At 41.4% G+C, this 144,179-nt stretch overlaps 7 protein-coding genes across 17 annotated transcripts in view; 4 read left to right on the top strand and 3 right to left on the bottom strand.

Moving 5' to 3' along the window:
- Window positions 1-275: 275 nt before the first annotated feature.
- znf395b (zinc finger protein 395b) lies at window positions 276-13,913 on the top strand. Its single transcript, XM_029425432.1, has 10 exons — window positions 276-488; window positions 3,878-4,048; window positions 5,006-5,196; window positions 5,277-5,395; window positions 6,446-6,645; window positions 6,858-6,958; window positions 8,039-8,333; window positions 11,113-11,262; window positions 11,438-11,544; window positions 12,450-13,913. Exons 2-10 carry the CDS (start codon window positions 3,938-3,940, stop codon window positions 12,559-12,561), a joined length of 1,386 nt encoding a protein of 461 aa, XP_029281292.1. The 5' UTR covers window positions 276-488; window positions 3,878-3,937; the 3' UTR covers window positions 12,562-13,913.
- A 47-nt stretch (window positions 13,914-13,960) lies between these two features.
- pnocb (prepronociceptin b) lies at window positions 13,961-35,299 on the bottom strand. Its single transcript, XM_029425434.1, has 3 exons — window positions 35,163-35,299; window positions 22,644-22,903; window positions 13,961-16,742 (listed from the first exon to the last, which is right to left on the bottom strand). The coding sequence occupies exons 2-3, from the start codon at window positions 22,779-22,781 to the stop codon at window positions 16,089-16,091; spliced, it is 792 nt and encodes a 263-aa protein (XP_029281294.1). The 5' UTR covers window positions 22,782-22,903; window positions 35,163-35,299; the 3' UTR covers window positions 13,961-16,088.
- A 5,520-nt stretch (window positions 35,300-40,819) lies between these two features.
- On the top strand, window positions 40,820-48,965 carry LOC115003450 (serine/threonine-protein kinase pdik1l). The gene is made up of 4 exons (XM_029425235.1): window positions 40,820-40,999; window positions 41,424-42,182; window positions 44,039-44,264; window positions 48,086-48,965. Exons 2-4 carry the CDS (start codon window positions 41,454-41,456, stop codon window positions 48,328-48,330), a joined length of 1,200 nt encoding a protein of 399 aa, XP_029281095.1. The 5' UTR covers window positions 40,820-40,999; window positions 41,424-41,453; the 3' UTR covers window positions 48,331-48,965.
- Window positions 48,966-51,980: 3,015 nt separating this feature from the next.
- On the bottom strand, window positions 51,981-77,196 carry elp3 (elongator acetyltransferase complex subunit 3). The gene is made up of 15 exons (XM_029425234.1): window positions 76,989-77,196; window positions 76,513-76,612; window positions 75,750-75,888; window positions 75,296-75,366; window positions 74,975-75,038; window positions 72,808-72,876; window positions 71,557-71,711; window positions 68,049-68,210; window positions 67,766-67,892; window positions 59,412-59,605; window positions 58,535-58,625; window positions 56,498-56,563; window positions 56,173-56,400; window positions 55,900-55,981; window positions 51,981-52,932 (listed from the first exon to the last, which is right to left on the bottom strand). The coding sequence occupies exons 1-15, from the start codon at window positions 77,008-77,010 to the stop codon at window positions 52,841-52,843; spliced, it is 1,662 nt and encodes a 553-aa protein (XP_029281094.1). The 5' UTR covers window positions 77,011-77,196; the 3' UTR covers window positions 51,981-52,840.
- Window positions 77,197-77,244: 48 nt separating this feature from the next.
- LOC115003447 (kinesin-like protein KIF13B) lies at window positions 77,245-113,597 on the top strand. Of its 3 annotated transcripts, none has more exons than XM_029425232.1 (42): window positions 77,245-77,571; window positions 77,702-77,788; window positions 77,998-78,075; window positions 79,088-79,181; window positions 84,595-84,607; window positions 84,771-84,831; window positions 85,368-85,460; window positions 87,056-87,236; window positions 87,487-87,574; window positions 87,689-87,823; window positions 88,680-88,792; window positions 89,113-89,224; window positions 89,706-89,918; window positions 89,998-90,108; window positions 90,543-90,677; window positions 91,233-91,363; window positions 92,284-92,370; window positions 92,574-92,764; window positions 96,302-96,533; window positions 96,651-96,813; window positions 97,164-97,310; window positions 97,657-97,806; window positions 98,918-99,046; window positions 99,284-99,457; window positions 100,072-100,229; window positions 100,763-100,895; window positions 101,147-101,293; window positions 101,485-101,514; window positions 101,634-101,733; window positions 102,870-102,996; window positions 103,126-103,181; window positions 103,287-103,405; window positions 103,504-103,680; window positions 103,827-103,919; window positions 104,809-104,961; window positions 105,285-105,362; window positions 105,651-105,707; window positions 106,200-106,293; window positions 106,590-106,699; window positions 109,955-110,020; window positions 110,738-112,037; window positions 112,597-113,597. In XM_029425232.1, the coding sequence occupies exons 3-42, from the start codon at window positions 78,006-78,008 to the stop codon at window positions 112,845-112,847; spliced, it is 6,072 nt and encodes a 2,023-aa protein (XP_029281092.1). In that variant the 5' UTR covers window positions 77,245-77,571; window positions 77,702-77,788; window positions 77,998-78,005; the 3' UTR covers window positions 112,848-113,597. The 3 variants fall into 3 exon arrangements, with proteins under 3 accessions (XP_029281092.1, XP_029281091.1, XP_029281093.1); XM_029425231.1 differs by having other exon boundaries at window positions 77,246-77,571; window positions 77,993-78,075; XM_029425233.1 differs by lacking the exon at window positions 105,651-105,707 and having other exon boundaries at window positions 77,247-77,571; window positions 77,993-78,075.
- Window positions 113,598-118,112: 4,515 nt separating this feature from the next.
- hmbox1b (homeobox containing 1 b) lies at window positions 118,113-142,244 on the bottom strand. 7 transcript variants are annotated; one of them, XR_003834604.1, is made up of 11 exons: window positions 136,779-137,110; window positions 134,513-135,187; window positions 130,422-130,507; window positions 129,563-129,673; window positions 123,173-123,326; window positions 122,847-122,929; window positions 121,969-122,064; window positions 121,230-121,324; window positions 120,264-120,347; window positions 118,883-119,037; window positions 118,602-118,739 (listed from the first exon to the last, which is right to left on the bottom strand). XR_003834604.1 is itself a non-coding variant. In XM_029462873.1 (11 exons), exons 1-10 carry the CDS (start codon window positions 136,793-136,795, stop codon window positions 118,963-118,965), a joined length of 1,476 nt encoding a protein of 491 aa, XP_029318733.1. In that variant the 5' UTR covers window positions 136,796-137,110; the 3' UTR covers window positions 118,622-118,739; window positions 118,940-118,962. The 7 variants fall into 7 exon arrangements, 6 of the variants coding, with proteins under 6 accessions (XP_029318732.1, XP_029318731.1, XP_029318730.1 ...); XM_029462873.1 differs by having other exon boundaries at window positions 118,622-118,739; window positions 118,940-119,037; XM_029462872.1 differs by lacking the exons at window positions 118,883-119,037; window positions 136,779-137,110 and adding an exon at window positions 142,094-142,244 and having other exon boundaries at window positions 118,113-118,739.
- disp1 (dispatched homolog 1 (Drosophila)) overlaps window positions 141,954-144,179 on the top strand; it is an 85,389-nt gene continuing 83,163 nt past the window's right edge. Inside the window, exons 1-2 of one of the 3 annotated variants that reach the window (XM_029462863.1) lie at window positions 141,966-142,108; window positions 143,856-143,985. The gene's annotated coding sequence lies outside the window, so the exon portion shown is untranslated. Of the gene's footprint in view, window positions 142,109-143,855; window positions 143,986-144,179 lie in introns of all 3 variants that reach the window. The other 2 variants (XM_029462862.1, XM_029462864.1) reach the window with 2 other exon arrangements.

Raw genomic sequence — 144,179 nt, forward strand, 5'->3', positions numbered from 1 at the left:
GATATTTGTAGCATCTTAATAAACTGTAGGGGAATTGTGTGGAAAAAAATATTTGTAATACCAATGAATGTTATGCTGAAAAATCTAATTGTGTATATGTTTATTTATCTATGTATTAAAGGCAGAATCCAAACATCAACATCTTTTCTAATGCTGATTGAGATGAACCAACACAGGTTTGTATGTGCCTGAGACAGACAGACAGACAGACAGAGAGTGAGGATGCTGCTGCTACTGCTCTGGTAACCCCTCACCTAGATCATCCTTTGTGCATGCACGGCGCGCTGGAGGTTGATATCTCTGCGCTCTGCCCAGCTGCCACCACCGGCATTGGTTCACCAAACATACACACGTAGGCGCGTATTCGACCAACCCCCTTTCCCCCGGCAGCAGACTGGAGAGCCGGCGAACGGCGGGACAGCCAGGCAGCAACGACCCGCTGCTGCAGCTCCGACAGGACGAAAAGGACAGAGGTCTCCACCAAACGAGTAAGTACGAGATATACTGTTTTCCTTCTATGCAGAGAGGCTTTTGTGTTGCAGCAAGCACAGTAAACATATAGTTTTCCTTCAGCGGGTGAGGGAGGGAGGGAGGGGGGTGTTTCTCCTGATCTCAATCTGCGTTGCCGGGTGGAGATCAGTGTTGTAGTTGAAGGATGATAAACTATGACTTCTATGCTAGGCTATTATCCTAAAGCACATCATAGAAACCACTATCAACGATCTTTATTCTATTCGTTTGGAAAAGTGTTAATTGCTAGATTTTAAGATCGTGTGCAACTCAAATTTGCAGTAGCGTACTTATAAGACGTATATATTATCGAATTAAATTGTAATGTATGGTATTAAAATGCGTGTACGCTCTTATTACGTGTGCATACATATGAGTTGCATTACATGTGACTACTACATCAGTCGGGGGATGACGTTATTGTTTTGTTAATTTTAGCAGCACTGTTTACAAACACTGCGTTTTCATCCTTCTGTTAATCTTCTCATTCTGTTGCATGATTGGTCATATTTGACTTTAGTGCGTCTTTAGTTCTCTTTTCGTTAAAAAAAAAAAAAAATTAAGGTTATTTTCAGCAGTATTCCCTCGTCCAGCTCCGTCCCCTGGCGAAACTCGTGTCTGAACACGTTGTCAGAAAGGAGGTGTGTACCTGAAAATCAGAGCTCAGCCAATGAGAGGCGGCTCCCCGCCCATATTCTGACACTTGTTTACTACTGAAGCCGGACGCTGATTGGTGCAACGGTAGGGGGAAATCGGGTTTTATGCTGCGTTCGAGGGCACAGAAAAGAATGGGAGAGTTGAACTTTATCGTTGAAAATACTGTCAGGCGAAGGGTTTTAAGTGGTAAACAACTTTAAAACTTGCACTGGTACTCCAGACCTCCACTTATTAGTTGGTTATTATATTGGTTGTAAATTCCTGTCATGGTTGGGTTATCAAAATGAACTACTGTTTTTTTGACACTCTTCTTTTTGACACATTTTAACACAATATAAGGAATATTTCAGAGCACAGCTGTGTTTATGTACTGAGTTATTTGACAGTTTATTGATGTGTCTGGTTTAATGTATTTTAATAATAATATTGATATCAATAATAAATACTAGAAGTATGTGATTAATAAATACAAACAGATAATAATCATCATCATAACCATATTAAACATTGATTTTATTATTGTTTAGGGCTACAACTAGACCAAATAACAAGCATGTTAGGAGCAAGTGAGAAACATTTCAGAAAGTAGTTCAAAGTGACATCTTGTTTTATATGTAATCTACAACAATTAAAAATGTGAAAATCCTCACATATGAGAATCGGAAAACAGAAAATATTTGGCATTTTTGCCACTAATCAAATAATTACTTTAGCTCTGTTTTTGTTATTGTTTTGTTTATTTATTTACTTGCTGTAGCATGTGGATATTATTTGAAATGTAGCACCTTTCTAGTCTCACGACCACTCAAGGCACATTTACACTACATGCCAACATTCACACACACATTCAAACACTGATGGCAGGGCTACTGTACAATGTGCCAAACAGCTCATCATCTAATCTAATGCTCATTCACACACGCTCACCTTTGGCTATACCTTTGGGAGCTATTTTGGGTTCTGTATCTTGCCAATGGACACTTCAGCATGCAGACTGGAGGAGCCGAACCGCCGATCTTACGATTAGTGGACTTTAATATATATTTTGATTATGGTCAGGACTATTCAGAAAACTCCCGTCATTGAGTTTGACAGCCTAAAAATAGCATAATACTTGAAACATAGTACATTTTGGATGGTGAATGTTGCAAAATCTCCGCTTTGAGCCATTCCACCATTTGATCGGCATTATTCCCTTGTGCCCTGAATGCAGCATTACCCCATTTTACCTCTATGGGCGACAGGCCACAGTGAATGTACCCAAACCTCAGACTACGTTTCTGGAACACCTAACTTTATTAGAATAGACAACAAGACTACAGCAATATTGTTGGTCCAGCAACCGTCTAAATCCACACAAGTCTGCGTTCACTTCAGATTCCTGCAATCCTTTTCAAATCCCCAGTGGTGTTTTTGCTCTGCACTGTCAGGCAGAGAGATGCAAGATGGAATGAGTGCATGTTTGTTTGCCCTCACCAGTTGGCAAAGCTGTCTTCTGTTTAGATCAGCATTTATGTTCATCAGTGAAAGCCTAATATTTATCATTTGATGCTATGGTTTATTCCGAGAATATTCTTTCTCTTTGTGAATAACCTTTATCATTCATCGATTAATGCTTTTAAGAAGGAAACTGTTCAAATATAACAACACAATGTATGGGGAATATTACATACTATATAGGTGATTTAAACAAACAGTTTAAAGGGGCACTTCATTGAGTTCGGTTTACACGTCAGGAGGAGAATCTGATGATGTCATCAGGGTTATCTTTGGCTTGATGTTTGAATGAAAGATGCTAATAAGTTGAATTGTTGGAAATGTAGGATCCAGTGTTTACTAGAGTCGTACCAGAGACTAAGGCTGCATTCACACCAAATCAGGCGTTGCTGCGATTAGTGCAGGGTTGTGTGGCAGTGTGGGTGTCACTTAATGGCCCATTTACGGCAAGCGATTGCGTAATGATATTTAATTTTTTCCGGATTCCCCTACTGTCCCAACTGCCACATAGCCCATACACACTACTGACATTTAAATTAATGGGAGTACTGAGTTTTTGCTGCAACGCCTGATTAAACGTGCAATATATAATTTCCTGCCACTAGGGGGCTCTCAATCAAAACAATAACGAAAGACGGCGTAGCGGATCATAGGAGTTTGTCATGCAGTCAGCTTCTTCCGATTAGGATTACTTCTGCTCCAAAACAAACGGCCTGGTGATTAAGTCTGGTAAAAACACTCAGCTCAGCTTGTTCCTCGGATAACTTAAGATCCAATCGTTCAAAAGGTTTTTATTGGGAGCCAAATTGTACGCAGAAGTCTCCTCCTCTCCAAGTGAGTAAAGCTGGTAAAAATACTGAACAAAGCAGCTTCACTTTAAAAATCAGTGTTTCTCTTGTGAATGGCGGTGCATTCGGGATAATGTAAGTATCCTATGTTACAACTAAATATGTAACATAGGTCTAATTATTTTTAAGCATATTAGTGTAGAAATATTACATATTGTATCTTTAAGAGTCAGGATATCTCAACCTCTGCTGCTTAGATTTTTCTATTTTTTTTATCTGGCTCATGTGAGTACCCTAACTTAATACAAGTGTAGTTGTTGGACTACTCCTTTAATAAGCAATTGTATGAAAATGTCGTTTCCGTAGAAACATTTGAAAATGCAGTCAACTATTTCTATTGGTTTAAATCTCATGTTGTTCCACAGGTTTGGTCTGCAGGGAGCTGTGACACTGTGTTGAGTCCCCTTATTGTGTGCAGCAGCACCATGGCAGCTATGGGACCTGAGGACAGAGCTGAAGCAGGGCCAGGCAGGACGGCAGTCTGCACATCTACAACGACCCACAACAGCACCGGGCCTGCCATGCAGCAGAATCTGGTGAGTAGACGGAGAGGGACGAGACTCACATTCATGTTAACTGAGACTTTCCATGCATTATATCAAAATCATTTAGTTTTATCTATCATCTATTCATTCGTTTACATTGTGGGTAAACACATTACGGGTCACCAGGATGCAATATGTTGGTTTGATGATGACGGAGGATGAACATTGCAGTAAGCAAAAAAAAAACCCGCCCCCGCCCACCAAAGTTTGCCCAAAGTGATAAAAAGGAAGATCTCCCACACTTGGATCATTATTTCCTCCCCCTATGTTAGAGATTATGTGCAGCCTGGTCAGAGGCTGGCACCCACATGCTTTTCATACTGTTATACCGGCAGATCTGTCTGCATGCAGGACGCCCCAGATGAACAGGAAATATTCTCTTCACTGCTCTTTTCATGGGAACAGAGACTCTCAGTTTCAGAGTGTAAACTGCCTAAACAAGTCGGGTTATTCTGTCCATGTCCATTCAGGGGAGACACTACAGATGAATAGGGTGAACATTTTAACTCATAGATATCACCATGAAACTTACCCAGTTGATTACTTACTTTAAGACAATTAGTTTTTAGATTACAGTTTCCTGAAACTGTTTGTTTATTTTTGAAAATGAGGCATTGTCTTATTTAATATGTGCTAATTTGGATACATTTCTCCATTACTCCATTAATCAGAAAAATCTGTCAACAGCCATAAGAAAAAATTCAGTCTTGCTATTTTTTTAGAAATACATGTTATAGAACTCAGCAGCAAATAGACAAAGTTAGTAAAATAAACACCGAAATGTGTTCGTTGTGTCTGAAAGAAGACACAATAACCCAAACTTATAATTCACTAGTGCATGAAGTGTCTCGCCTTAATCTACTGATTTGGAGCGTCGTGTTTGCACAAAAAACATAACTGTTGCAGATTTGAACTTGGAGCTCATTACTTCATTACTTCTATCCAAAGGTGTGTTCACAGAGGTGTGCCCAGGCTGAAACAACATTTGCAGAGAGTGGGCATCGGAAGATCAAGACATCAGTTCACCTGCCGCAGAGGGAGGCTGAGCGAGGCTGGAGCAACATGGCAGCGCCCCCTCAGACTGTGGGACCCACAACGCACCTCAGCAATGGGTCAGCTACTAGAGAGGCACCATATTGGTGAGAGATGGGTAACAGCTAGTGAGTGTGTGAGGGTCGACTTCGTCACACCAGAGTCTAAGGATATTTCTTGTATGCAGTTTCCGCAGCCCAGAGTCGGTGGAGATGGACGAGATCATGGCGGCCATGGTTCTGACCAGCCTGTCCTGCAGCCCCGTGGTGCAGAGCCCTCCACAAACAGATCCTGGACCTGGACCAGGTCTGTCTCATCTCACTAACACAGCCTCACCAGTGTCCCGCTATTTGCAGTTCCACTTTCTAATAGGTCTTCCTTTGAAATGGCTTTTAAGTTGTAACTGATGGCTTTATTAATGTTAACCAAACATTTATTAATGCTTGATACACAGTGTGGGGTCAGATAACTTTGGAATGAAGTCAGTTAATAAATACACATTTTTGTAATTAGTAGCCCATTAGATTACAAAATAATTCTAGTTTAATCGGAATACTTTTGGATTACTTCAAAATCAATCCTTGAAATGATTCCACCTTGTAAGAAATGGAAGCAGCCACAATAATACTTGGTCCACAAACATTGTAACAATAGAACTATTATCTAATTGCACTTTAAAATGTGCTCATTATACTATATTGTTTTGGAATCTGATTATGTAATCCCGATTACTCAATTTTGATTAAAGTAAGCAAAACTTTAGTGAGTTATAAAGTTTTTTTGTGTTCATATAACTTTTCTTCTGACCATCAGCATCTTTTTTTCCACTGTTCCCAATGAGAATAGAGCGTATGTGCTCTGCACCCAGGTTTTCTTTTTTTTTGAGTGCTCTGACTTTTTGGTCTGGCCGCTCCGAGCTCTTCTAGTTGAAAATCTCTGAACTGTTCAGGGAGGCGGCGGTGTCTCCCTGCCGGCACTTCTGTGCCAGAGAAAAACATTATACGGACGCTCAGCCTAAAATATAAATGAACAGGGAGCAGAGAAAGAGGAAGTCAAGAGAAGCTGTAACGATAGTAAACACATCACAACTTTGGCACCAGTGTGAGACACCTGCTGTTCTCTGTAGAATGGGCAGAGAGAGGAGCAGCCGTCCCAAATGTGTCTATTTTAGTCATAAAGGAACAGATACCTTTTCATCTCCAAACCATAACGCATATTTCACACAAAATGATTTTGCTGAGTATAAATCAAAATAACGACGGTGTCATGTTTACAGTGTTGAGAGGAAAATAGGTCATTTGGTGGGGTATAAAGGAGAAGAGGTCATTTCCGTAAACTTAACTTCCTGTTTTCCAGCCGGCTCAACATCGTCAGCTGACATGGAGTGCGGTGGCGGTGAGCTCTCTGACAGCGGCAGCAGCGGCTACTGGAGCTGGGACCACGGCAATGTGAGTCCCGCCCCCTCGCCGTCCGTCACTGAGATAGACAGCAGCCCCGATGAAGGCCTACAAATGGAACTGGAGCAGGGAGAGGAGCTTAATGCCAAAAAGCCAAAGGTACATAGCTGTATATGTTCCCTGAACAGTGTCGCTGCTAACCTCTAGCACCTTATGGTGGAAATCGCTGCCTCAGAAGCCTCTAGAATCAGCCAAGGAAGTATGTTATGTTTTCTCTCTGTACTTTGTGTCTTTCTGTGCACTTCTCTTTATGTCCCGTCCCACCTTCTCCCCTGTGCTTTACCTGTGCTGTGTTCTTCTCTCTCCCACAGAGCTCTTTCAGAAGTGTGTATCGGTGTCTGTGGCCCAGTTGTGGCAAGGTGCTCACGTCTTCAGTCGGAATAAAAAGACACATCCGTGTGCTGCATCTGGGGTGAGTTGCATGTACGTGTGCAATCAGTGGCATGCTTGTTAGTGATGCTTATTGCTTGAAATATTTCAATACTGGTGCTGATACAATTATGCTTTTTGTGATAATTTAGGGACTATATGAAAAGTGTTGTAATAGGGAAAGAGCTGACCCAAATAGTTGCAAAGGATAATTAATATTTTCTTTGAACCCGCCACCCTATGAAATCCAATATCTTCAAATAATAAAAAAGAATATAAAATAATACTTCAACCCTTATTGACTAAAAGAGACAAACAATTGTAATTGTAATAATAATCATCTGCTTGTTGTAATCATAATCTTTGGAATAGCCTCCACTCATTTGAAGAAGTCAAATCAGAAATCTCCAAATGTATGGCAAACATATCAAAAGTGTGTGTCCTGTTTATTCTAGCTGCTTTCTATATTTTAACTAGGAACCACTAAATGAACTACTAAACTACATAAATAAAGGCTTTTCGGCTTCCAACCCCTCGTATGACCTGTAATGTATGAACCTTGCAATGGCCAACAGAAAAGCCTTTTTTTATTGTTCATCTATATATATTTTTTAAGCATCATATCTTTCAAGGGATGGCTGAAATATATTGTATATCTGTCTTAGGAAACAACAGGTGTAATATTGGAAAACTGTATATTTAACTCTATCATCACTATTACTAAATTTTATTACTAAAATTGTTGTAGGTGATTTTATTATTATAGACGTAGGAATATCCCCGTTAGACATTCTAGTTCTTCAGCTTTGGAGCCACTCCTCCATTGTAGTCTGAGGTGTAGTGAAAACCAGACAGTTAAGCCTTTTAGAACATTTCTGAGCTGCAAAACAACATTAAATAAACAAGAGGGAATAAAATGTTCAGGTTGTGGAAGAGCTCTGACTTAGTTGCCGGAGTGATGAAACATATTTGAGATTTTGTATCTGGGCCACAGTAAGTGCTGCGTTCAGTAATGGTCCAAACAAACAACTCAATCTTTATACCCTACTTGTCTGTCCCCTCCATCTGCCAAACACACATGCACACCCACACACACATTTACACGCTCCTACCACACACACAGCAGTGGGTCAGATCAGTCCCAGAGAGAAGAAGACTTCTACTACACCAAGTTCTCCTGTGAGAGCGTGGACTCCAGCTCCGCTCCGGCTCCTTCCCAGCAGGCTCTGGGCCAGGCCTCGGCCTCTCATCTCAGCTGGGTGTCCTGCGGTTCTCCTCCGGCCTCAGGGGTCCAGATCCCCCCAGCTCACAGACCCAGGTCCAACTCCAGCTCCGGGCCGGGTCCGAGCAGGCCCAGTCCGCTCAGCCAGTCGGCCCCCAGCAGCTTCTGGCAGATCCACTCAGAGCATCTCTATCAGGTGGGTGCAGCAGTGTTGCTCTCAGTCTCTGAGGAGTTGTGTCACATATCGGCAGGAAAAGTGTCTTTTAAAGGGGACGTGTCATGCTCATTTCCAGGTTCAGACTTGTATTTTGGGTTTCTACTAGAACATGTTTTCATGCTTTAATGCTCTCTGTCTGAAACCGGGCCCATCTCTTTAAGCCCCCCTCCTCCTAAAAAAGCCCAGTCTGCTCTGATTGGCATGCGAGGAAAATGGCAAAGGTAGTTCTTGTCTTACATTTAAGAAAAAGTGTTATTTTCTTGTAGCAAGGTAACTAGTTAGCTTAGCTTAGCATAAAGACTGGAAACAAGGAAAGATCTGGCGTGGCTCTGTCCAAAGGTCACAAGAGCCATCTGCCAGCTAACGTTAACTCCAGGAAGTCACCACGACAGGACATTCAGTTTTTGTGCAGAATAAGAAAGCAATATATAACATATTAAGGAGTGAGCTTTAAAGGTGCTGGTAGGTGGATGCAGTTCAAGAAATGTGTCACTACTGTCATATTTTTCTTTTCTTTGAAATGGACCATTACGTAAAATATTCAAATGATGCCATGTTAAAATGTGTCACACCTTATAATGTGACCCGACCACAGCTAGTGAATATGTTTTGAATTATTACTTTTCTTTTTCATATGACTAACCAGATGATTCATCACACACCTAATATGATGTAATTGGTTCCAATTTCATCAGAGAAGACACTCAATGAGTCTAATATGAGATGGTTGTTTGAGATCAAATTGAGTTTTGGCTCAAAATACCTGTTTCAGTGTTGGCGTTTAAGATCCCTAATTTCAATGAATAATTGTTTAGTTCCCAGTATCTGAGTTCTTCTCAGGCGTGTTTCGTGGGCTGAAATAATTTGAGAGCGATGAAAGGAGGCAGCTCGGCCCTTGTTAGCATAAATGATTAAATGTCTGGCGTACATGTAGTGTGTGTGAATGCAGGAATTTATGATCTGATCATCACAGTTTCCTTTTGCAAAAATTCAATTTTAAAATGAAGTCAGGCTGTAAATGAAAACAGAAACTAATTCATTTTTTGCACCAAATATCCCAAAGGACATGATCTCCGTTTTATTGGAGTTTCTTTTACTGGGTTGTTGTGTTGTTTCATAGGTCCTCCTCACCCAGAGCCCCCATGCAGATACCCCTCTAACGAGCCAATGAGCAACACATTTGTTTATGCATCACAAAGCAGCACATTTCACTGGTGACCTGCATCTACCCTGTACCACTGAGCCTGTAAATGGATGCTTTGTGACAGTGAGAGAGTAAGCTGTCGGCTTGCCCGCGCCCCCAAGGAGACTAGACTCTCAGCAGCCTGTGAAAGGCAGAAAAGCACAACGTGAATTCTTCCAGTGTAGTTGTTCAGTGGTAACGACCCGATGTAAACATGCCCGCTATGGACTGAATCAACCTCAAAGCTCTCTGAAAGATGTCCCTAGCAAACTCTTGCATTTTTTCATGCGATACAGATTTGAAACTGTGTCCATTGTTGTACCATATTCGTCTTTTATTTCCTCGTGGATTCAGAAACCTAGTGTGGTCGTGCCTAAGCAAGAGTGTGGGTTGAATTGTGGGTCAGTGCTGCTGGGGGAGGAGTATTAGTCTGGGTGTCATGGCTGCTGACGGCTTGTGGCTTGAAATGCCTGAGCGCACCGCTGAACTCACACCAGCACGTTTTACTTTCTGATCTAGGCACACTGAATGTGACTCAGTGTTGACGCAGTGGATACTCAACAATATCATGTTTTCTTTTTTGGACATAAACGCAATCCAAACACTTTTTTAAAAGCTTTTCTGTCCCCACTGTGGGACGGGTTGGTCAGAAGGCAGTAGCATGTGCGAGTTCTGTGTTGCTCACGGAGGAGAAATAGGAAAGAGTGAATTAGAACAATTTTACAGTTAAAGTTTATTTCATGTTTGGCACTTTGGATGTTCTTGTTACAGCGACTGGATGGATTTAAACGTCATTCATTGATTATTTGTAACTATTTGGACAATTCAGCTGACGCAAAGACAACATTACTGTTTCAAGTTTGTGTAATGGAGTCGTGTGTCTGGAAGCCGACAGAGAGCCTTTGTCATTAATGGGAAATTGAAATGAAGGATTTGAATTGAATCAAGTTTTTATCATCACACATGTACACAGCACACACAGGGAAATGTATCTAACTGTATTCATCGGTTTCAGCAGTGATGAAATAATCACACCTCAGTGAACACGCTCATTTTCACCCCTTTTTTCCCCGGCGCGTTGAAGTGAACATTTGGGATTTGGACAATTATTATAATTTGGTAACGTACGAAACATACAATTATCACGCTCTCCTCAAAGCACCAGACTCCAGTCACACAACAGTCGTTTTAGCTCGCTGATCAACGTCGAGCTCTCTTTATTTAAACTCGACAGAAACAAAATATAACTCATCAAAAGCGTCTTTGTTCGTCTTTCCACTGTTCCAACAATCAGCACCTGTGCTTTGAGAGTTTGAAAGAGAGACTGAATAAGTTATAGATATGAAAAAGAAGTAACTAACATAACTGCTTTCTACTGTTTAGTAATCCTGTAAACAGAAAGGCATACTCGTCTTATGGCAATGTGAAAGGAGTCTAAAGCCTATTTTTCTGTATTCCCAAGTTTTAAAATAAAAAGAGTATTACCTGCTTTTGATATGAGCAGGTTGTCAGTCAGTTTAAGGACAAACAGATATGATGCATCACGTGTTGCCTCCTCTCTCCTGCTCCATACAGGCCTGCAGCCCGGTCCAGGTATCTGTGGCCCCCAGAAACCCCAGCTGCCAGGGTTGGACCCCCTCCGCCTCCGCCTCCGCCTCCACCTCCACCTCCACCTCCACCTCCGTCTCTGCCTCCGTCTCTGTGTCTGGCCACAGTAACACTCCAGTGGGTCTTCTGTCTTCATACGTGTCTGTTTGTGTACCTGCCTGTCACATTTGAATATTACACAATCCTAAATGTACTTAGATTAATTGTGTCGCAGCCATGCCTGCCACTGACCACATCTTCTTCCATGACTTCATTGTGCATTTGTACCTAATCTATAGTTGTGTCTCTTTAGGTGGTGAAACCTCGCTTTCGGTCGGTCAGCGTCGGGGAGCAGTGGCTCCAGCAGAACAGGCTTCAGCCTATAAGTGCATCGCCCTCCCGCACTCACTGCTCCTTCAGGTGAGGCATTAGCTGCTGAGTGATGAGGAGCATCAGATTAATAACTGTAATAAGTTGTTGTTGTTGTTGTTCCTCGATTGATTGAGCTGAACAAATAGGCTCGTGCTACTCCAACATTACTCTTGTGAGAAAACCTTTTATAGCTCCAGAAAACAAGAGAACCTTAAATGTAGTTGTTTCCCAATTCAACCCTGTGTATCAAAATGATTATTTTTCATTATTGATTCAACTGAAAATCATTTTTTTCAATCAGTCAATCAATCATTGGGTCTTTAAAATGTCAGACAATAGTCCAAAATGTCCATCACAATTTCCTAAAGACCAATGTGACGTCATCAAACGTCTTGTTTTGTGTGACTAACGAAAGACATTACATTTATTATCACACACGACAAGTACTCACAAACTGAAGGTTGGAACTGGGAAATATTCGGCATTTTTGCTTGAAAAATACCAAACTATTAAATAATGATCAAAATAGTTAATCGCTCCAATCAAAAGACCTGAAGAGTTTAGTGGCGAGGCGATGCTGTTGAGCTGTAGCCTTTGGGTAGTGACAGTTGAGATGTATAATGTGTGAATCACTGCAGATCACTATCAGGAAGGTGCCATACATTTTTAACATTAAGTGTAAATGAAACTTTATTGAGCTGGGTCCAGAACATCTTTCTGCTGTTAGAGTGGACCCCCCCACTTTCTGCTGTCTGCAAAGTCACATTTCCATGGCTGGTCAGGGAAGATAAAAGTGATTAAATCTACTCTTCATTTGTTATCACTCTATTTTCCCTCAGTCTCATCTACGTTTATAGAGTTTGATCACATCAAGCGTGTGTGGAGGCGCCCTTTCCTTTCTTGCTCCCTCACATCGCTTCTCGTCCACATGATTTGTGTCTTTACATCTGCAGGAAGGGTCGCGGGGAGGCCAAAAAGTGCCGCAAGGTGTACGGAGTGGAGCGCAAGGATCAATGGTGTACCGCCTGCCGCTGGAAAAAAGCCTGCCAACGCTTCCCCGACTAAAGACTGCTGTGTGATGGAGAGAGAGCATAAGAGAAGTGAATGAATGGATGAGTGATAAAAAGAGGATATAAATTAGGGCTTGAGAGCCATCGAAAAACAAAAACAGTTCTGTTTTTTACTTTCAGGCTACATCCACACAAATACATTATCGTTTTAAAAACACAAAACTTTTGCTACACTATCTCCTAGCGTACACACAACTCTGGTGTTTTTAAAACCCATAAAGCAGAGCTTCTGTAAATGTTGCTGAACCTTCTTTAGTTCCAAAACAGTCCGGGCGGAAACAGTCTTTTCAAAGCAATGATGCAGACGTCAGCTTCATGTTTGGGTCTTATCAGTCACGACATGTCCTTCCTCGATTCGGCACGTTCGATACGACATTGCCGTATGTGCTTTGCAACGACTCCCCATCTATGTTTTCTGCCTCCTTGACCGCCCTATACTCATGCGGTACTTTCAGTAACAGTTCAACCTCATCGTCGGTCCAAGCAAAGACATCTCTGGTCCTACTTTTCGCCATTGCTGTTCTTCCTCGTTGTACTTTCTGTAACTAAACAACTAACCTCACAGTAGAGAATCTGTTCCCTTGTTTACACCTGCACGCGCATACTCAGTGTACATGAATGGTCACGTGATATATACGTCTTCAGCCGCATTAGCATTGGTGGAGATTATTTCTGAAACGGTGCTAAAACGCTCGTGTGCATGGAGATGGTATTAGTGTGGATGTAGCCTCAGGCTTTTTGTTTCTTTCCTAAAGAAATGCAAAATGGAATTTTCTGTATCTTTGTAACTTGATCCTGAAAACTGAAGTCTGTGATGGTGCTAACTGTTGACTGACTTTGACCATGTGACGTGCTAAGCCTACAATACTCTCCTACTTCATCCAAAGGTCGTATAACTGCCCCTGTAGCTCCACTGTATTAGACTGCTACTTGGCTGTTTTCCTTATTCCAACCCTCTCTTCCAGTGGTTACACAGTGGTTATGATGTACATTATATTGTGTGCTTTGAGTTACGTATGAGTATTTTATACCTTCTTTTTTTTAACGTCTCGTTCCGCCCGTGTATTGGGCAGATTATTTTTTGGAATTTTCATGTTTTTTGGCACTTTGTTGGAATATAAACTCACACGAATAAGCTACATTTGGTTCGACTGAACCAAGTTCCTGTTTCCTTCCTGCCCATGTGTTGGCATACGACCAGTGTTAATGGTTTTATTCTTGAATCTGTGGAGTCATGGCAGTGGGACGACTAGCATTAGAGAAACAAGTTTGTAATAGCAATAAAAAAGAGAAAAGGCCTATTGTCAAACACAAATTAAAAAGCACTGATCATTTGAAATGTTGTTTTCTTCTTTTTTCCTTGGGCATGACAGTCCACAAAAGAAATAGCAAACTATTTTATTGTAGTTTTCTCTATACACATTTGGTATGACGACTCAGAACAATGGTATAATGCTAGAAATGCACTGTATTCACAAATTCCATTTTTTTGTGTTGGATTGACAGAGAAACGCACACATGCACGTGCACAGTCGCACTCACACTGCAATCACCCACACACTCATAAGCATGAGTTATTACACCTCATAGTAAAACACTAATAAACACTATTAAGATGCAAAAGAATGACTGTGAACTGCAAGTGGAGGAAAATATCTCGATGGCAAACAAATGAACATGTTTTTTTCACCCAAGCAGAAACATATTCTGTGTAATAATGAGCACAGCTGACATGCACAGTTCATTTCATCCCTCTGCTGTTAAATGGTACATTAAGATGGTGGTTTTCAGGGCTCCTGGCACTTACACCTCCTTTCCCATCCTAACGTGCGATACACACCCTGTGGCCCTGCCAGTTTTCCAGCTTCACGCACTTCGGTACAATTGGACAACAGTGACATTAACAGCTCTGTAAATAGCCTCGGGTGGAGTAATGTTTGAGAACTGACTGGGGATGAGTTTCTCCTTACTCCTGATTTCCGCCTTAGCAACACTTTAAACTGCCTCCTTTCTATAATTGCAGGGTAAGTAAGGGATGAAAATAATTGTATTATTCGAATATTTGGAATCCGGGTGCGAGGTGGAAATATTACAATATGTTGGTGCGCAGGTCTATCACGGTTATGAACAATTTTATTTGAGTGGCAGTAATATTCAACCTCGTTTAGTTTGTCAGACAAAATTATAATTCCACTTTTAATATGCACATTGCCTTCCTTAAGCTTTTAATAGTCAGATGAATTGTACTAAATCAGTTATATTTTTGGAAGGAAGGTTGATTCTTTTGTTTAAAGTTATTCAAATATTAATAACGCTGCTATCCTCCACACCCAAATAAGTTTTGTACAGTCCCTCAGCTGTCACACAGAGGATGAGGTTATGACACTCTAGTTCTCTCTAGTGTTTTAAGAATGTTCTGATCTTTTAGTTTCACTGTGGAGGACATCGGTTAGTATCAGCTGTGAATTAAGTGTATTTATGTGTTTGACATCTTATGTGAATTTCTAATTTCACTGAACTTGCAGGAAAATCCAAGAATTACATAAAATGTTACTGAAGAAATTGATCCAGTCAGTAACCAAAAGCAACATCGTCTGTTCATCAAACACTAGAGGACAGTATTGTTCCACTGAGAGGAGCTCGAGGGAGCCGGCCAACCTGCTGCTCATCCCTGTAAGAGAAAAGCATCCCTCCAAGGCTTACATTGATAACCACCACTAAATGGACAAAATTACAACACAATAGAAAGGACAGAGACATTTTCTTTTGTCAATCGTCAGAATGAAGCAAAGGGAACAAGGCTTCTTTTGAGGAGAAATGCAGAGTGTTTGAAAGTTCAGAAAAAACTATTTAACATCCATTGTGTTTAATTAATTAAGTTCCTTAAGCAGAAAATTAGATTCTTTAATCAGTAATTAACAGTTTGTGCTTCAGCTCTGTCCAACCATCCGACGAAACCATCTTGAAAGCGCAGCGCTGGTCCAATTCCAATTAGATTCTTGATTTTATTATTATTATTATTATTAATAAATCCCAAAAAGCTTATTTTTTAAAGGGGAAAACTGTGAGGTAACAAAAAAGTCCATTACATGAGAGCTGGATATTAGTAACACAGACGACAGAGTGCAAAAGAACCCGCTGAAGCCGTGACTTCAGTCCCACACATGCACCAAAATGCATTCAACATGATTTTACATGTCACACCCTCAGGTCTCACCTCTGCTGAACGGCTTGCAGTGAATCAATCTCATTTGGCCCCTTTTATTATACCGACACACAAAAATATATTCAATTGCACTTCTCTAATTCTTTTATTTCACAGAATGGCATGAAAATATGCTTAATAAGAAGGACATCACGGTCAAAACATTCCTCGTTACTGAGAGACACAAAGAGAGGTGCAGCAAGATGGCGGAGTCTGTTCTTCTGATGACGATGGTGACGTCACACTTCAAATTGGAGTGAGCTGCTGAAAACATGATTGGTTGAGGTAAGTGGGGTAGTGAGAGCAACAGAAATACATTACAGTTTGTTTTGCCTCCAAACCCGAGTTACAGGGATGTTGTTGAGCCTGCCGCTGCGGCTGTTCCTCATGCCCAGGTACTGCCTGAGCAGCTGGTTCACCCGTTTCTGACTGTTCCATTTGCGGGCAGATTTCCGGACGCCTATGAACCCGCCATAGCGCTTTTGTAGGGGCCTCATGGGTGAGCCAATCAGCTTCCTGTATCCGTGGCGCCCCCTCTGAAAGCCACCAAAGCGTTTGGATAAGGTGATGGCCTCTGAGCCGTCATCTTCTTCCCCTTCTAGCTGGCTGTCACTCTCCACATTCCTCTCCCCCCTAAGCTTCCTCTCTTCGTCCGCCAGACTGAGACCCAGACCCCGCAGGCCCTCCCCCTCCTCAGAGGATTCCAGCAGTGATGAGTCATACTGGACACTGCGCTGCTTAAAGGGTGCCTCATCCTGCTCCCCCTCCTGGAAGCGCTCTGCGGCTGCAGACTGCAGCAGTTCACTGTCAGAGTTCAGGTCAAGAGAGGTCAGCTCCAGCTCCTCTCCTGTTCTCTTGAACAGAGCGCCTCCCTCAGAAAGTGTGGGATGGTGCGATAGCTTGACAGCACTTTTACAAACCTCCCATGTGATTGAAGAGGAGACATGACCCTCACACTCCAGCAAGCACACCTGCAAAGGGAGAAGACAGAGTGATAAGATAAGATAGTGCATTCAACAAATCACTCGACTAATTTATTAATCCAAAGAATGGTCAAAAAATTCTAAATTGTTGTCAGAATGTTGTTTTCCTGAAGTGATGTTGGAATATATTCTAGCCATGGCATAAGATGATGGTTCTACGACTGCAGAAGCAATTGAAGAGTATTTGAAGAGTTAAATCCCCGCAGGAAGCGAGTGTTTCAGCACCTTAGATGGCCGTTATCAGTTGTTGGGAGCATAGATTAGAGGCGGCATGGCCCTACTATACGTCCTTATTGGCTGAGTAGGCCATTATCACCTATTAGTAAGATGGATCACAGCAGGGACGTTGAAAATGGTTAGGCCCCAAACTCTAGTGGCCGTACAAATTATATTTACATATAACGGGAGCAAAGGAGGAAGTCAGGAGATGTAGTACAATGAGAGACAAAGTGAAGCCCAAAGTCAACATGTTGACTTTTTTCAACGTACGTATGTAAGTTAACTTATAACATACATAACATACTTAAATTATGTACGCTTTTTAAACCCAAACCATGATCTTTTCCTAAACCTATCTAAATAGTTGTGTTGCCTAAATCTAACCAAGTAGTTTTGTTTCCCAAGGTTAAACCACACTTTGAGTGCGACCGCTGCGGGTAGGTGCAGGTTGCCCCGTCTGAAGCATTCCAATGGTAGTGATAATTATTGATAATATCCATTTAATTGGTGTAACAATGGGGCCTAATGAAGCACACGGTGGCCATGGCAATGAAAGGTTTTCATAAATCCATAACAAAATCCCAAAAGGACTCATGATACAGGAGATTAGACACAGAAGGTACGCAACAAAAGAAGGAGATTGGAAACAGAAACCTCCCCATTGACATCTTGATTATGTTATTTTTATACTTACCAAAACAGGCATCATAGTACTGTGTGGGATTAGTTAATTATGCATCAGATCTGATCACTAGTTTTTAGATTGTATATTGATGCCTGTTAGCAGCTGCTTGTTAGGAGCCACATTAGTGTTATCAACGTTTTTGTTATCTTACTTAAATGTAGATGCTTAAAGCTGCGTTATTAAATTGTTATGGCCACTTTGGGGCAACACTCAACAACTAAATACAACACACCTCTGACATATTATAGCCGTGTTGACATGGCTAACCTATTAGCAAATTATCTTTTTGGCTGAAAACGGGGTGATGAGAGCCGTGAGACTGAATCAAAGGGCCGTTTATTGCTAAAATGCTGCGTAGAGCCTAGGGAATTTGCAGAGTTATTCTCTGTAGGTTTGTCAAATCACACATAATAATTATAACCATTTCTCATAAAAACAATGATTAGTGCAGCTTTAAAGACACTCATGGTCCCTTCCTGTGTTCATGTTGCCTTATCAGTAATCAGTCGATCGGTGAGATTAAAGGCTCTTAAAAAACGTTTAGAGCGAATACAAAAAACATATAGCATGTTAAAAAAAGATCTTTGCATCAACATGAGGTGGAAGGTTTGTAAATATATTGTCCAAGGTCAGCATATCATTTATGGCACACTTCTTTTTTAACCTGAAAAGTGTTCCTGCCGTGCTGTACAACCAGACCCAGGCTGAGAAAGCAGTCTCTTAACCTATCGGCTTATGTGTCATGGGAGTTAATGGCCGTTGTTCCTGCTGTGTTCAGCGTATACGGAAAGTTATGTGCCAATATGAGATGTCCGTCACTTGATCAATTTGACATCTACTTCTGCAAAATGATTGACAGCACAAAATTGGAAGAAATTACATATCAGTTTGAAGGACAGCAGGTAAATGATATCCAATCTTTTTCAGATTGGCTCTTCAAATTCTGGTAATGATATATTTGCTCTTGAAATGATATCTAGTATTTTGGAATTGAACTTTTTATATAGAATGTAGTTTGTCAGAGCTGAATCACTGACTCTCTCTGCAGTTTTAATGACCTTCATGTCTCATTATCATCACACCTGGCAATTGAGCTTCATGCCTGAGCACTCACAGTACTATACCAGTATGGAGGACCTATGAAGAACATTCTAAGTTGATCTGCTCATCAGCAACGTTTCTTGGAACTGCACATTTAGTTTGATTTAAAGCTAGCTAAAAATCCATTTTGCCATAATATTTATGCTGCTGGCTCACTTAAAATAAGACTGAATGTATCATTTATAGCCTTAAATGTAGAAAACCACAATGCATTACGTTTCTCTATGGACAGAGTAAATAGGCCACAGCTGCCACGCTACAGAGACTCATGCCCACATATCTCTCCTTTCTCCCTCTTCTTAAACTCCAGAGCCCTCTGAGTTAAATTTCAGTTTGAGGTAAGTAGCCAATCCCATTTACTCGTCAAATCTCGCACAAATTAGATGAATTGCATTGTTATCAGAAAACCTGCTCACATCAAAGGAATGAGGGAAGAGGGAGTTCCGCTGTGAAATTAATTATCCGTCGTAAATTAAATGAGCACACCAGGGGATTCTCGACGTCAGATCAATGGAGCAATCTGAAGGAGTTTATGAGTGAGAGGAGACGTGTGTGTGTGTGTGTGCGTGTGTGTGTATGTGTGTGTGTGTGTGTGTGTGTGTGTGTGTGTGTGTGTGTGTGTGTGTGTGTGTGTGTGTGTGCATACACTTGTGAGGACAAAAGGCTGAGAATTGTCTATAGTGAGGATGCTTCAAATGCTTTATTTTGTCAGTGTTGGTACTTAAATATAATTTCAAGGTTAGGCTACTCACATCATCCCAGGTTCAATTCTATCTGGGGACCTTTGTCACATGCTCTGCCATCCATCAAACAAAGCCATTAAAACACTAAATGAATTAGGTTGTTGTAGTGTTTCGGTGAAGAAACTCCTCACTTACGGGGCTGTGTCTCTCGGGGGTGGACAGAACACGAGTGGTCAGGGTCCCCCTTGAAATCTAGCTGGACACCTTTTCGTGCCAACCAGGAGTCTGTACACATGAATGGGTCATGGTCATGTTAATGCTGGAACCATCAATCAGCACTTTATCTCACAAGACCATATGGGATCCTTTGATGTGACTCAAACAAAGAGGAGGTCTGACTGCAGCACACATTTAAGGATTAAAGGGAAAGTTTGGATCCTTTGAAGTGTTGATGTAAGAGGTATATATCTATAATCAGTGTGTTACCTACAGTAGATGGTGGACGGCACACCTCCAGTCTAAGGAAACAAACAGGAGTACCAGCAAGGAAGCAAAGCAATGTACAGCTGCGTACATGTTTAAGTGTTCACTATATTTAGTATTTTCACTGCTTTACTTTGCTGTGAATCAGCCTTTTCCATCAGGGAACTGAAGCTGTTATCTTTGCTCTCTTCAAAGCCACCAGACTCCTTTGACAAAAACAGTCATTTTACCTCTCAGAACACAGGAAATGCTGGTCTACTGCTGCCACAATCTGTTAGTTTGTTTGTGTTACTTTGTTGTTTATCCATGAAATCCATGTAACACCGGAGGGGATGGAATATTGCATTGTGTCCCAAAAATGCTCAGAGCTCCATATTTAAAACAAGCAGACTCATTCTACTGAACAGACTTTTGTTAGGTTCTCAGTGTTGGGGAGTTGTGAACTACATCACATTAAACCAGTAGTTCAACTACATTCTTATTTGCATGGTAGAATTAGGAAATAAATGTTTTTTATTTAAAGCATTGCTTCACTACTGTAATTAAAACTCCATTTGAGCAGCCCTGCCCCCTTTTTCTTATATAGTTAAATATTTGAATTATATTTTGTTACAATTTTGTATCCCATATGCATTGACAGTTGGATCCTTTTTTACAAATTAGTTTGAATTTGTAAACAAATACAGTATATATGTATGTATATATATATTATACATATATATATATATATATATATATATATATATATATATATATATATATATATATACTGTATATATATATATTTATATATATATGTATATATTATATATATATATACTGTATATATATATTATATATATATATATATATATATATATATATATATATATATATACAGTATATATATATATATATTATATATACTGTATATATATATATTTATATATATGTATATATATATATTATATATATATATATACTGTATATATATATTATATATATATATATATATATATATATAAATATTCTGTATATATATATTATATATATATATATATAATATATATATATATATGTATGTACATATATATACTGTATATATATAGGCAGAGGCTGCCCAGAATTATGTAAATAATAGCTGTAGCACATATGATAAGCATAAATGTAAACAAAAGCTGGTATTTACCTTTAAGATTAGCGATGAGTGTAGTCAGTGCGAGGGATGACACTGTGCAATGCTTGATGCTTGTGTATGTATGGATGCCTGTATGAACGCGTTCATGAGTGTGTGCACTAATAAATCAATAGGTCTTGACATTATAACAAACACTGACAGCTCCACACACACTCTTTCAGTCTGGAATGGGAAACAATGGAATTGCTCAGTGGATTCCATCTGTGGCTCAATGGGAAAGCGGCTAACACAATGAGGAACTGATACAATGTGTCAGTCACCGATGTAAGCCCCGGCTGATGATACTGAGCAGCAGTCAATTACAGAGTTCTATTACAACTCCCAAAAAGGTCCCAGCTGTCTTTCTCTGCATCATTATCAGCTAAATTAGCCATCCTACAGCTATTCATGGACGCCCACAGACTATTTTTACCCGCTGACGTGTCTCACACTGTTTGGAAACGAGATTGTGTGCTGCACTGAAGTTTGGGTTTGAGATCAGAGAGCAATCGCATTCTATCAGTGCAGAGGCTGGTGCCTTCATGTTGGTCACGACGCATTGCACAAGTGCTGTAGATACTTACACATGCAAATAGCCCCCTCCACTATGAGACAGAAATAATTACAACTGTTCCCGCCTGGAATGTATCTCCAAAATATCAACTGTTGAGGAGCTCAGAAAAAAAAGCTTGATTTGTGTATTGTTTTGTTTTAGCTCGACTCTCTTTAGCCCAAAGGGGTTCGTCGCTACATTAAATGATAACCAGTTACTCCAGCTGGACTTCCTGGATGGTATTTCTTTGTCTCACTGGTATCTGCAGTGTTTTAACGTCAGGGTGTTTTCAGTCAGAATCCCTGCTTAGTCTTGTAAGTATGTCAATAAAATATCATTACTGTTATAAGTCTGTGTTAAAATGTGCAGTACCACAGTGCCTTTATGACACGGCCACTGTGGGGCACCACAACTAGCAATTGTTCTTACACAGTACTGAATATGTTATTTATTTATATTTTAGTGGAAAGATATTCTCTTTATTATATATTATGTTCTCTTTCTTCTTTTTATTTTCTTCTTTTATCTTATTTATGAAAATATTTTTCAAAGATTTGTGGAGAGGCTTTTTGCTTTTAATTGAAAGGAAATGTTTACTTGGTTTGTATTTTAGCCCCTTGACTAACATTACACTCCAAAGAATATAATACATTTGTTATATATAAAATGTATATTTGAGGGCACTGCTTTGAAAAATAAAATGTCATTGCACGAGAAAGACACAATAATCACATCGTTCTACCTCTGCATTGACTCCCATATGCAGGTAAACAAAGTGCACCAAGTAATGTCAAACAACACATTATGCAGAAGCTCTTATCGTGATTGAAAACAAGTTACTCAGACAAACACAAACACACCTCTATCAGGGAGCTGAAGGCTAGTTGCTGCTGTACCCATCCTGACACACACACTACAGGGTTGACAAGGCAGATGCTCTAATCAACAGTGAATCACGACGACAAACAGTGATACACACACACACACACACACACACACACATACTCACCATGGTATTGAAGGCTTGCTGCAGCTGCTGCTGCTGCAGGAGCATACCGCAGGCCACACAGTCCCCCTGGCAGTCACTGCGTCCAGGGGTGAAGAGACATGCCAACAGCACCGCCAGGTACCACAGAGGGATCTTCATCGCTCAGCACAGCCAGACAGGCAGAGACAAACAGGAGCCCAGCAGGTACAAGAGAAGAGTCTAAAACAAGGGTCAACAGCTGGAGAATCTGGGAGATAAAGCCTATGGGATGTGGGTCCAGTCTACAGGGAGAAATCAGACAGAGTGACAGGAACATTGAATCAATTCCAGTTTATAAGAATCATTAGCTGGATTTGGGCGGCCAGTCAAAGCGTTGGTGATGGGAGAGTGTTCAGCCAACAGCAGGAGATGAACAATGTGGGTGGGATAAAGAGAGAGCACAACCTGAGGCAATAAATGAGAAAATGGGTATTTTCCAGTGTGCAGGAAGCGGCCACTGCAGGGGTGGATGGCTGATGGAAATCATATCTCACAAGTGAACGGATCTTTGCTTGAAGACATCAGGGGCACCTTGTCGAGCCCTGTATCAACAAAAGCCGCTTGGTAGAGGCAGCAAATCTGTGAACCAGGTGCACGGTGGGTGTTGCTTGACCTCCTCTCCCTAACCTCAATCTATCCTGTCACTCACCGCTGTATCATCCAATATTTCAGAGATAACAAAGAAGAAACAGCCACTCAGAACATGATAGATTGATTCTGCCCTTAGACTGCTGCCTCACCACGAATGTATGCAGGTTTATGAAGTCCATGGCTAAGACGAACCAATGTATTTATGCCTTTTATGTAGTGCACACACAGTTTAGAAGTTTGTTATTTGAACAATTATTCATTCACCCTTGAACACTTGAAGGTTCCCTGTAAAGTTTTAGTCCTCTGGTGGTGCTGGACCTGCATTGAATAAAACATGTTGGCCACTTGGAGGCAGCGGAAACAAGACAGCATATAATGATATATTATTGTCTTTTGAGTTCACATGGCAAACTTGTTAGCATACAGTAGCTAATTCAACTCAGCTAGCACATACGGAGCATTAGCATTCATCTGGAGTCGTGTTTGTGTCCACCTGGAGAATGTGAGTCCAATGTTCACTCTCGTTTTAGCTCTCTCTCTCGCTGCTTCCAACTCCTGAGGGAAATATCAGGCTCTTTAGCAGCTAAATGCTCCACTATGTTGCACCAGCTGGTCGCTAACTTGGTCGTTTGTTGCCGGACAAGTAAACAGTGGGTTTTTACAGCTTTATGGCTGCAACTGGAAGGGCTGATAATTATAGAAGCTTTTAAGAATTTGAACTTTCCCTGGTAATGGTAATGACCTCTGTGCAGAGCTTCATTCTGTTTTAGGGTGAGGACCTCTTTATTACTCTTCTTGCCATAAATGACTTGCTTAAAGAGGCTGGTGTAAGAACATGTTTAGTGATACTTTACATGTTCAATACTTTACTCTTTAAATCATAGGTCGTTCCTTGGAAAGAACTGTGTCATTTTTCCTTAAATAAAGGAAAAAGTGAATGAATGAATTCCAAGTAATTATTTGTGTAACCTTCAAGCTCAGTGCATTTAGTCAGCTGGTGTGAAATGTGAGAAGCAAATCATTCCAGTAGATATAGATATAGATATACTTATTAGCAGTAATTGGAGTTGCTGTTCATAATGACATAATGAGTATAAAATGCTAGAGCATAACTAGTGTTTATAATAGTGCCATTATGCTACAATCATCAGAGCGCCAATTTCTATATTAACTCCATAGCTGAAAATGAAACACACTGAGCATAAATGATACGGTGATAAGATTGCTGTATGCAATGTTATGTAGCCTTAAAGATAAATGTCAATGTCGTGTTGACCCACACAAGCCCCCATCTGGTCAAACGGAATTCACACTCATAATGTTTTCACAGGTCTGATGAAGACAGAGACAAGTGGCAGAAGTCACAGCGAGGGACCGCACGATGCCTCCGTAAAGACATCATATCTCCCTATTGATGAGAGTGAATGGAAATGTTTAACAACACAGAGTGGGTCTCACACTGGCGGGTACATTGATGTGAAAATAAATAAATAAAAACTAGTACACCGCGACTGTTTTCACTGTACAACATTACCATTCGTAATTAATAGCATATGAAACAGGTCGTGTGTGACTGTGGTCCATTTACAAATATCTAAATGGCTTTATGGGAAATCATTAGAGGGACGTGTTTGTTTGCTTTGCTGAAATGTTTTGTGCAATGATCATTTGCTAGCCTGCTGACTAAGCCCATTTCATATTGTTATGTTGCCCTAAGTGGCCCCTTACGAAGTAAGACGAACAAATGAGTAAACCCGCACAGCATAAGTGATGGTGCAGGCCTGGATACGCTCCAGCAGCACAAAGATGTGGCTTTCACACATTGATCATATTCTACCACAGTGTATTAATATGCACACTGTGAGCTTTTTGTCAACACTATTATAATTGAAAAGTCGTGCAATGTCTGTCGTAAGCTTTATAATTAGGCAATGGATGTTGCTGGCATCCAGACATTTAGAGGTTATAGCTAAACAATATAAGGACAGTATCAGATTATCTGCAGCGCAGTATCAGTATCTTCATTATGCTTTACAACTTTTATTTCCATTTTACAAAACAGTCTTCCAGTATATGTTTCGAGGATGATTTGATGTGACACATGCATAAGAGAAACCTTTGAAACGAGTAACATTTGAGTGCAAATCCACATAAAAAAAATAAGCTGTGTCGATTCAATTTATCCAGCGAATTTTGAAACTTATATTTTACAAATTGAATGAATAAAGTTGCCCTTATTCATTAGGTTTAATTAGGATTTGTTGCACGAAGATTCATTTAGTTGCATCTTGCTTTTGATGAATTGGCAGGAGAGCATTTATATCTTTCTGAAGGCTCAGGCAATGAGTTACCAAGCCGTCATCTGCTGCCTCTTTTGAATTGAAGCCATTATTGTTAGTGTGAAACAATTGACAAGGATATTAAGTGTTAATGGGCTACATTCTCATCAATCCGCAGCCTTAACATGTTTATAGTGGGTACAATAGTGAGCTGCTTGTAATGATTTGTATTGGTTAACTGGTTGACACAGGATGGGTTGCTCATTGTTTATTCATTACATATTCAGATCTGTTGGCACACCTCTTGTCCCCGCACAGCGCGCCACACTTAACCCTTTACTACCCAATAATACATCCCATGAACAGGGATGGCCCAGGTCTTTGAACATGTTTTATATAGAGTTGCGTTCCCCACAGGATGGCCTCTATCACGCTGTGTATGTCTGACATCCAGCTGCCATTATAGCTTTGGCTCTGATCAGTTTAGGTGAATGTACAGAGAATGAATGAACATGTTAGAAAGTCAATAAGGCAGAGCTCATAGAACATGTACTGAATCCCTGTTCTTACAACAGAGATGTGCACAAAGCTGGGCTGAATTTGCCGAGCCCCCTTTGGCCGAGCTACACGTTCTCACTCCCAGCACACATTGAGGTCTGCCCATCTGGAGGGAAAGAAGTTCCTCCGCCGGACACAGAGATGGGCAGACCCAGAGTCATACAAATATGTAAATAAGCAAGACGCAAAGGGACCTGTCTGATGGTAAACCTGGATTCGGGAATCTTTGCGAAAACTCTTCTAAGGCTCGCTGCCCCAAGACCTGTTCTAAGACCTTTTTCGAGTTCGAGCAACAGCTCTTCAAAAAGCCTGTGCACATCCCTGTTTCACAACAGTGTGGTTCATTATAAATGAGTATGTTGTACAAATTTAGAGAAGAACACAGAATCCTGTCATGTAGCACCTTTTCAAATCTTACTCGTTACGAGGAGCGCCATTCAGCCTGTGAACAGCTGTATAATATCCCTGATGATGTCACCAGGGTAATCTCAGCTTGGGTTCGACACCTGAGACGTAGAGTCTATATTACAAAATGGAGAAGTATGTTTTGAAAGAGGAGGCAGGATTTAACGTATGACGCTATCCAGTTGCATTATAGGAAGTGTAGGATTAAGTGTATTTGTACTAAAGGTCAGGACGTCTCTGCCTCTGCTGCTTCAATTTTACAATTATCTATTTAATGTGTCTTTTGTGAGTCTCACAACTTTATGGAAGTGCAATACTAAATTGCTGGAGTGCACTTTTCATTGACACTGAAGGTTAGAGGATATTCTTTTTGTACCTGTTTTGAAGTATAAAGTATGTAAGTCAAGAGGTGAGCAGTCTTGTTCTTGAAAAGGACAAATGAAGAGCACTTCATCACTGTACAGGTTTCTTGTCTTTTGGTCAGGACCCTGTGAGAGTCACTGGTATGAATGACAATGTATGCTAGCAGCACAGCTCAAGGTCTGTAATACGCACAGACATTCATGGTTCCCAGACGGTGAATGCTAATGATTCTGGTAACCACCATGAGGTTGGTGCTTCCCAGAGGGGCAGACTAGATCCAAAAAAAATAATGTTTTAGTCATTTATTTTGAACTTCATGTCTTAGTTATCATCCTTTCCCTGGCATGTACTGCTTTGATTATTGTGCACAGGCGCTCCTGACAACCAGGGGCCAGAAAGAGTCACAACTTTTCATATCTCTACAAATAACTACAAATTGAATCTGTGACATTTAGAGCCATGAACCTACACACTCCTCTCTCTGCTCTATTTCAGTAATGACACAGTTATTGGTCATGATATTACCACTGGTCCAATTTAGCCACCCTTGCCTATAAATTTGCATCCAATTTTTAAGATTTCGTATCATTTGCATAATCTATCTGACAGAGCTGGCGGTTGACTGGGTGCATAGGGCTGATGTACGATGTACCGTACACTGATGAAGTGGTCCCTGGGACAGGAAGGCCCCTACAAACCAGGCTTTCCACCAGGGCAACAAGCCAGCACACCCGTCCAGGCCCTGGGAACTCATTACAGTAAGATTTCCATCACTATATTCACAAATATAAACAGCCTGGCCCATCTAAATGAACGATGACCAAAAGAAAATGGACTATAACGTAGGGCCTGATGCTTCTGAATGAATCTTTCCATCTTGAACAAATGAATGCTTTTACCCATTACTTTCCAAACAAATATGCTTCTTTTATGTGTCCATTAGCTTACCTAAGACCGTGGAAAGTGTTTTCAAGATAAAAATGTTTTTCCCTTTCAATCACACAGGAGGCAATCAAAACATTCATAAAAGGACCCCAGGTTTCATACATTTGGTTTTGTTTACTGAGTACCTTCTTGTCAGAGCCTGAAATGCATAAAAAACTCCAGAGTGATGTTGCTGGATATCCCCCCCCCCCCCCCCCCCCATTTTCTCAGGTTTGTACAGAAGAGTATTAGGGTCAGGTAAGGGGGTGAAATGTGAGGGGGAAGATTTATATTTATTTTGCATTTAGGTGTTAATAAGTTAAAAATGTCGAGAATAAGGTGAAAATAAAAAGAATAAAGTAGAGATGTCGAGATTAAGGTCGAACTTTCACTATTAGTGTCAGGCATAAGAAATCAGAGGAGGAAGATTTCTTATTTGCATTTTGAGAATAAAGTCGAAATGTCAAGAATAAGGTTGAACTTTAGAGAATAAATCAAACTGTTAATGTTAGCACAAATTCTGAAAGGTCAGCTTTATTCTCTTTATTCATTTTTACTTTCTACTTTAATCATTTTCCGTAAATTTGCCATAAATATATTGTCTCGCAATATTACGTGGAGAGAATTATTTATTTTTTAAATCAAGGAGAGGGCACAGAGAAAATATAAACAACATGCTTTTGAAATATTATATTCAGCGCCCCTCTAAATCTCAATACCTTTTGTATAATCCCTTAAAAAAGACCCTTTTGTATTTCTAGCGAAAGCCAACACGTGAATGGATGAGAGATGGATCGCAGCAGCCTGCGCACTGTTTACAAAGTTGTAAAGCAAAGTATATTAATAAAGCTAACGGTGGGATAGATTAGCATTAGCAGTTTAAATAAAGGGTGGAGACAGGGCCAAGGTGTCACGAGTGTGAGTGGGGGAGAAGAAAAGCTCCGTGCTCGTCTCTGACAAAGCTCTGACTCACTCTATCTCATCCATTAGTCGTCTGCATGAAGCCGGAAAACACAAAGGAGTCTGCTAATGCATAGATAACCTAGAGGTCACTCTCTCTGTTTCCTTTCTGCTCACACTTTTGCATCTTGCCTCAACACAGCCTTTCTTCGTCCGCTCACCTCTCAGTGTTTCTCCTCATTTCCACATCCACAGCTGAGTTCTTTTATTTTTAGTCAAATATTGCTGAGGTTTCCAGGCTCCTCCAGTGGTGTGTCGCTCTTCACTCCTCTTCATAAAGGCCAAGCTGGAGCCAGGAGCCACCAAAGATGGATGACATGATCACTTTAGAGGAGGGAAAATTATAGAAAATTCCTATAAAATTCCTATTCTACCAATTACATCTCATCTGTAATTAATGGTACTTGATTAATTCTTTATAACCTGAGGATATTCATGAGTGTTTTATCACCTTACTCTTGCTTGAAATCGCTTGTTGAAAATTCATTGATCTGAGATAATGGGCCAATAAAGTGCAGTTCAGTGTGTGAATGGAGAAAGGACCAAGACATAAACAGGCCTTATTATACTGATTCAAAATTCATAATTTCTCCAGTCTGGCTCTGATACATTTCTCTGGACGGCTATTCTTTCAAAGTGTTCATTTACTCAAATGACAAAAAGAATCTCTTGTGTTTGAAGATTTTTTGTTTTGCACCTCAAGGTTTTAAAGAACAGTCTCTGATTTCTCCCTCAAGGGAGTCAAATGGAATGGTGTCTGTGAAGCTCATAACATTTGTTTTCAAGGCTTTAAGTGCAACACATGGATTTCCATCCAGAAACAGACGTCTCAAAACCTGAGAAAATAAAACTAAAACTATCTAAATGGCTATTTATAAATGTTAACTGCATCTATTTCAACTGAGATTGTATGCAGGTGTATGCAGGTACAATCCTGTCTCCTATAAATTGTGTGCATAATAATGTTTATATACTACGAACTACTGCAGCAAATACATTTAGACTGAATCATTTTACCAGCAAATGAGGAAACTGTTGATTTTTGTACATGTTCATGTAATATCCACACTTGCAATATAACATTTCTCATAGCAACTATTACTTTAGTTTAATACAGAAAACATTTAACTGTGTTCTACAAACGTTTTTTGTTATATTTGTGGAAATTCTCTTTACATCCCGACAGCAATCAATAAATCAAATGCTCTGAAAAAATATGAAAAGAATCACAGCTGTGAGTACTAACATTAGAGATGTTGGTTGTTTACATTCATAATGATAATTTGTGGCTTTGGAGGAGGCCTGATTGAGGGGCTGTCAGTGGGAACTTTCTCACTAGATGTAGCCACTTATGGAGCTAGTGCTGCTAGATACTTTCATTGTAAAAGAGTTGGCAACACTGGGATGGGTTCCGTTTAAACACTTTTTAAAATCTAGCTTACTCTTGCTGGTTTCTCCAATGTTACCTACCCGAGCTTTAACCGTGGTACTGTTGTTGCCTAAACCCAACCACAGACGTGAACCCTGGGCTGGTGTCAAAGTCCTGCCCTTTGAACCTTTCACCCACTTGCCATAACTTCCACGCAGCTCATGAATAAAGCACTACCTTTGCTCAAAAAATGATGCAAAGTTCATCATCATCCAAACACATCTATGTAAACGTAATATTTAAGAGATCGGAATGTTCAGAACACAATTCTCATAGGGACTATTTCTTGGTAGAAAGTAGTTCAGGTGAAACCTCCAGATTAACAGGGACAATGTTTCTGAAAGCACATTGCTGTTGAATTTTTAATCTATCAACAAATTTAACGACCGTCTGGGGACTGAAGAATAAACTAGTGTAAGAAAACACCATCATAGCAAAATGTTTGCTTCATGTTATCTTTTTAAACTGCATGGGCTGCAACTAGGTGCTGTTGACTGGGGTCCCCAAGGACCTTTTAATGCATTGCTTTTTATTGGTATTTTATAAAAGCACTAATTAAAACAGAAAACAATGATATGAAGTCATTAGGAACACATTGATTGACAAAGTCATGGAAACATTGGAGTCATAGAATAAAACACAGGTGAGGTTCGACAACAAGTAGACTTCTGGGTGTGTGGGGACCCCAGTTGATAGGATGGTGAGCGCAAACATCATGAAGGGCTGGAGTCTGAGTCTCAGAGCATGGTCAAATAAAACTAAGACTATCTGCATCGGTAAATACCAATACAAGTAAATAAGAAAATGATTGTTAACGTATTGGCGAAAAAATAAAAAGGGCACCAGTGCGCTGAAAGGTTTCCAGCATGTATGGCAGCTTATATGGCACTGCATCGCGTTTCCTTAATTTCTAGGCCACTAGAGGGCACTTTTGCTGTCTTCGCCCCACTAAGAGTTCCCTGAGTCCACCAGCGGTTGGCGTTGAAATGGTTTAGAAAATGGAAGTATACGGAGCAAAACTGCACAGAGAAATAAGAATTTTAATCAACATTGCAAACCTCAAATGAGTTATGTCTCTTAAACAAGGCTCCCTGCAGCGCTTTAGTGCTCATCATGTGGTGAGTCATCAGGCCAGCCTCTTGACATGAGATACTGTATCGCTCATAGGTCACTGATTGCCTGCAATTACACTGTACCCTATAAACTCATTTAAAAGTCCAACCCTAATTGAATTATTTTCAGATTGGTTTTTGGTTACTCTGCTTCCCAAAGTGAACAGCTGAAATACAAATAATTAAGGGGGTAATTTCCACTGCAGACGGGGGGGAACGTGTCCCCCTCACTTTAATAGTTTTTAAACTAAAACCTCTCTGAACATCTCCAAGCAAATCAAAATGTTAGTACTCTCATCTGAGTCACCTTCAGTTGTTACTGTGCACTCAGTGAAATGTGCTGTGAGTGCTTTGCAAATTTTTCCACCCTGTGTTTTGTATCTCAGGTAGAATACAGGCTATATTATCTTATTGGTGAAGGTTGTCAGGGCTATATGAAACCGGAAAAAGGACCGACTACTTTGTTTTTAAGCTACACTTAATATTTTCCTATAAACAAAAAACAGTAAAGCACTTTACTAAACTAAAAAAGGATTTAACTTAATAATCCCCCCAACACACACACACACACACACACACACACACACACACACACACACACACACACGCACACACTTCCAAACCCATAATCCTACTTTGACTCTTCCTTAAACTCAAAACTCACATAGAAGCCCAAAGAAAACAACAAGAGTCATGCAATACTACTGAAATCAACCCCAAACATGACCACTGTTGTCCTGTCAAAACACAGATAACAAGTTACTCTTTCAAAAACCTTCAGCTTGAGGAGGATTTACACACACACAGCCACAGGATCATCTGTCACACACACACCGCAGTGTAAATCCAGCTGCCTGCGCAGGCACAGATAAACAGTGTGTGACACGCTGGAGAGTTTAGAGGAGCAGGAGCAGGAAAAGGTGAGCTTGCAGTTGTGCCCTTCCACGCAGGACGGATCTTGAAATGACTCATCTGAGAGAATGCGCTTGATCCAATTTAGAGGCGTCTGCCACGGCTGCACCAGATTCCATGATTGTACCTGTTACATGCCCCGTTGCACGATTCAAATCTAGTTATTGTCACACAGAAGCAGAATTGAAAGATTATGAGCATCATAGACGGGAGAGAGGTCAAGAGTAAAGGACACTGAGGGCATGATGATGCTGTGTATGCAGCTACATGCAAGCTTCGTGATAACGTACTATTACACATTTATCTCACAAACTCTGTCTTACTGTAATCATATCTCGTGGAAGAATCACAATTCCTGCTCCTGGATAACTATGTGCCTTTATCTTGCAGTGCTTTTATTCTTTAGGAAATCTTATCTCACTTAGACTGCAGAGCACACAAATTGAGTGGAAATATGATAAACTGCATCTAATTTCCTCCTTATATCCCGCATAGACTAAAGCAATCTCACATACACGTTTGCACAAAAATAAAGTGGAGATATGATACTCTTTATATTCATATTCGGAGGCACCATCATATCAGATCAATTGAGCATATAATTACTATTGTTGCCATCAATTGTGTCCGCAGGGTTTCTTTTAATCTGCACCTGAGGGTAGATCATTCCCAGCATCAGATATGTCTTTCATACCAGCAATTATCTCATGAAGCTGTCTTAATAGCCCCAAAATAATATTCTCCCCGTGCAGTCCAACTTGGATGATAGCACACTGAGAGAGCGAGCAGCACACACACACACACACACACACACACACACACACACACACACACACACACACACACACACACACACACACACACACACACACAGGCTGAACCTGATGCAGCATTAGATGTGTCGGGGTCTGTGGGAGAAGGGCGGACGCTGTTTGAGAAGTGCATTCACGTCAATCTTGACTCTTCGTTCCCATGTCAGTTATATGTTGATACTTCTTTAAGACCAGAAAATAAAGTTACGTGCACTGACATCAAGCTAAACCATCTACAATACACTTTAAAAAGTGAATTGAAAATGTCAAAATATAAGAATTATCAAAGCTAAATCAGCTCTTGGCTTTTGGAGAGAGAAAAAAAGGTTTTAACACAATGGGGACATTGCGCCCTTAATGATGGACTCCTGCAGTGTTGCTTCCCACCAGACCCAGACTGTATAGCTGAAATTCTGCAGAGTGTGAGGCAGCTGACATGGTGTCATCATTGATCTGGTCACTGTTAAGCTGCATTGACACCTGCACTAATCCATTGGACATGGAGGCAGGGGAAAGCAATCTAGCACAGCCGGACAAGCTCACTACTTTTATCAAGGTGGGGACAGTGAAGCTGGAAAAGGTGATGAGCTGCGAACATACTTGTGCATGGAAACAGGTACGGGAATATCTGGTAACTTTGCTGTTCTTATTGCTCAGTAAATCATTCTCTGATCACAAAGAAGAGTTATATTTGTGACTCATTACCAGCAGTCTTAATGAATATTGACAGAAAGGGCAAAAAATGATGTAAACTATAATCAGCTCAATCATAGCGCAGGCAGCAGAAATCCTAAAAGCTTGTATTAACTGATTAGAGAGAGAAAGCTCATGCAATGATGTCTGGCTAAGCAATCAATACAGAATAAATAAATTGCTAATTAAATCTTGACATTCTTTCCTAAAAAGATGAGGTATGATTAAATCAAAGCGATTTTAGATGAGTTTTTATGGATCTAAATATTGAGGCTATAGATTTTGGGTTATTAAGCCTTTTAGCCAAGGTACAGCTTTCACACAAAAGAAAAAAGAAATGCACAAATCGGTTGACTCTAACCACTTAACATACTTAAATACATTATTCAGATTAACCTGATATACCTCTAAAATACTTTATCACACAGCGTCCTGGAACATGTTCCATTCTCCTGGAAACATTTCCCCTGTGTGAAGTCATTTATCTGTGAACGGCACATTAACCATCCGTTTCTCTCCCCTGTCTGCGCAAGTACCGTCTTTACTGATAATGGAAAAAGATTATGCACATTCATTACCATGATCATTAAAATCATTATTATCATGCGCTTAGCATAATAACAGCGTTCAACATATTCACTTCTGCAGCTTTTTCCTTACTAGCTGCAAAATACAATTGCTTTTGTCAATGTTTCTTTGAAGATTTTGTGTGATGTATTTAATCTGACATATAATACTCCATGATCAATCATAAGAGCAAACCATAAATAAGCTGCTTTTGGAGTGGCGTTCACTGACTGCTGCCAGTGCTATTTTGATCAATTTAGCTTTAATCTTATTGAAAACTAGCAACAGGAAGACTGTTTCTAAAACACAATTTTGTATTGGCTTCTTTACTATCATTAAGTTACATTTGATGATGATTTTTCATTTATTTGTATTTGTATATATTTGTATATACTGTATTTGTGTTAGATTAAAGTCAGTTACACCTTCGACCAATACAAAGTGCAACTGAGTAACTAACTGCTTTCTCAGCACGACCTGAGACTTCCTCTCTTGTTAATTAAGGAACTATCAGGTGCGATGTGGCTGACTGTGACTGTGCTACCTTTAGAGCCGCAGGGAGACAATCAGAGTAATGGAAAAAAAAAAGATTACTGCAGGTGAGGAGGGTTATTTACAGCATCACCTCCGAGGTCAAAATCAAAACAGACGAAGCAGAAACGACACTCAATAAAACGAAGGGGAGCGAAAGAGGGGGAACGGTGGTTCCATTAAACAACACTATTCCCCCAGGAGCTATTAGCCAGTGGTTTGTGCATACAAGACACAACAAGTCCTTTTTCTAATAAGCAGTTTTCTTATCTCTAAACAAGTGTCTTCATTTAACGGCACAATCTCTACACACAGGTAAGCTCACACTCATGTGGAAAAAAAGTCAGACTTGAGCACTTCCTTACCTGTGTCTGTGACGTAAAGATATTCTCTCAGAGTCCTCCTTCTGTGCTTCTACAGGAGAGTTTGGTGGCTCAGCTCGTATCCTTAGGCTAAGGGTTTCAACAACTGAACGCATGCCTCCTCTGAGGCTTCTTATAATGGCACACCCCTTCCCTCCTGGCTCAACACTCCAGTTCTCTCCCCCCTCCCTTCTCCTGTTTATCACCATTCACATCACCATAGAGGAGGGCTAGAGAGAGGGGTGGATTCCCCCATTCTGTTACGCACAAACCCCGGACAGACACACAACTCGTGCCCCGTGCTGACGTAGGAGGCATTGCCTACGCTACCAGTTTTATCTTCATTGAACTAACTAATAGGGCTCTGCAAAATACGCATTATCCACCGTGATATTGATCCAGAATTCCTGTGTCTAAGGTTTCCATAAAACCCACAACCTCGACGCCAACCTGCTGCCAAGGTCAGGGAAACAATTTGCCCATCGAATCGGATGTTTACCCCAGAAAGTTGAGTAAAGCAGTTCCATGGAGATGATCACGGGTCGATAAGGTTGTTTGTGTTGGGTCAGAGGAAAACAACAAGCCTTTTTGTTTTTGGTGGGGATGGCACACCTGAAAAGGAGATTTTATTCTTCTTGTTAATGAAAGAACGAACAATGCAGGGAAGTCAATGAAGGGAGTCTGAAGTCAGCCTGGGTCTGCAGACACAAGGTTAATATAAGTCACTAGGAGATACTGTGGATGGAAAACAAGACCTGTCCCACGGTCCTGAGTGCTTTCTCTGCAAGCTGTGGTTTACAATTCATGTTGCGTGTTCTGTTAAGGTGAGGATTTTGGTGAATGGAGATGAAGCTAGAGGTCAGGGGATGATCAAAGTCATCAGGATACATTGGCTCCGAGCCAGGAATGTCTGTCCAAAATGTTCGATCCATCGAGTAGATGTAGAGATATATGACAGCTTTGACCTGCTGGTGGCACTAGAGTCAGGGAATCAACAAAGATCCATCCTCTGGGGACCATAACTGTCTTGACAGCAAGGTATGACAATTCATCCAATAATTGTTGAGGTATTTCAGTCAAGACCAAAGTGTGTGTCGCCAGTGTGGCTATCAGCTCAATAACCATTGATTGTGATCTCAGCAGGTCGTAAGCCTGTGGGGAGATAATGTGTTTGAGTGTGTATCTGTCTGCTGCTTATCTCTCATATTACTGGACCCATCAGCTCAATATGTTTCTTGAACATTTATGACTGTGTGCTCAAGGACCTCTAGTGGTTGTTGTGATTCAGAATTTGAAAGAAATCTATTTTATTGATTGTTTTATACTATCATTGACTGCCGACCCCTCACTCCTCTTAACCAGCTGTTTAGTGATCAACAACTGCTTCAGTAGCAAAAGGAAGTTCAGGTAATAGGCTAGGCTAGAAACAAGGCTTACTTAGTCTTATTCACATTTTGGCTTTTGTCGTGGCTCAAAATCTGATATTCAGAAAAAGTTTGCTCTTGTTTTGAACCGGATCATCTGCAGACCCATGTCCGTTATGTAATGGTTCATTAAAGTTAGGCACGATACGAGATCAATACAACATGACTGTAGTGGGTTTCATCTCTTCTTTGTTTGGGAGAGGAGCGGGAGACACACCTGGCAGAGTTCTGCACTCTACTGACTGCACCTTTCTAGTTAGTACATGTACATTTTTTTGATCTTGAAGTCGCACTTCTTATTCAACTCCCTCCTCATCGTGAGCGGACATTAGCGTTAGCTGACATTGGCGTTAGCTCCCTCTAAAAGTGTGAATGGTGGCCCTGAACCTGTGTGAGGTCTAATAGTGATGGATGAATTGGGTACATAGACAGAGCCCTCGGTGTGGCCGAGATAAGGAGCCCAGAAGAACAAGCAGCCGTTGCGAGGCCTGTCTGTCATTGATATCGCTGTTATCCACTGGCTGTCCAGTGTACATAAACGCTTCCTCTGGGGGCCCAGAGGCAGTGGTTACCTTGATGACGGAGAAGGTCAAGCTTAATTTGGCCACTACATCACGTTAAAACCTTGTATGTCTAGTTTTGGTATGGATGATTTGTAAATGTTCTTGTAGATGGCATAAGCATTAAGCCAGTGGAATCCTGTCATGTCTCAAAATGTGTGGAAATCAATCTGAAAATATAATTTTCTTCCAATTTATAAAGAAATTGGGGATGTGAGAGTTTCATCAGACACTAGTCAGTACCTTTGTTTTCTCACAGACATTGTAGGCTTTTGTCACAGGTTGGTCTTTGGTCGCTGTTGTTGGGGGTTTTGACATTCACTGTAAAATGAACCCAAGAAACAATTGTAAAGGAGAAAATTATTATTTGCACAGATAATCTCTAAAAGAAGTAAATATTTCTGGCATGGAGTAGAGCTCAACCCGTTGTAGTGTTGAAGAACAAATGATGTTGTCTAAGACTGAAGCTTTCATAATTCACTAATTTTTCATGAGGATTAGAAAAGCAAATAACCTTCTATAGAAATGTGAAATTGGTTTCTTAAACAGCCATATCACAATGTTAAAGAGGGTTCATAATAAAAATGTATTGATTTTTATCAATGCAAACATGATAAATAATTGTTATTATCAGCACTTCAATAAATGATTCCTTTTACATGAATCAAAGAGAGATGAATAAAATGCTTTAATGAGAGAGAAACAATCTTATATTGCACGGTGTTTTATAAGCACTATTTACATTTTCTTTGGAGAGAACTATATAAATATATATATATATAAATATATACATATATATATTTATATATATATATAAACGCAGAACTTGTTATGCAATCAGTATAAATGTAGTATCTGTCCCAAGACAATTCCCTATAATTAACTCTATTTTCCAAGAAAGAGACAAAAGCACTTAGCAGTATTTCCCTAAATTTGCATATACTGAACAATGCATTCCACTTCTTTGGTTTACTGGCTTTCACGCCAAATTATACCTTTACTTCCTACACTAACAACTAAATGCAGGATATTGTTTTAGAGCCCAAAGTGGTTCCAAGGATGAAAAAATGCTGACTGATTGCTGGTGGGCTCCCACATTTTGATTATATCCGCTCTTCAAGTTAAACTCCTCTTTTCCTCTCCATCTCATCCAGCTGAGGTGTTTTACCGTACTCCTCCACAATGAAACCCAATGATGTGAAACCAGGAGGATGGGTTTCTGCTGATGTATATGGCGGCTCTGGGCTTTCACCTGTCAAAACACAAGTGACTATTATTAACAGCAGGGCCGAAAATGATTTTTTCCGAGGGAAAGAATTGCATTTTTCATCCCAAAAGTCGTCTTAATTTTTGCATGGAAGAAGAATTACACCTCTGCTCGGAAAATCTGCAGCGTCAACCACCGAAAGTTTTATTTTAGAGCGTAAGCATTCGCAGAGACATACAGCAGTATTTTATTTGTATATATCGATCACATTGTATAACTCCCTTCAGATATATTCTTTTCACTGCAGCTGCAGTTACAAAGGGGCATCTGAAGACCAGAAAAGCACTTTTAATATAAAAGGATATTACACAATTAAGACACAAATATGGTAGAAGACAATGTGGCAGACTCTCCAATGAAAAGGCTTAAGGCTTACTGAAGAAGTAAAAGAGTGACTGCTTTGAAATTGAGTACTGGATGCTGAGAAAATGTTTACTCTTTGTGTGGGGAGTGCAGGATAGACCTCAGGATTAAATGCACGGGTTTTGACCTCAATCAAGGAAATAATTACTGTTGCCCCTCCTGTAGGTGTACTCCATAATTAGTAAGCAAAGCCCCCAGGGAAAAACAATTAGTCTGAAAAGAGAGGTGATTAAAACTATAATTCTTATTGGAATCGTCAACATCATTTTGCAGTGCCTGGAATGCTTTATTGAAATTGTTGGGAAATTCAATTCTGGCACATATGAGTGGTTCACCAGAAAATATTTCCTAATAAATTCTCCAGCCAGAATGCACTCTATATTATGCCCAATGTCTACATCCAGATATCTGTCAAAGCAAGTGAGATATGGGAATAGAATAGAGGGCATTTGCTTTAAGATAAGCCAAGTGTGACTGACTTCATATTCCTCAAGTAATGAAGAGTATTCATGATTGGCATCTCTGATAAAAGCTATGGATCACATAAGCGCTCACACGCACACATATCACACACACACATATACTTCAAAGCTGCTCTTTTTCTTTCAGTGTTCTTTAGTGCAATGAATCACCATGTTTCCTATTATATTCCCTGAGAAGAACAAACACTCGCACACACACACACCGCTGCTGTTATCTATCATCACCTCGGTTGCCACTCCAGCACCAAAAAATAGTCGATACTGATGCAGCACCCACTCATTGTGTGTGTGTGTGTGTGTGTGTGTGTGTGTGTGTGTGTGTGTGTGTGTGTGTGTGTGTGTGTGTGTGTTCTGTTGAGAAGGTCTTTTGTGATTAAATGGGACTGCAGCAATGATGGAAGTTTGGTGTTTTTGCACTTCCAGTGTGTTCTGTCAAATTAAATGGCTTGATTACAAAACTGTGCCAGTTTATAATAGACTTGTCTACCTATTCAGATGCAGCACTTTAAGGCATTATCAGCCCTACTATAGGGTTTTCTTTACAAAATGCTTGTCAGTATTGAAGGACTGAGGACAAAGTGAAGCATACATTTTTTTGTCTAATGTGTCCTGAACTCTGAATCTACCAAAATAGACTCTGACCTCCTGTCGACGGTGAGTTTGAGGCAAGAGTGCGAGTCGTTTTTTCGTTTTTGCTACTTTGGATTTAATCAAAACAATCTGTCAAACATGCAGGGATCATGGATGTAATGTTGACAAGCCCTTTGAGTCTGCCTTGAGTCACTTCTTCTGGTCTAAGGGGCAGACTGGCGCTACAGTGACTCACTATCACCTCTAAAGGAACAAGTGGTATTACAAGACAGGACGTGTCGAGGCTAGTCAACTTGCTAACTTCAGTAGATATCTCTGCAACACAACACATAGAAGTCTTTGACCTAATGTCAACACTTGTAACCTCTTCACATTCTGTTGATAATGTTAGTTCATTATTTTGTTATATTTTGTTTATTATATGTTTAATTCTGGCATATCTTGCCAATTTCTCAAAATGACAGCTACATTTCAGTAGCACTTACATAGGCTACATCAAACTTCCAGTTTCCTTCTTATCTATATTCTGAAGGTTTTTACAGAGTGGTTTGTTCATCATTCATAGCCTGTTTTGTAAAACATTTTATTCCTAAAAACATGGCAAATCCTTTGGGCTGTTGACAGTATTTTCGGATGTATGCAGTGATACAAAGACATCCAAAATTCCCTCTGTAAAAACCTGTTTTATGGTAACAAAAAACCCCAAAATGAAACAAGAATGTCTAACCTTATAATAACTCATTTGGTAATTTAAACACAACATTTGAGGAAAATCTATAACACAAAAAAGTCTAAAGTCAAGTAATCAACTGGGGAAGTTTCATGGCGGTATCTATTAGTTAACGTTTTTACCCTAGATTTCCTCTAGGGCAGTTTGCGGTGTCTTGAGTCAGCTCTTGCTTGAATGATTACGGCTCAGCTACCAACCAATCACAACACGCGGCGGAATTTCCCTAGCCAATCACAATACACGTACACACAGCGGGACTCTCTGAATTTCAACACGGAAGTGTGTCGCATTTGTTCAGTGGTTGTTGTTCTGCCATCTTATCTATTTAACAACAAATAAACTTTGAATATGATGCGAAAGGGTATGTCAATCGAGTAGATGGCATATTCAAGTCACTTTACTGCTTAAGCTGAAGTCTTGTGGGTAAGTTTAAGATCAAAATAACGAGAACTTGTCTGAAACTAAAGCTTTTTGTATCGCTTACCTTTTAAACTAAATGTTAAATGCATTCAGTAACTTACTCCATAATGTCTCGATGAAGTCATTTGTAAATTGTTTCAATTTCAACACATTGAGTATTGTTAAGTGGCTCTACATACGTAACGTTAGTTGTTAGCGTTAAGAATCACAGCTGAGTTTAATTAAGCATCTGCGGCTTAATTGTGGGGCTCTCGTAACGTTAATAACGTAACGTAAATCATCTGGTTAAATGTTGTTGCTGAACGTTGGCCAGCTATTTTACAGTTAACGTCATACTGTTTATACTAGACAGCATTTCTTTGGTTTTGTACGTGGACGCTACATGTCAGTTCTATCAAGCTAACCTTAGTTATTTTATTCTCCTTAGCACTGCATCAGACTCCAGCCCCTGGGGAAGATGGAGGAGCTCTACACGTTGGAGAGGGAGGTAGGACGAGGCAGCTATGGTGTGGTCTTTGAGGGCCATATGGCCAAAACAGGACAGAGGGTGGCCATCAAGCGTTTGCCCTGCAGCAACCCGGAGTGCATTGAACTCTACCTGCAAGAGCTGTGGGCCATGAGAGCCACTGCCAAGAACCATGTCAATGTCATTGCACTCCACAGCTGCCTCCTGCAGACTGGACCAAGGAGCCTGAAGACTCTAATACCAGGGAAACTGCCTCCACGTCTTGTCGAGAGCGTGCTGAAGGGCAGTGTAGTCGAAGCACCACAAAGCCAGGAAAAGAATAACACTGAGCAGAGGACTAACTCTGTCTCAAGACTTCAGGACAGGACCAACACTGTTCAGGCCAGACCTAAGCACCAGACCAAGACTAAATCAAATGCATCTGATTCTACAACCCCACAAAGGCCTCAAAACAAAGCCAAGAAGAGGCCGGCCGAGAAGGAGGAAGAGCAGCCGGAGCCCCTGAGCTGCTTGGCCCTGTGGCTCGTGATGGAGTACTGTGATGGGGGCGACTTGAATCAATACCTGCTCTCCAGTCCACCAGACTCACAGCGTGACCACAGCGTGGTGCGACAGCTCTGCAGTGCTGTGGCCTTCCTGCATAGTCTGGGCATCACCCACAGAGACCTGAAGCCTGACAATGTGCTGGTCTGTGTGACACCAAGAGGCCCCATTGTGAAGGTAGGCAGACTGTTGTGATGTGACGATGTTTACGTCAGATCAAGTGGCATTATCCTAGCGTCGGTACACAGCTTGTTGGAAAATTTGAAGGCATCATAGTACGTACCCATCGTTTCTCTTTCAGGGGGCGTTTGGTTTTCACAGTAGCATTGAACTTGATGCAAAAAAACCATAATAAAAAGCAATATAAAATTATTTAAAAATAAAAATGCTGTCTATACCACGAAACAGTTGTTATAAAAAACAAAACAATGTTTATCATGTACATGTCTGGAGTTGTAAAACTTTACCACAGGGTCGTAAAAGTGACGTATACAGATACGCATGTCTAACCTATTGATAGAGTATCACTTACTTATACAAAATGTATCAGACGAAGACCCAACGAATGCATAATGTATACAACAATATGGCGTTTACAAAATATCGGCAACACGCTGGTGTATGTTGATATAAAGGTAAGGTAAGTTGTTGAACGCTGATGTTTTGAGCATGTTCAAAATTACCGGACTTACCCGACGTGTGCTTCATAAGTTATGCAGACGTTACGTGACGTTAGACATACGTGAATACGGAATACGTATGTGAATATTTACCTACGTGACTACGTTAGAGGTACGTTGGATATAGGCTACGTCGGCTGACGGTGAACCCTACAGCCAACTTATTGATAACGAGTGGATACCCTATTCCTACCCCATGTTAAGATGATGCCTGACGACGGAGTAACTTATTAAACGTGTTTCTACAGTACAGCTAGCGTTCAGCATGTTAGCCGTTCTCCAGCATCAGCATGACGTGAACTCGATGGCACTTTTCCAGCTCCGTGGGCCAGACGCTCTGATACGTTTTAAATAAGTAAGTGATGCGCTATCAATAGGTTAGACATACGTATAATCATTTGTTATGTATTTATTATGTATACGTCAGCTACAACACTGCTGTGGAAAAGTTGGACGTATTTGGACTCAGACACATTTTGAGATACTTTTCATATACACCGGCATGTTTCTGCCATACGGAGCTGTGTGACAGGGCCGTGTGTCTGGCGTGTTCGGCGTATCGTCTGCGTCCTTCAAACGATCACAACTTGCACTTAACAACCTATTGCCGATATTTCGTATGCGCCGGCATTCGTTTCTGTCATATGGATATGTGTGACAGGGCCTTAATGAAAATAATCATTAGTTGCAGCACTAATTTTAACGGGCTTACTAAATTGTGATACATTTTTACTTTCCAGTCCGAAAGTGCCTTAACTTGGAATTTTATATTCAAATCACAATATCATCACATGTTTTTCCTTTTTCTTATCCAAATGTAATTTTGGCAATAGTGCACTCCTCTGTGTACAATAGATGTGCAAACGATGTGTTGTAGGGCTGCAACTAAGCATTTATTTTACAAATATTTGTCAATAAATGTATTTGTTTAATCATTTGGTCCATAAAATGTCATAAAACATTAAGGAAATAAAGACCTATCCAAAATGGCCAAAGCCTAAGTTGACATCTTCAATGTGTTTGTGAGACCAAAAGATATTCAGTTGCTAAAATAAAAATGAAGCCATGTTGAAAATGGATGCTGTATGATTCTTTGTCAACGGAATAATCAATTAATTGACTGATAATTTCAACTCTGAGTTAAAATTTCCACATATTGCAATGTAGTCCATATCTCAGCCATCCTCTACAAATCTTTAGATATCGTTTTTCAAAGGGGAAAATAAATGATCGGGTATCAGAACATTATTATTTTACATATGGTTCTAGAGTCATACATTTGTGAAAAACTTTAATTCCAACACAAAGCATACTGTATTTCTATTTCAATGAATGTGCCTGTCCAACCTCTAGGTGGCAGACTTTGGTCTGAGCAAGATGAGTGAAGGTCTGGTGGACGGTGAGTTGACCAGCCAGCACTTCTCCTCCACCTGCGGCTCTGACTTCTACATGGCTCCAGAGGTGTGGGGCGGACTCACCTACACAGCCCAGGCAGACATCTTCTCCCTGGGTGTGATGTTCTGGGCCGTCCTGGAGAGAATCACCTTTCTGGAAGAAGGGGCCACGCAGGAACAACTGGGTAAGTGGAGAGAAGGTAGAAAAGAAAGATAGAGATTGAGAATAGCTGATGGTATCTTTCATCAAACAAAAGCATATAAGCAGACAAAGCAACACTCCAACTGGACTGTATATAGACTTGGATTAAATAAATATGTGAATACATGATTTTGTCAGTATCTTTATGTATATGGGACAGTGTTAACATGTTGGGTAACACATCAGCATAGCATGTCATTTCGTATCATCCGCCCGTCAGAGCACTCACAGAAAGGTTCAAATGGTTGTGTGTGGTCAGGCAGGTTGATGACGCATCGAACTGACTCGAGTTTGACTTAATTAACTTGCACATATTAAAAATGTCACATGCTATACATCATACATTCATCAACCTTGGATGGTACAATCACTAATCTAAATGACACAGAGATGGATGATTTATGCTATGCACATTTTAAAGATTTCTTATAACACAAGCAGACAGTGTAATTCAGCCATATAAGTGCTGTCCATGACATTTCATTTAAACTTTGTTCTTCTTCTTACCATTCTTTAAGGTCCTGATCTAGTGCTTTTAATAAGAGCAGCCTACAATTGTAGAAGTTAATTCATTGGGATGAACCATCTCGTTTTTGAGCGGGTCCTAACATAAAATACCAAAAAATGAATAGTAAGAAACGAAACATTAAAGTAATAGGAAAGACATAAACCAATCAACAATTCAACTGAAGCCCTTTCCCACTGGACAAAAAACCCACTTACACCCACTAACATCTGGCTTTTGTATTAAGTGCGAAAGGTTACAATTACCATTCATTCCCGGGACAAATGACGCAGTAATGTGAGCGCAGTAGTCACGATATTTATCAGCTCCGGATCTGATCGGTCGTGGAAACATAACACCCGGGTGGACACGCTCACTTTGTCCTCTTTTCCGGCGCTATGCTATGTGAAGCGTGTTGAATTTTTAATATGTAATAAATCAAATCAACAGGGATTTGGAAAATTATTATAATTTATTAACGTACAAAACATATAACTCGTATGCTGTCCGATGGCGGCCGGCGCGTTCGTGACACACCGTGTTTAAAACACCTGCATATACACGCTGTGTTTGGTGTAAAAAGGGTATAAGAGAATAAACACACAAACATCAGAAAGAAGAGTGCATTGATGAAAACAAGCCACAGAGGCCCAGGACACTTTGCCAACACACATATAATGTATATAAAAACCTAGAATATACAGTGTATAGCATCATCTGAAACATGTACAATCGAACTTCAAATAAGAACGTGTGCATAGAAGTTTGATGCAGTGAAATAGACTCAAGGTCTTCAAAGCTCTGACCAAGTCAACACGAGCAAGGAGAAGCACCGTGTCAGCATTCGACCGTCGCTGTGCAGAACGGCATTGAGATTTTAATCTATTTTTTAATGTCCTGTTTTCCTGTCAAAACCCCATGTGGCTATAGGATGACGAAGAGTCTTAATGGACGCAGGGCCCAGTGCTGCTCTGCGTTTCACTGAGACTAATGAAATGGCTGTTTATACTGACGTCTCATTTTATTCAGAAACATATAGCCTGAGCTGACTTGAAGGCAGGAGATATGAACCATTATCCCCAAGTTTAGTGCCTGAGAACCTCCCTGAGTCATTGATACTCACCTAGGCTGAATGAAATGGTTATGATTGGAGGGAGAGTGGTTTTTTTGCGGATTCAAATAAAAAAAAGAAAAAGGCCAAATGGAATTTAGCAGCCATGAGCACAATCTTCTTTGTCAGTGAGAAAATGGGGAGAGGCAGCTGGAGGCTTTTCACAGACAGATAAAATGGTCCATTATTTTAGTTTATCTTCTCTCAAGACCCAAACACCCACACCGTTATTTGACTAGGCAGGGGAGCGGAGAGAGCAAAACACAAACTCTTGTGTCTGTCCTTCGCATGTTCACTTTTTGCTCAGTCAGGTTAGGAAATCATTGGTGGCCTTTGACCAGACCTGTAGACTTCACCTCTCCTGTTTAGACTCATTGTTGAGCCTCATCAGGGGAAGAAGACTTTCATGATCTGTTACTAACCGTGCGCCATTAAAATTCATGTATACTCCTGTTACTTAAGAAACAATTGATGCATTTGAATTAATTTCACAGATAATCCTCTTTAATTTATTTTGGGTTAACTAATGACTTTTTTTCTCCTCCTCATCAATCTACTAATTTTTTTCGATTAATCATTTAGTTTAGAAAATGTCAAAGACAAAGAACCAATTCAATTTAGAACCCAAAGTTTTTTTTAATTATTCTGATCAGCAGCCAAAACCCTGAATTATTAATATCATAAATGGTATGAAAGAAAGAAGAGGAAGCTCATCTTCGTACCCAACTTCTAAAAGATAGGGACATGTCAGTCAAAACAATTGTGGTTTTCCAATTCTATACTACATTCTCTATTCTCTGTGTCTTCTCTATACAGACAGAGAGTTATCTGTTGCCACACTTTATGTAAAGAATGTTCAAGCTGTGAGCAGCTCTTCCTTGCTGCCCTGTTCTTTAGTATGTATACGGATGTTTTTGAGAACACGTTTCTTTTCCAGTGACCACGCGCCTGGACACAGCCACAGGCATTGGTGTCCGTGTTTTTGTCTTAGAACTTTAACCCTTTTAATCGTAACATTTTGGTCGCCTAAAGATGTCTTGTTCAGCGTTGGGTTATCCTTCCGCCAAAAATGCCAAACTCAAGGCTTTAAAACCAACGGGTGACGTCACGCTGACTACGTCCACTTCTTATCAACAGTCTGTGGCTGTTCCTCGCCAGGAGTCGTGTGTATCCATGAGGTCTGACAAACCTCCTTCCTCAAAACATTTTTCTAAAGATTTAATATTGCATTGTTTACTTGCAAACAGTCTGTTCCCTGCCTTTGTTGGTGCATTGCCGTGTTTCCTCGGTGCAATACTGCCACCTGTGGATCAGTGAAGTAGTGGGATCTCGGCAACAATGTGTATTGGGTCACCCACATACTCGAGTGTGCATGAGAACAACCAACACGGGAGGAACCGGGCTTAAATACATTGTACAGTACAATAGATTACAGAGGTACTTTTAAGGAACTGTGCATGAACCATTGTGGGACGTACATACAGCATTGACCGCTGCATCTCTCTGAGTTCAGCTCAGTTGGTAAAGCATAAGTTTGCAACAGTACACATCCCGAGTGAGTTAATAAGCAACAGTGCTCTGCTTTATAATAAGCTGCAACCAGTTAGCTGTTTAACAAAAATGACACGGCAGGTACTCAGTGAAACACATCTGGTAACATTGCCTCCTCCATAAAATATATTTCTCTTGAATGAATCATTTCGACAGAGCTGCTAGATGTATTTGCCTCTTGTAGCTTTATAAGTAATGCTCGGGCACATTCAGTTTGGGTCTATCCTGGTGCCTGCTATTTTAGTCTTGAGCACTTAAGTGCATGTTCACTTGTAATCAGAAAGTCAGGCAAGTGGCCCTCTTTGGAAAAATGTCAACGTGCAGAACTGTGAACACACACTTAGATTCCCACTTCAGACACAATCCTCAATTCATCAAGGCCTACTGCACTGGTGGACTTGTTGTGATGACACAAAGTTTAATCTAAATGTAGACGGCTCTTCTAAATGACATTGTTCAGATCAAAACTGAAAAAGCACTTTGGCTCTGTTGGCAATTCCTAGAAATATCTCACACCAGTAGGAACTTGACGACTACAAATAATCGTGTGGCCCACAATCAGTGACATGAAGTGGCTCCCTGCAGTCTCCTCCTACATGATGACTGAACAGTGTCTTCCCTCGTGTTTCCTCTTTAGGTGCCTACGTGTGTAAGGGTCGCTCAGGCTGGTTGATGCCACTGGGGGAAGCTTTGTGGGAGAATGCCGACCTCCAGCTGTGTATCCCTATGAAGTTTAAGAGAGCGCCCCCGCTGCCGCCCCCTCCTGGTCCAGCCATGTGCACCCTGCTTTTAGACATGCTCGCCTTCGACCCGGATGCTCGGCCCCCAGCAGACCAGCTGGAGGCCAGAGTGCACTCTGCTCTGACAGAGGACTCCCATTGACAAAGTGCACTTAAGAGACCACCACAGACACTACATGGAAATATTTCCAGAGGACCCTCTGACTGCAGTGCATACTTACATGTGTAAGCAATCGCCACTTTGCTGCCACAGGGGAGTGGGGAGAAGAAATATGTATGATTATATTGGATTGCAGGTGCTTTTCACGTCACGGAAACACAAGCTCAATTTCTAAACTGTGTAGGAAACCACATAAAGGGAAGAACACAACACGCGATGATATTCAAACAAGTCCATATAGAGATCTGGTGGGATTACTCGAGCTGCATTGGATGTGAGCGCCATGCTGTTGCTTAGAGTGTGTACATACGGCAGAGATGCAGGAGATTACTGTTCCTCTTTTTCAGGGTCTGATGTGTTTTGATGACTTATCTCAGTTTAATTTCTTGATTAATTTTGCCTTGATTTGTGGACATTGAGCCCTTTTACTTTAAATGTAGGTAACATTGAAGTATTTTGTGATTATTTTTATTATCCAACCCAAATATTTCCACCACACATTGATGTAGTGTGGCTCTAACAATTCACTGGGCTGCCAGATGTCTTTAATATGTAAAGTTAGTGAGAAATGCATTCCAGCACAGAAGTCCACTAATAAATCCCTTTGTGACACTTAACAAGTCTTACTTTTTGTTGACTGCTCAGCAACATGTGTCGACGTGTGTTGGTGTTTTGTTCTACAATACCTCATGTGTAAATAAGGTGGAGTACAGCCTCAAAATGCTCAACAGATTTAAGTTAACATACAAAACTAAAACAGGCTTAAAAATCAGTTTTCAAACTAAAACATTTAACATTTAACTTGGAAATGTTTATTTCTAAATCTGTTTTCCTCAACATTAGACTTGTTTGCTTTGAGTCGGTAATATTTTAAAAGGTTGCTTTCTTAAAGTATAGAGAGGATTTTGAAAGTCAAACTTTGTTACTGTATGAGCATTTGTGTGATCTGCTGAAAACTAAGTGGGCTCGCAGCATGAGGCTGAGCATCACTAATGTACTATCCCTCATGAACAGGAAATTAAAGCCAGGCATTAGAGATGTTGTTGATCGTATCCAAGCACAGTCCACAGCATTTATTACTGGTCATCACTCTTAGTCATTGACCGGTCATATCTTAGATGACCTTATGAACTTATTTCAGATATTTTCTGCTGACATTCCTGAAAAATTGTATTAATTGTCCAGAAAGTCTTTTTAAATGAACCTGAAATTGTAACTTGTATATGAGAAGTTACATGTTATGATGTAACATTTGCCATTTTACTGCAGTGAGGATAGTGACTTAAAAAAAGAGGCTTTGTTGATGATAATCTGTGCAGCATTAACATAAGTGACCATCCTCCCACCTATTCTGTTTTCTTTTTGTGATCAGACTCTCAGCTCAGCAGCATCTGCGATGTGGACATCAGAGGGCGAAGTGGCGATTTGAGCTAGAGGCTAGTTTACATAACCTCTGCTCCCCGCTCAATGAGGTTGTCTTTGATATATCTGTGACTTTCACTGGCGAGAGGGACTCCTCGCGCTCTGTTGGCCAGCCAATAGTTCCCTCCCATGACCTTTGACCTCCCTACTTTGTAAGAGAGTTCAGAGGAAGTGATTAAACCTCAGAAGTTTAGGAGTGAATGTGTTCATACGTACTCATGATTGGCATATTTGTGTCTGATGACTGATTTGGGAGATTATATAGGTTGAATTTCTTTAGTAAAGTCAGTCTTACATGAATACTTCACCAAAATGACCATTTGTATATCAATTACCTTGTTACATTGAATTGCACAATGTATTTCAGCCTCTCAGAACACGGGGGTTGCTGGTCTACTGCTGCCTCAATTGGTGAGTTAGTTTGTATTATTGTGTAACTTTGGTGAGTTCAGAATCACCAGAGGCACAACATAACACCAACTAACTACTGTTTTTTGTCAAAGGTCTCTGGTGGCTTTGGCGAGAGCAACGACTTCCGTTCCCCGAGGGAAAGGTTTTCTGACAGCAAGGTAAAGCGGTGAATATTCTCAATATAGCGTACACTTAAACGGATATTCATTTTTTTCAGGTGGCTAGAAAATAAATGTTGCTGCTGCCCCCCCGTCCACAGCAGTACGTTGTTTAGCTTCCTGCTGGTTGTGTCTGCTCTCCGGAGGCGTGATGACTGTAGGTAACACTCTGACTGGATAAACACCTCATACAACCACACTTCAAACTACCTCTTTAAAAAGAGTCTGCACCTTTCAGTATTAGCATTTACTTTTATACTGTATGTTTACATAGTGGTGACGATCAGTGATATCTGGCATCTACAATAATGTATCCATTGCAGTCTTTTCCAACTTAAGTAGAAGATGAGGCACGACATGTTTCTCTGCTTTACTCTGAGATTTGTAGACGAGTCCTGTAACCTTCACTTCAGTGGAGTTTAACTGAACTTGCTATACGTCTGCTCATGTTGCAGTGAAGATTAGACCAAACTAAATCAGCTCGGCACAGACTCAGCGTGGTGGGGGTGGGGGGAGTCCTTTCACATTTCACAGCTGATAGCAGGAGTGAGCAAGCGTAGAGAGAAAGCCCGAATGTGGCCTATTCCTCAATGCGTCAGGACTGCAACACCAACACGCAGCACAGTCACGACACAGGAGCCGCATCCAGGAAATTGCGCATGGCCGTTCAGCTTCAGTGCAGTTGAAATCTATATGAGACATAGGTCGTCCGAGTGAGCCTTTTGCTTTATTGCTAGCTATTTTTCAAATGACAAACCCTTTCCAGTAACAGTGTGGCTGAACACAGCATTCAGTCAATGCTCAACAGACAGGTAACTGATGGAGATGTAATTGGAAAGTCTGTGTCAAATGAGCCAGTAAAACACTCTCATAGGGCAATCATCAGGGGTCTCCTGCAGGGGCTGGCACCCTTGACATTGGGGAATACATTAAAGGAGCCACTCTGACGACGTGACCTTTATTAAGAGGCTAAAACCTTTCAGGATATTCTGTCAGTGAGGTTTAACTATTAAAACACTTTGACACGCATGTCTAATGCATTATAAACATACTTATGTTATAATCTGTACACTTAGTTATGCTTTATAACAATAACAAAGCATTTTATAATGGCTTCTATGGTCATGTGACTTCATTATTGCTGATCACTCACTGACCTTTCTTTGCAAGGCTCATAGTGTATTGTAATTCCCATAGATGTAATACATTATTCTAATGCATTATAATATAAGTTATTCTTAAGTTCTCACTGTTTGCTTTGAGTGAAAAACAAAACATTAAATCTTTGCAAGAACACACAAAACATCAAATTCATTTTGACTTTACTTAAAGAAAACAATGACCACTTAGAGTAACTTATTAATACATTATACCAGTTATAACGCATTACGACTATAGGAATTATAACACTATGATCCTTGCAAAAGAATGTCAGTGAGTGACGAGGAGTTATGAAGTATAGAGACATGGCTTTATAAATCATTATAAAGCATTATTAATATTTATCAGTGCTTATAACTATAGGTATACAGTGCTATACGCAGATTATAAGTATGTTAATGTTGCATTAAAGACATGGGCCTCATGTAAAGGCTTTCTACAACATCAAGAACTTTTCTAAAATATACTTTATTCCTTGAGGAAGAAACTGGTCATGTGATGTGCTCAACATCTGGAATGTACCATAATACATGAAGCCCAAGAACGCATGACAAAAACACAAGCAATAGGATTAACTGTGGGGTTTTAAAAAGCAATTTCTGTAACACTAATATTCAATTTCCTGCCCTATAAATCAAAATTGTGCAATTATACAACGGCTGCCCAGCGAGGACACTTCCCGCAGTTCATTCATCCTCTGCCAACCATTAACGAACGCTTGACACATAATGGGTTTTCAATTTAATTGCAACATAAACATGATTAACTCAAGCGTGATGCTAAACAGTTTTCTAATCCTAGACGAAACCACACAAACTATTTGTGTTACCCAGACATTCGGATCAGTCTTTAGCAGACACATGTAACATTTGGGTGGAATTAAAAATGTCTCAGCAGGATTCTTCTCATTTCTTGTCAAACTGAATCGGTGCAGCTCTTTGAAGCCGAGTTCATTGACGAGGCACTGGTGACCTTTCTTTTACAGTAGCAGTGAATAATGTTTGCAAATTAAACTTAAAGCCTCGTCCACAAGATGTTCTGGCTTCATCCCAAATAACTTCACTTTATTCTTTACACCCACACTCACCGTCTCCTTATCTAAAATAAAGCGGAGGAGATGCAACAGCATTTCCTGGTGTGTACCAGATAAAAAAAGCAGCGCCTGGCAGAAACCCCCCCCCAACCATTATCTCCTGATGCTAAGAAAACAGAACACGTTTCACAGGGAAAAAACATCAATCGTGTCCCCAGAATTGTGATGATAAATACAATAATGTGTGTGTGTGTGTGTGTGTGTGTCCGTCTGTATCCACTGTCCAGGTAAAAACATAGTCCAGGGTTCAGTCCATTCCGGGTCCATACAGGTCCTTCACCATGTACGGCCCCTCCAACTCATAGCCCATCTTCCTGTAGTAGTTCCTTGTTCCTACACCTGCAACACACAGAGGAGACAACAAGGAGCTCAGCACGGGACAATTTACCATTTCATAGCAGGGAATCACAATGTTTAGCTCCATGCGACACTGAGCAACTGTCATAGGAATGAAAGGGGCCCTGCCTCCATCGCTGTATCCAGTTGTTGCCGGATATCTGTTACACTGTAAACGGATTCTTACTGTTTACTTACAGACCCGATAGTCGAAGGATTCCAAGATTGCAAAATGACAGTTTGCTCACCAATTGAAGTTTATTCTTCAACTGTAAATATCCCACTCTACATATACTGGCCACAATTCTTAAATAACTAAATCCACGTCTCGTTCTGGCTAATTAAACACTCTGTAGCCGTGAGATGTGTTTAAATCGGCATCAAAAACAATGTGTAGTGCATTGTACTGACCCATATATGAATATAATTGACTCTTACAGTATCAGTGATGCACAGCTGACGCATGCTGTATGAAGAGCTTCTCCTTCAGTTTATTAAATCCCTGCAGCCGTCTGAAGGCAGCAGGACACATGTTGACAAACCTCCAGCCTCTGATAGGAGTATGTGCCGCATCAGAGCGCCGCGTCATTGCGCACGGCCGCCCACCGTGTTTACCTTCATTAAATCACATGCAGGAGCCCACACGCACTTCTACACACATCACGTGGGTCTGTTATACGGAGCTGCTCTGCTGGTTTATATGTGGGAGACGGAAGAACGGATAGATCCGCGCGAAAAATACTTTTAATGCTGCCGTGTAACGAGCTCCAGGCTCAGACTTGTGATGAATACGGAGAGTCGCCATCTTAAGTACCCATAATGCATATACAAAGCACACCTGTAGCAAATAGTTAATCAAATAGTATTAAGAAAGTACACGCACTGATAAAATATCAAGGCTACATATATACAAACGGTATAAGGCTTATGGTAGACACAGGAAGTACCCGTTACATACACACTCATTAGTTATTTGTACCCCCATAGTAAGTACTCTATAAAGGTCTGTATAGCCATCATGAATACTGAATGTACAGGACTGTCTCAGAAAATTTGAATATTGTGATAAAGTTCTTTATTTTCTGTAATGCAATTAAAAAAACAAATGTCATGCATTCTGGATTCATTACAAATCAACTGAAATATTGCAAGCCTTTTATTATTTTAATATTGCTGATTATGGCTTACAGCTTAAGAAAACTCAAATATCCTATCTCTAAATATTAGAATAGTTCCTCAGACCAAGTAAAAAAAAAGATTTATAACAGCAAAACAAAATCAAACATTTGAAAATGTCCATTAATGCACTCAGTACTTGGTTGGGAATCCTTTTGCACGGATTACTGCATCAATGCGGCGTGGCATGGAGGCAATCAGCCTGTGGCATTGCTGAGGTGTTATGGATGCCCAGGATGCTTCAATAGCGGCCTTTAGCTCATTAGCATTGTTGGGTCTGGTGTCTTTCAGCTTCTTCTTCACAATACCCCACATATTCTCTATGGGGTTCAGGTCAGGGGAATTGGCAGGCCAATCGAGGACAGTAATGCCATGGTCAGTACACCAGTTACTGGTGGTTTTGGCACTGTGGGCAGGTGCCAGATCATGCTGGAAAATGAATTCCTCATCTCCATAGAGCTTTTCAGCAGACGGAAGCATGTAGTGCTCTAAAATCTCTTGGTACACAGCTGCATTTACTCTGGGCTTGATGAAACACAGTGGACCAACACCAGCAGCTGACATGGCTCCCCAAACCATCGCTGACTGTGGGAACTTCACACTGGATTTCAAGCAACTTGGATTTTGCTCCTCTCCAGCCTTTCTCCAGACTCTGGCGCCTTGACTTCCAAATGAAATACAAAACTTGCTTTCGTCTGAAAAGAGGACTTTGGACCACTCTGCAACTGTCCAGTGCTTCTTTTCCATAGCCCAAGTCAGACGCTTCTTCCGTTGTCTTGAGTTCAGAAGTGGCTTGACCATGGGAATACGGCTATTGTAGCCCATTTCCCGGACACGTCTGTGAACAGTGGCTTTTGATACCTGGACTCCAGCTTCAGTCCACTGTCTTTGAAGCTCCCCCAAATTCTGGAAGCGACTCTTCTTCGCAATGCTGTTAAGGCTGCGGTCATCTCTCTTGGTTGTGCAGCGTTTCCTGCCACATTTCCCCCTTCCAACAGACTTTTTGTGGATGTGCTTTGAAACTGCACTCTGTGCACAGCTTGCTCTTTGAGAAATTTCTTTTTGTGTCTTACCCTCCTGATGGAGGGTGTCAATGATGGTCCTCTGGACAGCAGTCAGATCAGCAGTCTTCCCCATACTTGTGATTTAGTTTACTGAACCAAGCTGAGTGTTTTTCAAGGCTCAGGAAACCCTTGCAGGTGTTTCGAGTTAATTAGACGATTCAAGTGATTCGTTGAACACCCTACTAGTATACTTTTTCATGATATTCTAATATTTAGAGATGGGATATTTGAGTTTTCTTAAGCTGTAAGCCATAATCAGCAATATTAAAATAATAAAAGGTTTGCAATATTTCAGTTGATTTGTAATGAATCCAGAATGCATGACATTTTTGTTTTTTTAATTGCATTACAGAAAATAAAGAACTTTATCACAATATTCTAATTTTCTGAGACAGTCCTGTATATTACAAGTATACACGTTGTGTAACAAAGGGCTCATTAATCCTCTGCGTCACACAATCGTTCAAACTTATTTTTATCAAAAGTGGAGTTTCATGTTTTTGTTTCGAAATGCGTTACCGTGCGAATCACATCAAATACGACATAATGAGGCCATTTACGACATGAGATACAGTACAATTATGACATGATATCATCCTTGTACTAATTAACCGTCTAAGAAAAAGCCACACCATCTGCCTCTGGCTGCAGATTTCACATCATGCCACCATCCAGACAACACAGTGTAAGCAGAGGATAGCTGATGCTCTCATGCCGTTTTGTTTCTTACCTGAGATAACAGACAATTTGCTGGAGCCATGTTCATCTCTGGCAATTCTCTCCGCCTCCTCCATCAGCATCGTTCCAAAACCCTTAACAAGAAGGAGGGAAAGGAACCGATAAAAAGAGTTACTTTGTTGTCATTTGTCAGAACACTTTCTTTCCTGGTGTCATATGGGTCAAAGAATCTACAAGACATGATTGATGTCGTACAGTGTCGGAGAAAAACCATCAGCTTCAGGGCTGGAAGAGAAATCAAAGTGTGTGTGTGACGTGTAGCCACCTGATGCTGGAACTTGCTGGGGTCTCGGCTGCTGACGGGGACGACGCTGCCGTACACGTGCAGCTCGCGGACGATGGACACGCCTCCTTTCAGCTCTGGACGGAAGGACTGAGGGGAGCAGCGACGCAGGCGCAGCAGGCCAATCAGGATGTCCTGCTCCGGGTCCTCGTAGGACAGGAAAGTCTCCCAGCCGCCGTTCGCCACATAGTCCCTCCGCACCAGCTCCACCTGAACACACTCGTCTTTGTTAGCGAATGGAGAGGTTCTACAAAAACACACGCCTCTTTGTAAAAAGAAGCCTTTTTATAATCAGCGTCTGGATTACCTGATAAGGTCGGACTTTGTGGTGAATCTCCTGAATGCCCACTTCTCGTGTTCTCACGTCTCGACACTGCACACAGAGAAACATTCAAACAAGCTTACAAACTCAAAATCTTGGGACACTGAGGAATCTAATGTTCAATACTTTTGACGTATACAACATGCATGCATCAAGCTATCCTCATATCCTACTGTCACATTCACATTTAAAGTATTCAACTGGACACACGGTGGCTTTTATTGTGAAGCAGTCACAGAAGAATGTGTTTGTGACTGAAGTTAGCGCCGACACTAAACGTTTTTCAATCTACAAAACATGACATTTTGGCAGAAGATAAGTTCACGATATGTCAAAAAGTGATGGAGTCAGCGAGCTGTTGGAGGTGTGCAGCCTGTCACCTGCAGCTCTTCATCTAACTCCTCAGCAAGTGTCCTGCCCAAAAACATTCTGCTGTGTGCAGCATGGAATCAGATAGAGGTTGCTGTTGGCATGATGAGAAAAGACAGACTGTGACTGACTTTCTTTATTGAAACAATGAGTTTGTTTGGCTGCACTGTAAGTACACCAGTTACTCTGCTGACCTCAGAGTTCTGGAACGTGTCGTGATATCCCGCGTGGTTACTGCCGGTGTCATAAAATCAACTAGAACGGCCCTTAGAGAGCGCAGACCTCCGACAAAGCCAATGATGCATTTACTTGCTCATTAGATGGTCCCATTTCCCGGGTTGGAAAGTCGTTTTTTCCAACTTCGGTGTTTTCATGAGCTGTAAGTCGTAATGTGGAAACAACACGGACCCTACAAAGGAGATGTGTTGTATTTTATTGCTCAAAGCGTTTAAACAACACATTGATTGCTGTTTTCAGAGTTGTTGTTCCAACCTGAAGGGCCGTTCATGAGAGTTTCCCCAGTTGTGAACATAAGGCCGTATCTCCCTCGTTAACGAAAGTGAAAAATATTTCTTTGTATCCGCCCCATGATTCCAATACGCTTCAAAATATAATGGGCTTTTCCCTGGCCCACGCTACATCCTTCCACAACATTTCATGAAAGGCGGCCTGTAGTTTTTCCGTAATCCTGCTGACAGGCAGACGAATGGAAACCAGCGGAGCCGAGGACTGAAATCATAAGGGTAATTACTTTAAAAGGTTAGGACAAAAGTTTTAGATGATAAACACGCAGAGCAGTCGTCTTTGTGTTAGAAATTCAACACATACGTGCATTACGCTGCGGGCCGGTTCCAAAGGTTTGGAAAACTCAGTGGGAAACTAGGTCAACGAGTTTGAACTCGCAGTAGAAGAGCAATGTGTGACGCAACATGAACCACCAAAAATAAAGGCTCGGCCGGTAAAAAGAGATTTTGCAATTGATTGAAGAATGTTGTCTTTAATAATGAATGAGATCAAAGAAAAAGGACTGAGGACAAAGTAGAGCTCAGCAAAAGGTTTTACTAGTGGTGGGGAAAGAGCTGAAGTTGGCACTGATTTTATTACGGTCTTATTTCAGCCTGACAGTCAATAAGTGCTTTGCTTGTGTCGAACAGAAGCTTACAGGAGGCTCTTTACTCCGTAGGTGTTTTCTGAACAACAGTTTGGATGAGGCTTTTTATTCCTTTTTATGATGGAAGTTGGTGAGGGGTCCTCGGCGTCTAGTGTTTCGCTGGTCAGTGAGGTGCACCCTTCCCTGGTGTTTTCAGGTTGGATGAATTTCTACTGAAGCTGTCATCTACTTTCGACTTTCCAACATAAAATTCAATAAATGTGGGGGGGGGGGGTGAGCGTGGAAGGGAGGGTGCTCCAATCCCACGCTCCAACAGCTCTGAAATCTACTTTTTTTAATCTGTCATTTTACTCTATCATAGCAACGTATGCTAATTGTTCTGTAGTCAGCCAGCATGTATCTGTTGGCAGTAGCTGCCGCCACCACAGTTCTATGGGACCGGTTTGGATCCAGTCTCAGCTGGAAAAGTATTTTGGCTTCCTCACTCAAAATAAGCTGACACGTTGTCGTGTAGTTTAAAACGAGATTCCTTTGAGTCTCACCTCAGTGCCCATATCTTTCATCCGCGCCAGTGCCAACTCTCTCAGGTTGCCGTGCTCCACTCCGGAGCTCACCAGCGGCATGGGGATGTCCCTGACAGGTGGTACAAGAGCAGGGAAAAGACAAGACGATATATCAAATGATGGAAGAATAGTTTGAAATGGGTTATTACAGATGCAAGCACATAAAAATAAATCTATCCCAGGGGTCGTATTCAACGAGTAGTTTGTGTGACGCATTGTCACAAAAGCCTATCAGCGTTGAGATTCTTCTGCCGTCACTGACGTTCAATTAGAAATGGAGGAAGGAACTTATTGTACCGTCTGTGGGCACCTGTCATCAATGACAAGCATCCTAAATGCCAGTAAGTTTATATCATTTCAAAGTTACACAGTATGTGGATATCTATGCGTGTAAACAACGCTGCTGCCATATTTATGCCTAATTCAGTTGATGTTATTCTGAGCGTCGATGGAGCAGCTACAATGTTAGCATAGCCCTGATCGATCCAAACTCCATTCACAAAACAAGCATTTTAAAAGTACTTTGCTTATCGTCTTTCAGACAGACCTGACGGAGCAGGAACTCAGACTTTTTACTAATCACCATCATTGTGGAGTAAATCACAGCAAAATCTGATTGTTTTGGGTTCATACCGCTATAGTAAACCAGATTAATCAGCGCTACGAAACTAAAACACAAATGATCCTGGGGTCAAACTCACAAAGAATTGGCTGCGCGTTTGGTATGAACGCAGCATAAGTCTGAGAGAAGTTATTCCAGAAGACTGCGGTCACTTAGACCAACTAGTGTGAAGTTCCTTTAAATCTACATTCACTTGTGTCCAAACCTCACCATCAGGCCCATTAATTGTCTCACCTTTGCACGCGGTAGACTCGTGTCCAGGGCGGCACCAGCGCCAGGATTCGGGCCACCAGGTCCACCAGGGCACTGGGTGTGTAGCTCTTGTACCGGCCCGTCTTCCACAGCTCATACAGACCCGTACCTCGGATCACCAGCGTTGGATACAGCTTCAAACCATCGGGCCGGAAAGCTGGATTCTCAAAAAACTCCTGCAAAAAACCCATAGATCCATGTTACAGCTGAATCGTCACAGCCACCATGACAGTTTGATTCTCATCAGACTTCTGAAGCAGAATTTCTGACAGAATGTGAAAATGAATTTACCACATAAATATTTCAACATGAAGAACAATGAATCCTTTTATTAGACTTCATCAGTTTACCACACTTTATGGACATTTATTGCCATATCTGAAGTGTTGAATTTGACTGTCATGCTAACACATACACACGTAGCTTCTTCTTTAAGTTGACAAAAAAGGGACAGCATCAAAGAAAAGTCTCAATATAAAAAGGCCCCGACTCCTAAACGTAAAAGCAGACATCCGCTGAGGTCGTATAAAGCAGATCTCAAAAGGACAGCGCTCAGTTGCTCAATTAGGAACTGTTGGTGTCTGGTTTAGTGCAGTGAAGGGAATCCGTGTGATTTCCAGTCATTCTCCTCCCCTCTCTACCGACTATCATGATCAGCACCGTGAAGATCTGGAATCGAGGCACATTCTCCAAAATAGGCCGCATTATCAGTATCTCATAATCTCCCTCTCGTCACAGCTCATAATCACACGGGGACATGTCCCACATGGGAGGGAGAGGGGAGCCAATCTGACAAATAACAATGCTTCAATACCAAAAAAAGGAGACTAGACACTATTTTAGGGATTCTGCACCCACTACCATTTTGGATCACATATCAGAGCTCCTGTTGGTCGGTGGAGAGGAACCCTGTTAAGGATGCCTCGCCCGGAACAGGGAGCATCTGTGTATGGGAGATAAGTGAGAGAGGATCTCAGGCTGGGATAAAGTTGTAATCGAATTTCATTATCAGGACAGCCATGATAGACGCGAGGAGGATGCAAAGCTCTCCTGCTGCTGCTGCCCTCTGGCTACTGCAACTCCTAAATGGCTCTGTGATCCAGGCTGGCTTTAAGAATTCAGTGGGATATGATCAGAACAATAAAGACAAGGAAGATAATGGCTGAAGAGAAAACGTGATTAATGCAAACAGAAAAGAAAATTAAGAGATCCCTGCTTTCTAAAGCTGGCAAGCAGAACTGAAGATCTCTGTGCCAAGAAGGCCTGAAAGCATTATTATAACCAATTTATCATGGAGGTCGTTTTATATGCACATCCCTCCACTGAAACTTCAGCTGCTATTTGCATCATATTTGCAGTATTTGCTTCCCTTTCTCATCAAGTTGGATACGGCAAGGAAACAAAACCTGTGAGCTGGAATTTTCTTTCATCCATCCATTCATTACAATTTCCTGCTTAATCATCTGAAGGGTCATGGGGCAGCTGGAGTCTTAGTGTAGGACGGGCTGCACAATTATAGCTAAAATGATGTCTTGAGATAACAAATATTCTTCAAGATCCTCCTCTGTGATTATAGTATCTTTAAAATGAGTCTGATGGCTTAAGTTTGTTTTTTTAGAATCAGTAAACAATCTCGTGAAAACTGTTCCTGGATTAAATTCATTTTTGACCACCACTTCCAAATCCCACAAACTGGGGCTGTAAACCTTTTTACACAGAACACAGAATACTGATTTTGTTTTCATAAAACATATTGAATGTGCTCATTTTAAATTAAACCTGCAATAACCAGTCCAACAAGCTGGCAACACAACGCAGATATATCGTCCTATAAAGTGGACAAGGCTAACGTGTTAGCAAACAGTTGCTTATTTTCACATCGAGCAGACACATCGTACCATTAGCATTAATCAGTCGTGTTTCTGGTATGAGAGAAAATATCACCATGAGCAGGTAGTGTGCAGTGGATCTATGAGAGGAAAGCCTGCTGCTACTGATAAACGAAACTGGTGAGAGCGGCGAGAGTGAACCAAAGAAATAAAGTTTAGGGCCGTAAAACCAAAACAATGAGCTGAAAGACACAAAGAAGCTGAAGATAACAGCACAGCCTGCTGATAATTCTTTGTGGGTACACCACGACAAGAAACCCCTTTTAAATGACATGTAGTCTTATGATCCTACACACTGTTCCTTTAAAGATAATAATATGTTGATTACAGCAGTTTTACATTCTTACTCTGTGGATGCCGTCTTGAGAGGTTCCAGTTCACCTCCTGAGCAAGCCCCGAGGCCCCCACACTGCTCCCCGGGCGCTGAGAAGATAACAGCTGCTCACTCGTCCAACACATTCATCCTAACACCAACACCAACACTAATACTAAGACGGATTAAATGCAGAGTCTTTGTTTCACCATGTGTGCTGTACACATACGTGTGACCATTAAAAGAGGGATACAACTCCCATTTCCAGATGTTTGCAGGTTAACTGTGCAGCGAAAATGTTCGTCTGCAGCCGCGGCCGTGTGAAGCAGAGAGCTGCTTATCACAGCATGCTCAAACAAAAGCCTCCGCTATAGCTGCTCAATATTTGATTCACTTGAGCAAATTCTTCACACGCAAATCCTCAATATCTCACCCGATCATAGTTTGATTATCAAAACAATAACCAAACAGCACTTATTTTTGTAGGGTAACAGTTAACAATTATGTTCAATGCATTTCCTTCTTCATAAAACAAAGCTCATTTTTAATTCTCATCTATGTTTGCTCTTCTTCACTGCCATTGTAGCCACATGTCTACAATTCTTAGTGCATTAAGGCCCTGCCACACATATCCGTATGACACAAACGTAGGGTTAGGGTTAGGGTTGCTGCCCCGCGACCCGATCCCGGATAAGCGGTAGACGATGGATGGATGGACCAGCGTGTTGCTGATATTTTGTAAACGCCATATTGTTGTATACGTTATGCATTCGTTGGGTCTTCGTCTGATACATTTTGTATAAGTAAGTGATACTCTATCAACAGGTTAGACATGCGTATCTGTATACGTCACTTTTCCGATCCGATGAAAAGTTGGACGTATTTGGACTCTGACAAATGTTCGTATGCGTCGGCATACGTTTCTGTCATACGGATATGTGTGACAGGGCCTTCACCACCACCAGCTGTAGATCAGTGCAGTGTGTTGCGTGTGCACGATACAAAAAACAAACAGGGACACAATCAAAACTCAACCGGGTCCCTTTAATTGAGGCCAAACATGGACAACCTGGACCCTAACTTGTTACAAATGCATCCCATGATTCTGAGGTCCAAATGTAAAACTCTTTATTCGTCTCTACCTTATTTTTCTCCTCTTTTCTGATATTTTCCACTATTTCCATTTTCTGTCCGACTATTTCTAGATGCAGCCTGTGTTTGAAATGCAGCAGTAATGTTTGTAGATCGCAGGAAAAATCCTGAGATGCTTAGTTTGGATCCTGGAGTGACGATGTTTAGAGGAAGCAGCATATCTCCCCCCCCCCCCTCACTAGCACGAAGCGTGTCATGGAAGATTAAATATGACGAGGAAGAGCCACACACAAGTTGCATGATACAAAAGTGTCAGTGTGATAAGGGTGTGATTGGAAGAGGACAGAGACAGGACAGAGGAGATGGATGAAGCGACAGAAGAGAGACCGTCTGACAGAAAGGAAAGAGAAAGTGTCCAGTGTAAAGTTATGACCGGAGAGGAGAGAGAAGAAAAAGATAAAGTGAAAGATAATGGAGACGAGAGAAAAGCGGGGAGGGGAAAAGAGACAGGAAGGAGACAGAGAGCACCGACACTGGGAGGAGAAAAAAGACAGCAGAGACAAAAGGAAGAAATTAAGTCGAGTGTGGAGAAGTGACAGGAAGTGTTACAGGAAAGCAAAGAAAGAGACTCTGACGTCCAGATACACACATTTAATCTGCTCCCTCACACTGTGCTGACCTGCTGCTGCCCCACATATTACCATCTCTCACACACACACACACACACACACACACACACACACACACACACACACATAATGTAACAAATCTGTGGGAAGACACAGACGCTCGTCCACAACTTAAATCTTTTCCCATGAAGCACTCAGAGCTGTTGATGCTCAGAAGATTGGAGGTGTCCAGAATAGCTTCATCACTATACAGTGTATTCTCATTTTCCTCAGTCAGCGCTAACAACACAAAAATAACCTTTAAAAATAGTGATTTGCTTTCACACAACTCTAAATAAATCCAGCATCCAATCTGGCGTTTTCAGGAAAATCAATAAGACAATGTTTAAATCTCTTCTTCGTTGTCCCCTTTAAATCAATAAACTACAAAGCTGCTGCTTCACTTCTGACATCAGTATGATGTGTTCTGCAGCCCGACAGACTTATCTGACATTACTTTATTGTAGTTCAGCATCAGCCGACAAGTTACAAGAAATTGCAGTATAAATATGCCAAAGTTAGAGTTCAGTTAATTTAGGAAGAGTTTTCATTCCGTAGTTTAAGAGATATTAAAAAAAGAAAATAGTTTGACATTTTGGGTTTGTCCATAATCCTCCTACACTTACGGATTCATTAGTAATCTTTAGAGGTGGACGGATGGAAGTCTGTGGGTCGGTCCACCACCTTGGTCCAGACTGAAACATCTCAACAACCACTGGATGGATGTTCATGAATACCTTCCTGGTCTCCAGAGGAACAATCCTAACGACTCTTCCTTCAGCGCCACCAGCAAGTTCACATTTGTGGTTTTGAGCAAATGATCTTACAAGCATTACAACTGACTACATGGACTGCCATTAAATTGGGTACAGACTTGTTCATGAGCCCCTCAAGATGACCTGTAATGATCCCTTAACCATCATCAGGTCAAGTGTTTTATTTGCCCAATACTTTGGTTTACAACCAATAACCTGCTAAACTAATGGCATTCCCATCGGCCTCAGATGGACTTTGTGTTTCGTGCAAATTATCAAATTCAAATCAAATTTATTTGTATAGCCCAATATCACAAATTATACATTTGTCTCAGTGTGCTTTACAGACTGTACAGGTTACGACACCCTCCGTCCTTAGACCCTCACATCGCACAAGGAAAAACTTCCTAAAAGAAACCCCAAAATTAAAGGGGGAAAAATTGTAGAAACCTCAGGGAGAGCAACTGAGGAGGGATCCCTCTCCCAGGACGGACAGACGTGCAATAGATGTCGTGTGTACAGGATAAACAACATAGTACAAATACAACATTTGACAGAAATTATGTTGTGTTGGAAAAAAAAGAAATAGAAAGTATGGATGAATCCAGGAAAATGTCAATAAGGCTTCCCGGTGTCCAGCAGGACCAGGTCAGCAGGCGCTGTCACGATTCATGATCCTGACGTAAACTTTATCAGTGGCAACCTGCCACATGAGAGACAGACACTCCGGGGATGATACCCCGGATGGTTAGTTAGTAACATACATTTACATAAATGCATACAGATAGAGAGGGAGGGGAGGAGAGAGGGAGGGGAGGAAGAGAGCAGGGAGGTGTCCCCCGGCAGTCTAAGCCTAGCCAAGCCAAGCAAAGGTTGGCATGATAACACTAGGAAGGTGACCGTGGTAAACATTATACCAGCTAAACATCAGCATGCTAGCATTGACAATGTGATCATGTTAGCACTGTGGCGTTAGCATTTCACTCAAAGCACTGAGCACAGCCTCACAGAGCTGCTAGCATTGCTGTAGAATCTGTTTAACTTTGAAAAGAGCCAGGCTAGCTGCTCCCCCTGCTTCCAGTCAGTATGCTAAGCTATGCTAACAGTCTCCTGACTATCTTCATATTTAACACACAAACATAAGAGGGATTTATCTTCTCACCTAACTTCCAGCACGAAAGAGAATAAGCCTATTTCCAAAAATGTCTCACTCACTCACTCACACACACACACACACACACAACTGTACTTTCAATAAGTGCCCATTTCATCTTTTTCCAAAGCTCAGTTTTCCCTGCCCACAGAGTCCACGTCAGTGCTTTCAGATGTATCCACTAGTGTAAATGCAGCCGGCTTTTCTTGTTTGCTCTGTAGCTCATACAGAGCAAAATCAAGGAGTTGAACTTCTTCACCTCTGTCGACGGCTCCATTGCAGCGCAAACCCCTGTGAATCACCACACTGACAGTAATCCCAAACAAATCAACAACAAAAACACAGAAACAATTACCATGTAAAGGAGAGAGAAATCGGAGACAATGAGTGACATGTCTTGGGAAGAGTCACGGGGTGCGCCAGAGTCTCACCTGCAGCAATTAGTCAAATCTTTTATTTTTCTTCCTTTGTTGTTTATCAATGTAAAAAAAACAAGCCGAATGAGCCGATATTGCACAGCCTCAAACCGAGTGTTCATTTGCATCCTACAGTCAGACGTGTTGGGAAGGAGCATCGTCTGAATCTGCACATTCACATTATAGCTGCGTTTCCAATCAGAGCTGTAAAGTGAGCCTGCTGTTGAAAGACATCCGACAGGAATTTCTTCTGAGTCACATCACAGTCGGGACTGCGAGGCGACTGTCACAGCTTTTCCGTTGCCATTTTAAGATGCCACATGTAGGACTTACTTGTTACTATACCACTGTGAAATAAGTAGTAATAATGAGCACCCTGATGCCAAGCAAAGGAAGAAGATATGATTGCTAATGTCACAAACAATACATGATTGACTTGGTGCATGACTTCACTGGTATCATTTTAAAACTGCGCTCAGAGTTTTTCCTCATCTCGTTTCTCGTTCATCACCTAAAACTCACAACAAATAGATGATTTCCTACGAATGAAATCGACTGCAGTGAGGAACCATTTTATACTAAAAGAAATGCACATGTTGCACGCCGACATTAAGCCGAATACAGTTATATGCATTTACTGTGCAGTGGGCCTTTGTTACATGACACACCCCCTTCTCTCTCCCCTGAATGTATCTCACGATTAAACTGTCCAAGAAAGGCAGAAATGTCAAAAAGAAGAAAATGGTTTAAAACAATAATAATGTGCTCGACACCAGTAGCTCTCCTTCATATAATAAGACAAAGTGCAATGCAGACATCGAGGCATTGCGGCCGATAAAGCCGTTGGTCTCAGGAACGTACACACTATAACTGAAGGCAATGGTTAGAACCCAGAATAGCTGGTATGTAACAGAAACCCACACACATGTGTCAGGGTCAGATACATGACTGAAACCCTGTTATTATTCACTTGATATATAAAAAAGCATCCAGGCAGAAAACTCCCTCCTAACACCTCAGTCTCTTTCCTCAATGAAGACATCAGCAAGGAACAAGTGCAACTTTGCCTATTGTGCCACATCAGACAGGTTTTCCAACTGTGCAAGAGCATCCGTCTTCACGCACGGCTGTGACTTACCATGGCGCCCTTATCTTTAATCCATCCCACAGGCCCGTAAACCATCGCCGGCGGTGACATTGCGATCATCGGAGAGATAATCAATGATTTAGTTTATAGTGCTGATGTCCGAACAGACTCTGCGAAGTGCCTCACGATAAAGGATGACCGACATTAACACAGGGAAATAAAACGATGTGAATAAAAAGGATATGTTTGATCATACAACCACTGTACTAGATAACTGCGCCTTTGTTGCACATTTTGGAAAACTACACTGCAAAAAAGATGTGATATCACATTTTCATGCATCCTAGTATTTGTCGTTAGCTTCCAGTAAATAAATGACACTGATATCAATATTATGCAATATCCAATTATATTATCTTGCATTAAGGAGCATAATGCTACTCTGTGAGGAGAAATGTGGAATGCAAAAATGATTTCTACTTCGGTTTGTAGTTTTCTTTTTCCAAATTCAAAATCAAGATATGACTTATTTGGAAGCGGTTCCCTAGTACGACATCACTAACCACTGATACGACACATATCACTGAACTCTGACAGCTGTGTGGTCTTAGAAATGGAGGTCTGGCAGCCAGAGAAGACCAAAGAGCTCAACATAGTCCTGAAGGTAGAATTATGTATAACCAATCGATCCAATATAACGGAACCAGATGGCATCAAAGTCTCTTTACAGAAACCATGAGCTGGTTGCTCGGGACAATCCACAGACCTTGTGAGCAGTTTAGTGTACGGACTATTTTCTTTCAAATGTAGCACCACAAGCCCAGTGTCATCTAGTTCCATTGTATTCCAGAGAATGCACCCAAACAATCTAGAGGACAAATAGCACTACAGGTAAGAGGGTAAATATGTGTTTTGGATTTTGGACTTTAAAAACAACAACAAATCATATTCATGAAGGCTTACAATAAACTGCTCCACATCCCTCTCCATGCCCACGTTAGGCAGATCTGGCATCATGTGGGCGACTACTTTGAAGCCGGCGTCCTTCGAAAGGTGGAAAGACTCGCACACAGCTCGCACCGTGTGGCCTCTGGAAGAAACACACATGTACAAAGACAGAGTTCAATTATAAAAAATAAAAACATCATTTATCCATCTCACACACCATCAGACCAGCTGCCATCACGCCACGTCTGCTTCCTTATCTCCATTCGTCCGTTCATTCATTCCAGCCTGACCTACTGACCTGTTGGTATCTCGGGCCACGTCCTCGTACACACTCTGGACTCCTATCTCCAGCCGGGTGCAGCCGTAGCCCAGCATGTCGCTGAGGTGTCGCTTCAGGCAGTAGTCGGGACGCGTCTCGATGGTGATTCCCACACACTTGGTGTTACTGCGCTCCGAGTACCTGCAGCAGGAAACTGTCAGTCATTTCTGTTTCATATTATTTCTGCTCTTAATATATCTTAGGATATAATTCTTGCTTTGATATAGTAAAGTTTTTTTAGTTTTTTGACTATTTAGCCTTCCTCACTATGTCGGAGTGTTCCATATGCTGGGATCATTAAGCAACATCAATTTACTTGCTGTGAGTTGGCACGGCTCATTATCCAGACACTAACGTCATTAAAAGGACACACTAATGCAACAAAGGAAACAAGAGAATAGCAAAAATATATATATTGTGATGCGAACGTGAAATGAGACATTAATGACTGTTTACTTTGTGTCAAAAGCAAGTTCAATACTTAAATTGTTCAGTCATTTAGACGTCCTGACGGTCAGGGGATGGAGATTATGCTGTCAGATAACAGTGGGAGTTATTCCATCACTGTGTTGACAGATTAGTATCTGTGCGTCTACATAATCTATATAGTTGTAATAACCTGATGACCCCACAAATAATGATCCTCGGCTCTGCAGTTCCCCTCAGCTTTACGCAGCGTGTTAGGGTCTTTCAGCGATGTCTTTATGGTGACAGTTTGCTAACATGTCACCATATCTCATCTTCATAACTTCTGAGAGGAGACGATGTAGGATTTTAGTAATCTTGAATATTCTCACATGAGGGACTTGAAAAAGCCGTCCATCTGGCCATCATGGTAGAGAAGTAAAAAATAGAGCTGGATTAAAATAATACATGAAAGACTCACACAATGTTGCCATTTTTCTTTTTCTTTTATGCATCCTTTATTTACGCAGTGGGGCCTTATGATTAATGATTACCTTATTTAAGATTGTGATATTTTCCCTAAAAGCGACGTTCACAAACAAAAGGATTTCTGTCCCATCTGTGATGCAATAAGGAGTTAGAGTTTTAAGCAAATTTAGATCATTGTTGAGATAATATCCTGAATCACAATTATTTTGGCCACGATAATTAGTGATATAGTAATAATAATTTCAGTATCAGTAAAGAAAACACTTTAAAATGTAACTATCATTCTTTTATGTTCAGTGATATTGTTATCGCAATATTCAACAACCTCATCCCATATTCTCCTCATAACCCTAACATACATTATGGATGGGAGCCCTAATTCATTGTACACTAACATTGATATCTATATACTGTCTGATATAAAACATTTCATTACTGTTTATAAGTTTGTTTATGATCAGGCTTTTACTTTATTTTCACTGGAGGCCATATCAAATGTAAAAGTTGATTCCGAGTCATCATGTCAATCAATATTTGTCTAAAAAGCATGCATACCAATTACAGCAGTCACCACCTGCTCAACATGACTCATCTTTAAACTCCCTCTCCATCTCTTTTATACCGACTCCCTCTGTTCCCAATTCCCTGATTACTTAGTTTTCAGTAAAATATTAAATATTTGGAAGAATGTGCATCATATGCTCATGAAAATGATTCTCCAACAGGAGACGCTAAACCTCAGACCCCTGAGAGGCAGCAGGTCTGCTGACTAAAGAAGCAATAAAGAAGTCCAGATGTAGAAAGGGACTATAGGTGACACTGTATGATCCCTTGTCAAATGTACTCTCAAGAGCTTCATCCAGCCCGACTCCACTGCTACTTTTAAACTTATTTGAGTCACTGATTGAAATGCCCAAAACACACTCGAGCGAACTGACACATCTCATCCCGGCACACCAGCCAGCTGTCATTGTCTCCACTCCAGCTGCTCCAATGACCATTAACTCCCCTCATGCCAGCGCATATTCCCTCGGATTCTGTATCTGCTGGCAATAAATGTCCATCTTTTACAGTCTGCTGGCTGATTTACACCAATTACATGAGTTTATGCTCCACAGAGGATGATCAGATTGTATGAGATGAATCAATAAAAAGTCCATTATCTCAGGCGATTATTTCCAAGTATCTCGCTGCTGTGATCAGATCAGGAGCGGGGTGAGCAGCATGGTGACAAACATGACGCTCACCAACACACGCAGTTTCTTCGAGACCCAGTGCGAATATCGCACAAACGCACGCACGCAGAGATAAGGGCTGTCCCCAAACTAAACCAAGTGCCCCCTGCTTCACAAACTGAGCAGCAGCCTCCACAATTACCACAATCATAGCATCTTAACGAAGAATGCTGATAGGCCAACTCACACACACACGACTCTCGGGTCTTATCAGACTTTAGGGAATCAAATAGCCCCCGCTGACAAACAAACAGCCTCAGTCCTCTCAGAAAGCCATTATTTGGCCAAATGGTCTGTATGACGTCTTCAGCAAATGAGTATTTCCACTTTGACATTGAAGCGTCTCCAAGTCATCTAAAAATGTTGCAACTCATCCATACAGAGCAGACGTGTGGCTAGATTCTTTCAAAGCTGGCCAAACTCAGTGAGTGAGAAGTCTGTGGAAGTAGGAGAAGAACACTTATTTTCCTTTAACAGCCTAACCTGTAGAGAGAATCATCATATTTTAGCTTCCTGCAGGACGTTTGGTGTTTAGTTGGTACGTTTAGTGGAGAGGGGGGGTGGGGTCATGTGGATGCAAACGCATCATGGTGTAAATGCTCATAAAGAAAGGGAGATAATGATAACTTCTTAATTAGTCACTGTTTTTATTTAGGTGTAAAAAATGTCAAGAAACTTAGCAATTAATGGAATAATGGATTAGTTGAAAGACAGAAAATGAACGGACAGTTCTTCCTGGTTCCAGCTTTCCAGACTTTCTGTGTTTTGTTTCACTGCAAACAATTTTCAGTTTTATATTATCGTTTGATAAAGTGATGATGAATTTTGATGATGAGATTTTTAACAATTTTAGAGGGAAACAACAGACAAAAGCATACTCCATTTATATACATAAAATATTTAATTGATTAATCTAAAAAATAACCCACTGTTAACCCATTGATACTGAACATAATTGTCAAATTAATATTTTACGGCCCTATAATTTAGAACACAAACTGTCACACTGCTTTTCAAAATGACGCCTTCAACTTTATTTTTTAAGTAATGCAAGTAAATCTGGATGACGATGTCTGTTTCTTATTATGTTGGCGGTGTGAAAATAAATGTCCAGCAGTAGAGGAAAGCTAAATGAATCATTTTAGGAAATTCTACAAATGGTAGAACAGCTCCCTCTGGTGGACACTACTGGGAAATATTCTCAGGTATGGTCCTAATGAGTGGCAATATACAACACATACAAATACTCAAAGAGGATAAAAAAGATGTCTATATAAATATCAAAATACTGTCATAAGAGTCAGTAATGCTCCAGAACTGTACCATAGTGTCACACACACACACACACACACACACACCTGACGGCCTCAGCCACATTGTTGGAGGTGTGTCCTGACAGGGCGTCGTGTAGGTTCCTGATGAAGTAGTCTCTGTACTCCTCAGCCAGAGCCATGAAGGTCCCGCCCATCACGATGAACTCCACCTTGTCCACGCTGTGACCCAGCTGCTTCAGCTGCACGTCACACAGAAAACACACACAGCTTTGTACACCTTATGGCAAATGAAGTCGTCGGCACCCTCAATTACGTACGCAATACTTTTAATGATGCAGAGCAGCAGAAGGGAAACGGAGCCGGTGCAGCCCTAAGCTTTCCTCAGCCTTTCTGAGAACTGTATGGGTGAGACCGCTCTTAAACAGCAGCCAGGAAGCAACCAGCTGATACTCATCATCAAAACATCAACAACAACCAAATACTAGGAAGAAATATATCATACATAAATACTAATACAATGATAATAATAATCTGTATTCATAAAAACAAGACAGCAGCAATTCCTCAGTTTAGCCCGCAGGAGGTTTCCTCTCCCCGTCACCTCCTCTCAGCAGCCTCAATGCTCATGAACTGTAGACTACACACAGCAGAACTAAAGTGCCCACACTGACAACTTATTGCTTGACTTATTAAAGCACCTATTAAAAGACATTTGAGTTGAGCATGCACGTTCTTTGGTTTGTACAACTGATAACAGTGTCATTTGTTCATGAGGAGTTGTATGGGCTGTAATTGGGAGCACAGTAAAATGCACTAAAACAATGTTCTCTACAATAATAGTTATTGGGATTAATCATATTAACATCTTGCAAAACAATTAGAATATACTTTAAACAGCAATTGCACATCAAACTAACTTCCACCAGCCAAAGCTCAATGAAAAATAACTATTACTAATTGAGATTCAGACAGCACACACTTTTACATTAAGTGTTGCTTGGATTGGTGGAATGGCTCGGCAGCATTAGACTAATGTGGCCGTACATTTAAATAATGGCATAATTGGGGTCAGGTCTTGGCAGACGGGTAAAGGCCATGACACTCATTACTCTATACTAAATATATTATCAATGGTTATGATTTATACATGTACGCAAGCAAAGACGATCACGGCACAGAAGCGGATTTGGGGAAACAGCGTTGGAAGACAAATCCCACAGCGACTAAACAGAGCAGATGTGTCACTACATTAAATATATTTTTGTGTAAAAGGCCAAGCCTAATATTGATGAGCCATTGAAAAGACGGGCGTATATACCGTCTGGTTACACTGACCTGCTCCACCCGGTGTCTGGTCTGAAGGTAGGGGTCATAGCGTGCTCGGATTGCTCTCATGGACGTCGGCTATCAGAAAGACAAAAGGGACAAAAATGATTACAAAGCAAAGTATAAACCAATATCTTAAAGCTGATGTTCACCCCTAAATAAAGACTTTGATCTGATGGGAGCTTGTAGAGAAGGACGGCCAGACAGACAGACGGACAGACGGACAGACGGACAGACGGACAGAGAAACAGAGAGAGAAACAGACAGACAGACAGAGAACAGACAGACAGACAGAGAAACAGACAGACAGACAGACAGAGAAACAGACAGAGAAACAGACAGACAGACCGACAGACCGACAGAGAAACAGACAGACAGACAGAGAAACAGACAGACAGAGAAACAGACAGACAGAGAAACAGACAGACAGACAGAGAAACAGACAGACAGACAGACAAACAGACCGACCGACCGACCGACAGACAAACAGACAGAGAAACAGACAGACAGACAGAGAAACAGACAGACAGACAGACCGACAGACAAACAGACAGACAGACAGACCGACAGACAAACAGACAGACAGACAGACAGAGAAACAGACAGACAGACAAACAGACAGACCGACAGACAAACAGAGAAACAGACAGACAGACAGACAGAGAAACAGACAGACAGACAGAGAAACAGACAGACAGACAGAGAAACAGACAGACCGACAGACAAACAGACAGACCGACAGAGAAACAGACAGACAGACAGACAGACAGAGAAACAGACAGACAGACAGACAGACAAACAGACAGACCGACCGACCGACAGACAGAGAAACAGACAGAGAAACAGACAGAGAAACAGACAGACAGACAAACAGACAGACAGACAGAGAAACAGACAGACAGACAGAGAAACAGACAGACAGACAGACCGACAGACAACAGACAGACAAACAGACAGACCGACAGACAGACAAACAGACAGACAGACAGACAGAGAAACAGACAGACAGACAGACAGACCGACAGACAAACAGAGAAACAGACAGACAGACAGAGAAACAGACAGACAGACAGAGAAACAGACAGACCGATAGACAAACAGACAGACCGACAGAGAAACAGACAGACAGACAAACAGACAGACCGACAGACAAACAGACAGACCGACAGAGAAACAGACAGACAGACAGACCGACCGACAGACAGAGAAACAGACAGACAGAGAAACAGACAGACAGACAGAGAAACAGACAGACAGACAGAGAAACAGACAGACAGACAAACAGACAGATAGACAGAGAAACAGACAGACAGAGAAACAGACAGACAGACAGACCGACAGACAAACAGATAGACAGACAGACAGACAGAGAAACAGACAGACCGACAGACAAACAGACAGACCGACAGAGAAACAGACAGACCGACAGAAGACAGAGAAACAGACAGACAGAGAAACAGACAGACAGAGAACAGACAGACAGACAGACAGAGAGACAGACAGACAGAGAAACAGACAGAGAAACAGACAGACAGACAGACAGACAGACAAACAGACAGACAGACAGACAGAGAAACAGACAGACAGACAGAGAAACAGACAGACAGGTGTCGTGTGCACAGAAAAAGTAAAAAATTATTGAAAAATGATAGATGTCATCATTTCCAAAAAAATCACAATTGTTTTTATCTAATAATAATAATAATAATAATAATAATAATATTTTGTTATTTTTTTGTTGGTGTTTAAAAACAACTTTTCCACTTTGCTCTCCTGCTTGCTGCACACAAAGGGGGCACGCAGCTGTACTAATGAGGCGGTCTATCAGCAATCTAACAGCACCAGAAATTACATTTATATAACCACAATAACAAAAAGAAATCAAAAGCAGCTTTGAATGTAAAAATGTTTTGTTTCGGTATAAATCTTTCCAAAGACAAATCGTTCTTTTTCCAGAGACAATCCAGAGCAGAATACTCGACTCTGAGCACTGAGCCTGTAAACCAACAGTGACCGTGTTCACTTACAGTTAGGTGAGCAGGTTTATAGATCCCATTACTTTAGTATATTTTAGTTTGTTCTGTCTCTCGCTGTTCTGTGCTTTATATGTTATTTTTTACAATATTTATTTTCATATTAATGTATTACTTACTGAGGCAGAATGAAACTACCTTACCTCATAGCCAGTGTACGACTGTGTGGAGTACTCAAAGTCTGAGTCTGGTCCACCAGGACAGTAGCTGCGGAAAGATTAAGAGAAGAAAGACCCATTAATAAACAGGTGATTGTGAAAAACAACCGGACATAATCCTCAGAGTTTTATCCAAGTCTTTTGCAGTTTAAGTTCTTTGACCTGAACGTGTTTACATGGGAATGAGCTAAATCATGCAGGCAGTGCACAATTTTCAAGTAAAACATTGAACAAATGTTCTCCAACAAAATGAAGTTAAACTAAAAATGTGCAAGATGTTTTTGAGGAAGACACTTGTTTACTTACACACAGATATTGCCCGTGAAGCTGATGTGTGGACATCGATGTGGTTTGCACATTACAGCCACCACTGCAATCTGGATAGAAGACGCAAGTATTGACTTCAATGATTTCCTGAATCCGTATGAATCAACAATCTTCACATTTGTCGTTTTAATTACTTTCTTTACAAAACACTGATTGTTTCACATTCCCAGATAAGAAAACCTTCATGTAGTTTAAAAGCTGAGCTCCATCATCAGGAATATGGCTCAAATCAACTCTGAAGTTTAACACCTGACACATAAGCCACAACACATACTGCAGGGATGTTGCATTTTCTATGACAAGTTATTGTATGTTTTTTTTCTTCAACTAAGCTAAACGCACCCATTGCATTTCAACTGTTTGGTTACAGCCTTACAGAGCTCAGCATTAAACTGCTGACCCCAGGTCAGGGTTACGGATGAGGGCTACATACCCCGCTGGCAGTACGGATGGGTTTGGCCTTTAGTTTGGGCACCAGAGCACGACGGTACTGTGGTGGAACCGCAGCGATGATGTCTACCAATCGAGGCTGGGCTTCAAGTCCATATTTCGCTGAAGTCTTAGTCTTCACTCTTTTGAAGACAGAAGCATAGGAAAGGGTCTAGTGTACATGATAATAGGAGAGCATCTTTATGGTAATGTGTAATCCTGACATTAATATCAATAGACATACAAGTACAATTCAAAAGATGTTTTGCACAAAGTTCCAATCAATGGTCACAAAAGATACGATGACATTACATTACATTTAATACTCAAACTAATTCTGAGTATAAAAGCACATTAAAGCATTTTAGGGGTCTTTTCAAATAGACCTGACACGTCAATTCTGTTGCTAATTTAACACTTGTGTTGACAAACAATAGTTGACTGACGGTTGCTTCGTTAGAATGATGCCTGGTGCAGGTGCATCTAACACACTGTGCTGGATTTATCATATTATTTAAGACTTATATGATCAATAGTCAGAATGTATTGTATGAGTCTCTTTATCATTCTTCAGCATTAAAATCACAGGAAGAACTTTAGAAATATGTTGTTGTTTTTTTAAAACACTGCGTTATAACTAATGTAATCTGTACATGGGGTTGAACCCATACAGCTTGCATATAACTATATTAAAAGGATTGTGCAGTATGTAGTTGGAACTTAATTAAACAAGCGGCTGTATGTGAAGAAGTCTGAAGAAGACTTACTTGTTGAGATTGATGTCTTTGCCATCTTCATGGGCTTCAACCAGCTGCATAATGACATCCGTAATGGTCATCATCATCAGCTCAGCTCGGCTGAGATCACCTAACAAAGACAATCAATATAATGAGATTACTATTTCTTTAGTACTTCCATGCAGATACATGGAGTTCAAAAAGCCAAAGCTACAAGATCCAGCTCCAGCTAACGCTAACGTTAGCTGGATAATATATTGAGCAACTGTAACGTTATAGTTTATAAAAACCCATTGTCAATAACTGGGTGAATACATGCTTTAGCACGGAAGAAAATGTGCACAACTCGCTGTTGAAAATGTAAAGTTCTACGCAGTAGAAGTTATATCGCTGTCATCATGTTATGAGTATTGGGAATACTTGTTAGCATTAGCAACAAGCTAAAGCCAGACTGACCCGTTTAGAAAGTGATTTCAGACATTTTTAACACCTTGTCACACACTCACTCTTTTTCTTTGGCTTCCCCATTATTTCCTTTAGGCACACCGTTAAATTTCCAACGGGTGGATGCTTGTCGGCGGAATTACATCTGTTTTTAAGCCGAAAGGGCTGTCAGGAATAGTAAACAACTCCACGTTGCTTCCAAACACGGCTTCTGTCGTACGGCAACCGAAACTGTCGTGAAATAGTGTAAACGCTCTGTTCCCCGTATTAAACGGCTACTTATTAAAGTGTATTAAAGGTTCCGAGGGAAAACACTGTGCCACCGGTTTACCACTGTTGTGTCAGTTTAATTAGCATTAAGTGTGGATATTTTAATTATTTTTTCTGAACATGATTTGGACTAATCTCCTTGAAGGAAAAGCACAGACTTGTAATGCATGTGGATCCACGCTGTGGCGCTGAATTCCCTCTCAAACCAATGATGCAAGTGTGTGAAGAGCAGAGCGCAACTGGGGAACTTGGAAGCTCACTAAATCTCATAGCAAATCCCTTTAGCTGCGAGTTGACATGGCTTGACTTATCTCTGAGGGAAGTTTCAGGAAATGCAACAGGTGGAGGAGCCGAGGGAATGAACTGTGTACTGTCGTAAGTGGTTTTTTTAAGCCTTACAAATAGAAACCAGGGTTTCATAGTACACTGTACTGGGGTCAGTTACATTTATCAGCGGTCATTATGAAAACATTTGACCCCTCTCTGTGTGTTTGCTGTTCTCCAGCTCTCGTTAGCGTCCCGGGCTAGCTGCTGAGTGTGCTTGAAGGTGCCTGTGGGAGTCGGACAGGAACACTGCGCACTCTTCCACACGGTTTGTTCACTTCACTTTACAGTGTACCTTATACTCTAGCTTGTTATGTCTTCTTGGACGTGTTGTAAAGCTGCTTGGAGTTGGGTTTCTAGTATGAATAGTGTTATAATAAGCAGGAGACTAGCTTACTGTGTGTATGTATGTATGTATGTATATTGGTATCCCACGCTGTGAAGTTGTGAAGGATTGATTAATTTGTCACAGGTCAGGTGGCACCATGGATGACAACAGCCTGAATGACTCTAATGTAAAGGTCGCTGTTCGTGTGCGACCAATGAACAGGAGAGGTGAGTATAATGTCAGAGAAACCTTGTGACACTTTATCAGTTGTGAGTTGGACCATTCTGTTTCACGGCTCAAACAAAGGCATTTTCAACAATCGTGCCCAGCTCCAAAGGGGCTCTTTTGGTTTGAGAAGCCGGTTTGTTTTTCGACAAACAATAGAGGCTTCATTCCTGTGTTTTACAGAGTTTGTTTCTTCCAGGCAGGCTCTGAAAAGGTCTATTCTGCACTGCTTTGGAAAAGCTTTGGCTGGAGTGTTGTAGGATTAGAAATGGAAAAATATGGAAGTGACAGTGACATCACATCCTGACAGAAAAGGGACTATAGTACATGTTGCATGCAGGGATTTCATACAGATAATCTCATCGAGGCAAGGGGTCTCATTCTCAAGAGAAACGTGTCCAGACACCACAGCAATATGACACAAAGATAGACAGACACTTAATATACCTAATTAAGTGTAACATTGGACAATCTCACAACACGCATGCCTTCAGCATTCCAGTGCTCTCTCTGCCTTATTCAAACCTGGCACTGTAGGTAGGAATGAGGAAGAGTAGTTATGACCCTGCTTTTCCTTACCGTCTGCTCAGGGAGGCGTAAAGTGGTTGTAATGTTTGCACAGGCAAGTCCTGGATGAATCACCATTAAGGAAACTATTTCCTGCCTCTCCATGTTGGCCTATATGTGTTACAATCACAAGGAAGTGGCTCTCGCACACGCACACATTGAATGCCACCTGTTATTCTGTGATGACAGTTGTGTCAGTGACTACTAAGGACTGATATGATGACCAGTGTATACAGTACATGCTCTTTACACCGTTCTGTACATTTTGATGGTTGGAAAGTCCTTTAGCAAAGGTGACTTTGTTCACTGTACATTTCACATCTTTTTTGTAGGTTTAAAAATTGCTATATTATGCCCAACAATCTGAAACTGATAGTACTGCAGGGAAAAGCATGCTTAATGTTTTTTCATTAAAAATTTATCTCTTTTCTCACGGTTTCAATCCAGAAAAAGACCTAAAGACAAAATGTGTGGTGGAGATGGAGGGCAACCAGACGGTGCTGCATCCGGCCATCATCAACATGAACAAGGGAGACTCCCGGTAAGCTGCAGAGTTTCACACACTAGTTCATCTCGTTATCACTTAATGCAAAACCACTAACCGTCTGATAACTGGGTCATTTTGCAGTGTATATATTTTATTTTATTTACTTTATTTCTGCGGTAGCAGGTGCTACTCATTCTTTGGTCCTTGGCTATCAACAGTGAGGTCACCATGGGGAGCCACACACATTGTTTGGCTTTGTCTCTTACTCATGACACATTTCTTTTCTGATTATGCCAGAGGTTTGGGCTTGTCTGAGGCACAGGACGTGGACTACCTGGAACTGAACTCGGTTCTATGCAGTGGCGAGTTAATGTTTTGCCCAATTCAGGTGTAGACTCTTACAGTTCTAACAGAAAAGGAGTTCAACTTATTTAATTCCCTCAGGATTGCTGGCAGAAGACTTTATAAAGACTAACCAGCCCTTCAAGTTAACACCCAGTTGTTTGGAGGAAGCCTCACCCCACCTTTCCTCCCTCTACTACTCCTGTCCATTATTCCTCCTCCCACTGTCCTTCCTGCATCGTTCCTCTCTTTACTAAAGGCGTGTCTGTTCCAGCTCAATCCTGCTCAGGTAGTCAAACCACAATTTAAAGAAATGGCAACAAAGGAGAGGACAATGTCAAGATTTAAGACTTTAAGAATTTAATTTACAATTTCCAGTCCAGTCAGTAAGGGCATTTGTCTTTGGTTTATTATTATCATATCAGAACTCGCAGCAGTGTAATGCATCGAAATAGTAACAAAATGACATGTGGATGCAAAATGTGCATTGATTGTGTTAAATTGAAATCGTGCTGCTGGGCCTGTGTTGTATGTCCTCCAGTATTGTGCTGTTGACTAAGTCCTCTTCTCCCCTCCTTGCAGTCTGCCAGGCAGTGAGTCAGAGCAGTGCAGGTAGATGCTCTCTGGAGGTTTTGGCCCCTTCTCAGGTTACCTAGGAAATATGCATGAGGGCAATCCCCTTCAACTAACACAGAGTATGAATCTCTGTCTTTGTAGAAAGAGAGACTCTCATATGTCATAGTAATCCTATGCATTTGTGTGTATGAATCTGCGTGTGTCTCTTCTTCTGCCCTGACATGCTTGGGCAGTGGTATGCTTCCCCTTTGGGGATCAGTGTGAACAGGTTTTACAGGCTCATTGCAACACAGACAAGCACCTCCAGGATCCCAGAGCAGCACAAAGGTCTCAGTGAAGTGCAAGTGGGAGAAGTAAACTAATTCTAATCAGCCACTAAGCAAGTATTTTAACTGGGAAGCATTAGTTTCTGCATCAAGGCACTCTTGATTAGTTTCCCAGTAGACTGTATTCTATTATGAGCGAAATTTGTGTTCCAGAAAAGCTTTGTTTGTTGGGTGAGTCACTCACCAGCCAATTCCACAAGTTTTGTGCTTAGTCAGCTCACTGCCTGACAAGTTAATGGAATATATGCATGAGCCTCAGGGGGTGTTAATGTGTTACAGGACCCTTGGTGGCGGCAACCACGAATACAGCAGGGGCTGTCAGACCCTCAACGTGGTAGGGATTAATTCAGCCTTGGGTCTGCTTTCATAACTGTGGAGCCCAGCAGGCCTGTAAATGTGTAGTTTCATGGATCCCAATTTAACTGCACATGCTGTAAACAGACTTTGAATTGTTGCTGGAATATTTATCAGCACCTGCAGAATGATGTTTAGAAAATTAAACATAAAGTGTGAGCCATTCTTATCTGAACTTTGCTTTGATCTGTTTATGGCATCACAAATGTTGAAAATGCACAGAATTAGTAATATACAGAATCCACCCAGAAGGGCTGTGTATCATCACACCGCTCAAATCTGGAAGAGTGTAGTTGTGCAGGCCTGTTTGTTGTTGGTCATAGACTGACCTACCTCCTCCCTCTCCTGTAGTGACTCCTTGGAGCTGCGAGGCTCTGCCAGTTATCTCAGGAATGTCCTTGCCAGCCCAGGAGAGGACAGGACTTAATGTTACTCTTTCATGGAGCAGCTAAGTCTCACATAGGGAGGCCTTGTTTCATACCAGCCTCCAGTGTGTGTGTGTGTGTGTGTGTGTGTGTGTGTGTGTGGGGCCATGACTACATTTGCAGTCTTATTTTTATTTTTGAAACCCCAAATTGATATTTCTCCCTGAGTGAAGACTGTGTGTTTTGAGTTATGTATGGAACCATACTTCAGAGGGAGCTTCCCTGGAGACTGGGTGCCTATCTTTAAGTTTGATAGATCTTATCAAAACATGATCTCCGTTTCTCCCATTTTGGGTGGCCAACTCAACTTTGTAGTTAGTATTTTTGTCCTGTTAAATGGCTGTGTGGAAATAAGTTTGGAAATGCAGATTGCTTGACAAAACCGTTTTCAGGCCCAACCCCCTCAGTGGGCATCCACTACAAATACAATTTAAATTAGTAGGAAGTTCGGATTAAGGACATTTGTAATTCCTAATTCCTTTTTGTGATGCAATATGTCTCTGTATTCTCGCTGGTTTTCATCTCACATCTGTGGGGCACCTTTCTAAAACTATATAGTGGTTTGATCTTGCTCATCGACCAATGTGAGGACTGAATGCTTTACAGCCTCTTAAGGCAACTTGCTAAAGTACGGCTTTCGGAAAAAGAATTCATGTCATGAGCAGAAAATAAGTAAACCGCTAAATGTAACTTAAAGCTGCAATAACAGATTTGTTGGCCACTTGGGGGCAGTGGAAACACGCTGTGAACACAACACGGGTATTGTATCACCTTTTTAAGTTTTATATAGCAAATTTGTTGTTGTTTCAAATAGTTGCCATTTAACATTCATTTGGAGACGTCTCTCTGGCCACCGGATGAATCTTAGTCCAATATTCATTCTCTTTTAGCTCTGTTTTTTTGTTCTAAAAATGTCTGCAAAACAACTCTAATGAAAATGGTGTTTGTGAACCAAAACAGTAAAGTTGTGCGCTTAAAGACGCTAAAACGCTCCATAGAGCCGAGTGGTACTGCAGCGCTGGGAGATAATTTTCTATGGGTTCATCACCAGAAGGGACGATTTCCACATACAAGTAATCATGTGATCCGTTATTACTGCTTCATCATAACATAATCAGATTTTTACCAACACGTGGGACTAGTGCTGGTTCCATGAACGCTAGGTTTGCTGATGGACAACACCGTGAGGCAGCACTGGAACATAGAACATGTTTGATAATTACATTTGACGTTTGCTTCCTGGAATGTGGTGATGTGTTTGCTGACAGATGCATGAGATACTATTGTTTGCTGCACTGGGATGAACCTGAAAGGCAGTGAGTGTGTTTTAAAGTGCTCTAGCAAGAATGCAGAGATTTTGTCTTGGCCTGTGTCTTAGGGACACTGGAAGGCTCTGTGGGTCTTCATGCTGTGTCACATTCTCCACTTGATTCACAACGAGCCAAAGAGGATTAGTCAGCTTGACAGATTTTTAAGCTTCACTACAATTAAAGCACCTTTGACTTTGTATCCTTGAAACTGTCCCTTCTTACTCCACTGACTTTGGCCTGGGGTTGTGTCAGCTTTTTTTAGTATTTGCTAGATCTGCTGTTTCTGCCCTGAAATGTTGTTTGCTGTATCTTTCTGAACTGCCTCAGAACAGTTGGTGAACGTTTAAAGTAACTGTTAAGACAAAGCAGGTCACAGCATTGACATATCATTCATTTCAATAAGTTGGTACTCATTCAGAGAGACCTACAGTAGTTAGTATTTAAGGGGGAAAACATGACATAGCTCTTTCCAATAAGAAATGTCACTACATTCATCTGCCTTAGGGGCCCCTTGACCCCTTCGGCCCATGTAGTAATGAATCCATGCGGCTAAGAGCTGATTTTTATTTGCACGCTAGCCTGGTGAGAACTTCTTTTTAATTGTTTTGTTCATGATGCCTTCTGACATCCCTTGTGACACGCTGCCTACGGGGAGTTGTAAACACCTCAACCAGTTATTCTCCTCTGTTTGCTTCATTTAATTAATTCGAGGATATCTAGAAGCAGAAACTATTACGTATTTCACAAGAAAAAGAAAGCTGGATCTGAAAATTAGACAATATTTGTATAACTGTTTTTTCTGCTTATCCCAGAGCCATCTAACAACCAACTAAAATAAGCTTGTGACCCTAAGTTTAGTTGGGAACCTCTGGCCTGCAGGTTAGAGAAGCAGTCTTGTGAGCCGAGGGTTGTTGGTGTCAGACTCCCCACACTGGCTGGGAAAATGTTGGTGGGAAAAATTGAGGGAAAATATTTTCCAAGGGGAGTTAACATTTACTCAGGAATTTGTGAACAATATTTAAGTTTAATGCCAATGCCAATTAAGCAAATCAGATCTGATCAGATTCAACTTTATTGTCATTGCACAGAGAACAAGTAGCCAACAGGGACAACGGAATGCAGTTAGCATCTAACCAGAAGTGCAAAGAAGCAGTAAAGTGCAGTGTACACGTATAACACGGGTATATACATATAACGGATATGAAACAGAGAACACTATAAATAGTATCAATAAAAATGTATTAAGCAAATAGTAGCCTAAAGCAAAGTACACCGTTTTTTAACATGTTTACATGCTACTACCTAGCTTTAGCTAGCTAACTGTTACCATGTGGGATGTATCTTGATTGAGCTAATTGAGTTTTAATTATTCTATTTCCATTCATACTTTATTGTAAAACATTCCTTTTACAAATTAGTTGTTCACTTTAAACCCTTAGTTTGCTCAAAGCCACATTTCCCTGTCTGTTAACTAGCTAGCTAGCTAACTCACCAAAAGGCACATTTTACATTGTATGTTTTTGACAAATTAATGGATTTATGAACTGAACTAGATCATGTCTACTTATGATATGGTAAAAGGTTTGTTTCTATCTGCATATGACTTGTTAAGTACAGCCCGAGCAGATAACTCCTCTATTTTCATTTTATCCCTGTTAATTTCCATGGAAATTTGAAATGTAATTTTGCAACCCTAGGCATAGCCTACCTTTAACAACCACTGCCTGGGCATTTCCAGGTGTAAATGTGTGTAACTGTGTAAAAGTGAGAGTTTTGCTGAGTCAGGACTCGGCAGACTTTAGTTTAATACTAAAAAAGGCCTCGGGCTTCTTGCTTTGCTTTCCCTGCAAATGATCCTTTGCCTTGAATCTTGAAAAGTGTTTCTTACCAGGACCAAAATGTCAGATGAATGAATTCAGCTCGAGCTCAAAGTGTTGCCATGTGATACATATTTCCACATGTCCTAGCCTTGGCGAGGTCCCTTGCTGTGTTTCCTCTGGTGTTTAAATCCACAGGCCTGTGATAGACAGACACGGAAGATATTAAATGTGTTTTAGGTTGGTTGACATGTTCATGTTTATTTTAACACTAATTACTAACTGATGTTTTTATTTCTTTTCTCTGCTGCCCTCAGAAATCAGTCAAAGGTGAGTATTACATTATACAATGCAAATGTGCAATGCACAAATGAATTCTGTGACTATGAACTTTTCATTGTAAACATTTGGTGACTGAATGCACCTCCTGCCTACTATCGATGAGTCGTATGTACATTTAAATCCACTCTCTTGTGTCTCGTGTATTCTTCAGGTTTTTGCCTATGACCACTGCTTCTGGTCAATCGATGAATCTCAAAAAGACAAGTTTGCAGGTTGGTTAATTTCCACAGTGGCTCTGTGTTTTGAACTCTACTTGATTTGGTTCTGTTTTTAGCTTGTGTGTAACTTCACAGCTTGGTGACTCATTTCTTCAATATATCTCCTGGCAGAATGTTTCCTGATATTCTGGACTATTTATGGAGTCGAAGAAAGGGAGAGTTCAGGGGGCGGGAGGAAGAGTTGCACATTGTTTACTTCTAGATTAGTTCTGCGGCCCTGTAAGATTGTAAGGGGGTAGAACAAAACCGTTGCCAGGGGTTCTCTTGACAATTTGTGGGGTAATAATAGTAGATAATGGAGCAAAATGGCCACCTTTTTATCCTGGGCTGTGAGCCTCGTCTCTTATGGAAAGAGAGAGAACAGCAAATCATGTCAGTATGTGAAGAACGTTGTATATCTGTTTCCTTTTAGTTTGATCTCTCTTTAGCATCTCCTCTACTCTAGTTTGTAACAGAAGTTAACTTATCTGGAGTTTCTGTTGCAGTCTGTGCTTTGAGATGTTAAAGTGTGTTTTCTGATGTGTGTGCAGGTCAGGATGTAGTGTTCCAGTGCCTTGGGGAGAGTCTGCTGGACAACGCCTTCATGGGCTACAATGCCTGCATCTTTGCTTACGGACAGACGGGTAACAGTTAGACTGGCAAACACAAATTAGACATAAAGGACACTCTCTATCGGGTTTCCCGTGGATTCTTAAAAAGTCTTAGGCATTGGATACATAGATCTAAAAATAAGACCTTAATTGCTATTAAAATATCTTAAATCAATCTTTCAAAATGCCATGGCATGGGAAGTAGAATTTTATTAATCTATTTATTTATGCCATTGCTATTTCAAATCTCAAAATAATTGGTAACATCAATTTTTCAAATAATATTACCGACTGCGTCTCGGATCAACGTCACGCAGATAGTATATTGAGTTCTTGTTCAAACTGTGTTAGAGAGATGACAATTGCTTTTGGAGGCTGCAGTTTGTGGTGCGGTTGAATTTCACTGCATTATACTGAGAGGTATTTCCAATATTATTATAATACCACCCTATTTGCATATAAATGAGGGCAGTCTAATAAACGAGCAATTGAGTATGACTTCTCTTACCTTTGCCTCTGTGACGGCGGCGACTGTCTTACCTGCAGTGAAGTACTGAACAGACCTTTTTCACATTTTGACAAATAACAAAAGTATTCGCTGCATCCATGTGAGCCAGTTCCACGGCCCGACTGTCGTGCTCATCGGCATGGAGCCTTTACATTGAATTTGAGTTATCAATGACATTACACCTTTGCTTTGCTTTGCTTGCTATGATGAGTCTAAATGCTGTGAGAATATTGTTTTAATCTCTCAATTAAAAGGTCCTGTTCACTGAAAAGGTCAACAAGGTATGTCGACCTTTCCAGGCGCCTTATTCGAGCAGTAAGCCCTTTCCAGTTGAGCTGCTTTCACATGATCGGCAGTAAAACCGCTCTGCGCCGTGGTTTCCCTGGAGAGGATATCGCAGTCGATTAGTTCATTTAATTGTGAAGAAGCCAAAATCCTGAAAGAGAGTAATATTCGATTAATTGTGCAGCCCTACTCCAGACTGATGTCTGCCATTGGTGCATGTTGTTAGAGTATCTCCTGGCTATCTTTGACAACTATCCATACATCCAAAAACATCATGGGAACGCCTGCGTTCATGCGAAAGTGTTCTGACTTTAGATCATCTTTGCTCTCTAACAAATGTAACCGCACTGACATTCACTTGGAGACTGACTGTCATCACATTTTCAGACTGTCTCAACAAGACGTTTAATTTGCTTTTCATTTGAGGGTGTCTCACTTTGCAATGCTAACTCGTCAAACATCTCCTAAGAAGTGTTGTGGTACAGCTGCTTATTCACAGTCATGCTTTTCAGAATCATTAGCAGTACTCTCCAGATCTCTATTCATTTACTTTATGATTGAGCCTTTTCTCTCTCATTTGCTTCCACAGCTCCAAATCACTGAATCACAGCTTTGTCTTGACAGAGAAGCATGTACCTAAAGACCATTGTTCTGAATTTCCTCTATTTAATATATGTAAATGGTACCTATGTGAGCGGCTTATGAAGTTCTATTCATTGTCCTGTTTTTACAGAATTCCTTTTCTGCCTATTTCCTCTTTAACATTGCTTGGTTCTTTTTTCTGCCTACTCTTTGGATTTGTAAACTCTAGCTGTGTGTGTGTGTGTGTGTCCAGGCTCTGGGAAGTCGTACACCATGATGGGCACAGCGGAGCAGCCTGGTCTGATCCCTCGGCTCTGCAGCTCCCTGTTCAGCAGGACTGTGAAGGAGGCCCGGGAGGGAGAGAGCTTCACTGTGGAGGTCTCCTATATGGAGATTTACAACGAGAAGGTCCGAGACCTGCTCGACCCCAAAGGGTGAGGAAGGGTTTGGTGCAGTTCACTTCATAATCTAATCAGGGAGTCACACACAGTACGGCCTGCGATCATGAAGAAAATCTCAGTTTATTTGGGATTCTATGCTGTGAACTGTAAAATGCTGTGCAGTCAGTGAGACTGCAGCCTGATAAAGCTATGAATCTTAACTTCAACATATCAAATTGCTCTAGATCTGGATCTTGGTTGAGACAGAATGGGACTGAGGGATTAAACTGTCTCTTCTCTGTAGAAATCGACAAGCGCTGAGAGTGAGAGAGCACAACGTGATGGGGCCTTATGTTGACGGCCTGTCTCGCCTGGCTGTGGCCTGCTACAAGGTACTTTACGCTCTGATTATTTATTTGTTGCGGTCATGACATAGTGTTGTCAAAGGAAACACTTTATTTCATAAAGTATGGGCACAGACGAGACGTGTGTTTTGTTTGTGACAGGACATCGAGTCTCTGATGTCAGAGGGAAATAAATCTCGCACAGTGGCAGCCACGAATATGAATGAAGAGAGCAGCAGATCCCACGCTGTGTTCAACATCATCCTCACACACACACTCATCGACCTTCAGTCCGAGGTGAGACGCTCACACGTGCACGCTGAGCTTCAGCTATCGACACCTAACGGGATCATCACAATTCATTTACTTTTCCAAAATAATTATTTCACACATGTCTGTTGACACAATGTGTTATCATTATACTTTATATAAATGATACTTATTTATACTGATTTGAAATGGTTCTTGAGCCCCGGGCCAAAAGCCAAGTTGTTTCCCCAGAGTCTGAAGACATTTCATTTGCTATGACAGAAAAGCATCATTCAAATTCTAAAAAGCAATAATGTTTGGCGGTCCTGGCTTTAGGGACTGATAGTAGGAATAAGTCCTGCGAGTGAAGACCATAACTTCTCATACTGTTGTAAAGGATGTAGATCTGTAGAGAAGATGCCAGCAGACCAAGGATAGCCTTAAAGATAAGAATACGCCATGGTTACATCTACAGCTGGACAAAGCAGACCATCTAACCCGAGAATACAAAGAACAATGTTGAGTAAGGGCTTTCACATGGTGACGGTACCAAGCACGTATGACTGCGTGTATATAACATCGAAGCAGCAAGTCTATTTTTGGCTTTGAAGGACAAGCAAGACTTGCTTCTAAAATAAAAAAAACCCAATTTTAACTTGTGATGTGAGGCTTAACTGAGAAAGAATCATCAATTATAATTTCTTATTTTCCTCTTTTTAAAACGTACCTTTTTATATGCAATATTACGCAGTGTTTTATCATTTAGTCAGCGTAAATTATAAGAAGCTCTTAAGGTCATCTATAAATCTCCAGATTGCTACTGGCCTTCAGTAAATGACTGGGATTTTACAAAGAAAGTTCAACATCCTGCACATTTCTGCGTGTTGCTGTGTGTCCGCTGCAGACGAGCGGAGAGAAGGTGAGCAAGCTGAGTCTGGTGGATCTGGCCGGCAGCGAGCGAGCAGCGAAGACTGGAGCAGCGGGGGAACGTCTGAAAGAAGGGAGCAACATCAATAAGTGAGTCAACAGAAAATAGATATGACACGACACTAAAGACGTGGAACCCTCAGTATTCCAGATTCTTCTTCCAAGAACTAAATGAAGTGACCAAGCTGCCTTCCTCAAAGGGGATTACTGGCTGGGATTGTGTTTGCTTTCTGTCTACAATCCCTTTATATTTTGGTCTATTGATACTGCACGCCTCTGAGCTCGTCTAAAATCTTTCAGCCTTTTCACGCCAAGAAGGGTTTTGTTCTTCTCTGTTACATTCTGTGCCATAAATATTTCCCTCCCTCTTGTCTCTTTTTTTCCCCCCCTGTCTGTGTCCCTCCCTCCAGGTCCCTGAGTACTCTGGGTTTAGTCATCTCTGCGTTGGCTGACCAGGGAGCAGGGAAGAACAAGAGCAAGTTTGTTCCCTACAGAGACTCTGTGCTCACCTGGCTGCTGAAGGTACAAAGACAAAACAACAGACCTTGTTCACAAAGAGTCACTACAAACAAACGGCCTGATATCTGTATCTTCAGATTGTTTTGCACTTTATTCCCTTTTTAATACACAATAGGACTAAAAATGCATTTTTCTTTAATCTAAAGAAATTGGACTTTAAAGTCTAAGTAATTAATTTTCTGATGTACTTTTCATTATTGTGCCCATCAAGCCTCAGGGCTCTGCTGGTTATTTTCATTAGCTCTGCTTGGTTGGAAAAAGGCTCCTTTTGTCAGCTTTGAGTCTTTAATTTAGGGTTTTTAAATGAGTCTTTAATTTGGCTCCTTGTAGAATTGTAATTGGGTTAAATGTAGCTATCTAAAACTTGAATAAACCCTGCTCCCCCTAAAACGCAGCATGCTCATAAATTATTTGCATGTTCTTTATTTTGCATCGTGCAGTCTGAGATCTTTAAGTGACTCAAAGGTTTGGTTTTCACCTGCAGGACAGCCTGGGAGGGAACAGCCGCACCGCCATGGTCGCCACCATCAGCCCTGCCGCAGACAACTATGACGAGACGCTGTCCACCCTGCGTTACGCCGACAGGGCCAAAAGCATCATCAACCACGCCGTCGTCAACGAAGACCCCAACGCCAGGATCATCCGAGAGCTCCGAGAGGAAGTGGAGAAACTGAAGGAGCAGCTCACCGAGGCTGAGGTTCAGATCACTTCACTTTGTGACTGTTGACTGTCAGTCAGTGATATGTGGAGACTAATGCAGCTTCTGTCACCCTCAGTCGATGAAGGCCCCCGACCTCAAGGACAGGCTGGAGGAGTCTGAGAAACTGATTCAAGAAATGACCGTCACCTGGGAGGATAAACTCAGGAAGACTGAGGCTATTGCACTGGTAACACACACACACACACAGACACACACACACAGACACACACACACACACACACACACACACACACACACACACACACTACATAGGTTTCTCCTTGTAGAGCTCAATAATTTAAAAAAAGTTCATCTTGTTACACTTAAACTGAACTTCATTAACATTTCTGTCGATTTCTTGACTCAAACAAGTGCAACAGACACATTTAATGAACTGGAGATGAAATTAAAAAAGCCGATCCTTGCTAATTGATTTGTTTTCTGTTCATTCAGTGTGACTTAATTCAAGTTAGACTCCAGAGTTTTCTTCAGTGTGGAGGTTATTCTCAGCTCCTTCTCTTTTCACCTTCACATTTCTTTCATTGAGCAGCTAAAGAATAGAATAATCAACAAATAAATTCATGTACTATATATTTATATATAAATACATGCTTCCTGCAGGAGCGCCAGAGGCAGCTGGAGAGCCTGGGCATTTCCCTGCAGTCTTCTGGAATCCGAGTGGTGGATGACAAGTGTTTCCTGGTCAACCTTAACGCTGACCCTGCCCTCAACGAACTGCTGGTGTACTATCTGAAGGTACTACACACACATACAGTCCACTGCTGTTTACTGCACATGTAGAGGCTGACTGACATCGGGTCACACAGATTAATACATGCACACTGTGGCTGTACCGAATATTTATAACGTTGACAATCAAATTCTAAAACATTTGAATGCTGCACAACTTATTTTTCTTGCGTGTGTGTTCATTGTGTTTAAAGCCGCTATTTCTGCAAGGATTAGGCCACACTAACATTATTAGTATTATACTCAGTAGAATTAGATTCCAGTGGCAGCTGCATAAGATCGTCTCCCAGGTCGTGTGATCCAAACATTTTCAATAACTCCAGAATGTTTTAAAGATCCAAAAATCTAAATGTATGAAATGATGGATAATTTCCAAAATTCACAACATGTTTTTATGTAACCAAATATTCTTAAAAATACTGACTTCATGATCACTTCATTCAAATTGAGGATTGTTTTTCTGGGGCATAACGTCATAAAATATGACGACATTGCATTTGTCGGTACAGCCCTAATGTACACTTTGCTCACATTTGGTCTTATCTGTATCCCGTGCTCCAGGAGCACACGCGTGTGGGCTCAGCCAACTCGCAGGACATCCAGCTGTGTGGGATGGCCATCCAAGCTGAGCACTGCGTCATCGACATCACCGAGCACAACGGCGTGGTGCTCAGTCCTCACCCCAACGCTCGGTATGTGCTCAACCTGAATCGACAACATTTCCCTATGTTTTAGTGTCTAAGTGACTAATGGGGACAGTATTGAGCGAGAACAGATCTGCACTGTCAATGAGCGTCCACTAAAAGTGCTGGTTTTTGCCACTGACAGACTCAGAGTGTTATTATAAGTGTCTGACAACATTTTGGAAAGGTCCCTTTTTACCGCTCGCTTGACCTGGTGTGTTTGTTATTGTGTCTCGCTCAAGGAGAAGTCTCGTTCTGTTAGGCCACATCCAGCTAAGCTCATCACTCCTCTCTCCAACTCTCACAGTCACCTCTCGCAACATTTCAGAACAAGTTGCTCGTTTAGCAGCTGCTGGCCGTAGCTCAATACTGGACCAATTTCAAAAATTGTCACATAGACACAAAAACATTGGAAAATAGAGTTGACAAAGTACAGAAATACCCTTTTAGCTATATATCAAATAAGAACTTGCCATGTGAAAGGGGTCACCCATATTGACTAACCCACAGAGAATGATCCCCCTTTGAGCTCGTTGTTTTGGTTTTATACCCCGCAGCAGTTTCAAGGCTCTCATGCTTGTGTTGCTCTGTGCCGACCATAACGGCTTTATATGACCATACCTTGAGTTTCTGAATACCAAAAGGATCATTTGTGTGATACCTTACTTCCTACAAAACAATTTCTTACTTAGAAAGAAGCTAAAAGAAGAAAATAAGCCGAAGTCAAGAAGTATCTTATCTAGTATAATTAAAAACAGGAAATAAGCATTCAATGCCAGAATGTTAGATTTTTGGTGATCAGGACACAATGTGGTCCGTAACAAAGAAGTATTCAGTTACAGAAGCGAACAACTGGCAACTTGAATTGACAACAGGTTTCAGTTTTATTGGATTTAGTTCCAGCATGTTGACTTTTTGTCCACCTGTAGAACATGTGTGAACGGTGCTGCAGTCACCAGTCCAGTGCAGCTTCATCACGGTGACCGGATCCTGTGGGGAAACAACCACTTCTTCAGGTTGGTGAACAGAACTAGTGTTGCCTTTGAATCTGTGTCCGTGTGGAATTTTATTTCTAAAGCCAACATGATTCGTCTGCATTTATTTACATATGATCACAAATTCTTCATTGTGTCTCTTCCTATTTTTCGCAACATCACACTTCCTCTTTCTGTCGCTGTTCATCCACACACGACCGCCCTCTGCTTATGGACCTGCACAGGATTAACCTGCCGAGGCACTTGGTCCACGCAGGAGCTGAGGATGAGGAGGGCGGTGCTTTGATGAAGACGTGTTTGAGCTCCGACCGGCTGGAGGTGGACTTTGATACGTCCAGCGACGTGTCGAGTGAGCTGAGCTTCGGTTATGAGTTTGCTCAGGCCGAAGTCATGATGAAAGGCATGGGCAATAACGGTGAGTCAGACCAAACGGGGAGTAAAGGTGCGCTCCGTCAAGAAACAATGAACGCTTATTTAACATGTTACAGTCAAATACATACAAATATGTTTTAGCCAGGGAACTTCCTCAGAGCATGTTGTTATGTTGGCAGTTGTGGTAAATAAAGTGACAGTGACTCATCACTTTTACACTTCGCTGCTATTGAGTCATAACGACTGAAAACGGATCTCAAAACGTATGCATGTGTGTATAGAAAGATTTTATATTGCTTTGGACTTACTGGTAGCATTTTACATCGCAGCTCGGTAAAAACATGGTTATAGTTTGCAAATAAAGAGGTAATAATTAAGTAATACCATGTATTTACCAAAGTAATACAACCAGGTAATAACTGGGTATATCTGGGTATTATTAGACTGGTTTGTATGTAACCAGATACTACGGAGGCAAACACAAAGGCTTATAATGTGGAAACACATTTAAAGATAGCAACAAGGCCAAAATAATACCAATAAATTAATAGCATATTTTGGTGACGGTAGGCTGCTAACAATAAAATGGTAATGTCAGGGCAACATTTGGATCAGAAAATGGTAATAAAGTGACGGTAAAGGGGTAATAACGTGATAATAATGAGGTAATAACATGATAATAATGAGGTAACAACGTGATAATAACAAGGTAATAACGTGATAATAACGAGGTAATAGCGTGATAATAATGAGGTAATAACGTGATATTAATGAGGTAATAGCGTGATAATAATGAGGTAATAACGTGATATTAATCAGGTAATAACGTGATAATAATGAGGTAATAGTGTGAGAATAATGAGGTAATAACGTGATATTAATGAGGTAATAGCGTGATAATAATGAGGTAATAACGTGATATTAATCAGGTAATAACGTGATAATAATGAGGTAATAGCGTGATATTAATCAGGTAATAACGTGACAATAATGAGGTAATAACGTGACAATAATGAGGTAATAACGTGATAATAATGAGGTAATGTGCTAATGAGGTAATAGCGTGATAATAATGAGGTAATAGCGTAATAATGAGGTAATAGTGTGATAATAATGAGGTGATAATAATGAGGTAATGGCGTGATAATAATGAGGTAATAATGAGGTAATAACGTGATAATAATGAAGCAATTGCGTGATAATAATGAGGTAATAGTGTGATAATAATGAGGTAATAGTGTGATAATAATGAGGTAATAGTGTGATAATAATGAGGTGATAATAATGAGGTAATAACGTGATAATAATGAGGTAATAACATGATAATAATGAGGTAATAACGTGATAATAACGAGGTAATAACATGATAATAATGAGGTAATAGCGTGAGAATAATGTGGTAATAATGTGGTAATAACGTGATAATAATGTGGTAATAGCGTGATAATAATGAGGTAATAACGTGATAATAATGAGGTAATAACGTCATTAATCAGGTAATAACGTGATACTAATGTGGTAATAGCGTGATATTAATGAGGTAATAACGTGACAATAATGAGGTAATAACGTGACAATAATGAGGTAATAACGTGATAATAATGAGGTAATAATGTCATATTAATCAGGTAATAACGTGATAATAATGTGGTAATAGCGTGATATTAATCAGGTAATAACGTGACAATAATGAGGTAATAACGTGACAATAATGAGGTAATAACGTGATAATAATGAGGTAATAACGTGATATTAATCAGGTAATAACGTGATAATAATGTGGTGATAGCGTGATATTAATCAGGTAATAACGTGACAATGAAGTAATAACGTGATAATAATGATGTAATAACGTGATAATAATCAGGTAATAACGTGATAATAATGAGGTAATAGCGTGATAATAATGAGGTAATAGCGTGATAATAATGAGGTAATAGCGTGATAATAATGAGGTAATAGCGTGATATTAATCAGGTAATAACGTGACAATAATGAGGTAATAACGTGACAATAATGAGGTAATAGCGTGAGAATAATGAGGTAATAACGTGATAATAATGTGGTAATAGCGTGGTAATAATGAGGTAATAACGTGATAATAATGAGGTAATAACGTGATATTAATCAGGTAATAACGTGATATTAATCAGGTAATAACGTGATATTAATCAGGTAATAACGTGATAATAATGTGGTAATAGCGTGATATTAATCAGGTAATAACGTGACAATAATGAGGTAATAACGTGATAATAATGAGGTAATAACGTGATAATAATGTGATAATAGCGTGATATTAATCGGGTAATAACGTGATAATAATGAGGTAATAGCGTGATAATAATGAGGTAACAATGTGCTATTAATGACGTAATAGCATGATAATGAGGTAATAGTGTGATAATAATGAGGTAATAGCGTGATAATAATGAGGTAATAAATGTTGATGTTTTCACAATATTAAAGGCTACCATCAGTGTAATATCTTCAAAATCACATGACAATTCTTGTCATCAAAATGAGTAATGACCTTTTATTATAAGGATGAAATTCATTCTCTTTGTTTGAAGGTAATGCTTTACAATTGACATGTTTAATACTGCAAAATAGTTTTGCCTCATTGCTATCTTTAAATGTGTTTCCCCATTATCACCCTTTCTTTTTGGCACCTTTATTTACCCTATTACATAAGTTTCAGTCTCATATTAGACTGACAGATGTACCTATTGTTAATACAAAGCTATTACCTGATTATTACTGTGCTAAGTGCTGTAAATATTTAGTTTTGGTTTTTCATGTTCTAAATGTACTTGACATGGGAGTGGACATTTCCCCCCTCATGCTTTTCTGACCTCCTCACCGTCATGTCATTGAAAGTGACAACTTGTAGACGGTCAACCTTTTCACAAATGACTCAATGACAACTACTGTCAACAAATTCAAGGAGAGACCAAGTTGTTCCCTACCCTGCCCCCTGGCACTCTGCCCCCGGCCCATCTGTTAGTGAAGATGTCAATCTTTAAAAATAGGTCACAAAAAAACAAGACTTAGAGGCTCATTGATGTGCTTTCAATAGTTTTTGGACAACAATGGAGCTCAAAGGCACAGAAGAATAAGATATATTAGGCTTTGGAAACACACACAATACTTGTTAACAGTGTTGACTCGTAGTTTGTTTTGGTCATTTTAGAATTAAAGTCAACCAGTCCAGATGTTACAGCTTTATCACAAGCGCTGGACGTCCATCACGTTACTCTAACAGCTGGTCTTCAGTGTAATCCAAACATTTACCCTATAATCTATATGTTCCACAATGTCCTGCTTGTGTAACGCCTGCAGTGCTCTGACAGAAGACAGAAATAGAGATAATGAGGTAAATATTGTATTAATAGACAGTGAGTGCCGTCCTGTGAAGCAGTTCCAATAATTTTCATTTTCGGATGAACAGTTCTTATAGAAGCGAATTGTCGTCTGATAGTATAGAATAACAACTGATAAACTTCTTCACAGTCACTCCTCCTCTCTCTCTCCTCCTCTTCCTCTCTCCATCCATCCTGTGGCGGCTCCTCCTCCTCAGACCCTTTGCAGTCGGTGTTACAGACCCTTGAGAGGCAGCACGAGGAGGAGAAGCGCTGCGCTCTGGAGCGCCAGAGGCAGATGTATGAACAGGAGCTTCAGCAGCTCCGCCAAAGGCTGACTCCTGAGAAGCCCTCCCACCTCTTGGACCCGACAGGCCTGCCAGCCGGTGCGAACACTGCTGTGGCATCACTCAGCTCCCAAAAACGCATGCGCCGCTGGAGCGAGGACAGGTGAGCTACAACGGGAGGATGTGAGACCTTTCTCTGACCCCTGTTGTCAGTTACGTTATATATAGAGAGAAATATATTTTACAGGTGCTTTTGTAAATCTTGCGTTTTGTGGTTCAGAGAAGCAATGATGACCCGCACCCTGCGGCGCCTGAAGGAGCAGATAGTTCGGGCCAACCTGCTGGCTCAGGAGGCCGGCTTCATAGCCGAGGAGCTGAGCAAGAGGACAGAGTACCTGGTCACTCTGCAGATACCTGCTGCCAACCTTGATGCCAACAGGAAGGTAGGATGTGTGTGCCGTTGTGTGTCACTCGTGTTGTGGGGACACAAATCCGTTTCCACTGTGTTGATTAAACAAAAAGAAAATACAAAGGCAGAAACTGACTCATTTTACAAGTTCAGTTACAAGTTTAAAAACTCATGTTGATTTCTATACTGTAGTGTAGATATGCCATAATAACGACAGTATGTACCAGTAATACCAGTAACTACAATAAAATCCTCTGGTTTGCTCCCAGTGTATGGTTTAGAAAATGCTTCAAAGTAATGCAAGTGACAGACAGTATTATTCACAATATACTTTGAGGCCACTGTGATTAAGAAGCAGTTTTCCCTCTCCCCCTCTTTTTATAGCGTGATGTAGTGTTGAGTGAGCCGGCCATCCAGGTTCGCCGTAAAGGGAAAGGGAAGCAGATCTGGGCTCTGGAAAAGATGGAGAACAGACTTGTGGACATGAGGGAGCTCTACCAGGAGTGGAAGGACTTTGATGAAGACAACCCTGTGAGTAAAACACACAGACTAATTACATTTTAATGTGTAGAAGTTAGTGTGTTATTCAGTTTTGTGAGTTGAGATGTCTGTTGATATCTGTCAGAACATATTTGTTACTTTAATTTCTGCCATCTTGCATCCCTGATTGATGAAATGCCTAAGAGAAGGGACACAAACTGAGCACAGTGAAAACAGAATATGCAGAGGAAAGTCCTGATGGCTCATTAGGGTTTTTGTTTAGTTTTGCAACCATACAGTTTAACATTTGAAACGTGAGGAGTTCAGGAACACTGAAGTTCAACAAGTGATTTCTTCATCAGTCTCACCCCGGTCTTGCTCTTCCTCTGTAACCCAGGTGATGCGCTCCTATTTCAAACGTGCTGACCCGTTCTTCGATGAACAGGAGAACCACAGTCTGATCGGCGTGGCCAACGTTTTCCTGGCCTGCCTGTTCTACGACGTCAAGCTGCAATACGCAGTGCCAATCATCAACCAGAAGGGAGAGGTAGGAGCCCACTGGGAGCAATGGAGGAGTTTGAGTCTAAAATAATATAATATTCAAATGTTATAAGCTCTGACACTTGTAGTGCTCCTTGTTGCCTGATAACAACTACACCTTTCCACAGTCTATTTGTTCTATGTATAAATAGGTTGTTAGATTTTCAAAGTTGTTTCTGTCTAATCAAATGAACTAATCATGATCACCAATGTTGTGACATGTTCTAGGAAGTACGGAAGCCCCGAGAGGTAAGTGTGTTTATGATTTAGGAACTGTAAAAAGATTTTGCCAGGATAATGTTTCTAAGTTACATAAAAAGATTCATCTGTGAAACAGGTGGCAGGGGAAATTATTTTGTTGTTTGTTATAATACTCATTTTGGCAACAAGAAGCCAGAGTGCACCACTACCACGAGCTTTAAATGGGACTAAAAGCGGCAGATTAGAGCGGATTAAAAGGAAATTCTGGACAAAAGACAGACGTGACAGTAATGTTGCATAACTTGCTAACACACAAGGTGTGTGTGTGTGTGTGTGTGTGTGTGTGTGTGTGTGTGTGTGTGTGTGTGTGTGTGTGTGTGTGTGTGTGTGTGTGTGTGTGTGTGTGTGTGTGTGTGTGTGTGTGTGTGTGACATGGAGAAACTGAAACTCACCTGGAAGAAAACATGGATGCTTTTAGCCCTATTTAAAACATGGGGTAGTGGTGCACTAAAGCCTCGTGTGGACAACATGAATATTACAACAACAAACCCTTTCACAAATGGGGGAAAAAAAAGAAATGATTTTGGCAAGACTTTTTTTCCCCCGTTTCACAATCTTTAGATTTATACAGATTATCTTGACTTAACTTCAGACCTTCAGACCTTTTTGTTGTCCCTTGCATCTCCGGGCTTCCATGAGCCTATCTTTGTGGACTCATTAATAATAACTTCACTAACCAGGAAACATTATTTCTTGGTAACAAAACTAAACTCTTGAAAAGACACAAGAAAGAAAGACATGCTTGCTCCCGTCTAGAATTGAGACTCTGCTCTGCTCTGTGTGTGTGTGTGTGTGTGTGTGTGTGTGTGTGTGTGTGTGTGTGTGTGTGTGTGTGTGTGTGTGTGTGTGTGTGTCAGGTGGCAGGTCGGCTGCATGTGGAGGTGTGGCGAGGTACAGAGGGCTCCGAGCAGGAAGGTCCCGGACAGTCTGACATTCAGCAGAGCACCACAGACGGAGATACACAGGAGCGCAAACTGGACTGTGTGGTGAGAACGTGCAAATGTAGCGTCATTAACAACCCCGTCAAGTCCAGGAAGATATTCACTGACATACAAGTCAGGCTCCTGCATGCAGAGGGGATGTAGTTCCACATGATGGTGGATCTGGCCTCTCACCTCTCACTGACCTATGAAATGTGACAAGTGTATTTAACACGTTTGTAACTTTCACAGCGTTTGTTTATCATTAAGTGTGATGACATTTCCTCTTCTTCTCTCTCTCAGGTGAAACTCCTCCACGCCAATGGTCTGCCTCGCCACCTGTCCAACTTTGTCTTCTGTCAGTACCACTTCTGGGGGCAGCAGGAGTCGGTGTTCATCCCTCCGGAGATGGGGCCGGCCGGCTCGTCCTTCACCTCCAGAGACCCTCAGTGCACTGTGGTCTTCGACAGCGCCAAGGTAACATCTTCACTGGAAGTTCCCGTGTTACACGGGGATCCTACTCCGTATGGAACTTGATTTTAGTAATATCCAGGTCTGGATAAGTGGACAACTTTATTTATAGTTATTTGTTTATGTTTTACTCTATCTAACAAGGAGTCATGTTCTAGTTCTCTCTTCTAGTTCCCTCATGAATTGTACTGCTATTTAAATGTGCATGATAAAAACCTTGCAGCTGTGCATTTAACCTGTCGGGCTTTGGTGTTGATTCATTTGTATGAGCTACAATACTTAATACCGTACATAGTGACAATGTAACGAGCATGTTAACAGTTGGATTTTAAAAGCATTTATTTACATAATAAACATCGAGCTCTTTGTACTTTGATGTCAAATAAGGTCTAATAAATATTGAAAAGTATGGAATTTTTAAATTGTGTAGTAACCCTGTGTTAGACACACACACACACACACACACACACACACACACACACACACACACACTTATTTACTCCGTTGAACACCATTTGAGAAACAAAGTACGATGGACTTGAGTGCACTGATCACTGCTGATTGTCAGTATACGAAGATGTAAATTAGAATAAAAGATGTATTATTTGAACAACCTCTAGGAGCTGTCGGTGCCGGTGTCGGAGGACTTTGTGGAGTTTTTGGCCGACGGGGCGGTTGCCATTGAGGTGTACGGCCACAAGCAGGCCAACCATCGCAGGAACCTGGCACTGTGGGACCTCGGGGTGATTCAAGCCAAGACCAGAACCCTCAGAGAAAGGTGCGTTGACACAAACGCACAACGTTTAGGTGCTCCAATCTTACCATACCTCTACCATACAGTCTAAGCTCTCCACTGTGACGTTGCATTGTATAAAAAGTGAGAAAATGAGGCCATGTTAACCCGACAGGTGGGGTATCGTACATTTTGGGTGCATCTCCTGTCGGACTTGGATGCACTGCACATTTTGCACAGGAATGACATTTATTTAGCTTCAATTTCAATACTGCTAATTTCCACTGTATGACTTCACAGATGGCCTGTAAAACATTTTTGGGAGGATTTTCCATAATAGTTCCAAAATAACCTCGGCCGTACGAGCTATAACGTAATAATTCTTAATAGTTTAAACCAGTGACTGATGAACTTGTATCCTTAATATGTTTCACTATAAGGTCAGTTGTGTTGCTTTAGATGGTGCTCCTCATATTATCTCTAAGCATTAACATGATTTTAGTGTCATTTTACAAAACTGTCATAATGTTAAAAGGTATGTATTAATACATGTGAACTGGGATCTGCCGTCCCTGCAGGTGGAGTGAGGTGACCCGACACCTTGAGGTGTGGGTGCAGCTGATGGAGCTGAACGAGGCAGGAGAGTTCACAGCTGTAGAGGTTCTCCCGGCTAAAGACGTGCGCACAGCAGGAGTCTTCCAGCTCAGACAGGTATCACCGACATCAAATATCATTTTATACATAAATAGGATCACTGGCTGAAGGTTATCTTCTATTATGTGAACAGATGATCGGAATCAGTTTCCCAGCTCCAGTTTCTGTCTGCATAAGAAGACGCTGGTCCCTTTAACTGATGAACCTACTTGTTGCTGTTTGTCTGGCTTCATGGCTACGCGGGTACAATAGTCATACCCTCTGGATTGCATTCATTACTAACCTGTCGTATAAATCTGTACCTCCAGGGCCAGTCGCGTCGAGTCCAGGTGGAGGTGCGTCCAGTACCAGAGTCGGGCACCATGCCACTCATCGCCGCCTCCATCCTCTCTGTATCCATCGGAGACGTCAAGATCCGACAGATGCGTCTCTCCAAAGGAAGCGAATCACATTGGGTGAGGAGGAAACAGCATTAGTTTGAAATATGTTGACGAGGGATTTTATGGAAATGTAATTACTTTGATCTTTGGTTTTCATGCTTAACTTGTGTGTGTGTGAGAATTATACATTTTGAATTCCTCTTCCTGAAATAGCTCATTCTTATCTGTTGTTTGACTCTGTTGCTGCTTCTCAATGTACATCTCAGGGTGGGGATGAAGACATGGACAGCTACCAAGTAGGTAGATCAATTATAACGATGAAAATGCATGGTAGTTTGCTAGTGGAATCCAAAAGGCTGTTTCTGCACAACTAATGTGTGTGTGTGTGTGTGTGTGTGTGTGTGTTTGTGTGTAGGAGGTAGACCTGGAGAGGATGAGGGAACAGTGGCTGGTGACTCTCACTCAGAGACAGGAGTATCTGGACCAGCAGCTACAGAAGATAGTTTGTAAACCAGGTACAGCTGTGAAACACACACAGCCTAAAACAAAACAACATTTTCTGAACACAACTCTACAGAAGCAAGAAGATCTGATCTGAACTGGTGATAATCTGGTGTAAACTAACTTGTGTTCTCTCCTGTATTTATGATTTAGGAAAAAGTTCCTTTTTATGCTTCTGTGAAAATAGGTGGAATTTTCTTTTTTCCAGATGACAAAAATAATTACAAATAATGTTTGTGTTGTAATACTATTCCTGACCACAAGAGGCTGAAGTGCACCACTACCCTATGAAGAAAACATGAAGGCTTAGCCCTTAGTCTTATTTAGAGCGTGGGGCACTGGTGCACTTCAGCCTCTAGTGGCCGATATGAGTATCACAACAACAAACACTTTCCTTCACCTTTTCTCTCCTGTCCTTACTTCATAAACACAGGAGAGTAAACTATTTAGCTCAGACTAAGAAAATGGATCATCAGGATTTTAGGCGACAATATTTCCAGTCCTTTCTTGTCAGTATGCACTTTTTATGGTAACGTGTCATTTCCTCCCATTGTTCAGTGTAATTCAGCTTTTAAAAATCAACTGGTACTTCTCACATTCAGTTTGTTAAAATGTATTTCCCAGTGTATCATTTTACAGCACAAGTGCTGCTTTTCATCATTAATTTGTCATAAACAAGTGGCAGTAATGTACAGTTCAAGTCCCCGTTAATATAAAGCCACAATGAAGCAAATATAGAGCCTTTCTCAGCACTTCCAAAAGAACAGTCATGTGGATGAATAGCAAGCATCTGAGTAATTACTAATTGATTACGGTTTAGCTGACAGTGATCATATGTTGAGCTGCTGATGTCGACAGAGCAGCGCTGACTCTTCTCATACAGTCGCTGTTGGTTTGTAGGTAGCTACAATACTGTAGGGAAAATCACATATGAAGAATACTAATGGTAATATGTATAACATATCTGTTTAATGATATAAGATACTATAGCATATTACATCTGATGAAAATCTTCACACGTCCAAAAACAGCAACAACAGATCATTTAGTCCGTTTTTGACTTGTGTGAAATCATTCGGACGACAGAATATGAACATTTCATCACATTTCGTGTGTGTGTGTGTGTGTGTGTGTGTGTGTGTGTGTGTAGATAAGTCAGAGGACGATGTTGAAAGGGAGTCCCAGCTGCTGGAATGTCGTCTGACGCTCACCGAAGAACGCAACGCCGTCCTGGTGCCGTCGGCCGGCAGCGGCATCCCTGGAGCGCCAGTAGAGAGGTGTGTGTGTGTGTGAGAGAAGGAGAATTGTTACAGCAATGTCCTCAAGCAATTAACCCTAAACTAAGAAGAGTGGAGATAGTGTCTCAGGTGTTCGGTCAGTGTGCTGACTGTGCTGCTTCTCCCCAGGGTTCCTGTTCCTGGAATGGAAACACACATTCCTGTCCTGTTCCTGGATCTCAGTGGTATGTCATTCCTCCCCGGGTCTTTTTCTTGGCTTGTAGTTTGACAAAAAACCCTCTGCCATTTTAATAACTGTCTCTCTCTTCTGCCTGTCTTTCCACCTGCAGCTGATGATTTCCAGTCCAGTCTCTCAGCCCCGTTGGCGGGGGGGCTGGACGCGCTGCTCGGTGGGGAGGAGGAGGACGACTTCTTTGACCTTCATATTGTTAAACACTATGATCCAGATGTAAGTTGACGAGTTTTACCTCCATTCTAAATCCCAAATGTAGCACCTATAGGTAATAGAGCCATCATTAGTTCCCCATGCTTCTGAATGTGGTCTAGGTGATGGTGGAGGCCTCCTGGGACTCGACGGTCCACGAGTGCCCCCAGCTGAGCCGCGTGGCGTCGGCTGAGCAGAGGGTGTACCTGACTGTCAGCACAGTGGTGCAGCTGAGCCACCCGGCACACATGCAGCTGGTGCTCAGGAAACGCATCTGTGTCAACGTCACCGGGAGACAGGTGGGTGGCCCCCCCGAGGCATGATGGGCGGGAGCAGTCTGACACGATGCCATTGTTGCTTTCTCCCTCACATAATCACTTGTCAGCTAATGCAGTGAGTAGTTAACTTAAGAACAAGGGGGGGGGGGGGGGTGTTTGTGTGGCAGGGTTTTGCTCAGAGCCTGCTGAAGAGGATGTCTCAGCGCAGCACCATCCCTGGCTCTGGAGTCACCTTTGAAATAGTTTCTAACATCCCAGGGGTAAGTATCGGACAGCAAAGTTATTTGATAGAAAGATTTGAATGTAGTAATTCACTCACATTTCTAATTGTAACCAGAATTTTGATGCACTTGTTTTGCCTTGAACCACCTCCTTTCAAGAGAAGGTGTACTTATTGAGCATCCATGTTTTATTAGTGTTTCTTTATGTTCATGACGTGCAAATGGATGTTGCAACAAAGGTGCGATTACTGGTGACACTGAACCACAATGTTTTCTGAATGTAGACCTTTATCTTTACGTTCTGTGGTTTTGCTTTCTCACGAACCGACCAGAGATTCATTCTGTGTCTTGTAATAAATCCTCTGTGCTGTTCGTCAACATTTTGTTAGGAAAGTAAATATTTCTGCTGTGATAGACAGGATCATGTAAATAAATGAAACCCTGGTAGGGTGAGTCAGGGTCTGGCATTATATATAGTATAGTTCGGATTGTGTGCAGTGTGGTTGTAAGAGGTATTTATCATAGTCAGTGTGTTACATACAGTAGATGATGCTCAGGAGTACCAGCAGGAAGCAAAGCAATGTACCGCTGTGGAGGGGGAGGGTAGCAGCTTATTTCAGTGCATGTGTAGATTATATGTAGAAATATTTTCTCTGGTTTACCCAACAACACAAACGAACTAACCGAGGCAGCAGTAGACCAGCAAGTTCCTGTGTTCTGAGAGGTAATATTACTGTTTTTGTCAAAGGAGTCTGGTACACAAGCACTGAAATACATTTAGCTGTTGCCCCCCCACCACAGCAGTACAATATTTAGCTTCCATGCTGGTACTCCTGTCTGCTTCTCAAAGATGGGGCGTTCCAACCGCCATGTATTGACTATGGATAAGTAAGTCCAACACTCCAAACTGTCCCACTTCCTCCCACAGGACATTCATGGTCCAGAGGACAGGGAGATGTTGGCCAGACTGGCTGCCAGCACTGAGGACGACCAGTCAGCGGACAGTGAGGCGGCCATAGAGAAATACCTGCGCAGCGTCCTGGCTGTGGAGAACATCCTCACTCTGGACAGACTCAGACAGGTAATACAGTCCATGAACCCCTGAGATGTGCATCTGCGGACATCTGAACATCAAAGCCGTAGTAAATCATTTGGTATTCAGCATCATCTACGGTCTCTCGTTTCAGAATGTTCCTGTGATTGATGTTTCTCCAAAGCATGAGCACATTAAATCCTCATTGTCTTTTTCACTCTTTGTGTAATTTTTGGAAAATGTCATCCAGAGCCAGAAAATAAACAAATAGATCAAATGAATCCCCATAATACAAAGCATCCGCAAATAGAGCTAAATGATGGTGTTTCTAACAAACACATTTGTTTGTGTATATGTGTATGTGTGTGTAGGAGGTGGCTGTGAAGGAACAGCTGGCAGTCAGAGGGAAAGCTCCAAGACGCTGCCTGAGCTCTCCAAACATCAATCGAGTAAGAGAGAGTTGTGTTTTCTATAATTCACTCTTCTCTAAGATCTCGCCGCATCACAGAGCGCTTATGTGTAGTTCTGTTGTCATACATCTTCTAACATCACCTACATGAACTTAACTCTGCATTTTCTTACCACACTGAACTGAATTGGTGTTCTTACTTCTGCTAACCACAAGATAGTCAAAGATTTTAGGCTTTCTTCGTGTTCCGGGGTTCAGGTTTAGTCTCTTCATGTCTCACTGGTGTTAACCTGTCTCACTACCACCCTGGCTCTAACCCTTTAATCAGCTGTCAGCCAGCAGTCTGGATCTCTACTCCTCTACTCATAGGCTCAATGACTTCAAGGTGAGACACATAAATCTCGTCTACTAATCTTCTCATTTCCATCCATTCATGTCTCAGTCTTCCAGTTCTGTTCTTCATATGAATTTTCTGTTTATGTCGTTTTCTATTTCTCATTTGCAAGATTGTCTCCTTAATGAATACTAAAGACTGAATGGAGTCATCCTACTTAAATGATGCATTAACTATGTTCAGAATAGTGTTGGATAAATGGTTAAAATAGCAGCTGTAGAGGACATGCATCCGTGTTGATGCAGTGCTCTCTGGTCACAAATAGAGGCTGCTAAAGGTCACAGATTACTGGGATGCTCCTTTTAAGCCACATGTGTATCATCCTCTGTGTGTGTGTGTGTGTGTGTGTGTGTGTGTGTGTGTGTGTGTGTGTGTGTGTGTGTGTGTGTGTGTGTGTGTGTGTGTGTGTGTGTGTGTGTGTGTGTGTGTGTGTGTGTGTGTGTGTGTGTGTGTGTGTGTGTGTGTGTGTGTGTGTGTGTGTAGGGCTGGGAGAGCCACCAGGACCTTTCTTTTGTGCCTCCTTCATCTAGACGCACACTGCCCAGCTCCATATCCCAGACCCTGAAGCCAGAGACAGGTAAGACTGATAAACCCTTTATCTCCTAATGGATTCCTTCTGTGGCTTTGAATTATCTTTCCCTTTTAGCTGCCTTTGATGTCATCAGCTCTGTTTTTGCTTCAGCCCCGTGGACAACTATATCTGTCCTTTTGCTGTGAATCTCAATTTTGCACTTGTTTTCTTCTTTGCCAACACGTCTCTCATTTTCCCTCCTGCCTCAACAACGTAATCATTTCCTGCTTTCCTTCTTCCCCCGGCCCTTGTTTTCACCACCTCTTCTCCTGCGACCTTCTCTTCTTCATCAATGCATGCAGGCTTTGCTGCGTCTTATCTCCCTCCAGTGAAGGCTGTACCCAAGCTGCTGAAGTCCCTGCTTCCTGGTGGGAAGGAAGATGGCCGAGACCAGACGGCTGTCCATCAGCAGGTACGCTCCCTCAGTCAGCTCAGAGCGCTCGGGATTAAAGCCTGTGTGTTCTGGGATAAGTTTAAATGCACCACTGCAGGATAAATCTAAATATCCCCTCTACTCATCAGCAGCTAGTCCTATTTCTTCTGTTGCCATGGAAACGGCTTATGTAGATGGAAACACAAATAATGAACAGAAACAGTGTTTCAATGCCTCCAGTGCCCAAGATGAGCGGTTTTCAAAAATAGGCAATAAACTTAAACTATTCATAACGCTGAACACCCAGGCCGGACAACATCGTGGTAGCGACCTGTCACTCACAAGGTAGCCACGCCCCTAAAGCAGACCCTGCTAACAAGACCATCCTGCTGTGATGAGGTGGGCTTGAAACTAGCGCTTGAGACTGTAAACGTACTAGGAAAATGTTTGCTGAGCTAAGTGAGAAGTAGGGTCATCTTCTCATAGACTTCTATACAATCGGACTTCTTTTTGCAGCCAGTGGAGTCGCCCCCTGCTGGTCGTTTGAAAGAATACAAGTTTAAGGTCCTTCCTAATTGGCTTCACTTTTCAGACCCGGAGGTCGCTGCATGGAAAGGGTTATTATACCATTTGCTGCTTTATTTAGAAAAATGGAGATTCAACCTTTCTGAGTTGTAATGAGATTGTAAAAACTAGTCAATGGACTATAAGGAAACGTGTAAAAACCTATTACCATATAACAGTATTATTAACAGCTTTGATGAATACCACTCATTGTGGCTGAACACAGTTTAAATGCTCCATTAAACTGGGGTATCCCGGGCTTTGTTTTAAGAGTCAGGACACGCGCGTTACTTGAGTTCCCCGGGTTGCGACTGAAACAATCGGCACATACAGTACACAAACGTCGTTGATTGCTGTATAATGTTTGTTGAAGCTCCACAAACAGCCCCCACTGAGACAGGAGCACGCTGTGTTTGGAGGAGGGTTAATTAGGAGCAGGTGAACCTCGTCGCCCTCGTCACACTACTGCAATCTGATTCGACTGATTAGCACCTTCAGCGGCGGAGGGAAGCTAATCATGGGAACCTCGTGGCGCGGTGTTCGGTTGGAGTGGAAACCCGTCGGGCCTTGTTGGTGCATTGTTTGAGCCCATCGATCTCATTAGTGCTTCACTCCACCCTGCCTGCCACAGATGTTCAGAAAGGTCAACACGGCAACTAAAGCCCGGAGCTTTTGCAAATATTAGCAGGCTGATGAGGAGTTTGTAAATTGGATGAGTGGATGATCGTAACTCTGATCTCAACACCCGGCTGAAAAACAACCATTGCAGCAGATGGATTGATTATAGTTACTGTAATGTGACTTGGCCTTAAGGACTCCACACTAGCTTTGGAAAGATTTGACTTCCACATGCTCCAAAAGACTTAAAAGGGACGGTTCACCCCAAAGTCCATATGTTTCCACCTTTTACCTTGAGTGTTCTTCATCAATCTACATTAGATTGTTTAGCTGTGAGTTATGATTGGAGATATCGCCGTAGAGATGTCGGCCTTCTCTCCACTATAATGGAACTAGATGCACTCTGCTTGTGGGGCTCAAAGGACTCAACAGCAAAGTCTCTGAACAGAAATCATGACCCGGTTACTGGAGATAATCCACAGACCTTGTTGTGAGCAGTTTTATTTTGGAACTATTTTCTTTCTACCGAACTACACCCTCCAAGAAGTGAGCATGAGCCTCTTGCTCCCTGAGTAGATTGACGCACGGTGATACAGATGTAGTGGTGTTGACGCTTTAAACTCCACAAGTCGAGAATCTAGTTCTGCTCTATTGATAAGATGGAGGACATCGCTACGGCAACACTCAAACATGTGAACTCACACCAAAATAATGTAGATTAATAAACCGCACTACAGGTGAGAGGGAAATTATGTCTTTTTTATATAATAAATATAACCAATAAACTTAAAGTAAATGTAAGGTAAACTTAAGGTAAATGTGTCAGATGACAACCGTACGACACTGTTGGCTGAATGTTCAGACAGTGTTCACACAATGTATCCTTCCACTGCACTACGCCACATCCATCTGAACCGGAGCTGTGCACACTACAGAGAACGTGTCAGGGTGAACTGTCCCTTTAACACAGATCTGACTGATGGACAAACGGTGTTTTCATCTGGCTACGTTTCTTGATAATGAAAACACAGCGTGCATCTGTCCATCTTAAAACGACTCCAGGCGAGGCGGCCATTGTTGTGCACCTGATGTGTTGTGTTGACTTGCAGGTTTACTGTCCCGAGCCAGAGAGAGATAGGATACATGTGTTTGACCTGCTGTCTGATGGCGGACATATTGTCCATGTAGGTTGTCGTTCGCCGCAAAAGAGCGGGAGACCCGAATCAAACCGCTTAAATTTTGATCCTCGGAGTTTTGAAGAATGAAGTGTTGATTCCCTCCGAGTCTGATGTTAGGCATGAGCGTCAAACAATCATCCTGATTAACATCCTGTGACGCACAGTCGAACAATTGTCTTGATTTATGAAACATCCTGAAATATCTCAAGATTTAAAACCCTCTTCAAAAAAAGTGGAGAAAATGTTAAGCAGCAAGTCCCACATAACGTCAGCTGATCAAATTACAGAGTAACGAAATGCTGAATAGGGATAAATGATTATGGCTGCAATTCTAATGATGGTGCTATTATCCTGATTGTTTATCATGATTATCTGATGAACAAATATTTTACTGCACTTTCTACATCTCATATTAACTTCCTGACTGCTGATCGCCACAATAAATTCAATATGTTCTCATATATTGATGCACTTCACTGATTCTATGTAATAATACCACGTCTGTGCATTCTTAATATATTGTCCCAGATGGCCAACTGGCCTAGTTGGTTATCCTCGTTTAGTATTCTGTGAGGCTGCCATAGAAAGCAGTACGGCACGATGTTCAGCCTCCAGTATCTGTCATCGTTCTACCAACGTAGATTATCTTTTTCCCCACGGGCTCCGTTTCTGTCTTACCGTCATGCTGAAGCCTGAGCTTTATAATTCCCCTCGCAGCAGCTAATCACCACTTCATGCACACTGTATAATGAACAGGTTTGGCGTATATTAATATCTAATCTCCAGGTGCAAGCGGACTGAAATGACACCGACTTGCTCATGATTACGTCTTGAAATCTGCTTGACGAGCTTTCTGCGCTAATTTACGGATTCAAGATTGTTTTATTGAAAATGTCATTCACTGAGCATCTTTTAAATTCCCTACCTGTCGCAGAGTTTGCCTCGCATCATGGTGCAGTCAGCCACTGTTGAAGAGGACATGAGCAAACATCAGCAGGCAGTAAGTACTCCAACCCCAGATGGTGTTATAGCTGCATGTATACGTACCGGGGAGGCAGGGTGTGGCCGTAGAAATTTCTTTGTTTTTATTTTACATACTCGTATTTGCTTTCTATGATCCTATAAAAATGAAAATGAAAAAAGCTGTACATAATAATAATAATGCAGTATACTGGAAGATACTTTGAAAGTTAAAAGTCAAACATGTCATAGAGTGACCATAAGAGTACGTGAAAATGAAAATTGTTCGTTGCATTTTTAATTTCTCCTCAAATAACACAATCGTGTGGAAGTAGAGATTCACTGTAATGGCTCTCATCAACGATGTTTTCAGCAGCAGCAAGCTGCTTCTCAGTGAAAACGTTTGGATACATTGACAGTGCGCTACATGGCCAGCACTGAACAGGAGTTGGTTGAGACCTAAACAAATGCTTTGCAAAGTGGACACGACTCCAAATAAATGCTAATATTTCTTATTATCTGCCGGCTGTAAGCAACTGTTTGTGTCCCCTATCAACTTTAAATGGTGAAGTCAATGTTGTCTTTTTGTTTTTGAAACCCCCATAAAATCAGTGGTTTTGGTCTAACAGAACAATCTGACTAAAAACAAAAAAAGGATCAATGTGTCCATTTCAAAGTACGGTTTTAAGACTCAAACATTCATCCTTTTGCTGCCTTTTCAGTCACTAATACCTTCTTTTCATGTTTTCCCTCTTAGGTTCCCATTGAGGAAATCATTCCTCCGGACCTCCAACCAGAGAGCCCCAGATCCGTGCCCCTCCCGCCGCAAATTATCCGGGAGACAGAAGACTCCACCCCCAGCCCGGAGAGCGACGCATCGAGCCAATACATGTCATCTAACGTATCAAAAGCAACGCTGTCAGATGTCTACACACTGAGCTGGGACCTGCCTACGTCCGACATGTTCGAGGCGGGGCCCGATGAAGAGGATGATAAAGTGACGCACATCACTTACCCTGAGTCTTTTCTTGTGGACCAATCGGAGCCTTTGCTGGTGTTGGACGATAAGGCAGCTGAAGAGAGGACTGACTCGCCACCGTCCAAACCAAACGATACTCCGTCAGATTCAAACCTGATTCAACAAGAACCAAACCAGGAGCAAGACGAACCCGATTCAGTCGCAGAATCAGACTTACTACAAAACTCAACAAGTGGCCATATTGGATCAGAACCATTAGACAGTTCTGAGCCACTTATAGATTCATTGCTAGTACAAGAGAATGAAACCACACTGACAGAATGTTCACAACCAGACCACTCACAACCAGAACCCCCTCTGACGGAAGATCTCCAGTTCGCTGCCACAGACGACACAGAAGCTGAACTGTCAATCCAATACGAAACACAACCGTCTGCACAAGAAGGTCAAAGTCAGTCTGAAACAATCATCCAAGAGCAAACGCAGTGCAGCGACGGTGCTCAAGATCCAGCCCCAGACCCGGTCCCAGCTGTGTCCATAGTCTTGGTTCCAGCTCCTGCACCATCCGGAGATTTGGTTCTACTAGCTTCGTCCGAAGAACAAGCCACTTCTGAGGCCTTGAACCCAAATGACACCTCCATCCAGACTTCATCAACAACCGCAGACGAAGTCCAACAGGAGGAACCTGCCAATGCATCTCAGAAATCCTCCTCAGCTCCTTCTCTGTCCAGCGTTCAGCCTTCCCAACCTGATGCTCCAGTAGCGAACCCCTTCAAGATCCAGAAGGTGAAGTCTTCAGACCTCAAGTCCTTTCAGCGTATTGTGGGTGAAGATGAGCCTGCGCGGGTGGACCGGGCCAGCAGCCTCGGGGCAGGACTTAACCTCTCTGTGCCGATGGAAAGCTTGGAAATAATCTCCGACTCTGAGGAAGGAGACGCAGCGGCAGTTCTTCCCGACTGGTTGAAAGAAGGGGAGTTTGTAACCGTGGGGAACAATAAGAACGGCACTGTCCGTTACCTTGGACCCACAGATTTTGCAGAGGGTACCTGGGTTGGCGTGGAACTGGAAGTACCAGCCGGTGAGTAGAACAGCATCTGGTCTTGTTGCTTGTCTCTTTTTTTTTATTTATGCATTTTAATTGACCTTATTGTAGAGGTGGGCAACGTATCGACTATACGCTTGTTCTACGTGGGATGTAGTAAATTACTACATCGCCAACATAGAGTACAAATATTAGTCGTCACACTTTTTTAAAGTCGCAGGCATGAGACTCTCCTTGGTGTGTGTGTGTGTGTGTGTGTGTGTGTGTGTGTGTGTGTGTGTGTGTGTGTGTGTGTGTGTGTGTGTGTGCCTGCCTGCCTCCAGGTCTAATGTAACCCTATAGTTGTATAGTAAGTGTATAAGAACTTCAAAATAAAAGTGATGGTGATAGACTGACTTAATGAATGAATGTGTAATTGTCTGTCAATAATAAATAAATAATGAATTTAAATGAAAAAAATCTGCCTGCAAACCTTTTATAGCGCTCCCTAAAAATAGATATTATTCATAAGCTATATCGGCTGTGTTCTTCACACACATTATACTTGCATCTATCACAACTCAGAATCTCAAACGGGCGTTCTCTCTTTCTCCAGGAAAGAATGATGGTTCAGTGGGTGGCAAGCACTACTTCCACTGTAACCCTGGTTACGGCGTGCTGGTGAGACCACACAGGGTGAGCCGGGGGGCCGGCAAGCGCCGTCGCCATCAGCACAAGCGCCGTAGTGCCAACCTGTCTGGATCCAGCCCCAACCTGGCGGCCCTCACCGCTCTGGCCAAAGGCGAAGGTGGAGGAGCATCAACCGGCCGCAGCAGCGGAGAGAACCGCAAGTCGTGGAACACTTGAGGCTCTGCATCTGCCAAGTGGCTCATTGCTGGACACCCACCTGCAGCAGCTGGTTGTTTACTGTAAGTTCAGGCAACACAAGAGAACCCTCATCAGATGTTCATCACTCATATATTAAAGGACTGTATCCTACTTAATGTACTTAGTGATTGAAAACTACAGATAAATATTGTTTTAACAGAAAATGTGAATGTTTTTAGGGTTAGGTAACGACGCTTCCTCTGCAATGAATTTCTTTCAAATGGTGGATACATGACACTGTATACCTATTGGTATTATTTTATTCTTGTGCCTTGAAATATTACGACTACTACTCAGCCAATGTGCCTTTAGTGGTAAACCACCAAATTCAGTGCTGTTAGGATGGAAACTGCCTAACTTGAATGTGTATTTCTTCTTCTTTTTTTAAACAAACTTGCACTCCCTTTTCTGACATTCTACTGAAATTTTGAAACTATTTATCAGCTTTGTCTTCAAGCAAGTGTGTCAAGATTGATGGAGTGACTTCAGATGATGTGCCAGTTTTTTGGGGATTTCTTTTTTCACTAGCAAGTTTTGAATACTGTGTGTGTGTGTGGGGCTACTTGAGGGATTTCGTTGCTTGGAACTCATAGTATTCATTTTTGTCTGGTAAATAAGATATTTTATACTATGCCTGAATGCCTATTTATTTAAAGATGAAGACATGATATTGATGAAAAGCAAAATCAGCTTTTTATTTTGTTGAATAAATGTAATTCTGCGCTTCAACCTGTGTGTGTGAACCTGTGTCACTAACAAGAAAGTAAACCCAGAGTCTCATTGATATAGCTTTATTCTCTTGTACATTATATATATATATATATATATGTATATATATATATCATACTAAAATAAACACAAGTTAAAAAAATGAACGAAGAAACTGTACAAAAAAAATGTATATATACTACATCTTAATTACAGAACAGTCTACTGTCCAAAAAAGGCACTAAATTCTGAAATGGGCAATACAGTAATTTTGAACATAACTAGATTTGAGATTGATACAACAGCATTCAGTCCTCTTTCTCAGAGCTATATTGGGATGAAGTGGATGGTGTTTTCACTGGGGACACAGAAGGATATGTAGACATGTTGACCCTGACACCTCGAGAGGACCCCTTCAGAGACACTACCACTGGAGTACGCACGACATTGGGAGGGGGAAGCCTGTATCAGATTTCAGTATGTAACAAAGATTCATCAGTTTCCAGTTTTCTCTTGGAAAAGCACATAATCTTCTTGAGCACCTGAGGGTTCTTTCTTCCATCCCATAAACATTTCTGTCAAGCTTGAACACACATAAAATACTGCTGGATTAAAACTTGCACTTGCTAATTGGGCCATGGCATCTCTCAAACACTAAGGCAATTCATTTAAAAGTGTCTTATAGTGAGAGCATAATCTCTAAATGCACTCTTTGTAGTCTTTTCCTTGCACGCACAATTTATTTCAATATTTCTGACACAATATTCTTTGTATGGGGAGAGACTGTCACACCAAACTCCAGAGGGAAAAAAAGGTTTGACTATTCATTTCAAATAGTGTTTTATCCACATATACTCTTCAATAAAAGTGTTTGTTCCTCTCCGTCTTAGAGTGTGACCTTTTAAAGGATTAGTTCACCTCATTACTTCAAGGCAAGACAATTGTAGATTGTATTCAATCAAACATTACAACAGTGGACACACCTGGCGGAGATCTGCACTGTGAGCTAACCCCCTGGTTCCATCGCTGCCGTTTCCAGAAGTGTTCTTTTCCAGTTCCAGATATGGAACACATTTCACCAAACAGTAACAAACTCTCCATCTCTCGCTACAACGTGTCGTGTCTAGATGGTAACCGTCCATCCGTGAAACTCTCGCCAGACGGTTGAGGTTAGGAGTTGACCTCGAATGGCGAAATCTCGCGAGAGCTTTCGCAAATCTATCATGACCGTCTAGACACGACCCTCCAATATTAACTGTTGCACTGGCGGCTAGCATGCCGGGTACAGCTCGCTACAATATTAACCGTCACGAAAGAACGCAAGCAGCGATACCAGAGGCCAAGCAACCGGCCCGCCGAACAGGCAAGTGTACTCCAAGAGTACGCAACGGAACAAGATGGAACTCCGCTTTGTATTCTATAAAAACAAATGGAGTCAGCATATTTTAATAAATAATGTAGTTGTCAGTATAAATGTATATTTCTTTAAGTCATATTTTACAAGAGGAAGGTCAACATTAAAAAGAAACTACATGTCACTATGGAGTTTGGCGTGGCGTTATTTTAAGGACGAGAACAGCACACACTGGGGCTTTGATTTAATATAAGGTGTGTGAAGCAGCTGTACTGAAATGTTTTTTTCACACCAGCCCCATAATAGTATATTAGACGTTTGCCTCGGGGGAGGGAAGGTTACATTTTAAGCTTAGTCAACAGCGATTTTAAATAAGGTGCATCATTTTTCATCTTTCACAAAATAGCTTACTACTTCAGACACAAACGGGGGGAGACTGTTGTTCAGTCAAACAAAAGGGGACAGAAAATAAAAACAATAGCAACTGTTTAAATGATTATGGAAAAATAAAGTCAGGAGAAATGAAAAAGCATGATTAATTTAACAATAAAAGCATGTTTCATTTCAAAACATACGTCATTCTTCTTTGTACATTACCATAAAAAATGACTATAAATACAATTTGTTTTTATCTTTCAACCCTTTCTTTTTGAAACACGGTTCCCAGTACCGAGTCACTGTATTCAGAGTTAAACAGAGCTTTGCTAGACTAGAGCCCAGGGCTGGGAGATATTCTACAAGCAGGATCCAGATACAGGATTATTTGAAAACATTAACGTCCATATTTGACGGTTTAAAACATGAGGAATTACATGAGAGTTCATGAATAACTGCTTGGTTTATTCCCGCTTTGTAGAATATGTTCCCTGTTCTCCAAAATCATCACCAAGGCAAGGGTTCTTTTTAACGCAATAGTTTGACATTTTGAATACCAACAATACCGCTCATGTCTGTACGCTAAATGTGACGCTACAGGGAGGACTCATAGCATAGCTTAGCATAGTTTAGCATAGCTTAGCATAGAGCCTGCAAGCAGAAGAAAACAGCTAGCTGGCTCTGTTCAAAAGTAAACATAGATTTCCACCAGCGCTCACTACTTAACGCATTACATCTCCTGTAAAAGTATAAAAAGGAAACAGGAAGTCACTGTGCCTGGCCAAAAATAGTTTCAGCGCGTAACATGTGTCATACCACAACTTGTCTTTTTATAAACTGAATTGTCTTCATATGGCTTTAATAAGGCAAGATATAATAATGGGTTAATGAGTGAGCTTTAGAGGTGCTATTAGACAGATGTTTTACCTTTGGACAGAGCCGTGCTGGCTGTTTCCAGTCGTCACGCTAAGCTAAGCTAACTTACTCCTGCTTAGCTTTATATGTAGCGATCAGACATGAGGGCGGTATCACTCTTCTCATGTAACTCTGCTCAAACTAATACTTTTATTTGAACATTCTTCACCCGAAGGCCAAATTTGATCAGATATCAGACCCAGACTTTACTTGACATTTAGAGAAACCCACACCCATAAGGAACACAGCACTTCGTGTCTGCTTATGACATTACGACGATCAAACATAGTTTTGGAAAAGTTCCACCCGGGGCAAAGAAGTGGAAAATAATTTCCAATATCACCACCTTGAATATCTTTGATTCCTTTCAAAGTGGTGTTTTTACCTTTGAGGCTATATAGATGAAATAAAAACATAAATGGCCTCAGAAGTTCAGATATTCTAAACCATTTCCATTGTGGATTTAATTGGATACCACTGATATTTAAAAAAAAAAATCTTCAGAAAGCATATTCTGTTGATTATTAGAAAGAGGCAGCGTCACAGAACACGTAGTAAATAGCTTAGGGGTATTTTATCATTATACGTGTGGCTGCTAATACCTATCTTTATCGACACCTGCTGTAGTGTCAAGCCCACATTCGACGGCACGCTGGCTCCAGAGGCTTCACTGACCTACGTATGCCACAGGAGTTAGTAGAAATCGCTTTGGATGAACATGAACACCATTTTCAGATCAGTCTTACAGTAGCTTAGCCTCTTAGCTTTTTGCTCCAAGCATATTTTCCTTTGGCATGGATGACATTTAAAACAAAGCACAATTCCCCTTATTAGAGAGCTTACGGCTGCTTGATTATCACGTTGACCCTAAATTGATTCTCATAGCCTTGAGTACTTAACAATAGTGTCACTGGGAAGCTAAATACCAAGGCTGATTGTAGCTCCAGTCGCCATTTGGGGCTAAAAACCAAGTGCCAGTGACAGAACTGAAACCACTGCTGCTGGACATAAACCGGAACATTAATTTTGGCTTCTTTTTTTTTTTATGCATACCTAAAAGTTTCTTGTCGTCCTTATTGTCAGGGAGTAAACTGGCTGTATACTGCAAAAAGTAAAAGGTGTAGTTTTCTGTATGAAATTAAGGCTACTTCTTTTTAGCTTGACTTTGAGAGGTTTCCATCCAACAGCAGGTCTCCTGTAGGAAAGCAAAAAGCCACTCCACAGAGGAGTGATACCTATAGAGGATATAAGAGTGGACAGTTTGTCTGCTCATAGGATCCTTTTCTGATTATCCTTCCAGAGGGGGAGACAAGGAAACCCAAACTTTCCCCAGACAATGGCTGGAGGCTGCTCTTCAGATGAATTGCACAATGAGGAGGGGTGCATTTGGAGGGTTATGTAGGTAGAGTGTGACTGAGAACCATAAGAACGATATAGGAGAGGAGAGATATATATATGATATATTATATATTATAATATAGAAGTAGAGATAGATAGATGAGGAGAAGAGAGAATAGAATATATATATAGATATGTAGTATATATTATATATATATATATAATAAGATATTTATATAATTAGATATATAATATAAATATATATATAAAATATATATAGAGTATATAATAAGAGTATATATATATATAAATATATATAATAGTATATTATATATAGAGATATATATTAATATATATATATAGAATATAATAATATATAAAGATATATTATATATATATATTATATATAATATATATAATAATATATATAATCATATATATATATATATATATATATATATATATATATATATAATATTATATATATATATATATATATATATCATATATATATAATATATATATATATATATATATAATATTATATACACAATACATTTGTTTTTTTGAGGTTGAGGTGAGATAGACTGAGGATCGGCTCAGACAACCAGGCTGGAGAAGAGCAGGGGGATAAGGAAGAGGAGAGGTATCCCGAGAGGGGAGAGAGGGGAGTTCCTGGGAAACACAAATCCCAGACGAGGGCCACTGATTTGGGGGTTAAAGGCCTGGATTGCCCCCTTTTTCTTCTTTCCGTGGAAAATTTTCAGAAGACATATAGTGACCCATTCCTGCCAGCTGTTTCAATATATTGAGTCGGGCGGGGTGGGGGGGTAAATACCGTTTACATTGACTTTGTAGGAGGAGGGAAGCTGAGAAAGAAGGAACAGCTGTCAGGGGCTGGCAGAGGGACAGATTCAGAAGGTTTACTAAGTAGTGTTATTTTTGACTTTCTTTTTTGTTTTTGTTTAATAGCTCCCCTTTCCACCCTCGACTGTCAATTCTCTCTTCCGCTTCCTCCGTCGCATTTCCTGTGCAGTTCATTCGTCCTCCAGGGACTCCGTCTTGATGTCGTTGGGGACCCCTCCGGTTCTGGACAGGGCCAGGATGGTGTGGTTGACAGCAGCCATCTCCACAGCCAGAGAGATGGGGTCCTGGTGCTCGCTGTGCGCTGCGCTGTCGTCCTGAGACAGGGAGGGAAAGTTTGAAGACCAAGGACTGCGGTCAAGAGATCAAACAGCAAGCGGGAATTCTACTTTTGTAGATCGGACTCATTCCCCACACATACTTTATTTTCCTGTTTTTGCCATCATGCTGACCGACTGACCTACTGTTCGCTAAGCCCCTCCCCCAAAGAGCAACTGTCCAATCATAGCTTAGCAACCTTAACTGGGCATGGCAGGCCTGTCAAGCTTTGGATTTCTGGATGTTGAAGTGGTGTGTATGAGGCTGTAGTAAGTAGTGGCAGTGTCTTCCTTCAGCCTTTCCAAAACCAAAAACACAAGAGCAAAAAGTGTAAGGAATTAATCAAACAGTGCGTTTATTGGCTCTAATGTAAACTGTCATCGTTAGCATGTACTAGCTTACTACCTACATTAGTAACTTGTCTTACTTGCAGTGAGGTCAGCAAGCACTTCATACATTATTTTGTGGGGGTACAGGTTACATTGAAAATCCCCGTACAAAAAATGAAACACACTGTGTAGTATTTCCTCCTGGGTGGGAGAACTGGATGCTACCAGAGTTTGGGGAGATGTTAGCTGCTCTTTATTGAATTTGGGAACCACAGTTTAACTTGTTACTGTGAATAGCATTACGTTTGCCAAACTCAACGGCAAGTCCTCACTCTAAAATCCCTTTCTCCTCTAATGTTAGTAGTGGAAACATACTATTTGAAAATACAAACAAGTATGTCAGCTAAGCAGCCAAACAGGGTTATGTTACAGTAAATTAACAGTCTGGTGTCACAACCTTTCCTGATCATACTTATAGCCGGCTACAGATGTGTACAACTGTCTGAAATCAGACACATTGTTTCAACTCTGTCACCGTCATATGTGCATCCTGGTAGACTGCGTATGTGCTGTGTGAGAAGAGAAAGCTTGACAGGTGTAGCTGCAGTAACAGAGGGGGGCGGGGCTTAGCAAATGATCTGGTCAGTGACTTTACTGAAGGGTTAAAGTTTGTAACTCTCAACAGAACGGGAAACTCAGTGCAATGAGAGTGGCTCTTAACACCCAGTTTGCAAATGATTCCTCATGGCCAGGAAAGTGTATTTACATGTTAGATATGTAATAATACTGTGATCCTGTAAGGTACCGTAACCTACACTACAATATCTGCCGCAGTGTGAAGTCACAGGAGCCTGAAAATGGGTGAGCAATGGCATAAAAATCTACTTTTAGGTGACCGATTATATTCTGACAGCTCTCTAAAGACATGTAATCAGAGTAGAATTGTGCGACCCTCTTAACCTCTGTGTGATTTGATTGCGAGTTTTCCTTTGCCTTCTTTTTGGACTGCTCTGGAGAGCAGTGCTCCCTACGACCACAGCCACAGCATAATTGCCAATATGCTGATCAGAACAGACTGGCATGACAGCAAAAACTGAGAAAATATGACCCAGGTTAATGAGAGCCAGATCCTATTTCCGTAAAAGGTTATATGCCGAGCTGAAAACATATCGTCATGCTTCCGTGTGGATGTACCTGTGTTGGCGAGGTGGGCTCCAGTCGGTAAAGGCCAAAAGGTCGGCTGAGAGGTCTCTTGTCAAAATAGGGCAGGTCACATGCCTGGAGGAAATAAAAAGTAGACATTTAGCTTGGTATGATTAAAAAGAATGTTATATATATATATACACACCGGTATATAACATTCTGAATGACTTCTTTCACACTAGTTCACTAGATGACAACACTGTTTAACAGATGAACTACACCTTGTGTTCATTACTCATTAGCCTGAATGGTCAACTCTCACTGGCTCTTTCACTTTGTGCGGACTTGACAGGAGGGTTTGCATGTTGTGCGATCAACAGTAACGCTGGAGGAAGTAAACTCTTCAATTGTATGTTTCTACGATATTACAGAGCGTTGGTACTTTCCATCACTCCGGTTTAGTTTCCTTCGGTTACAGGAAGAAGGAGGAGAGAGCGTTTGTTAATTAATGTGCCTTGGGCAACAGTTTTGAGGAACAATTCTTCACAAAAACAACAGATTTTTATGTGCCTTTTATATTCGGGGAAGGATGTATTCATGAGTTCATATGAAGGAAAACAGCAGTTCAAACGTTTTGGTTTCTCTCCAATTGTGTGAATTTGAAAACAGGCCGCTGGGTCCAACTTCAAACACACACCACAAGCTTCACTTATTAACACAACTTTACCAAAGAGAGGGAAACTAATCAGCTGTGTCAACTGATTAACATGTCAAATGCATGATCACATTTGACTGCAGAACAGAGCGAGCCTTGGATGTGGCAGGATGGATGTGAGGCTGATCCATAAAAACCAATGGAATGGAAGTGGATAAATAATCAGAGTACAATAGAAGACATGAAGCTGTAACACAGAGAAGTGACCTCCTTCTCTTGAACCAGACCAGTCGTTTACAGCACTGTCTGGAACATAAATCTGGTCTTATGAGTCTTTTGGGGATCCTTCAATCACTCTATACCTGCTCTGAGAAGTCGTTCCCATCAATGTCGTCGCTGTTGGAGTGTCCTCCGGGACTCTGCACGTCTATTCCATGACTCTCCAGGATTGTGGCTTCTTGGAGGAAGAGGATGGATCGTTAGATTTACGATGGGCAAGTACAAATATCCCCCATTACGTACTTTAGAGAGCAGTGACTGAAGGATTGTGGAGTATCTGAAGTTAAACAGTAGATCAAATACAATTTCATTTAACAATATAAAGTCAGCAGACACTTTGTAAGGTGCACCTGTAATATCTAACAGCTCTGCCTCCATTCAACCTCCATACTGCTGAATAATTACTTCTATGACAGTGTCAAACAATACGCAGCTGCTCCAGATATACCCAACGGGTGGCTACAGAGTGCATATGGACATCTTGAGTCAGCGGTAACAAGTGAACACTACGTGTTGTAATAGACGGCATGAAAACTCATTTCAATAATTGGCTAAAAGGAAAAATGTTTTTCTAAAGTTAGCTGAAAGTATTGGGTACATGTTTGAAGTGGAGATGCTTTGTTAGATGTCATTACAGATATCAGGTGACCAACAATCATGGAGCTCATTATAGTGATAGAATGAATTAATGATGACCCATTCAATAAATAAGAAGAGATGTTATTATAGCCGTGTTAACACATAAGGATGTAATCTAATGTGGAGTGCACTGCAATCAAAAGGCTCAAATGAACACGTGTTCCCTCCCCAGAGCCACATTACCAATGTTGGCCCGTCTTTTGATCTCTTTGCGACGATTGGCGAACCAGTTGTAAACTTTCAGGGAAGTCACCCTCTCCAGATCAGACAGCTTCTTTCCTGAAACAAATCACATGACGACGTGATCACTAACCCACAATGATCATGCTGTAACCATGTTGGTCCCGGTTGTGATCCATCTGCTCCCTCAAGCTGTGAATTCCACTTTTATAAACACCTTTGTTTCATAACTGATGATTAAATATCTGTTGAAAGGAAATCACTTTTTATTCCATTGCATAAGGAGCACATCACACAACAGATGTGACGCAGATGTTTGGTCTGTAAAATACACAAACATTAGATCCAAAATGCCCTGGTCACAGAAGAGCAAATATTCACATTTGAGAAGCTGGGAAAAGGAGATAATGGGCATATTTGCTAAATTGTTGCGGATACATTTTTCTGCTGAACGTATCGATTACAAGTTATTGTTTCAGCGCTGTAACACTTATGTATGTATAACACATCGAGTGTCTAAAGATGTCATGTACAGATGCATGGCTGACAGATTACAAAGGTTGTTAGGGAATATTTCCATGGTAACATTCAGAATATTTTCACAACATACAGGAATCCTTGTGTCCAGCGAATAGAATATAAGATAGTATCATTATTCTCAGGTACAATGGGACTCGCCAAGGTTTCTATTGGTGTAGGTCAAATAAGAGCCGAGCCGCTGCGTCTGCACACGCCCTCATCTATACAATGAAGCTATAATCAATTACAGATCAGATGTTCACACACACACACACACACACACACACACACACACACACACACACACACACACACACACACACACACACACACACACACACACACACACACACACACTCTACCTGGCTTCTGAATAACAGCGTTGCAGGCGTTTGCTATCTCTTCCCGTTTGGCCTCATCTGGGTACTGGTTGTCGTTGAAGTAGCTATAAATAGCAGAAGAGACACACAGATTAAATTAATTTCACTGCACAAAGACGACGTCAACAAACAGGATTTATGTATGCGGTACAACCAAGCCAAAACTGAGACTGTATGACGAGAGTCACGGGCCAGACGTTTTCTTGCACAGGTTGCAATATGTCCTCAACTCCATGTGGAAATAAGTGAGACGCTATGAAATGAACTCCCATTTATCATATTTAATCTACTGCACTCCCCCCGCTCACCTCTCCATCACGGCCAGGCACTCCTTTCTCCAAGTGAAGCGACTTCCTCGACGCAGTCGGAAGGTTCCGGGGGCAGTGTTGATGGGGGGTGGGGTTTGCCTCCACTCCATTTCCTCCAGAGGTAACGGAGCGGGCCGCATGTTCAGAGTGGCACCTGGAGCGGCAGAATCAGGAGTAAAGTTACAAGTGAAGCTGGGACATCTGTCAGGAAACAATCAGCCTCAGGAACATGAAGTCTGCAGGTGTGTTTGTGCCAGTTAAAGTGTGGGAAAATGTAGTACGAACATGTGCAGGGATTAACTGAACAGAAAGCCCATCCCCTCATGAAAATGTACAGGAGAATGCACTTTGCCTTTTGCAAATCTCACAATACATTCTGATTATAAACTCAACCGAATAGTGCTGACGGAGACTGCGCTGCCTCGTCGCAAATCATGACCACAGCAGAAAAGAAAAACACACAAAAAAGGTTTCATTTGCACTAAAACTCATTAAAGAAGCCACATTATCTAACAGCTTCGATACATTATGGGGTCAGACGCTCACCCTCAGTATCAAACCCTCATCTGACACGGGCATTGTGAACGAGGCCCGACCAGGTCGCCCAGCAACAGTCCAGGTTATCAGACCTGCATGAACGGGGCATCACTTTCCTCTGCAGCAGCGACGGAGGCGTGTGTGCGGGGCTGGGCTGGGGCCGTGCACAGTCTGGTCATAAATAGCATTAAGCAGTTTCCACTGCCGTCGGTGTTGGCAGGGCTCCACCGAGGAACATGCCGCAGAGGACGAGGCGTGGGATGTCTGCTGCCTGCTATATGTTGACACAGCGCATGCAGACTCAAACGTATACGTACATGCACAGTTTGGATCTGAGGCCAGCAGGACGCCTGTTGTTTTTGCTGTTAACCATTTGCAGTGAAGTGTGGATTTATCTTTTGACTGTCTTTCTCCACAGAAGCAAAACTAACGCTAAAACTACTTGATCAAGAATAAAGTTACATTTGGTCTCTGCACAGGTTTGATTTTTCACAATAGATAGTTTTTTTAAAAGTGTGACGCAATAAGGTTTCAGAGCACTAGACTCAAGAATTGAGAGTTCTAGGAAGAAACAGATTTATGGACTAAAGTAATCTACAGTCCAGATAAAAACATGCTGGCAGCCGACAGTCATCAAAAGCTGATGTAACATTAACAAGTGGAATGTTACTTTCTGTGTTACGGCCCTGTCACACATGCCCGTATGGCGGAAACATATATGAAAAATAGCTCAGAATTTGTCAGAGTCCAAATACGTCCAACTTTATCGGATCGGAATACAGTACGTGAATACGGTAGAGCTACGTTACGTTTACGTCGGCTGACGGTGAACCCTACAGCCAACTTATTGATAACGAGTGGATACCCTTTTCCTACTCTATGTTAAGATGATGCCTGACGACGGAGTAACTTATTAAACGTGTTTGTACAGTACAGCTAGCGTTCAGCTAGCGTTTTGGGAGCTTATTGAGGTTTGAATATAGTATATAGGGTCCCTGTGAGTAGCTCATCCTCACTTCTTTACAGCACGTCTTGATGAATACATCAACCATCATCAGAGAGCATGGAGGATGCTGAGAGGCTGCGACAAGAGTACATTCTGTTCTCCAGCATCAGCATGACGTGAACTCGATGGCACTTTTCCAGCTCGGTGGGCCAGACGCTCTGATACGTTTTAAATAAGTAAGTGATACGCTATCAATAGGTTAGACATACGTATAATAATTTGTTATGTATTTATTATGTATACGTCAGCTACAACACTGCTGTGGAAAAGTTGGACGTATTTGGACTCTGACACATTTTGAGATACTTTTCATATACACCGGCATGTTTCTGCCATACGGAGCTGTGTGACAGGGCCGTGTGTCTGGCGTGTTCGGCGTATCGTCTGCGTCCTTCAAACGATCACAACTTGCACTTAATTTATATCAACGTATTGCCGTATATTTCGTATACGCCAACATTCGTTTCCGCCACACAGATATGTGTGACAGGGCCTTTACTATTGGACGGAAAGAGCAAGTTCCAGTCAACCATGCTTGCTAAAGAATTATCAAGTTCTGATTGTTAACCCGTCCTGCTTCAGCATTTGAGAAGCAAGACATGTGAACTTTATTTAGGTCTTGAGGAACTGCAATGTTGATTCAGAGACAAACTGAAACATACACTGGAGCCTCCATTTACTACCACTAAACAGATGAACTGCTCATTTCTTCTTTGCTCTGATCGCCAACACCTGTCTGCTCTGAGCGCAACCTCTGCCTCTCTCTCCCTCCCTCTCTCAACCACACACTAGCTACGTACACACTATATTAAAGCACTGAGAGATTCCTTAAAGGAGCTTCCCTCCTCTTAAAACATGACAATATCCAGCCAGAACATCCTGAAATAGGTCCAAATCCTCCAACATAAAAAGCTTTGGCACTAGAAACAGATGGGACCATGGTTTAGTTTGACCACCTCTTCCAGTCTCAACGAGGTTCTGCTGTCTGAAATTCCGGACAAACACGAGGCAGGTGTATTACAGCAGAGCATTCACATGGTTCCATGTGTAAACAAGTAGACTGCCTGCTCCACCAACGTCGCGATAGACGAGAAAAACACCTGTAACCATGGCAACTGTGCACAACAAACATGCCGACAGGTGTAGCCTCAAAGCGGAAGACATCGTATTACAGAAATAAGACTAAAATGTCGTGTTTCCGTGAAAAGACTAAGGCCTAAACTAATAAAAAACCAGGCGCCAACGTTAACAATGAGCACAATACACTCAAATTCAGCTGCTGCAAAGTGCTGCTGTTACTCCCTTATCGGTCTGTGTCTCCACCAGCCTCCCGTTCATCACACTTCAAGAAGCTTCCTCCAACACATAAGATAATGGAATGGAGGCATATACGGTACTTTATATTTCACTGCACCACAAGTCTACTTCTACTTATCTCATTAAAGAGTCTATCAAGGAAGTGCTGGCAGCAGACTGCTTGCCTACTGTGCTTCCTTTCTTTGGGGCCGCCCCCCTGCTGCGATTACTGAGGCGCACGCTCTCTTCACGTCCAACTTTAAAACTCGTCAACTTATAACACGTAGTTTGGCAAGTGGGAAGATAATATGGTACAGCGCTCATTCAATGACCTAAAGATAACCATCCAGCTTCCACCTTTTATAAGAGAACTGCTAACACGATGTATGGCAACTGTGAGAAGCTCAGGCTTTACTGGCACAGGGATTGGAGTTTGAACATTGGGCAAAGATCATTTCCAGATCAGGCTGGTTCACAGGAGACATTTGGGGAGACTTTACACTATAAGACGGTTCACGGATATTATTCTACACATGCCCGTCTTCATAACATGGATAAAAGCATGAAGGCACCTTAATCCGTGCAATTTGGGTCTGCCCTCTATTTGTGCCTTCCTGAGAGATAATCAAAACTACACAGGAGAAGAGGTCTACCTGCAGCTCAATCAATTCAACTTAGCCTCTTAGGGGACACGAGGTGTTTACCCACATCTTTAAGTCAGCGTTTGCCCGAATAGGCTTTATTTCTGCTGCTGGGGTTATCCTCCAGAAGTGAAAACGCAAAGTTACACCTGAATCTATAGAGTGGTTGATGACAACCTGCACTACATTTGCCTTATGGATGTACGTCTCGTTTAATTAACATTATAAATATATATTTTAAAATACTTTGAACGCACAATGTAATCCACAGATGTCTCCTCCTCTCCAGAACAAACGGATGCCGCCATTAAATCCAGTAAAAAACACTAAAAGCAGTTTCATGTTTCTCAGACTCTCTCGCTTTGCTATAATGTGAGAACACAACTCGACAGCATAGATACCATGAGTCTAGTCGTTTTTAAACATAAAGCGAAAATGTCACCTGCACTTAAAACATGGTGAACGAGTGTGCTCGTTTGTCTTTCTGCCGCACGAGGTTTTCTTTCATTTCCACGTTTGATCTGTAGAAAGACTTGATGACTCCTTCGAGGACCGGTGCTGAGCTGACACACTTTTGGATCATTGACGTGATGACCACTGCAGACACGCTGCCGTGCTTCTGTCCGTGCCGTCTGGTGTTTGCTTTGTGCGTTTACCTTTTCTCTTTTGTACATATGTGTTGATGTTCCAAGACCAAAGCGAGCACGAGATTGTGGGATATATTTTGAAGCGGAATAATGATTTTTAGTCAGCAACTGCCTGAAACATGAAGATATTTGTTAATCATTAGAGTATTTTAGTCTATACGGCAGACACTGAGATTTAATGGTGTAAAGGCAGAAGGTGAGGAAAGTAAAGGCTAACAGTTAAAAGAATAACACTAGTGGCACCACGAGTTAAGTGTAGATCAAGTGTCAGCAGAATGTGCTGTTGTCAGGACTATTTGAAAACACAGTTGTTTTTCCGCTGTGGGAAAGTTAGGGAGTATTTGAAGAAAAAGATAACTTCTGGCAATGTTTTCTTTAGCCCTACGCGTCACACTCGACCATATATCTTAGGTAAACTGAAGGTCATCATAACAAACAGACAATTGTATTCGTGTGTCTAACACCTGCCACCATCTGAATTCTGTACCCCTCCTTCCTCTACTCGCTGACTTTTTGGGACGATGGTGTCAACTTTGAAAGATAAGGAGCGTGTATAAACTAAGAGGTGGGAGATTTGTAATTCAGTGACTCCATGCTGTACGGTGTTGATTCTTGTGTAGACTCTTATTCTATTGAAACTCCTTTGAATACTGTAGAAGTTGTTAAGTTGTTGATGTTAAACACAGACAAAACTGAAGTTATTATACTTGGCCCTAAACGCCTCCGAAACGCATTTTCTAATGACATAGAAGCTCTGGATGGCATTAACTTGGCCTCCAGCACCACCGTAAGGAATCTTGGCGTCATCTTTGATCAGGATCTGTCGTTTAACTCCCACATAAAACAAATCTCAAGGACTGCCTTCTTTCATCTACGTAACATTGCAAAAATAAGACACATCCTGTCTCAAAATGATGCAGAATAACTAGTCCATGCATTTGTTACTTCAAGGCTGGATTACTGCAACTCATTGTTATCAGGTTGTCCCAAAAAGTCGCTTAAGACTCTTCAGTTGATCCAAAATGCAGCGGCACGTGTAATGACAAGAACAAGGAAACGGGATCATATTACTCCTGTATTAGCTGCTCTGCACTGGCTCCCGGTAAAATACAGAGTAGAATTCAAAATCCTTCTCCTGACTTACAAAGCAATTAAAGGTCAGGCTCCAGCACATCTTAAAGATCTCATAGTACCTTATAAACCAACTAGAGCATTACGCTCCCAGACTGCAGGGTTACTTGTGGTTCCTAGAGTCTCTAAGAGTACAATGGGAGCCAGAGCCTTCAGCTATCAAGCTCCTCTCCAGTGGAACCAGCTTCCAGTTTGTGTTCGGGAGGCAGACACACTCTCCACATTTAAGAGTAGGCTAAAGACTTTCCTTTTTGATAAAGCTTATAGTTAGGGCTGGCTCAGGTTTGCCCTGGATCAGCCCCTAGTTATGCTGCTATAGGCTTAGACTGCCGGGGGACACCTCCCTGCTCTCTTCCTCCCCTCCCTCTCTCCTCCCCTCCCTCTCTATCTGTATGCATTTATGTAAATGTATGTTACTAACTCACCATCCGGGGTATCATCCCCGGAGTGTCTGTCTCTCATGTGGCAGGTTGCCACTGATAAAGTTTACGTCAGGATCATGAATCGTGACAGCGCCTGCTGACCTGGTCCTGTTGGACACCGGGAAGTCTTTTTGACATTTTCCTGGATTCATCCATACTTTCTATTTCTTTTTTTTCCAACACAACATAATTTCTGTCAAATGTTGTATTTGTACTATGTTGTTTATCCTGTACACACGACATCTATTGCACATCTGTCCGTCCTGGGAGAGGGATCCCTCCTCAGTTGCTCTCCCTGAGGTTTCTACAATTTTTCCCCCTTTAATTTTGGGGTTTCTTTTAGGAAGTTTTTCCTTGTGTGGTGCGAGGGTCTAAGGACAGAGGGTGTCGTAACCTGTACAGTCTGTAAAGCACACTGAGACAAATGTATAATTTGTGATATTGGGCTATACAAATAAATTTGATTTGAGAAGTATTGTTATAGTGTGGTGAAGATCCTGAAGACATCCGGCCTTCAGGGACTTTCTCCCACAAGATACATACTTGATTATTTATTAGTCAGATCATTTATATCAAGTATATCATCTGCAGTAGATTATCAGTGTGTTTTCTTGCCAGACGGCAAAACTATCACTGGCCGTCCCTGTGTGGCACCTGCGGCATGGCTCGTCATCCTTGAGCAGTGCAAGGGTTGGAAGACTCCAATGTACCTGGTGTGGTTTTCTCCAGCGTGTACCAGCGGTAGAAGGCCCTCTTCTTCTGCTCACTCAGGTCGGAGCCGTGCTGCAGTAGCCAATGGGAGATCCTGCTCTGGCTGATGCCTGGAAAGCAGCCAGACAGCGAATTACAACACAGAGTTTAGCATCAAGCCACCGGCACAGTTTGTAGACAACCCTTGGAAGAATTCAAGAGAGACAGAAGGGAATACTAGAGGGGGGGGGGGGGGGGGGGTGTTTCCTCCCTTTCTCCCATCATGTGTCTCTCACACAAGCTTTAGCCACAGACACACTGCTGGGCACTATGTCGAAGTGGAAATTAGGATTTTCTGATTATACAGCAACTATTTTGCTTTTTTAAATGAATCTTTGCATGATGAAATAGTCATGTAATAATTATAATCAGGCATAAGCCTCATATCTTGTTAAATTCAAACATAAAGACAACATGGAAGGAACTGTGACGTTACACACAAATTGCCAACATATCGACCCTTTGAATGAGTCCACGTCGCCATTTTGGCATCACAGAAAGGCAAAGATGTGCAACCGCGGCTCGTCATACTTTGGATTCTGTTTATGTACGAGCCTGTGAAACTTTATATAACATTAATAAAATCTTTTAACCGTAAGTATGGAAACTTCCATATGCGTATACATTGTGCACCAATCTGCTTTTGCCTTTCAATAATGCAGATCACAGGTGCACTATTTTGTGTGTCCCCCTACCATCATCTTTGCACTATGTAAAACATACATACACAGATACACATTTAACAACAAACAAATGTGCACAATGTCAGGATGTGTGCAGAAAACCCCTCAAATGAACAACAGAGGTATTGCCACTAACCGGTAACTTGTGCCACCACTGCCTGAGAGATCCTCCTGTTCCCCAGGAACGCTTTGATCTCCTCTTTCACCATGCTGCTGTCCCTCCTGCAGACAGACAGACACAGAGAGAGACAGACAGACACATTAAGGTTAGGTCCAACCTAATTGACAGACTGATATTAAACAGAGATAATGCAGATAAAACACCCGAATGCTGAAATATCAGCTTTCATTTCGATTCACACGTTCAGTAGTGGTGCTGATGCATCAGTAATTAACCAGCATCAACGGCAAAAGCTTACATATTTTTGCCGTTGATGCTGTGCCCCTGTACATCCGAGCATTCATCTGGTATATTGTACAATGACTGATTTACATGTCAGATAATCAAACCTCCGTGTGTGTATTGTGCCTATAGTATGCCGGATTAAAACAACAAACCCAAGGATCCTTTTTAATCTAAGGTGCATTTTGACAGCATTATCTGTGTATTATTCTTTTCTCTTATGGCTCCCACATATCAACGTTGCATTTCAGATGAACACAAAAGGCGTGAATTTCAATCAATTGAGCCAAAAGCGAGTAATCTATATTTTATAAATGTATTTTGGCGGACATGTTTACACTCTTAGTCCTCAGCGGGGGGGAAATAAAACATGCAGAGACGTGCAGGAATAGAGGGTGGTGAGTGAACATGTGCAGTCACACAGTGTACCCACCCTGCTTTCTGGCTTTGAGCCCATTCCCCTCCCCTTTGCATAAACAATAATGTAGACATACATACACACCCACAAGCTTATGACTGTCTTGGCTTAATTCCTCATCCTGGTACAGATTGTGAACACATGTCAAATGTGTAAACTGGTTGGTGCATATTTCTCCATACTAATGGTGCATACTTGTACCGGGAAGCCTTTTCACTGGGCGCATACCCCCACCCAACTTCAACAGCGCTGGTGCTCAAACCTCACAATCACAAACCCTTTGAACCGGTGAGTATCGCAGATTCACACCGTTAGAATGGAGAAGGAATCAAAGTCCTGAGTGCTCTGCAAGCATATTTCTGAAATGAAAATGAGTCAGGACTCTTGACATCCAGCATCAATATCCTCCACACCAGCCTCTTGCAGCGCAGCTAAAATTAGAGCTCAAAAACGCTGCTTGTATCGACACAAGTGAATCAATGTAGCACAAGCTTCAGTACAAGACTGAGGAAGAGTGAGAAGTGGAGGAGGGAGGAGGGAGGAGGGAGCGGAGGGGAGATGTGTTGTTGGATGCCAACTCAAAGGCCGAACCCCTGCGGAGACGGAAATGTGCACTTAAAAAAGAGAGAAAAATCAGAAGGGCACCGTGGGATTGTTGACAAGCCGAAACCACCCGTCACGCCCCTGCAGAGCGAGACGCTAGAAAGTCCTACACGCGGAGAGGACGAGGGCTTTTGTACGCTACTTAACTTCTTGGGGAGTCTAAACAGGACATGTAATCTAATGCAGAGGCAGCGTGAGGGAGCAACGAGACAGCGAGAGGAGAGAGCCTGAACTCTAAATGTCTATTCTTGCTCGGACTGCTCATACAGGGCAGCTGGGAGGCAGCAGGAGGAGAGGGCTCTTGTGTAAAGTGCTCAGAAAAAGAGCGGAGGAGGCCAACCCTGAAACTGTCACAGTGATGGGTGAAAAGAAACGTGTAATACCTAAAACAGTTTTTAGTTGTATTTCATGTCTGATACTGTTGGTCTTTGTGTAGCTGATTACCCTTCAATGAAAGACCCCTGAGGGTGAAACCCTTTGAACTCAGTCTAGTGAGTTATCGTATGAAGCATTTTCACTTAGATGGGAACTCGATATGCTCATCACAACCACAGTTGTTCTGAAATTTAAGTGAGAGAGATTATTTCCTTCAATTTGGAACCCGAGTGAAGTTTTCTTCAACAACAGAATCAGCTCGGACTTACTGAGCAGGCGGTTTCAATCCTAATGTAATATGATGTCACGCTACGTGACTTCATGTTATGTTTCCAGACGTGCACGATTGTAAAGGCTTCTCTTCTTTCCTTCTCACGAAATGTCATCTTGAAGCCTGAAGGCTTTTCCAATGTTCAGCACAGAATACCTCCCTTCTCATGCAATAACATAATTACGGATTATCCCAACAACAACAACAACGTCTTTATGCCATCCCAGGATGTACATGTTTATGTAGTAAATGCTATACAAGACAAATGTACTAATCACAGCGGTCATATGCTCTCGCTGTGCGTATGAAAGAAAATGGTTCCAACACAAGTTCCTCGTGTGCACATCACTGAGGAAGTCTCCTGGACACTCCACACGGACACAGTGACCAAGAAAGCTCGTCAGCGGCTCTATTTCTTGAGAAGACTGAGGAACACCAGCGTCCTCACAAACTTCTACAGAGGAACCATCCAGAGCTTGCTAACGGGCTGCTTCACAGTCTGGTACAGGAGCTGTTCTGCTCACAGCCGCACATCGCTTCAGAGTGGTGGAGGCGGCACAGCACACCATTGGCAACAGTCTCCCGGACATTCAGGACATTTTCAAGCAGCGGTGCCTCCGGAAGGCACAAAGCATCATTAAGGACCACAGCCACCTGTTCTCCCTGTTACCGTCAGGCAGACGACACAGGAGCCTGCACGCACCTCCAGACTCAGGGACAGTTTCTACCACCAAGCCATCAGGCTTCTCAACCTCCAGACCCACAGACACACCCTCTCACTGTCTGCACTACATAAATATAAATATTTATTATTGTACCGCACAACCCCCCTTGCTCATATATGTACATACGCTTTTTAATTATTGTTTTAACTTAATTGTATATATTTTATATTTCTTATTTGACTGCTGTCTCACCGTTGACCCTGTGTTCACCTACATATGACAAATAAAACTTGAACTAATAAAGTAACAGCAACATTGCTGTAAATGCTCCATTCCAAGTAGAGCTCAATGATACGTTGATTTATCAATTTGTGAAAAAAGAAAGGTAATCTGCAAACAACTAAACAATTCACCCATTCATTCAAACATTTGGTTTAACATTTGCCCCCCCTCGTGTGCACGTCTAAAGGCCCGGCTCAGCACGTATCTAGGAGGTCTTGCTGAAGCCCCACCTCCTCACAAATGTAACTGCACCAATAGGGCAGCATGGAGCCCACGCTTTGGCTTGACTAGGAAAGACATTAGCAGTCCAAACCTTCTCCCAGATTTGCCACTGCAACACTAAAGAAAAGTGTAAATTGCATAACAAAAGGTCACGTCTAACAGATGTGACAAAGAGTCTCACCTATTTTCCAGCTGCATTTGCATCAGTGCAACCAAACAAATAATGATGGCTTGGAATGCTCCAATGATTGGTTCATTTCATTATACGACCTCGCATCATGACAGATTGGATAAAGAATATTTTCAGCACAACTGAAACGTCTGCTGCCAATAATGAAAATGAATGTCAGAAAAAAGGAAGTCAGACTCAGATGGAAAAGCTATTTTCAAAACAGACACATTCACTTACACGACCTCATTAGGTTAACAAACCATGGACTAGCTACTGTGTTGGGATTCAAAAACATGACACTTTAGGCTCCAGCACAGCTACTAACTGCACTTTGGTTTCCATGGTCAACAATAAACTTTGAACCTCCGCTTTTATGCCTAAAGAAATTATGTAATCAATAAATATACTTTCATTGTTACATTTATTACTGCAAAGAAATAATCCAAGCAAGTGGCCACTGTAACACAATGATCAAAATGAAAATGCATGAATGAGAAACGATGCCTTCAAGGTTGCTTTTAGAAACACCTCTAGTGCTTCACACACAAGGGCAATTTAATGGAGGATCATAAGTCTTTGATGGAAATGCGTTCATTCATTCAGTCACTGTTCATTTCACACAGAAGAACTGTACACTTCGCTCACACTTGAGTGAATGAAGGCTTTACATTATAGCCATGTCTTCATGCGATCTTATATTGCCTACTTACTGCATATATACTGTCCAGTTCTACAAGCTCCATAAATAAGTTGGAAAATGAATGAAAGTTTCCCAAACAAAGTTTTAGAGCTCACTTCCCCTCCGTTACTACTGACCTCATCAGCTCCTCCACCTTATCGTCAATGTCCAGGTCCTCTTCTGTAGCTTCGAAACCGAATGCTCGTGCTGCGGCCGCACTGTTCACCGGGTATCTTGGAGGAGACAGCTTCCCGTTGGGTGTGGCAGCAAGGCTATCCCGGCCGTTCTGTGACAGAGCCACCAGTGAGACCGGTGAGGGCAAGATGGCGGAAGGCGGCGGCGGGCCTGGAGGTGGGGAAATGTTGTAGTTGTTGGTAGGAGGCGGTGAGAGTCCCCCTCCGCTGCCGTACTGCGTCTGCGTGGCAGTGGAGATTTTGGAGGTCGTGGAAGACGTGGTGGCCGCAGAGTGATCGCCGGCGCTGACCTCGCCGCTGTTGTTGTTGCCGTTGCATGTCACGGAAGAGGTGGTGGTTGCAGAGGCAGTGTTGTTATTGTTGAATGATGTAGTAGTATTCGAGGCAGAGTTGTTGGTGCAGCTGTTGGCCCCGCCTACTCCGTAGCAGGACGAGGAGGAGGAGGAGGAAGAGGTGCGGCGGCCAAACTTGTCGCCATGCTCCCGGTCCAGCCGGTCCAGAGTTTCAAGCGCGTGCAGGATCTCCTGCTTGTTCATTCCGGTGCGACGCAGCCGCTGCAGCAGATCTATCTGCTCAATAGTGAAGCGCGGCTCCTCACTGAACTCAGACATCCTGCTGCTGGATTAGAGACAAGACAGACAGGTTGTGAGATAGAGGAGAAATAAGACGAGAGGAAAGGAAACAGGAAATGCAGGAGGAAGTTAAGGAAAGCAAGTGAGTGGATGTTCAAGATCTATGGGGGGGGGGGGGGGGAAACAAGAAGAGAGATGGAAAAAAAGAGGCGCAAGGAGGAAAGTCAGGCAGAAATGAGACAGATGAAAGGATGGCAGAGGCAATGAGAGGATTAAGTAGGAAAGAGTGGAAAGGAAGGCAGTTGCAGATGGGGAGAAAAATGAGAATGATGGGAAAGGGAAAGTGAGGCAGAGAAAGGTAGTGGAGGAGAGTTAGAGGGGAGAAGTAGAAAGAGAGGGTGGGAAAGGATGAAAAACTGCAAGAAGAACATAAAGAGGCAGCAAATAAGAAAAGGAAGACAAGAGCGAGAGATAGTGTGAAAGAAAAAGGGAGGGAGGGGCAGGGCATAAAAATCAGCTATTTTTGGGAACCAGCCGGCAACACACGCAGAGTGCCAGAGTCACCTTGACAGCTGATGCTATCTTAACATTCTGACTGCCATTCTTTAAGAGCTACAATATATCCCCAGCTCTGCACACCACCCACGCTGTATGTTTTTCATAAGCAATTTGCTGTGCTCAAAGTCAATGCAACTGGAATCAGACTGCGGCAGATTTTCCATCTTCTGTGCCAGCTCGACCTATGCTGATATGATTAAGGGTTTAAAAGAGGTCACTGGCATTTTTTTCTACATCTGTGTTAGTTTAAGCTGTGCAGAGGACAGCACAAATAACTAAATGACTCAAGAGTGTCTGCAGTGTTTTTGAAGTCACCATGAACTAATATGGCAGTGATGATTAGAAACCTTTAGGCGTTCTGTAAAACCAAGATTTGAAAAGGAAAATAATAAATTACCAAAGGGTAGTTTAGTAGCACTGCAGAACATTAACTAGTTCCTTATTAATTTATAATTATCATTATTAGAATCCATAAGGAAGGCTACTAAAGCTTGTAAATCACTGTCAAGCAGTTATACTGCAAACACATCCCAGGGAGGGTGAGCTACAACTGTCAGACTGGTTACTTTAACATGAATTGTAAATACACGAGTGGATGTACCATCTACTACTTCAACAGTCTGAGAGATGTTGCGTTCATTTACAGAGACACATTGTGTGTTGCAAACAAAACTGAGCATTTCAAATCATTAGCCTTCCTGGTCAAGTATTTACAAAAAGTTAACTATTCAATTGGGCTCAAGTTGGTTTAACTGGTTGACACACACACACACACACACTGGTTTACTGTAGATCACATATAACACAGACTGGACACGTGTGAGAAAAAAAGTGTATGACTGAACCTACTTCTACCATCCAATTATAAGACAAGAGCAACTGAAGTGGGCCCGTCTTTGACGGAAGGTAAACCAAACTTTATTTTGTACACATCCCTAACGGATTATACAAACACTTGATAGCAGTACAACCAAGTTAAAGAAGAGCACTGAAAGAAAAGATGCCAGATTCACCGAGACAACAGCTGATAAATCACGTTGGGTTCTGCATCATGCAAAAATAAAAAAAAGCTTTCTCACCTATATACAGGTTGCATATATGCTGCCTTATTTATTGCCAGTAAACTCTATCGGGGAAACAAAACTCGTTTCATTGGCAGTGCAGTTTTCCAAATTGTCCCAACATTGACCATAGTTGGTGGTATCCCTTCTTAGTCCATGTGTTTTTGTTTTGCTGACTATTGGCCCCGCAGTGAGCACAAATGTGTCGCTCGTCTCAACGCTGCAGGGAAGACGCTGGTGGTGCCAGCTTTCACGCCCTTTGCCCAAAAGCTAACGTTAGCCAATGTTTCTGTGGCAGATGGACAATGCCCAAAGGAACGTCACATTAGCCGGCTTGCAGCCCTCTAACCCAGCATCATTTACAGAACTGCTGCCGCTCAATGTACACTGAAAACAGTCCAGAGACATCCCAGAGGACGGCTAGCAACTTCTGCTATTTCGGTAGCACTGGGGTTGTAGAATGATTAGCATAACATGCTAGCCATGCCAACGCTGATACTAGCTGACGTTAGCCGCAGTCGCTGGCTAGCGAGCGTTTGATATTAATAACATCACTTTCAGTGTTGAAGATAGCTAAGTACATGACTTACCTCGCTTCAAATCGTCCACTTAACCATTTAACTTTATAACTTCAGCAAAGACCCGATGTGTCTTTTACTGCAGCCGCACAATAACGCGATATGATTACAGTGCCCTGTCCGACCCCTTTCCAAGGATTTCTAATCAGAGGCGAATTATTTGCCTCTCTGCTTTGTCTGTCTGACAACAGCCATATTGACAACTAACACCTCCGAGCAGCTCTGAGGGAACTGTAGTTTTACTCTGACAAAGGCCGCTGCCATGCGGCGCCGTTCTTTACACTAAAAACTACAAATCCCTGAAATAAGAGCGAGGGGGGAGCTGATGGCTCAATGATCTACAGTTGTCACAGAGGGCGATGCAGTTTTTAATGTGACCACAGCGGCGGCTCCCCTCAACACTTCCGCTGCTGCTGGGGTAAACTGAGTGCATGGTGACTGACTCAAAGGCCACTTGTGCCCCCCCCCATCACCAGCCACCAACAGGCGGACAGAAGTAACAGGTTACACGTGAAACTGCGATACTTTTTCAAATGTGTTTCGAAATTTTACAAAAATGTAATTGTATGTTGGAAACAAAGTAGTTGTTTCCCGATTCAAAAACAAGGTAAAGACCATTTTTATCAATGGAAAAGATTACTAATTAAATTGGTGGTGCAGTAATCAACCCAAGGAGGAGGATTAAGAGAACATCCAATTGAACAGCTTTGGTGAAAAGACACTACAGAGAGACATGAAGACCCAGAGTCTCCAAGAAACATTCATCAGTAGTCACAATAATATGAATTGTACTGATTGTTAATGTAATGTAAAAATAAATCATGCTGGATTACTGTAACTGTAAAAAGTGGACAACTGTCACAAGACCCCAACCTCACCAGCTCATTTGAGAGACTAATCCAGCTGTGGATGTAGCATCATCTCCAATAGCAGAATCACTTTTGTTTTATTGTATATAACAAGGCTATGAATCAAGTTATACAACTTGCAAACATATAGGCCTAGACCTATTTACATATATTTAGTGCTTAATGTTTGAGATGTGCAGGAAGACGATCTGTTTACTCAGCTGGTTTAGGAGGAAAAAGTTCATAAATGAGGAGAAATTACAAGAGGCTTAATTCTGGAGGGGAAATGGGTCCAGGTGGGAACTTAGCATGCGCATCAATTAGACATTCCGACTGAAAAACACAGCTCGTTTAAGTTAACCATTAATATTTTTTGCTGTGCTGTTTCGGCTTAATTTCAGCCTGCACCTGCTTTGCCTCTGCAGAGTAGTTGCAGTTATACTCCTCATACACTCCACAAACGCAGGTTTGGTGACACTATGCTATCATGAGTTTTAATCAAAGAAACGGCTCAAGTAAATGCTTAATGGTCAGAGCTAACAGGAAGATGAACACGTTCAGTGCCCTATAGATGTAGTCATCTCATGCTGTTTGATCCAGAGGTCATGCTGTGAAAATCCCAGCTGGGCAACGTGCTCTGCTCTCCTTTAACAGTCAAAGCGCTTTTAAATGAGACAGTTAGACCTGATCTACACAGTGGAGGTGTTAAGTAGTCCGATGCATTATGAAACATTTGTATCGCACAATAGAATGAGATGAATACTAATGCTGTTAAAGCAGTTGTCTGTGACCGAACAGTCATGAATAATGCATAATGGGCTCATATAAGGTTCTTATGATGCCATATTTACAGTCGGCTATATGAGACACATTATAGCTTTCACTTAGAATGGAGCGCCGCAGATTTTATAAATGAGGTGCGAGTGCTGCTATGCAGAATCTGTGAAACGCACAGTGCGGTAGTCATACTGCCCCCATGTGACAACTATTGTCCAAAAACTATTCTCGGAGAATAAATGAGTTGGTTTGTACTTTATATTTTGTGTTGTTGGGTCTGTCTGTATGCACTGAACTGATCCAATAGATACACAATCAAGTCATCTTTAACTTATTTAATAGTTGTATTTAACTAGCGTAGAAATGGGGCAGACATGAGGTTTAACTGATTTTTAGACCTTGAAATATCTCAAATATGAATTTTACAAATTGGAGTTTCTGTAAATGCAGTACAATTATAGTTTAAGTTTGGATCTACATACATTAGTATCCTCACTGCAATCCCATTTGTTAGACTTAAAATATAAAATTAGATTAGTTAGAAATAAAATAGGATTTTGTCCACAAATTCTAGATAATGACTGAGAAACTGTTGTGTGATAAATAAATATACATATTGCTCAGTCTGCTTGTTGGAGCATGAATTCTCATCGAACATCAATTTCCAGTTGTCAGAGTTAAGAGTCTTATTGTGGGAAAATAAAGTAATTTATCTTTGTCTCCAGAAAACCCCCCAACACATTTATAAATGTCATGGTAGTGCTCGAAGCACTGATGCTAGAAAATAAAACTAGGTTGCAGCCACCATGATTAAAACATTAAACAATATATCCAGTTTGAGAAAGTAAGAGTATTGCAAATATATGATAAAAATAAAAATACGAATTTAACAGGACTTTTCATATGTGCTAATACTGTACAATCACACATACTGTTCTAATGTCATGAAGGTTGTAATGTTCTTGTTGTTGTGTTATGTGTTTTTCCTGTGGTATTAGACATCCCTTTATTAAGTACCTTGTAATATTCATCTGTCTTTTATTACTTCAGTAAAACTATTACCATCCGAGATGATGATCTCTATGATAATGTAATCATTCTCACGCAGGAACACAATCTGAACAAAGCAAATGCCAAAGCATCAGGCAGGCCGTTAGAGTGAAAGGTGTTTATGAGTTGACCCTGATGGAGTGTCATGTAATGCACTTTTCAACAGCAGAGGGAAACTACAACCATCTTCGTGGCTTTCTGAGAGTACTCTGGTTTGCCAGTTTCTTCCTCTTTCCATGTCGCTCCGCCTGCTTCTACATTGCGCTCATTTATTGTGAGCTGCAAACAACTTGTCACTACAGCCATAACTGTGGTTATTGAAGACTTGAATGACAAACCAAAACATTATTTATGATTGAAAAAGTTAAACTTCTGTTGATGACAGATTTGTTATTTTACATTATCATTCAGTATTTTGCCCTTTTTTATCATAATGTGTCTTTTGGCAAATAGCCTACAACATAAACTGCATTAAAGCGACATTAAGACTTTTATTCACAGTTATAACGGAATCAAAATGGAATATGGATTCAGATGCTTTTTTCAATTAACTGATGTATTGTATTGACTGTATTTTCAGAAAGTATTTAAGTAAATGTACTCAAGTACTGTACTTAAGTACAATTTTGAGGTACTTGTACTTTATTTGAGTGTTTTATTTTTACGCTACTTTCTACTTCTACTCCACTTCCTATAAATATTAATATAGAATACAATTAGCTCTATTGCAGCCAGCTACAGTATCAAAATGTGTATTACATGTTACTGCATCAATAATAACAATAATCTAATATATAATAATGTAACTAAAGAGCTCATTTGGCAGCATAGTGAATACTTTAAGTACATTTCTTGATAGCATACTTACATCATTTTACTTAAGTAAGAATTTGAATGCAGAACTTTTAGCTTCTTGTAAGAAAGTGTTGTTTTTTATTGTGGTATTAGTAGGCTGCTTTAACTTAGCCTAAGTAAGAAATATGAATACTTCTTCCAACGATGCTGAAGTTAGCTTCCAATTCAGCGTTTAAGGAGAAAGTTAAGGGAAACTTACTTTGCATTGCTGAACGATCCTTCTTTACAACTCACTCTTATGCTGTGAAAGCATTTTAGACATTTTAGAGGAAACCTTAACGCTGTCTGAAACCCACTTTTGAATTTGTAAAAGCATTATCCTATTTGTGAAAATGCAAAAAAGATTATCCCAGAGAGACTAAAGAGTCTTTTAAACACCGTTTTTTAATTGTGAAAGCTTTAACCTAATTGTGAAAATGCAAGAAATACCAAATGCTACTGATTCATAGTTCTGCCACAACATGGCTTTTATTGTTGACAACAATGACAGTCAACCTTGAAGTTCAAGTCTTTCCATTTATTTTTTGATAGTCATAAATAGTTCCCCTTCTTCACTTCAAAACTAATCAATTGTAAAACCATAAAAAACACCTTCATAGATTGGTTCATTTCCTCCTCATTTTATAAAAAATGCTGTTGTTCTCTTACCTTTCCTCTGACTGGCCACGGTCAATCTCTGCCACTTTAAGTCTCCTCACTTTTGACAAAGCCTTTAATACCTGTGTTAGGAGTAGCCTACCGTAATGCAGCCATTAGTGTGCTTGTTCTTCCTTTTTCTACATTTTTATGAGAAGCTTCACAACTATCAACATTTAACTTACAAATGATTTAATGGTACTATTTTCACACCAAGCCACAAATGCATCCCTTTGTCCTTACTTTTACAAATTCATACAGAGCCCTTAAAAGAATTAGACTACAGATGGATATACTTCTATTACAATTACGAGAACTTCTAGACCAATATACAAATACTTTATCCTAGACTTCGAGGAGGTAAGAGGCTTGGGCACATTGTTTCCTCCTAGTGTCCTTCGAAGTTCCCTACATTTTCCCCACACACCTCCTAATGGCTTTCTAGTGCAAAAAAGGATTCAGTGCGCAGCTGCCCACCCAACATGGTTTGATGCTTGGATATAGGATTCATCAGCATCCGGCAAACACTAAAGTAGTGGACCAGGAATACTTTTCTTGTCGCCGTGTTCAGCGTGTTTTGCTTTCTTACCCGGTGGGTGCCCATGTGAGTATGCAGCTTGCTTGTGAAATGAACCACAGAGAAACCGCTGTTATTTAGCCAGCTGTTTTGGTCAGCGAGGTTAGCTGGCAGTGGCTAGCAGGCGTCAGTCAGCTAACATGGACTTAAGCTAGCTAGCTTGGCCAGAGCAAACGTCAGCGTTGTGTTGTTGTGGTGGTAAAATGAAGCTAAATATCCAGAGTGTTGAGCACTCGGTGGTGATGAGACCGCGTGCCGGAATGTTTGGGGCTCGCATAGTTTAGCTTTGACATTAAAGGTTCACGCTAGCTTGGCTGATGGGGTGTACTGTGATTTGACGTAACGTTAAGGCCGAAGCTATAATGATAACGTCATCTTAATTGACACACGTAAAGATTCCAGCCTAAAACTAACGTCAACAACTTGTAACTAGTACTTTGAATGTAGTGCGTATGCGAGCGTGTGGTAGCTGTTGCTACGTTAACTAGCTCGAATAAAAAGTGTAATGTTTAATGTACAATTTGCACATTATTAGTTTGCTAAAAGATTATTAGTTTGCTGTGACATGTCCGAAAAAACCGTCTTATAGAAAACCATATCCGGGCAATTGTATTCCTTTTTTCAGTGTGAAATGTTTCGAAGCTGGTATTGTGCACAACATTCCTGTGCTCTGCTCTCCTGCTGTGTTGGTTGTATTGTTATAGAAGATGTTAGCTGACTGAAAAGGGTTTGCTCAACTCATTTATTTGAACACCTGCTTGTGTTCGCAGGGAAGTGAGATCCAATTTCAGTGTCAATCAACTCTATGTAAATGCAGTTATGCATCTAACGTAGACGATGTAGTACCTTAGCTTCTCCATCTATAACATTTAATTCAGCTTCCTTATCCTAAATCAGTTTTTTCCACTAATTCAACTTTTCTTATTCTCATTACATTCTCTTTTTTCTTTTGCCTTAGTCCCATCCCTGAATCTGCTCTTTAAATATGTTTGGTTTTGGTAAATACTGTAACATTTAGATATGCTTCTGGAGGTTTTAGGCTACATTGGAAACTTTGAAGTCGGCATGTGTGATCTAAACACCGAAAACTTAGAATATGTCCCTCTATCAAGTGAAAACAAACTTTTACTCTCACTTTGTAACGCAATAATGTCCGGCACCATCAAACAAATCCATATCCCATTCAAGCTCAATGGTAATAAAGAGTCATGTTAGCTTCAGATTAAATTATTAGAAGAGGAATTACTTTAATATAATGTGCATATGGATCGGCTACCAAGCTCTGCATCATCAGTTTGTTGTGAGCATCAGTGAATGTATCCTCTCCTCATAGCTTCTCATCATCATATGAAAGGGACCAGCTGCTCTTGAGCCACATAACTGTTTTGAAACAGGAGTGGAAAATAAAAGGCAAAGAGTACTGGGTCAGTTGGTTGGACTGAAGGAAAATATTTATATAATAAATGTAACTTTTTTTTTAGTGCTATTAGATCAGTGGGATCTGCATTTGCATGTATCACAGTCCCTGTAACTATCCAACATCAGAGCACTACTTTTAGGGCACATAAACTGAGAGGGCGCTTATCTTGGCAAATAAAATAAAGTATTGTCTGACTTTATCATTGCATGTAAACTATTAATTAATGATCGAGAATGATTTTTCAGAATCGATACAGCATCACAAAACATAATATCGCGATACGATACTGTATCAATATTTTCTTCCACCCCTACCTATTGAACTGATCGCTCTGATTTGTGTTACTACCTACAGTGGATGGCGGTTGGCACGCTCCCAGTTTGGGGAAGCACACAGGAGTACGGGCACGGGAGCAGAGCAATGTACTGCTGGGGAAAACATATTTTAGCCACCTAAAGAAGGCCAACCTAGAATTACATCATCGGTAATGTGCCCTCCTCTATCTCACTAAAGATGCTAGTGTGACCTCCAGCCCAGACTGTGTATATATACAGTCTATGGTCCAGACACATTCCATCAGTGCAAGTGACCCGATGTGCTTGTTAGCGTTCAGTATCTTAAAATGTTTAATAGTGAAATGTTCTGTCACCCCAGATGTTTGTTGCCTTGTTTGTCTAC

The sequence above is a fragment of the Cottoperca gobio genome, chromosome 24 (assembly GCF_900634415.1).
Source record: "Cottoperca gobio chromosome 24, fCotGob3.1, whole genome shotgun sequence".
Lineage (NCBI taxonomy): Eukaryota > Metazoa > Chordata > Actinopteri > Perciformes > Bovichtidae > Cottoperca > Cottoperca gobio.

What these genes read in the sequence shown, in the direction of transcription:
- elp3 (XM_029425234.1), bottom strand. Translation starts at nt 77,010, where the DNA reads ATGGGGAAGCCAAAGAAAAAGA. An exon ending in CCATCCGTACTGCCAGCGGG is followed by an intron (nt 75,367 to 75,749) that starts GTATGTAGCCCT and finishes TCTTCTATCCAG; the next exon opens with ATTGCAGTGGTGGCTGTAAT. An exon ending in CAAATTGTCTGTTATCTCAG is followed by an intron (nt 52,933 to 55,899) that starts GTAAGAAACAAA and finishes TGTGTGTTGCAG; the next exon opens with GTGTAGGAACAAGGAACTAC.
- LOC115003447 (XM_029425232.1), top strand. Translation starts at nt 78,006, where the DNA reads ATGGATGACAACAGCCTGAATGACTCTAATGTAAAGGTCGCTGTTCGT. An exon ending in AGTCCTCACCCCAACGCTCG is followed by an intron (nt 91,364 to 92,283) that starts GTATGTGCTCAA and finishes GTCCACCTGTAG; the next exon opens with AACATGTGTGAACGGTGCTG. An exon ending in TCATCAACCAGAAGGGAGAG is followed by an intron (nt 97,807 to 98,917) that starts GTAGGAGCCCAC and finishes TGTGTGTGTCAG; the next exon opens with GTGGCAGGTCGGCTGCATGT.
- hmbox1b (XM_029462868.1), bottom strand. An exon ending in AGTGGTGGCACAAGTTACCG is followed by an intron (nt 129,674 to 130,421) that starts GTTAGTGGCAAT and finishes GCTGCTTTCCAG; the next exon opens with GCATCAGCCAGAGCAGGATC. An exon ending in GGAACGACTTCTCAGAGCAG is followed by an intron (nt 120,348 to 121,229) that starts GTATAGAGTGAT and finishes TATTTCCTCCAG; the next exon opens with GCATGTGACCTGCCCTATTT.
- znf395b (XM_029425432.1), top strand. Translation starts at nt 3,938, where the DNA reads ATGGCAGCTATGGGACCTGAGGACAGAGCTGAAGCAGGGCCAGGCAGG. An exon ending in CTGCCATGCAGCAGAATCTG is followed by an intron (nt 4,049 to 5,005) that starts GTGAGTAGACGG and finishes TTCTATCCAAAG; the next exon opens with GTGTGTTCACAGAGGTGTGC. An exon ending in CGCACTCACTGCTCCTTCAG is followed by an intron (nt 11,545 to 12,449) that starts GTGAGGCATTAG and finishes TTACATCTGCAG; the next exon opens with GAAGGGTCGCGGGGAGGCCA.
- LOC115003450 (XM_029425235.1), top strand. Translation starts at nt 41,454, where the DNA reads ATGGAGGAGCTCTACACGTTGGAGAGGGAGGTAGGACGAGGCAGCTAT. An exon ending in CAAGAGGCCCCATTGTGAAG is followed by an intron (nt 42,183 to 44,038) that starts GTAGGCAGACTG and finishes TCCAACCTCTAG; the next exon opens with GTGGCAGACTTTGGTCTGAG. An exon ending in GGCCACGCAGGAACAACTGG is followed by an intron (nt 44,265 to 48,085) that starts GTAAGTGGAGAG and finishes TTTCCTCTTTAG; the next exon opens with GTGCCTACGTGTGTAAGGGT.
- pnocb (XM_029425434.1), bottom strand. Translation starts at nt 22,781, where the DNA reads ATGAAGATCCCTCTGTGGTACCTGGCGGTGCTGTTGGCATGTCTCTTC. An exon ending in AGCAAGCCTTCAATACCATG is followed by an intron (nt 16,743 to 22,643) that starts GTGAGTATGTGT and finishes CTCCCTTTGCAG; the next exon opens with GTGTGCTTGCTGGAGTGTGA.